The 144,179-nt window shown below is 32.7% G+C and overlaps 1 protein-coding gene across 1 annotated transcript; it reads right to left on the bottom strand.

Moving 5' to 3' along the window:
* Positions 1-40,202: 40,202 nt before the first annotated feature.
* On the bottom strand, positions 40,203-131,337 carry LOC145256428 (importin-4-like). The gene is made up of 29 exons (XM_080115360.1): positions 131,093-131,337; positions 118,274-118,360; positions 117,099-117,184; positions 115,952-115,993; positions 114,374-114,506; positions 110,335-110,471; positions 100,057-100,099; positions 99,125-99,190; positions 90,276-90,377; positions 89,805-89,888; positions 87,696-87,833; positions 83,596-83,649; positions 82,527-82,636; positions 77,366-77,474; positions 74,783-74,921; positions 74,199-74,312; positions 71,665-71,778; positions 70,500-70,623; positions 63,607-63,718; positions 60,593-60,723; positions 57,869-57,946; positions 56,983-57,146; positions 55,163-55,356; positions 53,686-53,859; positions 46,718-46,926; positions 45,633-45,765; positions 44,552-44,656; positions 41,619-41,688; positions 40,203-40,734 (listed from the first exon to the last, which is right to left on the bottom strand). Exons 1-29 carry the CDS (start codon positions 131,156-131,158, stop codon positions 40,604-40,606), a joined length of 3,249 nt encoding a protein of 1,082 aa, XP_079971486.1. The 5' UTR covers positions 131,159-131,337; the 3' UTR covers positions 40,203-40,603.
* Between the last annotated feature and the right edge of the window lie 12,842 nt (positions 131,338-144,179).

The raw sequence follows: 144,179 nt of genomic DNA, 5'->3' as shown, positions 1-144,179 counted from the left end.
TTTCCATGAAAATAACGATACATCAGAGACAAACTCGCAACATCTCTTCTGTGGGATAGAGGTTGCAAGGAAGAGAAAAGGACATCTCCTACGAGGCTACGAAGTCTATTTTGAACTCTATCAAGGCAGGCCAAGTCCTTTCTAGCAGCTCCTGCCCAGATGTGGCAGCAGTATTCCATCCTTGGACGTACCTGGCTCTTATATAGATAGAGAATAGCATCAGCAGTGAGATATCTACTGGATCGATAGAAAGATCCCACCATTTTTCCAGCGGCCTTGGCAATAGATTTGATGTACGTGTTCCATTTAAGATCAGGAGTAATGGTCAAGCCAAGAAGCTTGTCAAAACTTGAGACCTCCTGAAGACGAGAGCAATTCATTTCAATTGATGCCAGATGTGGATCAGAATGTTCCTGATTTTATTTTTTGATACTAGAGAACCTCTGTGTCTGCCCATCCCCTTTGTGCCACATCCTTGTTTTTTCAACATCCCCGGTCACTCCCCTACTCAGAGGTCACCTTCCAACCCCCCTCCACCCATTGCTTTGTTTTCTCCCACTTCCATTAAGGTATTTTCCCCAATCCTCATTATGGATCGCCCTGCTTGTTTTCAGTTCCCCGGAAAACAGTGGGGGGTCTAGTCACCTAGATTAGTACAGGGGGCCTCACTTACAACCCAGTAGGATTTATTTTTTGTTTTTGATATGAACACTTTTGATTAGTTTTCCCCACTCCACGAACAATCTTTCTCTTAATTCAAAAACTTTTTATTTTCTAATGAAATTGAATTTTATTTTTTCACACATGCACACACACACATACACACAAAATTTAAAAAAAAAAAGAAAAAGAAAAATGCATACACAAACACACAGACAACTGTTTATAAATCGTAAATATGTTTTTGATTCTTAAACGCTAGGGATTTATTAGTTAGATTAAGATCCATAGAGTGAATGAGGTATTTTGGTAAATGTTGCGAATCAAGAGTAAGACTCCAAAGTCTACATTTATTATTTTTAATCACTTTAGTCACAAAGACCCTGAACTCTTCCCCTCCCCAATTTCTTGTAGGGCCTTGTGCCTAATTTTGTTGTTTAAAAATGTTTTGTTTTTTACTTAATTGTATTTTCAAAATTTTTAAAAGCAATAAAATATATAAACAAGATCAAAGTGTAGTATCTGTTCTCTCAGCTACGAAACTTGATCCACCACCGGGCTCTCAGGCTAGGTTAAGGTGTTTTTTCATACTAACTTTTGCTAGCAAGGACCGACCCCCTTCTCTGGGAAGTCAGGACCTAAAGGACCGACTACACATTTGTGGGAGCTTGGACCCGAAAACCGATCCCCTTTTTTGGGAGACTGGAATCTCGGGACCAACACCACTAGCTGGTAGTTGAGTCCTTCCTTTTGTTTTTTTCTGTTTTGCATGTTTTTTCTTCGTTCCGGTCTCTTCCCTCTAGAGACAGGGGATGGTCTACTTTCTCACCACTTAAATGCCTGAGCAGCACTCTGACCTACCAGGCCAAAACTTTGTCTATTTTCGCTACTCTCCCATTGGATCGAGCAGACAGGGTTTTCTTTCTTGCTTCTGTTGGGTAGTTAGTGGGTAGGGTGACGTGGGATAGGGCGGGTGCTTCGTTTCTGCTCCCCTCTGTGGGCAGAGATGTCTATCCCCTCTCTCTCTTAATCGCGACGCGGCACGCTGACCCGTTAGCACCCACTGCGTCTTTCTTCTCTGCTCTCCCCACTCGCGGGGGGATTCGAGCTGCTAACCCGACATCCCCGTGAAGGGAGGTCAAAAACACTAATCTCTTCTGAGCCCGCTCCTCCCCCTCCACCCCCTCCATTCCCCTTGGTTTTTCTTTTCTCCTCGCTACACTTTGGTCCATGTCAGTGGCCAATAGTTCCACCACCACGATGCCAGGCAGGCGGACCATACCGGTCCAAATGCGGAACATCGCACCCCTCGAGGACTACCCCACGAAGGGAGGTAGGCTTTCTTCCCAGAAGATGAAGGCAGAAGGCAAGGTAGAGCCGCAGCCTGCGGCGACCTTGTATGAGAGCGACGGGGTAGGGCCGCAGCCCGCAGCGACCCCAGGATACGCTACAGAAGCAATGGCTCCCCACGAGGACGACATCTCTGGAAAAGGCGCAACTCGGACACCAGAAGGAGGAAAGTCAATGGATTCTGGGCCAGTGACACCCAAGGCTCAGAGCCCATCAAAGGAATGCCGGGGCAAGTCTCTCCCGCTCCCCTAAAGGGCGACTCCCCTTCAGTGGAAAAGGAAGCCGAGAGCGGCAAATCCAAAGATCTGTTCCTCGACACAATCACCTCCATTCAGTCACTCTTCAAGGATGGAGCGAAAGATTTGGCCTCCAACACTCCCCAAGAGGGCAATGACCAGAAGGTAGTGGAAGAAGGGAGCACCAACGCACCTGCCTGCACCGACCTAACCAAACGGGCAGGAACTACACCACCCCCAGCCGCCACACTTCTATATCATCTGCCAGAGGCGCATCCCCAGGAGGGGAATCATCACCAAGCCCCAAGGAAAAAGGTGCTCAGCAGCCTCCCAAGAGGAGGAAAGGAGCAACCCAGAGGGACGGCCACAGCCAGGATGCTAACATATCGGTAGACTGGCCAGCGCTGTCCCCCAACATTGAGACGAGCCAAGTGGACCCCAAACCCGGCCAATACAACAGTAAAGGAGCAGTGCCAGCAACCCCGTGCACGGAGCCAGCTAAAACCAAGCACAGCGAGAACACGGCATGGGGTTCTCAATCCCAAGAAGAGCAGCTGACATCCGAGGGCTACAGAGAACTGTTTTCCTCGACTTATAAGGAGTATACAAAAGGAAACATCATCCCTCCCCTACCCCGGACAAGTCGAGGAATTGGAAAAGCGGGTTATCTCCCTGGTCACTTCAGACCTCAGAACCAGGAGCCTCACGGGAGTCAGCAAGGAGACAATGATTGAACTCCTTCTCGACCAAAACATTCCGGCAAAATACGTCTGCAGAAGGAGTTATGCGATGTGGGACGTGCTGCTCCCTAGTCAAGAAGAAGCAGCAAGAGTGTCCAGGACGGACCGGAACTGGAAAAACATCTGCATCCAGCCGGAATATCTGAACAAATGTAGAACCAATGTCACCGTACTGAATGTTACATGTCACTTAGAGGCCAAACAACTGGGTGCCTACTCAGCCAGTACGGTGACGTGGAGGCTGTAACCCCGGTCAAGGGCCAACGCAATGTGTTGACCGGGGACTACAAAATACGGATGGTCTTGAGCAGAGCAGAATTTGACAAAATTCCGACGATGCTCAAGTTCGACAAGTGGACAAGGTCAGTGATTGTGGAGGGAAAGCCACAGTGCTGGCATTGTCAGAAACAAGGCCACATGGCCAAGGACTGCCCAAAAAGAGCCCCGGTCAAAGCCCCGGAAAAAACATCAGACAAGGCAACGACTGAGGCAGTCCCAACCAGAGCGCCGTCAACGGTTCAGACTCCCCCAGCAGCAGAGGCTGGATGGTCGAAGGTCACCAGGAAGGCTAAACCCTCCAAAAACTTACCCAAGCAAGTGGTGATCAAAGACCATCCCGAAAAAGCCACTAGTGTTTCGGCCATGGAAGTGGAGGCACCCTCTTCCTCTGGCAAGAGGAAGCTACAAGAGTCCGAGGAGGAGGAGGGGGCATCCGAAGAAGAGGCCGGCCAACCCGAAACGACCAGCAACAATGTCACAGGGACCACAAAGGAGGAGAGAAAGACGAGGAGGAAGAAAACCAAAGCTACTTCCCCGGACATTACCACCAGTGAAACCCCCTTACCCCCAACCCCCATTCAGCCAGAACCAAAAGCCCCCTCCCCTCCAAAATCCCCCAAGAAGTCATCCCGGCACCCCTCTGGAGACACTGTTAAAAGGACTGAAAATCCCCCAAACCCCCCTACTCAGGACACTCCTCCAAGTCCGGTCACTACTCCCACCCCTTTTCTTCCCCCTCATCCCCCTTCTCCCACCAAAGAAGACCAGGTCACTGCGACGAAAGTCCGTACAGAACGGACTAAGAAGTTTCCCTTCCTGCCAGGAGACAGGATATGCGAAACAGGCTCTCTGCTACAAATTCCGGAGTTGAAAGGGAGGCAGAAAGCACAATACGAGAAGCTTCGGAACTTTGTGTTCATTGGGGTGGAAAACATTACCAACCCCAGTAACTTTAAAGACGCGCCAATGCTGACAACCTTTGTTCGGGAGAACAAAGACTCCAAAACTCAAGCCCTCTGGAATATGCTAGAGGCAGCGAGGGATGCCATAAAAGGCCAGCAGCTGGTGGACATGGAGCACCCCTCACTCAGAAAAATAAACTTTTAGTGTGAAGGCAGAATCCCCATCTACTGTCATCCTTCCTTCTACAGGGCGTTAAAATTAACCTTTCCCCTTGGATGTGGGAGGCGTGGCTAAGGATGGACAGCCTTCTACGGATTTACTTACCGGCAGCCTTGGCCAGGCTTTCTACGTCCTCACAGCCGAGGATTTCAGACCCGTCTGTGACACTGCTTAAGGTAAGTGAACATGTCTTTGAACTTGGACACTTTTAATGTGAGGGGCATCAGGTGTCGAAGCAAGGCCTCGCGCATTGTGAGAGACTTGGTGTCCCTTAAGGTAGATATTGCCACTATCCAAGAGACCCACTTTATTTGTGACAAGGATTGTCAGTTGCTGGTGAACGACTACGATGTTTACTCAGCATATGGCAATACTTATAGTCGTGGAATCTCCTTGCTAGTGAGTCGCACCCTGTCAGCGTCGATGAATGTTGTTCACGCAGGCGAAGATGAGCGGATAGTTGTTGTTGATGTTGCCGTTAATAGTAGTGTTTTTCGGATTGTCACTGTTTATGCTCCCAATTCTGCTGTAGAAAGGGTATCCTTTTTTCGACGGTTGGAGGGCTTCTTAGTGGATCCGGAATGGTTAGTTTTAATGGGTGATTGGAAGGCAATCCTTGATCCCAATATAAATAAGGTCGGGGGGGGGGCTAATGGATCCGTACGGTGTGACAGCAGTCTGTTTGACCTGATGGCCTCATGAGATCTCGTCAACAGATTCCGTCTGGATCATCCGGGGCGGGAGATGTGGACGTGGCATCCTGTAGTGCCTTCCCATCTGAGTACTTGGATCGGATGCTAGTTAGAAGAGGCGACGTAGACTTTCTATCGTGCCCCACGTTCCACTTGTTAGGACACTCGGACCATAAACTCATTATGGCCCGTTTGAACTTAAGTGCTAGGCCTAAACTAGCCGATACTGGAAGTTCAACAGCACATTGTTGGAGTTGGAGGACTACCGGTTGAAGGTTACCGAATTAATTCAGCGGGCTTTAGTGGGGGCGGTTACAGGGAGTAAGTGGTGGGTTAGTCTTAAGACCAAAATTAGGCGCTTCTCAGTCCAATACAGCCTACGCCTCGCGTTAGATAAGGCTAAGGCAAAGAAGCGCTTAGAGGATAAGCTGACCCGGGCGGTGGAGGGGGGGACCCCCTAGAGGTAGCACTAGCTAAAGAAGACCTCAGCCGCTTGGCTAGCGAGCGGTATGAAGGTCAAGTAGTTAGGGCTAGATTAATGAAAGTTTCCAATGAGGCTGTGAATGTTAATGCTGTTGAGCGTAAGGCTGCTTTAAGGTGCAGTTCGGACGGGTACATTCATAAAGTACATAACCTGGAAGGACACGCCCTAGTTTCGACTCGGGAGATCTGCGAGGGGTTTTGGGAACATCTATCGGAGCGCTTCACCCAACTACCCGGACTCAGGGTCGAGGAGTTTGGCAGCTCACGGCGGCTCGGGCGGCTAGCTGTGATGGTCTTGCGTTGAAGCAGGTCGGCTACAACAAATCCCTGGGGCTTGATGGTTCACCCTACAAGTTCTACTTGAGGCTGTCGCCCATGTTGGTCCCTATTCTGAAGGATATATTCAACCATTGGTTTGCTCAGGGTTCCATCCCTGGACAGGTGACCAAGGGAGTGATCACATTGCTGAGGAAAAGTCAACGGCATGGTGGGGTGGAAAATTTTGACGATTTTAGGCCCTTGACTCTGCTAAACACAGAGTTAAAAATTTTGGCAAAGATTCTTGCGAATCGTTTGCAGGTTGTCATCACTGACTTGATCGAACCGGACCAGACTTATGCTGTGAAGGGAAGATCGATTCAAGACAATTTGCATTTGATACGCTTGATCATAGAGGGGACAGAAGACGACGCTGAAGCCGCGCTGATCAGTTTAGATCAGTCCAAGGCATTCGATAGGGTCGACCATCGGTTTCCGGGAGCTGTGCTAGACGCCGCCGGATTTAATCCGGACTTCCACAAGTGGATCTTTGTCCTGTATGATAGGCCGACGGTAGCGGTGCAGATCAATGATAAGCTGTCGGAGTCATTCGCTGTCTCTCGGTCGGTGCGTCAGGGTTGTCCGTTGTTGCCTCTGTTGTACATCCTGGCATTGGAACCCCTCCTTCACAAGTTAAGGGACGAGGTGGCTACACCAGTCCTGCGCGGAATAGCTCTCCTTGGAGGCACATGGGCCAGGGTTTCCGCGTTCGCTGATGACGTCACCGTGTTCGTGTCTTGCCACACGGACGTTCAAGCGGTGGTCGAGGCGCTCGCTCGATACGAAGAAGTCACAGGGGCCATCTTCAACCGCAGCAAGTCTGTCGGCCTGCGGTTGGGGGCCTGGACCAGGGTAAACTTGCTTCCAGGTATTTTCAGCGTGACCGATGGACCAGTCCGTATTCTCAGTGTCTGGTTTGGACCGGGACTTCAGCTGGAAAAGCATTGGTCGGAAGTATATGGCAAGGTCAAATCGTCGGTGAAGACTTGGATTGGAAGGAAATTGTCCTTGAAGGGTCGGGCGGAGGCGTGTGCTACATACATCTTTCCGCTCATCCTTTACCGATTGTCTGTACTTCCTCTCCCTGCAGAACGACTAACCCGCTTGCAAGGGTGCCTCGATTCACTATTGTGGAACGATGGTAAGCATTATGTCTGCAGAGAGGTCTGTGTCCAGAGTCCAAGTGAGGGAGGCCTGGGTCAGCCCAGTCTCTTGTGTCATAGAAATGCCGAGAGATTGGCTTTCCTCGGTCGTTCACTTGAAGAAGACGCTCCTTGGGTCCCTGTGGTTGAGAACTCGTTTCCCAATCTCAAACCCAATCCCTCGGTAGAAGGTCGTCGTAGACCAAGGGGGGAGTCTAAGTTCTTCTCCGAATGCCGGACCGCTCTAAGAGCTTTGCCGGGGACCAGTGTCCTCGATCAGCCAAGAAAGAAACTTTATCGGGAGCTAGTGGAGGGGACCGCGAAGGATCCATTTGTAGGCGGATGGGATGGTCGATGGAGGTTGTCCGTTCTCAGTGGAGTTGGGCGCCGGGACGGGAGATTCTGAACAACTCGGAATTTTCCCTCACCTGGCGACTGATCTGAAACGCGCTGCCCCTTCTTGACGAACTCTGCCGGTATAAAGAACATACGTGGGGCTTCTGTCCGCGCTGTGACGAACGCGAGCCCGAAACAATCGGGCACGCGTTTAGTTGCAGCCAGATCCAGCCCTTATTGGAGTACGTCGGAGAGGTAATGGCTCGCATCGATGCCAAATGTCCGCTTGATCTCGACGAAGGTTATTTTGTGTACAACATGGAGTCGCCGTTCCCCAGGGAGGAAAGAATGGTTTTCCTGGCGATCCTGGCAGTAGCGCGCATGGTGATTTGGATCACGTGCCTCAAGTTGGTCCGGAATCTGATCGTTTGCTTTAAACATTTGCTTAAAGTAAAGATCAGATGCGATTGGAGGAGGTTGCCTAGAGTGGAATTTGACAAGAGGTGGGTGCACAGCACTAGTCTGTGCATCCGTCGAGGAGCCAAGTTTCAATACGTGTTCCCTCCTTAAGCATGGCATGGGCTGTGCTGGGTCCTTCAGAACCCATCCCGCTTAGGTTCTAGCTAAGTCATTTTAAGAAGACTCTTGACTGGTGATACAAATGAGATCCTGTTCCTAATTTTATTTTTTGGTACTAGAGAACCTCTGAGTTTGCCCATCCCCTTTGTGCCACATCCTTGTTTTTTCAACATCCCCGGTCACTCCCCTACTCAGAGGTCACCTTCCAACCCCCCTCCACCCATTGCTTTGTTTTCTCCCACTTCCATTAAGGTATTTTCCCAATCCCCATTAGGGAACGCCCTGCTTGTTTTCAGTTCCCCGGAAAACAGTGGGGGGTCTAGTCACCTAGATTAGTACAGGGGGGTCTCACTAACAACCCAGTAGGATTTATTTTTTGTTTTTGATATGAACACTTTTGATTAGTTTTCCCCACTCCACGAGCAATCTTTCTCTTAATTCAAAAATTTTTTATTTTCTAATGAAATCAAATTTTATTTTTTCAAACATGCACACACACACACACACAAAATTTTTAAAAAATTGCATACACAAACACACAGACAACTGTTTATAAATTGTAAATATGTTTTTGACTCTTAAATGCTGGGGATTTATTAGTTAGATTAAGATCCATAGAGTGAATGAGGTATTTTGGTAAATGTTGCGAATCAAGAGTAAGACTCCAAAGTCTACATTTATTACTTTTAATCACTTTAGTCACAAAGACCCTGAACTCTTCCCCTCCCCAATTTCTTGTAGGGCCTTGTGCCTAATTTTGTTGTTTAAAAATGTTTTGTTTTTTACTTAATTGTATTTTCAAAATTTTTGAAAGCAATAAAATATATAAACAAGATCAAGGTGTAGTATCTGCTCTTTAGATGCTGCACTTCAATTTCTTGTTCTCTGTCAGTGGAGGAGAAATCCTTCACGACTGAGACAATTTTTATTTTTGTTCCTTTTCTCCACATTAAAAGACGACCCCGGTGTCTAACTCTGTCCCATGGGGAGGCATTGTAAGTAGGAACTATTACGTGTAATTATATTGATGCAGATATTCTGTATGATTTATCATTGCGTAATATTTGCGCAAAAAGGTAAACACAAACCTCTCTTTCTATATATATTTATGTATGCGTATATATATTTCTTTAAAAATATTTGACTACCAAACTCCTCTGCCAGTTTTTGTTTGCAGACATAAAACTTAATGTATAGGGTATTCGAACCCATACGAAACTTATATTTGGATTTTAGCCGGGGAAAATCAGTGCAAAAGTATGAAAATTAAAAAAATGGAATTTGCTAGGTGGAGGACGAGCGACGGCATTACGAATATGCATGCGTAACGTAATAGCCATTGGTTCATGTTTTCATTTTTTTAGCTTTGCAGCAAACATGGCTTCATAGCTCAGGCATTAACGTCAAAGGAAAAATAAATCAAGCTACACGTTTTGGTTTCGATTCTCGGTGGTGGCGCACTAGTCATATTTTTTTTTTCTTTAAACTTTTTTAATCATTACTATATATTAAGTCCAATATAATATAATAATAAATACGAAATCTGCATTAATCAAAATATATTTAAGCGTATTTTACGACCGGGCAATGCAGGTGGTCTGCTATATATATATATATATATTGCAATCATGACAGGAAGACCCGTTTTGTTGTTCATAATTAAAAGTGGGAAATGGAAAAAAATTAATGGGGGAAGCCAGCTGACCGGTTTCGCCCTAACTTTTGGTAAGCTGAATCTAAGGATTTTCTTTTCTATTAATAAACTCGAGGAAAATGGGAGATGATACGTTTAAAATAAAATGGGAAACGATACGTTAAAAAAAAAAAGATGGCGATATAGTGTATTAGAAAAGAAAATTTTTAAAAAGTGTAGGAGACTAAAAATTAGAGGACACCGGGGAGGAGTAATCTGCCCCTTCTCTAAGGCTGGTTGGTTTTTCCCTTTGGTCACGGGCAGACGTGTTGCCTTTTCCCTCTCAAGAAGAGGAGAACCTTCGTTCCACCACGAGGTGAGCTCTGAGAACTTTTTCTACCAGTCGGTGAGTCTTATCGAACTGTCGCTATTGTATTGTGTTTATTGTTCTTTAAATGTTTGTCAATGTGTAATAAATGTGTAAACGTAATTGGGCAATTGTGTTTATTCATATATTTTTTGTTTAGTTAAAACTAACAAAAGAAAAGAAAGACCGGGATACACTATATGCCTAAAATAACGATACGTATGATATCTCCTAGTGACCGATCACGTTCTAACCTAAGAGACATTCCCTCTGCTTGCAGAGAGAAGGCTTCTTCAAGCGAATGTGAATAGTCTCCAAGATCTTCAGGTGATAGGTCGATTGAGCATGACTCAGAATAGTGAATGAGTCAGTGCTAAATGCGTGGCACATGCCGGGTTTTTAAGCAATTGTTCAGTTAAAGAAGACCCGGATGTGTTAATAAGCACATGACACAGACAGACAGGAAGTAGATAAGGGAGACGCTGCTGTTGAACACTATATGACTAAGCTTACTGTGTATGTCTACTAATTTGACATAAGGTATATTTCAAATACTTTTTTTTTTGTCATGTTAATTTATGATGGTCTTGGAGTTGAATACAAGACTGCAGAGTTAAAGATTATTTTGTAACTGAGTTCAAGTCGTGCACTGAAGATTGTCTAGGCGTGAATCACTAATATCTGTAGGTAAAAATAATTAACATTTAAAATGTGGCACTATTTGTTTAGGTGCCACTCTCAGCGTAGTAATATAGACTTATAGACTGCTGAGTGATGAGGCCTGTTGCGTAAGGGTTAGGTAATAGATTTCCCATAATCCTATTCTTATAACTCTCTCTCTCTCTGTCTTTCTCTCTCTCTCTCTCTCTCTCTCTCTCTCTCTCTCTCTCTCTCTCTCTTTCTCGTCTGACTAGCATGCAATGAACACGCATATTTTGGTGTCTCTGTGGGAGACGAAGGGGGCTACTCAAAAAGGGTGTAAGACCAAGGAGGGAAAATACTATACAGACCTCCACTGGATGAGTGTGCAGTGTTGGAACCTTGGGAAGCTTATTGCCATCAAATTCCAGTTAAGATCAAGGCATTGCCAGCATGAAATCAATAGTGAGTAGTGGTGGCGATAACGCAAAGTTATTTGCAATGGTTATCGAAAGAAGTGGAGAGTACTAGAAATCTGAGTAGATTTGTTTTCACCTAGATTTCTGGGAACACCATCAGTTGTTGTCAGTGAGTTTTCTCTGATGAGTGTCTGTGAGAATTTCTAGGGAGTACAAAAAAAAATAATAAATAAATAAAAATATTATAATAATAATAATAATAATAATAATAATAATCTATATATTAATACGATAGCGTGTGTGTTATTTTCTGTATCACGCTTACATCCGGGTTGTTTAATTGTTATATACTTCCATTTCTTGTAATAAATAATTTTACCAAGAATTCTTCATAAGTTTTGGTTTCGGTTTTGCACTGTTAGATGTTAGTGACTTCGATAAAAAAGAAGGGGTATAATTTCAAGATCATGAAGACAACTATTTGGTTCTCTGTAATAACTTGTTTATTCTCGTATACTGGGACAAAAATAATTATTATAAATGTTAGTAACTGAGGTTAAATATATGGGTATTAAAGATTCAAGATTGTTAAAAGTTTGTCATCTCGCTTTCTTTAGGTGGATCAATTAAGACAGCACACAGTAAACTTTGACAAGCGACAATTAAACTTGTCCGGTGTCAAGGATTCTCATCAACACCTTCTCTCGGCTTTTCATCTAATTGCTTGGTGTTTTTTATTAAGATACAATCCTAGTGAAATGGGATGGGAGAGAAGTAAAGTGTAGCATTCCGTTAATCTTTACTTTCAAATTAGTCTAAAACCATTTATTTAAAAAAAAATACATATACAACATATAAATGAATATTTGAAGATTTTAAAAACTTGAAACATTTATCAAAATGACTGAACACACTAAGCCAACTTGTAGGACTCGTTAGTCAAGTGTTCTTCAATTCACTGTTCAGGGCTAGGTGTTGTATAGCGGGAGTACATGACAGGGACGTGACGACATATAACGGAGTACACATTTATAATAGTAGGTTGTTATGTGAAGAGATGTGTAATGAATAATCTTTGTAACACGGAGGGGAGATTCATTATCGACGAGGGGAATACAGTCAACACTTTGGAAAGGGTTTCATATAAAGTTCATTATACAAGGTGAAGACAAAACACATTACGTTGCGGTTGGTGACAAACAAAGTCAAAGGTTTACATAACAATACAAAGACATTTATTCCAGCTGGTGATGAGAATCTTATGCCATGTTACATTTCTACATTTTGTCCTCTCCTCCTCGCTTCGCTTCCTGAAGGAGCTCAAGCCAACTCTCTCTCCAACTCAACTCTGACTATTTCCGAACCCTAACTTAACTGTATATATTGAATCTATATTTCTTTGTGACGTCAGAACGTGGCCAACATGTGCATGGGATGCACATGTACATGCATATGGTTCCAACACATGTCCCGGCAACACAAAGGACTTTACTTGCTTGTTAATTGTTCGTCTGACGTAATTTTGTTTTTATAATTATTTCTAACTACAATGGATAATTCCACTGCATTCCTGGAATCGTATCTAAATAATATGTATTCATTTTAACTTTTGGTACTGAGTTCGATTTCAGCATCCTCCTTTAATAATAATTATCTTCAAACCTAACTACTTTGTTTCTAACTAAAAACCGGGAGCTATCCTCTTCAATATACAACACCAGGTAACTTGTTATAATAGATCTTCTTCTGGTAGCTTCTTTCTGAGAACTGCTGATTTGTGAAACTCCCTTTCTAATGACAGTTTTCTTCCTACCTTAGCCTTTTTAATCATCTTTTGTTCATTTTATCTCCTTACATCAAGTGGCTTCATGCCTTGTCTTGAATGACCGATTATAAAAAAAAAAGAAAGAAAACTTAAAAGGTTACCTACTTTGGTATATTTTTTTCTCCTCTAGTTGTTTTATTTTGACGTTTATAATCGTAGCTTATGGTATTTTCCTTAAAACAACCATAAAAAACATTGATAAAACATGCTTCAATAAATCAATATCATTGTTAATGCCACGACTGTAAAGTCATAGAGTGCAAAATTTTTGTAGATATATTGGCCTCTTTGTTTAGCTAGAGGAAGCCTTGCCAGGCATAATAATGTTTTCATTGGTTGAGTAACACAACGGAACCATAATAATTGACTTGTACCTTAAAACTTGAATTCAAACCAAAAATTATTTTCTAATCTCATTTAAACTGCATTTCAAATAATAAAATCAGACGATAGTAAACACATTTTTAATCAATATTTATAATAGAAATAGCTTTGTAATGTTATGTTATTGATTTGTAATGAAAAAAAAAAGTTACTCTAAAAAACAAATAAATTGATTTTTTTTTTGTAGGTTTAACGTTTGAGGGTTGCCATATAAGATGTGCTAAACATGTCCCTTTTAGCTGCCCAGATATAGCTATATTTTATAGTTTACTCATTAAAATATGTTGCCGATTATTTACATGAGAATTTAACAAAACTAAATAATCTTACGAAATAATGCTTTCACATATATGACCAACTTTCTTCTATTCAAAACTCACGCCAACTACACCAACACTTTACAACAACCGGCAATAACAGCAAACCAATACTTTTCTCTCCCAACGAAAGATCGACCGCTCAATGTTAATAGCACCAACAAAATATATATATATATATAAGTTTGACTCACTGGTAACCTACATTTATTATTTCAAGTGTTTAGATCCAAAATTGGCGGAGGAGTTTGGTAGAGTCTACAAAGGTCAACTCTTTCAATTTGACCGATTGGCAGCAAAATTTTCGCCCCAAAACTGATTAAAATGCTTGCAGCATGTCTGAATACCTGTTATGTATAAATATCAAAAGTTTAGACCCAAAATTGGCTGAGTAGTTTGTTAGACACCGCAAAGATCAAATCTTTTGAACTTTGACCCCTTGGCAGCTCAAATTTTCGACCCAAACCAATTAAAAAGCTTGCCCTATCTCTGAATACCCTTTATGTAAGATTTCAAATGTTTAGACCAGAAATTGGCTAAGTAATTTGGTAGAGACCGCAGAGGTCAAATTTTTTAAAACTTTGAACCCAAATTTTGACCCCTTAACATTTATTGTTTTAGGCTCAAATCAAATTATAAAGTTTGATCCATGTCCAAGAAACCTACATTTAAAATTTCAAGTGTTTAGACCCAAAATTGGCGGAGGAGTTTGGTGGAGTTTTCAAAGGTTAAATCATTGAACTTTGACCCCTTGACAGCCAAATTTCTAGCCAAAAATCAATTAAAAAGATTTTCCCAAATCTCAATATCCCTTATGTCAAATCTCGAGTCTCTAGACCGAAAATTGACAGAGCTATTTGGTAGGGAAATGTACACACACGCACACACACACACACACACACACACACACACACACACACACACACACATTTTCACTTTTATAGATAAATTAGCATGAGTGCTCGGCGTTGCCCGGGTGTTTGGAGGTGTATGCTGAGCAAAGAAAAAAAAACGGTCATTATAAAGTTAGATCCATGTCCAACAAACCTACATTAAAAATTTCAAGTGTTTAGATCAAAAATTGTCGGAGGAGTTTGGTAGAGTTCTCAAAGGTCAAATCGTTGAACTTTGACCCCTTAACAGCAAAATTTCTGGCTGAAACCCGATCACATCGATTTTCCCAAATCTCAGTACCCTGTATATCAAATTTCGAGTCTGTAGACTAAAAATTGACAGAGTTATTGCGTAGGAAAATGTACACAGACACACAGACACACACACGTTCACTTTTATAGATATATAGATTCATGAATTGGTGCATGTGCTGCTGTTGTATTTCATTTCGTTGTAAAAATCAATTTTTTTTTCTACATTTGTAAGAAAACCAGTGTCTGGGGGTAAATAAAAATTTTCTAAGAATCCATATAAATAAAAAAGTAGGTGTGTGTATGTGTTATAATATCTAATTGGTAAACTCTTAAACTACTGGTCACATAACAACTGAAATTAACAGGAAATATTAATCATACGCCAAGGATGGTTTAAAATGAGTAAAATCTTGGGATGGATGAATAACACATAGAAAAATGTCGACAAATTGAAATGCAAAAAATGCCCATTTCAACTTGCCAACTATTTTTATTAGTTTTACACATGTGCAAATTCATTCATAGCTTGAATTGGTTTCATTTTAAATCTTTGTCTGTCAGGTTAGCTCAAACGGTAAGGAACACGACTAAAGTGCTAAGTGTTTTGGTTTCAATTTTAGCTGATGGCACCCAAGTCTTTTTTTTTAATTTTGAAGTCAGTACTTATATATATATATATACACACACTAGTAGAGGATGGGCCGGCTTTGCCTCGGGTGTAAAATATGCTTAAATATATTTTAATTTGTCCAGATTTTGTGTGTGTGTGTAATATATATATATATATATATATATATATATATATATATATATATATATATATTTATTTATTTATTTATTTAATCACAATTTCACTCAAAACAAGGCACAGTGCCACTTTGATGTAGGGGGTTACTATTATTATATAGTCGTGATTTCAAAAGTAAGAAGAAAGAAAAGAAAAAAAGAAAGTATTTGAGTGCTGTTAGCTAGAATCGAAACCGAAACTCTAGCATTCAAAGCTGGTTACATCATCACTGTACCAACACGACATCCATATAAACTGATTAAAAATAAACTAAGATGAATGTACAGAACGATTTTTTTTTTTAATTTTGACCTCCTTAAAAACCATTTTTACCCAGCTAAAGACCCAGAAAAGAACGGTCTGTAAAAAATCCAATCATTTGAGGTGCTTAGCGCTATTCTGCGACTTTTAGTTTCAGAGGAGAGGTTGCAAATATGGAGACAGACATATGGCTGTTTATATATTCCATAAACATAATATTCAATAGAGAATTGGCTCTGTAGTAATAAATACAAAATCTGCACAAATTAAAATGTAAGCATATTTTACGACCGGCAATATCGGGCATCCCCCTGCTGTTGCATACTGGGTGTTCATAATAGGGGGATGAATATTATATAGTGTATTTGAGGGTTTGTAATAGAGAGAGAGAGACGGGAACATGTAATACACAATGAGAGGGGTATAGATAGATACTAAGATAGATAGATATACAGTTTACAGTCTGTGAATTTTCTTTAAAATATTTTCTTAACGCATATGTTAGAGATGAAGATTATCAGTTCTTTTATCATAAAGAAGGAACATGCATTACTTATGATAGCTGAGGGAGACACATTCTTAAGAAAATAGAGACACATTACTTAGGTGGGTTTATACACAAAGTTCTTATAAATGATTCACAATACCTTTGTTTGTAGAATGACACAACACAAGACAGCAGTTACAAAATGATGACGTCTTATTTCTTGACTAGTCAATGATTTCACATCAAGGAATTCAAAGTCCTACATAATTTCAACTTCTAGCCTTTCGCCTCCAAAGGTGGGTTCCTTCTCCCCAATGTCAGCTCTGTCTGACCCTCCTGCCGACTCTGCTTGGTACTATCTGTTTGTCTCACTAAAACTCCAACTATATTGAGAACTCATCTCTTAGCCATGACGTCATTGCATGACCAAACACGTGCATCTCGATCCCATGGCCTAGACATGCTTCACATGTTCGTTCTTTCCATGTCCGAGCATGTGCCCAACTCACGTGTCCTGAATTCACGGGCATTGTTCACAGATGCTTGCAAACAAGAATTCTCTAACCTAATTTTAGTCTAACCTATTTCTCAATATGTTAACATTTTCTACTGTTCGTTTTTAAATTCATAAACAGAATTGAATCATCAAATTCCTTTTTCAATAACATTTCTAAACAACGAATTCCTTTTCAACAAACATATCTGCTATTTATTTTAAACTCCTGATCTTAATTCCAAACCTAGCTTCCCAGGTTCGAATTCTCGGACTATCCTATCTCATTTTCATTTACTTACAAGAACAGGAGACCTGTTCTCACAACATCCCTTTCGTCCTTATTTTAAAAAAAAAAAAATGTATGCATTTTTAAACTTAACATTTTTCTCTATATCTACACAACCACTCGGCTTAAAAATCAGGCTAAAAAAAAAAAGAAAGAAAGAAAAGAAAAGAAACTCCTTTAGTCAGCCCCCCCCCTTTTTTTTTTTTTAGATCAGACCCTCTCTGATCTTCTTGGCATATACTTTTGGGGTGTAGGGTATTCCTCCCCTGATCCACGTCAGCTGCTTTATCCAGCCACCCTTATGCCGTAAACTAGAGGTCTCACTTTACCTCTTTCGAAATTGACGACTTCTTTCATCCAAAAGTGCCTTGATCGTATCCTTTGCCCGGTTGTTCTATTAAGTCTGGCTTTGTTTTCATTTTGTAACTATCTTATCTTTTCCGGGACATACTCAAAGTTGATAATTAATCTTCGTGGTTGGCTTCCAATTATTAAGATGTCTTTTCCTTACACCGATTCACTTGCTTGGACTCTTGGAATTTGATGAATAATTAGAAAATATCACCCTTAACTAATTAACCCCCAAACCTTGCGCCACGATTCCTATTTGCACACTACATTCTAGCTATGGTATGGACAGATTTATGTGATTTTTTTTTTCTCGTCAGAGCTTCCAAGATCCAGCAGAGATATTCCGCATTCATGCATCTCTTAAAAAAATAAAAATAAATAAATAAATACAAAAAGCAAATGTTAAAGAAAATCTATCTTTTGGCTTATCACATCTGTAAAAACTTCTCGAAAATACCAGTTTACGTAATTGCTATTTTGTCCCATTCTAAAATTCTAACTTATTTTTAGGCTAACCATCTGTCAGCATCATTATTTTTCCTAAATATTTCCATTTTAATGTATATACCTAAGTAGAACTGAATTCCTGTCGCAAAAATACAATAACATTTACATACATTTAAGACATTTTACAATATTATAAAACAAAAATTCATTACATTACATTTAACTATGATTTACACAACACTGCCAGTCTATATTTCTATAAAAGCGAGAATGTGTGCACATGTGTTAGGACACTTCTCAACCTATATACTTAAATTTTTCATCTACAAACTTGAAATTTGGTATATAATGTATTCAACCATGTGAAAAACTAATCGGTTTGCATCCAGAAAAAAGGGCTGCAATTAAAAAAAATTGCTACGTGGGGGGTTGTCAGATTTGTATCTGTTTGCTTCATTAGTCTGATGTATGTTCTTGCAGATGGAATCGACAATTCAGTTCATATCCTGTCATCTATTGTATTCAACTAAAAAAAATTTTATTTACTAGCAGGCTACCTGATCATAAAATATGCATAAATATATTGTTTGGGATCAAAGTTTCCAAAAAAATTTTACCTCTGCAGTCTAACTTTTCTCTATAGTAGGTAAGCAAGTCTCTTATATAGAAGGGCATTACCACATATGCTCACTTTAATATATACATATGCACAGTATCTAGGGCCTGAGCAAAGTCAGGCTGAACTGCTAGTATATCTATAAAAGTGAAATTGTATGTGTGTCACGAATGCACATGCGTGAATCATTCTCGTGACAGATTCCTTATGTTAATAAGTAGGTTTGAAAAGTTCTTTTAAAGATCGTGTCAAGTTGGCCTAAAGGTTATCGTACTTGACTCACTGTGTTTAGGTTTTCATCTCAGCTAGAGATTTGTTTTTTCATACTTACAAGTGAACTGTTTAGAAAAAAAAAAAAAAAAAAAAAAAAAAAAAAAAAAAAAAAAAAACACCATAATACTCACATGCACATGTTATCAATTTCTCTACAAATTAAAATATAATACTCATGCATATTTTATGACCGGGTAACCTGCTAGTAAATAAATAAAATTTTCTTAGTTGAATACAACAGATGACAGGATATGAACTGAATTGTCAATTCCATCTGCAAGAACATCAGACCAATGAAGCTGCCCGTTTTTAGTGAAAGAAAAGGTAGTAAAGAAAAAGAAACCAAAATGTAGACAATACATTTTATTTTGAGCAAAATATACATCCAAATACTTTAAGAATGAGAAAGAAAGTCTGACAAGGTAGATGAACATCTCAGAATGACAATCTCAGCAGATGTGAAATGGATAGTCAGAAAATTTCAGATTGAAGACTCAGTGTGTGCATAAAATATTTCTTTCCATTGTCTATCTCCAGTAATAAAGTGGATCGAGTCACTCGTGTAGCCATTTTTATCTTGCTCAGAGAAGGAGTGAGGGAAGAAAATTTGTCCTGAGTGAGAGAATAGAAATCATAAACCACCTATTTTTTTAAATAGAGGGGGGGGGTAAAAAAGAAAAAAAAAAAAGTACAGTAGAAAGACAACCATCAAAACAAACAAAAAAAAATTTCTTTCAGAGAATTTAAAAATAATCACAAAACAATACATCAGCAACAGAAAATCCTACATAAATCTTTTAAACTCAAGTTTGGCTATCGCTCAAATTTTTTTTTATTGGATAAAAAAAAAAAAATAAAATAAAAATAATAGTTTTCCATTAAATAAAAAAAAATAAAATAAAAAAAGTTGTGCTATAGACATTTTTCTTTGTTCCATTTTTACAACATACACAATTATTATTGTATGAAGACATGTATTCTTTAATTTAGAATCCATATTTTTGTCGGTTACATTAGTTTACATAAATATTGATGAATTTTCGTGTTGTCATTAATTAATATCTTTTATGCCCAGTCAACGTCATTAATATAATGCCAACATAAAACATTTGTTTTTTTGTTTGTTTTTTTTTTTTTACATCTTATTTGTCCGATTAGATGTGATGCATTTCTTTGATACAATAAAACCACACAGACCATGTGTAGAGGAGAAAATAATATTAACCATGTGTGATGTAATAATTAGAGCTAGGACAACAGCATATTCTTTTCATTGTTTTGACTCGAGTGTGTATCCGATTATATTTTATGTTTTTATATAGAGTGATGTATGTGGTTCTCGGTTGATTAACTATGCTGGAGTCAAAACAATGAAAAGAATATTCTGTTGTCACAGCTCTAATAATAATTTATGAATCCTTTTATCAGATATTTAGATTTATAAGAAGCTTGAAAGATTCGAATTCAATTTTTTTTTTTTTTTTTTTTTTCAACTCAAACATCGTTGTCCATCAGAATCCATTAAAAACAATGGCTAGCACAGTGGAAAATGTGTAAGTGATTTTTAAGCCCTTAAAGTGTACATTCGAAAATGTATTGAATTAAAGTTTACATGCAAAATTTTCCTTCCTAAACCATCAGAAAAGCCTGAACTTTTACATATGCTCCTGTCAATTCAAAGTAACTCGCTTTTCCAGAAAAATCGATATTTTAAATAGCAATATCAAATAAGAGAAGAAAGAAAACAAACAATTGTTGAAGCTTAAAAGAAAGGGAGACAATCCTACAGTTCATTCAATATTTACATAAATTTAATATTGCAGATATTTCAGGGAAATAAGTTAAAAGTAGCAACCCTGGAAGTTAAAACATAAAATTAAAAGAAAACTAGAACTTAACTAAAACCGAGAAAGAAACAATTGTTTTCTATTGTAAAATCTACCATATTGATAACATTTTAATCCTTTTCTGATTTTTTTTTTTTTTTTTGTAATGATAATAAACTAAGTTCAAAAAACTAATTTTTAATTTTAATAAAATCCTAATTGAGAAAATTCAAAGATTTTATTTTTTAAGTGGCAAAAGGTTAAACAGTTTAACATGTTTGGTTTTAGTCCAAAGCTTATGAAATCACAAATCTGGGTAAAATATGGCATGAAATATTAAAATTAAAAAAGTAAAAAATTTAAACTCGATGAAACAGATTTAAAAAAAATAAATAAATAACATCTGTATCAATTTCTATGTTTAATATATAAAAAACATCTTTTTGTGGGTTAATATCAAAACAAAATTTCACAAAGATTCTTTAAAAAAATTAAAATAAAATAAAAAAAAAAGATTTTTTTTAATTAAAAAAAAAAAAAAAAAAACTTTTTCTTTCCACAAAGCTAAAATTGAAGAATGGAAGGAAAAGGGGAGGTAAACCAATCCCAACAGTAAAGCAACCGCAAAATTAAATTGAACAAATCTAAAGGGATTTTAATTCAGTTTACTCATTTCATAGTCTGCATTGGTAAGGATTATGTCAGTCATCAACATCAGTTAAAGGGAGGAACATGAAAATATAACTGATGGGTCACTCACAAATTTATTACTCGAAAATAATCTCATGTATAGTTTATGGAGAGAAGAAAGAGTGGCAAGAAATCACCCATTTAAGTGTTTTAAACATGAAGAATCTGAATTTGGATCTTACAAAGACTTTTGTTGGTTTACTTTGCAATGATTTAAAACTTAAACATAAGCAATCATTCAAAGAATGAAAAAAGTGTTGTTTTTTTTATCACAACCAATGACCATAATTATATCTGTATAAAACTTGAAAGATATTTTTATTATTATTATCTATGGAATGAAAGGGGGGGGATGAAACTGTCTTTTTATACTTTTTCATTACTGTAATAAAATATTTTTACTAAACACACACCATACCATCATGTGACAACATTTGTGTCAATGGCCAACTTTCAAGCATAGCAAGAATGATCTCAAACTAAAGCCATTAGCTGAGGTTAAATTGTCCATTAAAAAAAAAAAAAAAAAAAAATAGTAATAAATATTAAAAGTTGGTAAAAAAAAAAAAAAAAAAATTATTTCTTAAAGAGGAATTTAATAAATTGTGCTTTAAATAAATTCAAATAAACTTTGCTGCGTCTGTCATAAAGAATGGTATTTTTTAACCCATTAGTGACCAAATTAAATGAAACTTTTAGATGTAAATGTACATTATTTTGAGCATTCCATTAATGGGAATGCTGGCAGATAATGGATTTTCTAAAGAAAAAAAAAATACAGCATCTTGAATGATTTTTGTTTCCATTTTTCAATGAATATTACATGTTGCAGACATCATGTTACAGTGCTCGGTAAAATGAACAACTCAAGCTTTGAAAGTTGTATCAAGTTTTAGTTCACAATATAAAGTGGATTATGTTCAAAATTGCAAAAAGTATTAAAAACATTCAGTAATTTTTTATGGTTGTTTGCCGATAAGTACAAAATATTCAAAGTTTCATATGTGGAGTTGAAAAAAATGAGTTAATTCTTTCTGGATTTTCTGTTGTTCCAACGGTCTCTACCCTGTTTAGGTTGAACTGGATTCTTTCCTAGCTTGCACTGTATTCTGAATCACAGCAGTCCTGAGCTAAGCAATTGCAATTCCAGTCAAAGAACGACTTCCTGCAGACCTAAGGCCAAAGAAAAAGTTTGATCAATTTTTTTTTTTTTTAAATTATTATTCAATTATTCTTATGTATTTCTATTTAGTAATTTCATATTTTTCTCTTCTTGGTTGCTACGATCAATTTTTCACCGATTGTACATGATGACTACAACAGCTGAAATGTTGGAAACATCATTAAGATGAGATCAGATCAAAGCATAAAAAAAAAAAGAGAAAAAAAATTTTTTTTGCCAAATTGGTGGTTGACTATAGTTAAATTTGTGCTCATTTTTGTATTGAATACTAATCACCATTAATTCCTAACTGTGCATCAGATACTAAAACACTTAGTTTTCTGCACTTTATAACAAAGCTTCATATAAAAATTTCAGCCAGATCATTCCCGTAGTTTACAAGAAAAAGTGGAACAGACAGACTAAGAGAAATATAATATAAAAATCCGATAAATTATTGTTTAACCAATCACTCTTTATTAACTATTCTTTTAGAAATAACATTAGAAAGAATTCTTATTGGAAGGATTCCTGATAAAAAGTTGTTTTCTTTTAAAAAGGTTGTTTTGGGTTTAATTCTAACCTTGGCTAATTTGTTTCCACATTGCTTTTGAGGAAGATTAAGTAGTCCTTTCATAAAAATTCATATCCAAGATATGTCGGTGCAAAATTTAGCCTATACATCTGTTCATGTCATAAGTTTATCTGGTATTAGGACGGAGTGCTTAGAAGTAATTGCATATCTTTCTGAAGAATCTCCAGAAATGTATAATCATCCATAATTTACAAATCTTCAACAGTTTCACATTACATTTAAATGAAACTATTTTGGTTGAAACATGTTTGATAAAATTAAATCAGAAAAATTTGAGCTTTATTCACCGATTTAAAAAAAAAAAAAAAAAAAAAAAAAAAAAATTTTTTTTTTCTTTATACTTGTATATCAAGTTAATTTTGAAGAGATAAGACAAAATTATACAAGTCATTCATTTAGGTTCAGCCACGTTGGTCAGTTGTAAATGCTGAAATAAAGCATTCATAGATAATTTTATATATATTACACACACAAATTACCTTCTTACATACAAGACATAAAATAATCTCCCCATCCAATATGTAACATCAATTACAATTCATCAATATGTAACATCAATTACAATTCATCATATCCTGAAGATATGAATAAAAGCAAACCAGAAAGACAGATTTGAACTGAATTCGCGATATATTTTCAATCTCACTTATGTTTTTCCTCTACTTGGGCAAGCTTGTTTGCAATATATATATGCATGTGTGTGATATGAACACTTGCTTTCTGTACTCACTCCATGCTAAGAGGAAAAACAAATTAAATCCTGCCATAGTTTAAAATCTCAGCCTTGAAATCAACAAGCAATATACCTACTTTATGTAACCATTCTATAGCTTAAATGGCACCATAAAACATGAAGTTAGGTAGATTTTTACAGATACTACACTAGTTCAAGGTAAAAGTGCAAATCCATGCATTAAAAACCCTGCCTTTTCTTTAAATTGTAGAAATGTATACAAAATGTTGGGTGAATTGTCATTCTGAATAAAGTTGGACAGAGTTCTGAAGGAAAAAAAAAAAAAAAAAAAGTCAATAGACCCCAAAGAATCTTTTTCATTGCGGATCTGTGATGCCTTTTGTATGACACACCAATAAATATGTTGCAAGATATTACTGGAGTGTCCTCAATGGACATGATCCTTTAGCTCTAAAGCCATATCAGACCAATCTCAAAATTATTTTTTTATTAAAATACGTACAAGCACAAGCAGACTGGAGCACAATATCAGTTTTGAAGAAGGAAATGTTATCACAGATCACAGAAAGAAAAGGTATTACAAAAATTAAATTTACAAGTCAGTTTACTTAGCATGTGGACAAAACAGGCTTTAGAGTAAATAAAATTTGTTGCCTGGTAAAGATTAAAGTTGAACTATTTAGGAAGTTTATTTCAGGAGAATAAACGATTTGGCTTTTATGTGTGTGTGTGTGTGTGTGTGTGTGTGTGTGTGTGTGTGTGTGTGTGTGTTATATATATAAGTGAAGTGTTCATATGTAAAAACTAGATCACAAATGTGTTCAAATTTGAACACAAACGATAAGGAGCAAAGAAGAATAGGAAAAAAAGTAAATAAAAATACTGTAAGTAATGATATTTAAAATTCCAACAATAAAATAAAATGCCAGTCATATGATGCAGGAATGAAACACTTTGGAACAAAATTAGTTCAAGATAAGAGTTCTAAAGTATACACTAGGTTTTATTTTTTGTGCTTGTGAGTATTTTAAATTGGTTAGAATTAGAACTATACATTCATAGAAGGAAGGAGTTAATTTTGTGCCAATCTTAAACATAACTAGAAAACAAAAGAAATTAACAATCATGTTCATTAACAAAAATCAAGAAAAAAAAAAAAGCATTTAGAAAACATTGGAGGAGAATGTGACAAAGTAATACATTTAAAGAATCATAAAACAATTACAATTAATTATTAATAATTAACAGAATTAGAAACTTAAATTTCCAAAAAGGAAAAAGTTTGATCAAGTTTTTTAAAAAAGATTTTATTTAATTATTCTAATGTATTGCTATTTAGTAGTTTCATGGTTGCTATGATCAATTTTTCAGCAATTGCCCATGGTGACTACAACAGCTGAAATGTTGGAAACATCAAGTGGAGATCAAATCAAAGCATTTAACAAAAAATTTTCATTAAAAAAATCAACTTACTATAATCAGAGGAATAACTAAAAATATAGTTAGTAAATCTAAAGCTAGTATTGTGAAAAATAATTTTTATAGAATTTGACTTCAATATTAAAGTTTCAGCTCAAATTAATATAAGGAACAGCGTCAATCCCCATATTATAGGAGTACTAAAGGACAGAATCTTGTTTTATAAATATCTGTCCTGGCAATCAAATTTTGCATCCTTCCCCATTAAACTTGACCAAGCCAAGTAAAACCTATTCTCATTTATCCACTTATTTTATATATGACAGTAAACCCTTGAATATTTGGGTTGACAAAGTTCTGTATAGTTCAAAAAAGCAGATTTGTAGGATGTCATTTTAGAAAATTGAAAGTAATTTCTTCTGCGGAGGAAGCCTTAGAAAGGAATAAACAATCTGATACAGAATTTCTAAAAATAAGAATCCACAGTAAATTTTACATAAGTTGGGAAACCACATTCATATGAACCCTAGGAAATACGATCTGCACTGACTAAATATCCTGAGAGCCAACATGACACTATTCACAAGAACTTTTGTCAGAAACATCACTCATGAAATGTGAGGACAAAAGGACAAAATAGCAAGCAGCCTCATAACTTTTTGTTCTCAAACTCCATAATTGTAAACAGGTGTCGGGCTGCATGTTTTTTTTTTGTCTTTTTTTTTTGTTTTGTTTTTTGGTACATACAAATGGCAGATGTCACAGGCGAAAGATGCCTAGACAAAGAAAGAGGAGGGAACAGAGAATTGATAAATATCAATGACTGGAAACAGATCATCCAAGAGGCACATTTTTAATATTTCTTCTTTTTTTTTTTTTAATAAATAAAAAAAGTACTTCATTAAACAGGGAATCCTGCTAAAATCAACCTATTTGAAAAAAATAATGTTCAAGATTATCTGTATATAAGACCTTTAAATGGACAGTCTAGCCATTATCTCCAGTGGACATCTTGAGTAGTAAGTTTTTGGGTTGTGAAATGGTGAACACTGACAAAAAAGTCAGAATCTTTCAGGGTTGAAAGGACTCCAAGAGATGAGGAGGGGAAATGACTCAAGAAGCTGGTGACAAATGCTGACATCCATATTAAATTCCAACTTAAATTGCTTTCGTATTATATCTTGTAAGAATTATATATCAGTAATAAATTAGGAATATTTAAGAGTTCATTTCCAATTACTTAGTATTTCAAAAATTAATATTTAAACTTGCATTAAAACTTATGGCATAATTATGTAGCAGCTTCAACGTTTTCACAGATCAAAATGCTGCACAAAACTTTTCCATTCAAGCTGAATCAATTTGCAAAATAAGCAACTTTGATATTGTTTCCAACCAAACAAAAAAAAAACACACACACACAAAGAAAAATTTTCAGTTCTAATATCATTAATCTCGCTCGGTACCAAATTTCTGACCATTTCGGTTAGATCAATCCAACACAAAGAACTAAGAAAATAAATGTAACCATTTCAGTGTATTTTAATTTTTTTTTTTTTTCTTAAAACAGGTTTATGTTTAAAAAGAAATTTTCAAATCAGTCCTTCAGTTTGTATGTGAGACTTAATTTTCTTTTTTAAGTTGGTGTATAATAAATTGTATCTGTGCGAGTAACATTAAACATCTAGAAATATGCAAGTATAGAATTTCAGATATACTGAATTTGTAGTTTGCTTTGAGAAAAAATAAGTTCTTTATAAAAATGTTGTCTTAATTTCAAAGCAACAGCACCAACATTGAAGTTTAATGAAGAAACAAAACATTTAAATTTAAGGTAAAAAAAACAAAAAAGAAATACCCTTGTACCTACCTTAATCATACTATTTTAAAATGCAACTAATAAATGCAACCTTGTTGTCACTTATCAAGATTTGAACCCACAACTTAAACCTAAGTGGAAGCCAATACAATTATCTTTGTCAAATCTTAAAAAGCAAACAGATAAAAATTCAAGTTGTTCGAGTTAAGAAAAAAAATAAATAAATATAAACTCATCCACTATTGTATTGCTTCTTTGTAAATAGTTCATATTTTCTTTAAATTAATATAGAAAGTTTTGGAACTGGTTAATTTGATAGTTCATCAATATTATATACAACTAGCAGGACCCATTAATCAGTGTTAAACGGTCGAAGCATGACAGACCCAGAACAGAATCCTCCCTCTTTAAAAGCAAATTAAACTATGGTTGTTGTTGGTGGCCACTGCCATCCTTGGAAAATAGCAGACATTGACAACCATTGCCCAAATGAAGCAATCTGGCTTCCATTGTCAGACATTATTTTCCAATGGTAGCTAGTGAAAGCCACTGTCTGCAATTGTCAGCACTGATGGTTACTGGCTGGTTTGTGTCGATAACCTGCAGATACTGGCAAATTCTAAAAAAAGCATTTAAGGGGAAAAAAATCATACCTAAATCAGTATAATTTAAAGAAAAATGGTCTATTAGAAAAATAATAAGTAAAAACAGAAGTTTTTGAAGTAAGGGATTCTCACTATATCAACTCTTTAGAGTGATCAAAATCAGTGGTAGATATCTGCCTTCTACCAATGACAGTATCTTTCAAGTCGGCCACCATTTTTCTTTGCGGTATACTGCACGCATTTTTTTTCTAAAAGTAGCTCTAACACATCTACGGGTTAATTTTTAAAGCATTCACCATCAACATTAAGAGCAAGAAGGAAAAAGTAGTTCTGGCTGTTCCAGTTTGTTGTTCAAATCTCCCTCTTTTTGGGAGTGGGAGGGGGTCAGATCATCCATAAATAGTCACTTTTACATCTATCATCTTTTTTTAAAAAAACTTGTTAGGTGAAAGTACAGAATAATTACAAAAAAAAAAAAAAAAAAAAAAAAAAAACACCCTCCCTTCTGCATGTGAAGAATGGGTTTTCTAAATACCGTAATAATTTCAGCATGGTAATATACATATATAAGAAAAATAACCAAAAAAAAAAAAAACAAAGATAACATCACAGAAAGTAAAAGTGGTGAAGAAATAACATTACAGAAAGTAGTGGCATGTCAGTATTTTGTGCATATTTACATTCCCAAGCCAATGCTGTGTTCACATATATTTACATTCCCAAGCCAATGCTGTGTTCACATATATTTACATTCCCAAGCCAATGCTGTGTTCACATTTTGAGAGTGTTCTGTCCGTGCAAGAAAAGAGCAATATGTGTTCGTTTACATTTTATGATAGTTCCGTCTACGCAAGGAAAGAGTTAGCAATGCCTGTAAAAATGCCAATAATTCTCAAACCTTTTGTTGAAGCTCATCATAGTAAAATGTTAAGGGTTCCAGTATTTAATTTTTCTAGTTTTGAGTGATTATCAAGACTTCAAAGATGCTATTATAGGTTTTTAGCAAAATTGCAGCATGTTTAAAAGTCAATTTAATTTTATGTTTGTGCGATTATCGAGTGTTAAAAGATGTTTTGTATTTTTTTTTTCTTTTTACTTATGCATGTATATTAACATGCTAAATTGCTAAAAATAAGTTGCCAGCATTTATGAAACATTATGATAATTTTAAGGTTACCAGTATTTAATTTTCTGTTTTAGAGCAAGTACTATGTTTGTATTTGTTTTTAGTACTATTGCCTCCTGTGAAGAAGTGTTTTTTTTTTGTTTTTTTTTAAATATTAGAAAGTATTCTCAGAATCCGCCTTGCCATTATTTTACTGCAGTAATCTTTAAAAAAGTATATTCCAGTTAAATTTAAGCTTTACAGCATTTGTTATTAATTTTTCACGTAAAAGTACACAATAGTTGTTAAACACTATCCCCTTCTCACATTTGTTCCTAGTGACGTCATATTGTAACGTTCTGAAGTGTTCGTTTAGAATGATCTAATTCCAGAATAAGAGAACTAGCGGGCAACTAATCAGAGGCATTGGATTTTCTATTTCTTTTTTTTATTTTACTACAAGAAAGATAGTTACGGACGGTGTAAGCATAGAATCTGTGGAATGTGTAGAGTTCCACCCAGTGTCAACTGTCTGCGGTGATAGGTATAAATATTTGAAGGGAAAAATAGGTACCCCTTTTTCTAACAATGTTGCAATTATGATTGTGTTGCTCCTAGGACATAATGTAGTATTTTATTATCATGACTGAATATACCTGCAAAAGTGTTTGAAAGTGACATAAGATAGTGGCTATTAGCCTACCTGTATTTAATTTGTATGTAGCATCTGTTGTTGCAAACCTACCATACTTTTTTCCAGAGGAGAATTCTTGTGGCTACTTTATTAATATAGAGATTAGAATTATTGGATTCCATAATATTTTCCTGGCGAAAATTCATATTTTTAGTGAATACTAAACTGTGTGCTTATTTCTTCCATTTTTTTTTATAATTACATTATAGTGAAAGTTGATCATTATAATTTGTCAGATCATAACTTTTTGATAATAAATAGCTGATAACTTGACAGTTTTCATTTTTTTTTTTTTTTTTTATATATTCTTTTATTAAAATAATTTTGTTTAAATACATATCTAATGTGGTCTTTACAGATCAGTTTCTAAATATATTACTCAAAGAGTACTTTGAACAAAATTTTCATACTTACAATTGATACCAACGTTCCTGGTGGCGATTTATTTAAACAATCATAAGAGTATTCTCGATTCTATTATATCCGAAATGACAATAGTCATTTATGATAAGTTTTGGAATCTATGAGGGTTTACAATAATCAGTAAACCATATCAATATATTAATAGTCACTGAACACCCTCCCCCCAGGCTCTTTATGCTACATTTAATGCAATTCTGGCTAATACATTTAAAAACTTATTAGAATTATAGGTTCTTATCCAAAATTAAACCGAATTTAAAAAATTAAATGAATAATTTTTTTTTTTAAATGCAGAAAAAAATCTTTGATATATGTAGCCATTATGGAACAAAACGTCATATTCCAAAAGTCATACTAAATTGATTAAATAGTTATTTTGTTTTTAACTATGAAAATTAAATTTTATGATTTTTAGTGATCAATAATATTTCAGTTATTACAAAGCTGATTAAAAAAAAAAAAATTACTCGTTTCCATTGTTTTCCAAAGCATAAAATTTTATTTTAGTTAAAAACTACTTGATAATTATTTTTTTGGAATATGACATTTTTGTTGAGATATGTACATTAAAGATTTTCCTGTATTTTTTTTTATTAGGTTGAATTCTGAACACGTACCAGTACAGATAGTAGTATCCACATCCAACATGTCAAGTGTGTTCCATTCAAAATGGATTTGGAGCCTATAAGCGAGCCTTTAATTTACTAAATTGAAATAGATTATAATTACCAGATTTTACTATATATATATATATATATATATATATTAGGTTGGTGCCAAAATAATGTTTTTATATACATAGTTGAACGTCAAAAACATTTTTTTGTACCAACATATATATATATATATATATATATATATATATATGTATATATACACAGTAAACCCCAGGATACATTTTTTTTTCAGGTTATGATTTGGAATACAATGTTTTTCCAGTTCCTGGTTACAGTATTTGCTCCACCTTATGGTGTTATTTATGTTATTTGATTATATGCTGTACTGTATTTTGTTACTAATTTTTAATGCCATATCCCAGGGTTCTACTGTATGTGTATGTGTGTGTGTGTGTGTGTATATATTATACTCATCCACATACTGTTTCACTCTATCACAACCTTTCAGTGAGGCTACACTAGCAATAACCTCAAACTAGGATTAAAACTCAACCGCCTAGACGATAGTCAGCACTTCTAATCATTATGTTATTTGGCTGCTACTAAACTGGGCATGTGAAATTACAATGTTTAAACATTGTCTAAGCTATATTTGCTTACATGAATAGCATTGCTTTATTTGGTAGCAGCAGTTTATTTCACTTTCCAGTATGCTCAACCCAAGATAGGGAACATAGAAAATTTAATTTGCTTTTTGTTTACATAGCATATTGAATTTTTTTTTTTTTAGCTAAATTCAAGTCTTTCTCCAATTTAATTCTTTGTTAGAAAAAATAAAATAAATAGAATAAAAAATTAAAAATCGGATATGATACAACTACTTAACATTTATAAATGCAAGTTCAGAAAAATTGAAAAGTTGCTACTGTTTGAATATTATGTTCTAAACATTGATAGTTATTTTCCCTTATAATGAATTAAGATGTAAAAAAAGATTAAGCAATACCTAACAAAAGGCACGTAATTTCTTAAATTCAAATATTTTGAAACTTGTAAAATTCACTATTTTTACATATGCAAATTCTTGTTTATAGTATTGATATGCTTAGGCATTAATTAGACATTTAAAAAATAAGTTATTTTTTTTTTATTACCAAAATGACCTTAAAAAAATAATTAAAAAATAATATTACCTTCTACCCTGCCTCTTTAGATAAGGAAATGGGACAGTTTTTGTTGTGTGTGTGTTTTTTTGGGGGGAGGGGGATAAAAAAATCCTGGTCAAGAAATAATTGTACGTATTTAAATAAGTCATTTTTATATAATTCTTATTCATAAAGTATTACTGTTTAGGTAGGAAGGACGGACAGACAGAATAATTCATCAATTGAGATTAAGTAAACATTTTGTAAAAGACGAAAATGGCACATAAAGGAGAGGAAGTAAGAAAAGAAACAGAAGTTTGACTAGAATAGGTAAATTAACCCATTGCTTATGAAGGAAGACATTTAACTACAATAACTAAAAACGTCTATAGCTGTTATAAATGAAAAAAAGTTATAGAGACAAATATCAAGGAGAATCTAATTACAGAAAATCATCGCTGAATTCAAAGTATGTGAAAATAAGTGTTTGAATATCTGATATATGTGGATACTTAAGACCATAGATTTTCTGCCAATCAAAATTATAAAGACTCTGAAGATGACATTTTAGACTAAGTAACATAAGTACCATAAATACATTAAATATTATCACAAATATTTTTGTATATTTATGTAATTTAATTTACCATATATATCTCAATATAAAATGTTTTTATGTTCTATATTATTCACTGCACTAACCTCTATGGTTTATAATTATATCTGTATTTTATGTTAGAATGATATTGTAAGGTATTTAAATAGTTAATAAATTACTTCCATTACACGATTATTAAACCCTATTTAAAGGCTCAAAGTACCATTATGCTCAAAACATTTACCCTTTTGTTGTGAAAAGCATCAAGAGGTGCTTACGTCATTCTTCCAAACACATGTATATATATATATATACTTAAAAAATAAATTTTGAATTAAAAAAAAAAAAAAAGCATGGCTTCCAGGAGAAACAGATTTCAGAACAGATATTTATTTTTCTAGTCAAACATTCATTGTTATAAGTGAACTTCTAAAACACGGTTAATGGAAAAAAAAAAAAAAAAAAAAAAATTTTTTCAAGTTTTCTTCCTTTGAAGATTGTAACGCTGGGTATGGGGAGCCACACCAGCTGCCAACATTGCCCTGCATTTTATTGAAACCAACCGAGAGCTCCAGTATTGAAAGTGTGCGTGTGGAAGGAGATGAATGCAAGTTAGAAACGATATTTTAATAAAAAAATAAGTGGTGCTTGTGTATTGGTGATCTTTTAAACCAGCGCGTTTGAAATGAAAACATTAAGTACTTGCAAGTCATGTAAGTATGAATTCTAAAAGATTAAAATGATCAGGTAGAAAAATTACAAATAAAAATAGAATTTATCATCTTTAATCACATTTTAATGTGGAAGAGTTTCAGTATGAAAAATAGGGGAGATAACCCTTGAATTAAATTAAGAGTCGGCCACTTTTAAAAAGAACGTAATTGTGGATGACATTTTTGGTAACACATCTACTGGATCATTTGTAGTTTTGGAATTTATACTACTTTCGACATGAAATGCAAGTGTAATGTTTTCACCTAAAATGTGTTGGAAAAAAAAAAAATCTATGCAAACACCAAATAAATTTATATTCATAGTTTTGTTTTTCAAATTTACATTGCAATAACATATTTTCAGGATTTCAATTGGGTTCTAATCCCAACATAGTAAATTAACACTAAAATTCATCAGAAGAAACGAGAAAAGACTTTTTGCAGCATATTTCTTACTCTGAATACAGACATGCTTTACAAGGATTATTTTCTTAAACCTCCTGCTAGTATCAATAGAATGAAAGGAATGAAAGTGTCTCTTTATAATTTGGATGATATATAAAATGGTATTGTCCAATTATTTCTTTCAACATTAATATAAAAAAGGCCAAAAAACAAGTAAACATTTAATTCCATTATAAATCAAGCAAGTTGGAAACCCATGTACATAAGCATAAAATGTTTCTTGAAAATTAATACATTTGAGTAACAATTCTATTGATACTCAAGAGACAGTAACAAGCTTTAAAAAAAAAAAAAAAAAAAAAAAAAAATGGCCACCTGCAATAAAAAAAAGGTACAATTCTGATTTTAGTGAAAAAGAAAAAAAAAATCCAATACTAATCTAATTTCATTCTTTAAAATGTAGATATATAATAATGAAAAAATATTGAATTTCAAGCAAAACAAAAATGGTACCTACATAATTATCATATTGCAAACAGTAATATATCCAAACATTACATGAAACAATAAGATAAAAAATAATTATTCATGGAAAACAGTTATAAGAGTAAAAACAGTTCCAATAAGGTTACATGCTGGGTCGGACATATTAGGTCACCTGACGCAAACAAAAGGGGAAATAACTAAGTTGAAAGCAGATAGAATTTAATCAGAAAACAAAAACAAACGTAACATATACATACTTTATGATTTTTTTAAAAAATAACTTAACTGTTTAAATTCAAATTTTATTTTTATAAAAAAACTGATTCCAAGTGAAAAATTCAAAATTTTACCTCCCCTGTTAACTCTATAATTCAAATTGGTAGATTTTGAAACCAAATCACTAGATTTTACAAATGTCTAGTCATAAAAATTTTTTTATCTTTCATTTTCTGTAATTTTTGGATATGTTAGTATTTGTGACATGATAATTATATAGGTACCCATTTGTTTTATTTGAAATTGCAATATTTTCGCATTATAATATTATATAGAAGCACCTGTAGATATAAAAGGTTATGAAAAAAAAAAAAAAAACTAACAATGAATGTAATATTAGTATTATCAGCTCCATTTTTTTTAATTAGCTAGAATTACTAAAAAAATAAAGATTTGATTTGTACATGAATGATCACTTTAACATGGTCATTTTATTTAAGAAACATTTGACTTATAACTTATTTTGAAGGTTATTTTGATAAAATTTAGATGGATACAAGTTGAATCTTTTCTCTTTATAAATGTATGATTTCTCTTGTCAATTATTTTCTAAAAGGTTACTTCAAGTTAGATTACTATTTTCAGTGACAGGCTTTTTCATGTTGAGGTGTTTTAACTTCATACACAATATTGTGTCTATGTATATAAAAACAGTCCAATCACCACTCATCTTTATGGTCATCTGATTACAAGGTTTTAAGTTGTCTTTTCCCAAGAAAAAAAAAAAATTCAAGTTGAAAACGTTAGTGAATAAAAAATTTAATCTTACATGGTCCAAATCAAAGTTTGTTTTATTTATTATTTTTTTTTTATTATTATTAACAGTAAAATCTACTTGACTGTACTATGAATCCTATTACAAAGATTCGGTGTGTTAGCTGTTGAAATAAACCTTACATAAACAGGGAGTTGTACTTTCATTTCATTTTTGCAATGTTTTTTTTTTTGTTTTTTTTTTTTGTTTTTTTTTTTTTTGATGTAATAAGATTTTGCCAGACATTTAAATTCATTTCATCAAAAAATTATTGCAATTAATTATAATTAATTTTCATTTCCAGATGACATAACATTTGTAAGGATTTTCCACTTGATCAAGTCTGCATTTTTAGTTAAAACTTACATTTGGCTTCAAGATGCAAATTTTCTAATCTCCAACAAACTTCAGGTCATAATTCAGTGGCTAACTGAGCTACCAAAATAAGTTTGATATCATTGTTTTTCAAAGATCTGTGTGTCCATATTAAAAATTTGGGGGAGACCCAATTTGGATGGTGAATCATATCTAAACTCAAAAAATATCTATCAAAATAACTATTTTAACTCAATCTTTTCTCTTTAAATTTACAGATAAATAAAATCAAACATTGCTTGAGAAAATACAAATGGAATTTGTCAAGATTTTGATGAATAATACAAAAATCAAGTTTAATTATGAAATTGTTTTGTCTTATTTGTTTTACCTTGCTAAAGTTATTTTCTTAATGATGTCTCATTCAGGTTTGCTCAAAGTTCACCAGGCCCATTGATAATATGCTGTACTTGTATATGGTTCCTGACGTAAAAAGGAGCTTCTAAAATTGTTAACTAAGCATTAAATCATTAAAATAATGAATAAACAATCTATTGACAAGATTTTCTAAATGTCAATCACATTAAATAATAGCTAAGATAAACTACAAAGAAAAATATTTAGGCAATTTTATTATTGAAATTTTAAGATTCTATTATTTTATCAGCCACCAGTAGTTTTTTGCATAAGTATTTTGATTAGCATTTTAATGCAAATGCGATCTATTGAAATTCTTTTGTTCAGTAACTAATTAATAATCAATAATAGTAAGAATATGAATTATTTTGTTAGTGATACTTCAGAGGCACGTTATATAATGGATTATCAAGTTTATTATAAAGAAAATGTATGGTAAAAATTTAAATGTTTCTCTATATAAAGAAAAGGTTATATATAGTCGGCTAACGTACCTCCTAATTTCCAGCATAGCACAACCAGAAGCTGTGACAAGGCAAATCAGTTCCTCTGCTTTTTTTTTTGTTTTTTTATTTATTTTTCTTACACGCCTATATCTTCTGTGCATGCACTTTTTTTTTTACGCTTTTCCAATCTTTGTGCATTTAATAATCATTGTAAAGTTTTTCTAGTCTTATTTTAAGAATTATTGTAATTAAAAAAAAAAAAAAAAAAGTTTTGATTTTACAAACATATTTCTTGTAAAATTACAAATAAAATAAAAACTTATTTTTAATTTTGTTATTAAAAGTGCAAATATAGACCAATTGTTTTTTATCTGTATAATTTTGTTAATTTTTATTGCATACTTTTCAATAATGCCCTTTTCTTCTATTTTATTTCAATAAATCACTTCACAATAGAAATTCTAAAACAATAAAACTGAAGGAACTGATTTGCCTCGTCATCGCTTCCAGTAGCGCTATGCCGAAAATTAGAATGTACGTTAACTATAACCAAAGAAAATAATTCAATTTTTTAAATTGAACATGTTTATACTTTATAAGTAAAAAAAAAAATGCCATGTCTTCAACAAGTTATAGTTCTCTAAAATTTATCCAATCTGTTGAAAACACAAGTAGGTCCTTGTTTACAGTGATGATCTTTTAAACCAACGCATTTCAAGTGAAAGCATTACATATTTAAGCATCATATCAAAATTAGTATATTCCAAAAATTACAAAAATTGATCCAGTAGAAAAATAATTACAAGTAAAAATAAAATTTATTGAATTATCGAGTTTTATCGTATGTTTTAATGTAGAAGAGTTGTATAATCAATTCAGTATAAAAAACTGATTCATCTCCCTTGATTTGGATTAAATTAAGGGCCTGCCATTTTTAAAGGATTTTTTTTGCTTTTTGTGAAATTACATGTAAAGTGTATATTTTTGTTGTCTTAGCTATAAAGAAATATCCAGATCATTTTTCATAATATTTTTGAATGTATACGAATTTCGTCATGACATGCAAGTATATAATAATGTTTTCACCTGAAATGTGTTAGTGTTAAAAAAAAAAAAATAAATAATGTAAACAAGCATCTATAAGTATTATGTGCATTAAAAAGTGATACGAGTAATTTGTTTTTATATCTGTATATACAATGTAAAAAAATCTAGTGAAGAAGACCACAGGTAGAGTATTATACAGGTTTTTCGTGGAGTGTCAAATCTTAAAAAAAAAAAATAAATAAATAAATAAAAAACATCCTAATAAAATACATAACAGAGGTTTGGCTTCTGAAGTTTACAGTTTTATTAAAAACAGGGATACCAGGCATCACATGAGTGGGAGGGGGTGGGTCATAATTTCTGCTGATTACAGAAAATAAAATAATTTGTTTAATAATATAATTTGAAATGTTTAAGTCTAAAAGTTCTTATGCCTCAGGTGAGTTTCAAACTCACAATCTCTAAATATTACATGCTAACTGATAGAGCCACTGAGGTAATTAGGAAATGGCAACTATGTAAACCAGAATGTATTTTAGGCTGTATATAACAATGGCCTGTTATTTCTTTGTTTCTCCAGAAATTGGTTTGATATATTTTGTTTTTGACTAGAATCATTTTTTTGTTTAAGCTATAAGTGTTTCTTTAAGGAAATCACTTTAAATTAGCCAATAAAAACATTCAAAATATTTACAACAGGTAAATAGTAAAAAAAAGTCTTCCATTATAAAATCCATTTCCAGCTTTATAGGTGGAAGTAGGAGGACTTAAGTATGAAAGTAATTTGCTCCTCCTCCTTCCTCTAAGATTAATCAAAACTAATTCAGTATTAAATATTCAAACTATAGACTATACAATGTTATTTTTAAAAGAGTTCAATGTTTTCCTTATATGACTGACAAAACAGATTTTAATTATGCACCTTGTATTTAAAAAAGGTTTTAAATCAGAAACGAGAGGAAAAAACTGGTCTTATTTTATATACACGATAAATAACCTCAGCACATTCTATTGAAAATTCATAAAATTGTGTTAGGTTATTGGTGGAATTCATTCTATATTGGCCTGTCTCACAAAGGATGAAATTATGACTAGATTTCTTAATTATATTATTTTACTAATAAAGCGAAGGGAGTATTGATACTTATCTTTCCAAAGATCCAATAGGACAATTCTGGCTTGATATTGTTACAACTCATGGTACATACTAACAAGAGGGGGAAAGTGCTTATTTTTATTTAGACTCAATTGAAATATGGCAGTTCCAAAATAAAATTAAACTTCTGAATAAACTTATCAGTGAAAAAATAGTGTACACTAAAAATTATGAAAAATTATCAAGTAGAATCTTAATAAAAAATAAAAATTTACTATTCAGAGTTCACAAACTCTGAATAATAAGCCAGCATATGTTCTTTATATTAAATAAGAGAGGTAGTCTCCTATGACAAGCTTTGCTTGATGTGAATATTTTTCGGAATTTGTGGACTCCAAATAGTAAATTAAAAATTCTACTCAATTTTTCATAATTTTTAGTGTACTCTTATGTTTTTCACTGATAAGTATATTCAGAAGTTTTTCTGTTATGTACAATTTCCATATTTAACTGGAGTCTCCAAAATAAGAGGGAAAGGGGGATATTCATATTTAAAAAAAAAAAAAAAAAAAAAAAAAAAAAAAAAACGATGAACTTGGGAGAAGCAAACCAAAAAATTTGAGAGGGGACGGAGAATCAGATATTTATTAATAAAACTAGAAATCTAATCTAAAAATTATAAAGTAATTTTTTCAATTTTTTTTAAAATTAGAATTATAAATTTTACATAAAATTAATTTATAATTCTAAAAAAAAACTTGAGATTTGTTAATCTTTTTTTATAAATTAGAAAAACATCTTTAGTAACTTAAAATAGTAAATCTAACAGTACCTTTTTAAAAGGTAGATGTTTTCTGAACGTGTCATATTCAATCATAGCAATATGGGTTTATTAAAGAGAGGAAATGAACAAAAACAAATTTGCAATTGCGAACAGAAGTAAACTTTTAACAGCAGAAAAAAAATGCTCAATGAATTACAAACAAAATATTAAAACTAACATTTAACAGAAAATAAAAATGAACATCAACGTGAAACAGAGTTTGAAGCAATATTTTTTGCTGAAATAATTAAGACACAACCAATCAAACCATTTACTTAAAGAAAAAAAATCTTAATCTTTGCTTCTGTAAATGATGTTGATGCATTTTGTAAACTCCCTTGTATGTTTTATTTATCCTCCACCAAATTAAAATAGAAAAAAAATCCGGTTCTCATCCAAATTTCCCCTCTATATTAAAAAAAATTTTTTTTTTAAATAAAAAACTGAATGATACATGTATCTTTGACAAAACGAAAATACCATATTTTAAAAATCAAGTAGTTCTCTTTTTATAAAGAAAATCATTTTTAAACAATTAATGGGAATTCATATGCAAAATAATTAACAAATTTTTAATTATTGTAGAGTTATCTCCCTGTCTAGTTTTTTTTTTTAATTTCTTTTTCAAAATGGTGGTTAAGACAATTACTTTTCTGATACTCATAAAATTTGATTTTCTTATTTAAAAAGAAAACTAGTTGATCAATTTGTAATTTTTGGAAGCTGATATTTTTTTTTGTCATGGGTATGTACATCATACATATTTTTATTTTTTAATATAAGGGAAATTCTGGACAGGAACCAAAAATCCTTTTTAGAGACAATTACCAATGTATATTATTTAACAAACTGATAACCATTTTATTTGACTACATTAAAAAAAAATAATTTTATTAAATTGTATTCTAAATTTACAAAGAACTAGAGTGAAAAAATAAACCTGTTAAACTAAAAAAAAAAAAAAAAAAATCTGATTTTAAATGATAAATACAACTATAGTTTTCTGGTTTTAATTACTGAATTGTTTTGGGTTTCAGAAATATAATTTAGTTTGAAAAGAAAAAAAAAATCTTAAAATATTTGTCTAAAGTTAGGTAAGTTACATATTACTTTTGAATTACAAAGAAAACCAAATAAATTATTTCATGGTAAATAGATAAAATACAATATTATAAATAAAAAAAAATAAAATAAAAAAATAACTTTCACAAATTTAGCAAAAAGCAATATGGGGAGAGTAATATTGAAGTGCATAATATATGCATTTCTATAGATATGCACTTTTGGTTTTTTTACACACATAACTTCATGCCAATAAATTATATACGCAGCATTGTAAAGTAAAAAAAAATATATATCTTTGTTGTGCCAGAGTATATTCCTTGGTGATATGAAGTTATTTCAAGAGAGAAGTTGATGATAATGACAACAGTAGTAGTAGCAGCAGCACCATCATTATGATTATTATGGATTTTGGTAAACACCAACCATACGTCGATTGTCCCTCAGAACAGGAATTAAGGGTTGTGCTCGATTTTGATAAGCACTACTTATCTCAAATTCTGTAAATGGTCTTTCATGGTGAATGCAAACAGGTAGGAACCAACTACAGATAAGAGGCCAAAGGGGGTGGTGGGGGTGTCAGCAGCATTAAAGTCCAAATTACAAGAAGTGGAGTGGGAGGGGTTGGGTGATACTTGCCATCTGGCAGACAAGTAGAAGAGAACACTAGAAGGAAGCGGACAGGGAGAATGACCTAATCAGGATATCATGGTACATGCATCTAGTTTCATGCTCAGGTCAGGTGGTATCACAGATTTAACTTTCTCCAAGGCATTTGGGTAGGTACTGTGCACAGTCTGCACAAACTGGACCAACAGGTTTTCCGTATCTAATGAAAAAAAAAAAAAAAAAAAAGGTTTATAGATTTTAAAATGACATTAAACACAAATATTTTATAAAGTTCTGAGAAATCTCTTCCATGGACCCCATTCAGAGAATAGATCAACATTTTAAAAAGTGTAGTATCTGTTCTGATAATGTATTACATCTTTCTATCATTGGTAAGCAAAGAAAAAACTTCTAAATTGAAGCAATATTCATTTTTTTATCCTAATTTCCATGCTTTTATCACAATTTTTTTTAACTTGACCTAGAGTCTAATTTTGCTCTGATGGGGGGGAGAGATGCAAGTAGGGACACATTATTTCAAAGCTGATATAATTAACATTTGTTAATCTTAAGGGTTTTTTTTTTTATTTTAACCACAAAATACTCTTTAATAGGCTAGTTATGTTTGAGAGAAAAAAAAAAAAAAAAAAAAAAAAGAAAGAAAAAGGTTTTTATATATATATATATATATATATATATATATATATATATATACACACACACACAGAGAGGGTGTCCCAATAAAATTTATACACTCTTTAAACAACCATAAAATCAACATTTACTAGGAGAAAGAAAAGTTCCATACATCAAAATACTGTGAACAAATGTAGAAACCAGTTAATTATCGAAAGTGTTCAAATTATTGGCCATTGTGGTCCATTAACAGCTGACAATGCTCACTTATTGAATTGAAAACGTTCCTAATCAGTTCAATTGGTATGTTGACATCTTTCAATGGTTGTTTTCAGCTCATTCATTATAGATGGTTTTGTGGTGTAAACCATGTGTTTAACATGTCCCTACCCACCCACCCCAAAGAGAGTTTCAAGATGAGAATAGTAATCCAAATAATATAAATAAAAAAGGCCCTGATAATTTTACCTTTAATAATTTGTGATGTTCCCAAAACTCCAGCTACAACTTTCAATAAGTCTGGTAAAAGGAGAATTACCTGTAAGAGGGAAAGAAATTACAGATAGAAAACATGTTTGAACTTTATAAAAATTTTTTTTAAATATATCTGTACAACTTCATTTATTTAAGAGAATTTTAAGTATTTACACAAGTTCTTTATTTGTAAAGAATTTTTCTTAAAACATCATTTCTTTGAAATTGTTAATTCAACATAGATTGTTATTTATATGTGCACAGGCATGCAGATACACACTGGCAAGATCACACAGTATCATCTAAGCAACAGGATTTCTTAACTAGTTCAAGTTTAATAGACCAAAATATTACAGATAAAATACAGGGTGAAACGATAAAAGTGTAGCCCTCAAGAAAACAACACTACAGCTTTATTTTAAAACTTATTGAAAAAACTAAATAAATTCAGGTAACTTGATTATGTAGTAGAGCTGATATCTATTCGATGTAGCCACCTTCAGCCTCAATATTGGTCCAAAAACTGGGAGCATGCCTTCTCCACAAGCGCAACTGGTGGTGATCAGGCTGGCTTTGGTGTTGTGGGAGGTGATGTTCTTGATGTATGACCAAACGAAGTAGCCCAGCGAATTCAGGTCGGGAGGGAGGAGGAGGAGGGCCAGTGAGGGAAGAGTACAAAGTCGTAGCACTCCTTCTGAAGCCAAGTCTCTTTGGATTTGTGAGCCGGTGCCAGATCCACTTGATTGCACCAGGAGATCACCATACTCTTCAGCACATCCAGGTACACTTTAGTGTTTCAAGCCGACTTCAAAGATGTAAGGTGGCATGATGTGGCCTTCACTTGAAACCACACCAAAAACCATAAAACTGAAAACTTCATCACCCTGAGCACGTCCCTGTTATTCGTGGCGATCCAGCGATGCATTTTGAGGGTGCTGGCAATAGTCCTGTTGTCATAACTTGAATCGGTACAGAGCAGGAGTTGTGCAGTGGCACATCTCTGATCTTGCTCAAACATTGTGTCACTTCCAGACATGATAAAAGGCTCCTATCGCTCTTGTGATTTGTACACAACTGGCCAACTTGTAGATGGTCTGTAACAAAAAGAATACCAGTTTTCATCAAATAGAAATGGAATCATGTAGTTTTTTCTAGGGTGACAATTTTATTGTTCCACCCTGTAGATCCGCAAGTTTGTTTTTTTTTTTTTTTAGCAACTTTTGATTTATTCCCAGCAAAGCACATCGCCACCTAAGAGGTAAGAAACTACTGATAATTAGGGACTAGACTTATGGGAGCACCCTAATTCAAGAATTGTGTAACAAGATCTTTGTTCACATTATATTTAAATTTCTGCATGTTAGCACAGTTAAGGATAGGAAGATCAGGAAGAGAATTCCAAATGCTAGCAGTGGGAGGAAAGCTACGAGAATAGAAGCTCTATAGCATTTTGGAATCTCCGCAATGAAGGAATAAGATTTACCAGATTGTTAGGTTGGTTTGGAGTATTTATGTTGAGGGAGCATCAAAGCAAGTTTGTCAGAGCATATTCCAATGTAGTACTTGTAAAACAAGCACAGGGAAGCTACATTGTGGCGATGGGATAGGGGCTGTAGTTTGGTTGACAACAGGACCTATTAGACTTTATCGATCCATGTCTAAGAGGGAAAGGCTAGTGCTTGATATTACTAGCCCAGATGCAACAACACTACTCCATGCATGGGCAGATAGTGTCTTTGTAGAGATATAGGATACTGACAGGTTTGACAAGTTTTCTAGCACTGCAGAAGGAGTCTACTTTTCTTGGCAGCAGCCTTGGCAATGTCTTCTATGCATCTGTTCCAATTTATGTTACTTGTGAAGGTGGGGTTAAGGAGTTTGAATGTCACAGGTAGAGTGCTATTTGCCATGGCAACTGTTGGTTAAAAAATCATAATTGTTAAAGACAATATTTATAAACTGTAGGCATATATTCCCTAAGTAAAAGATCCTGAAATGATAGAAACTATTCAATCCATAGATGGAAGCTTAATGGTACTACCACTCAAATTTCTACAAGGGTATAGGACTAATGGAAACAAACTATCTCAAATTGGAGATCTCACCATCAGATATTCATTGTCATATCCAGGATGAGACAGTTTGAATAGTTCATAGGGATTGGAAAGCATGGTAGGCTGAAAGGGGGAGGAGAGGTAGAAAGGATTGATTTGCGATAGAGAGTGAAACACCATACTCATGCTTAAAGCAGTCTGCTTCAGTTGCTTAGAGACTCTTGACTGTTAAATATCAGTTGAGGAATTTTTCTCAACAATTAATCCAACATTAACTGGGCTATTTCGGTCGAGTCGTGATATTGGTCCTGGGTAGTCCTAAAAAGTTCAACTTCCCAGGCCTTGGGAAAGCAAGGCCTGGGAAATTGGACCTGTTTTTCTGTTTGAAAAAAAAAAAAAAAAAAAAAAAAAAATTAGGATGGTGGGATGGAAAATTATGAATATATAATGGAGAAGTGCAGACATTTTTTTCTAGTTCGAGTCTTAAAAGTTTCCTATTAACTTGACCCCATGTTATAATCAAAAGTAGATTTTGTATTTACTTTCAGCATCCACATAACTCACTTCCCTTACTTTGTCCTTTAGTCCTCACATTCCAGGAGCAATGTTTCTGACAAAGGTGGAAAGAATTGCTGCTTTCTGGGTCAGAATATATTCGATCATCTAAGACTTGTTGGCAAATTTTTGACCTTGAAGTACTAATTTTTTTTTTTTTTTAAACTCCTTAAATCAAGTGGCTTCACACCTCGTCTGGAGCGATTTCCATTAAATAAAAAAATAAAAAAAATTTAAATAAAATAAATTTTTTTAAATTCACGGACATATGCTTTCTTGGGAATTTGATCAAATTTTATAGAACTAAAGTCAACTTACTTCAGGCTTACTTCTTGAAAACAAATTCATCAAACATTGGAACACGGTGGCATTTTCATCAAAGTCTTCTTTCAACGGCAAACACTGCATGATGACAGGCAAAATCTATAAAAAATGCAAAATCCTAAAACGTTAAAGTACTCGCAGTTTCCACATAGTTTCTCGTAGGTGCTCAGATGATGAAGGGAATAATCGAAAACAGACGATCAGAAAACGTTAAATCACTGCAAGAATATTATGATAAACAGGAAAAACAGAAATACAAACAAAAGTATGAACATGTATCTAACCCAACTCTAACCTGTGCGATTCAAAAGAATTTTTTTTTTTCAATTTATAAAAAAATAGAATCTTCAAAGATTTGTATTAGCTAAAAGCAGGCAGCACGTTAGTTAACAATTGAGGGACACTCAGCCGACCTTTTCCGGTTATTTCCGTCAGCAGAGCCAACTTTGTGGAAATCATGGGTCGGTAAATGCAGACACACCAACATTAATAATCCATATTATACAGTGACTGAACACTAACACAGATTCATAGTAGTAGTACAATGTCATTGATGAATTATCAAGAGCTAGTTCTACATAACACAAGATTACACTACTTGCATGTCAAGGATTGTTTAACTTAACAACCCTCTTCTCTTCTCATAAAGATATGTCTATCATGTCTTGCCAATCCGTTTTAGCTTAAGTATTTCAACATTTGATTTATAGGCATAAAAAAAAAAAAAACACTTTCAACTGATATAAGTGTTTGTTTTTTTTAAAACAATGTTTGCTTTCTTCAGAAAATTCATTAGGCAATTCTTGTTAAGCAATTTAGTCCTTAATTTATATCCACTAACATGCATTTCTGTTTTTGAAAAAAACGTCAGCCATTTTATTAAAATGGCTTAGTGAAGTTGTATTTTTCTGGCTTTACATGTGCTATTCCTCGTGTAATATTTTAATATTAAATTTAACTCCAAGACTACAATTTATACAAGCGAGTACACATTATATGGAGTAGGGGGGGGGTCTCTCGACCATATCAGATTCCTTTCATGGAAGTCAGGGAGAAACAGTTTTTTTTATCTTACCTGTTCCAATGGAAGTTCATCGGGCTTTTGTTGAATAATACGACAAGCAGTTGCACAAATATTATCTTTGACAGACTCTGTTTTCTCTATCTGAAGTAAGGCGAACAGTTGTGACAAAATATCAAGAAGTTTACTGAAAGATTTGTTAAGGAACACAAAATATTGGTTGAAATCAGGAAATGTTTCACAATTTGAGATGCAGACAAAATTGATAAATTTGTGTTGTTGAAATGGAAAAATTTAGGGGACAGGGAGGTCAGAGAGCGACACCGGGACAGAAGTCATGCAAATCATGTGACTTCTGATGGAGTCTTTTTTTTTTTTTTTTTTTTTTTTTTTTAGATAGAAAGACTTGAACAAGGAAGGAAGTGTTTTTGTGTGATGCCCCCATATCTCAAATGCATGTGGAGTTTCTGTTCTTTGCAATAAATTTTTTCATGAACTAACAGGTGTCTGCATGGTTTTATCAGCAGACAAAAAGGCAACTTAAATTCCCAACAATTATGGCAGCGACGGTGAGAAGACCGTCATCAGCTCACTTGCATTAAGGACTTTATACACTCATCCATATACATATGACAACCTAAATGCGAATAGGAAAGTTTATTGAAATAGACGTTTCTTATAGTAATAGCTTGTGCTTCTTTGTTTTAAGTCATGCTATTAGTATTAAACTAAGCTATAAATAGTATTAAACTAAGCTATAACAGCTGCAACTTGTCTAAATCTGTGTTAATTTATATTTTAGATGATTTTATTTTAAAATTTTTCATTCAGTTTGTTCATTTCACATGTTTTGTTTTGGACAGCTTTTAGAAATTGATTTCTGTATTAACCTATCTCTAGCCAGGTTTTTATTTATCCTTTCTCTCAAATCCATCTTTATTACTGCCTGACATACTTCTGAGCATTGTCAAGTAGCTACAGCTAGCAATAAACAAATTTTTTTTTTTTTAAAGTTTTAACAAATGATCTATTTTACAAGTTTGGTTAACACGGTAATAAAATGCATACACTTCCCAACCATCTGTGTCTTCGTATACATTGACTTCTAAACAAATTCGGCCACAAGACAAAAAGGATACGCATGTAGTAATACTTCTCCGTTCGTGATGATGATTCCAAGGCCAAAAACTGCATTATTTCGGACTTCACTATCTGTATCAGAGATTCCTTTCATGAAAATAGGGAAAATATCTTCCGTTAAAGGAGCGGATGCTTTCCCACAGGCTTCCAGAGTTTCTGCCAGCGTGCCAAATGCAAAGGAACGATCTGCAGGAGTTTGAGTACTCTTCTGAAATGAGCGTAGAGAAAGAGATTTCATATAATAGTAAATATTATAAACTTACTAAAAATATATATATATATATAAAAATATAAGAAAAAATATTTTAAAAAAAATATTTAAAAAAAATATTTAAAAAAAATATTAAAAAAAAAAAATATTAAAAAAAAAAAATATTAAAAAAAAAAAAATATTAAAAAAAAAAAAATATTAAAAAAAAAAAATATTAAAAAAAAAAAATATTAAAAAAAAAAAATATTAAAAAAAAAAAATATTAAAAAAAAAAAATATTAAAAAAAAAAAATATTAAAAAAAAAAAATATTAAAAAAAAAAAATATTAAAAAAAAAAAATATTAAAAAAAAAAATATTAAAAAAAAAAATATTAAAAAAAAAAAATATTAAAAAAAAAATAAAAAAAAAAAATAAAAAAAAAAAATAAAAAAAAAAAATATTAAAAAAAAAAATATTAAAAAAAAAAAATATTAAAAAAAAAAAATATTAAAAAAAAAAAATATTAAAAAAAAAAAATATTAAAAAAAAAAAATATTAAAAAAAAAAAATATTAAAAAAAAAAAATATTAAAAAAAAAAAATATTAAAAAAAAAAAATATTAAAAAAAAAAAATATTAAAAAAAAAAAATATTAAAAAAAAAAATATTAAAAAAAAAAATATTAAAAAAAAAAAATATTAAAAAAAAAAAATATTAAAAAAAAAAAATATTAAAAAAAAAAAATATTAAAAAAAAAAAATATTAAAAAAAAAAAATATTAAAAAAAAAAAATATTAAAAAAAAAAAATATTAAAAAAAAAAAATATTAAAAAAAAAAAAATATTAAAAAAAAAAAATATTAAAAAAAAAAAATATTAAAAAAAAAAAATATTAAAAAAAAAAAATATTAAAAAAAAAAAATATTAAAAAAAAAAAATATTAAAAAAAAAAAATATTAAAAAAAAATATTAAAAAAAAAAAATATTAAAAAAAAATATTAAAAAAAAATATTAAAAAAAAATATAAATTTTGAAAAAAAGCTTTATCCAATCAACTTTAAACACTGGATTCATGTGAAGGAAGTTTTTTTGTACTGAAGATCATTTTGATATACTTGCAGGTCACAAAAAGAGTTACAGGTTCTTTTCATTAGTGACTATGACAATAGCATATTCTTTTCATTGCTTCGATTTTCGAGTGTATCTGTTGATATCTAATATGCTTTTATATAGCATGATGTGGTTCTCGGTTGATTAACTGTGTCGAATATATACTCGATCGTCAAAACAGTGATAAGAATATGCTGTTGTCATAGCCCTAGTGATTACAAACATTTTATCAATAATCTTTATTATACTAACCATGAAAAACTGCTGGACTCAGCAACTCAACTGATTGTTACCAATATGTTTGTGTGCTATATTTTGGTCAATCATAAGATTGACCAAAATATAGCACACAAACATATTTCATGTACATTTTAAAAGGGGATATTTTATGTATCGATTTTCAGTATTTACTTCAATATTGCTCAATACGCGAGTAGAACTAGGTAATAAGTTATGAAAAATATATTTATGACCACAAATATTTTCATAACTTACTGTGCATATATATCTAAACTAAATTTTTCTACTGTAATGTCTTTGTGGGGGTCAATCTTAAAAAAGTCGGGTAGATAATTCTCATTAACATGACTATTTTTAAACCTACTGTTAACAAAAAACTGTATTACTATTTTAATCACCAAATTGCACAAATTACATCAGAAATGTAGTTATCTTTAATTTAAAAAACCTTCCTAGTTTCTCTAATCAAGAAATCGCCTGCAGATTGAAATGTGACGAGAAAACAGTACGAAAGACTGTGCAAAAGCACCAAAACACAGGCAGTGTTCATGATGCCCCTAAAGTTACTTCTAACAGGGAAGACAATAGCATAAGAAACAGATTTGAAACGACTCCAAATCCAACAACAGTGCAATCGTGTTAAAAAGTGCCCTCTTTCTACTGTCAAGAACAGATTAAAGGAATTTAATTTGCGAGAATATGTTACAAGACGCAAGCCAATGATTTCTGTAAAGAACAGAAAACGCCGTCTAGACTTTGTCAGATGCAATGAACATCATGACTCTTCATATTGATCAAAAGTGCTTTTTAGCGACGAAAGCAAGTTTAATAGGCTAGGCAGTGATGGTAGGCCGTACGTCGACCGGAGGAAAGACAAAGAATGCTCAGTTTCAACGCTGCAAGGTGGTGGACGTTCAGTTTTTGTGTGGGGCATTATTAGTACCAATGGTCCAGGGCCTCTAGTCTGCTTGCAAGGTCAAATTAAGTCGATCAAGTACATTAATATATTGACTGAACATTATCTACCCTACTTTAGTCGGAATTTGGATGATAATCCCATCTTCATGCAGAATAATGCTCCCATTCACATAGCTGGCAATGTCAAGAGGTTCCTGGAAGAGCATGATATTCCGTGTTTTGATTGGCCTGCACAATCTCCAGACCTCAATCCTCTCGAAAACGTATGGCATTACATCAAGCAACTGCTACGCAATGATAAAATTTCAAATTTGGAAGAACTTTGGACAAAAATTTAAAAAAGTGGGATGCCCTTTTCCCAGAGTATTGCTGAAGTCTAATTCAATGAATTCCAAAAAGATTGCAGGCTGTCAAATTGCAGAAGGGCTATGGGGAAACAACAGACGGGGAAATAAAAAAAGAAAAAAAAACAGACGGGAAACAACAGACGGGAAACAAAAGACGGGAAACAAAAGACGGGAAACAACAGACGGGAAACAAAAGACGGGAAACAAAAGACGGGAAACAAAAGACGGGAAACAAAAGACGGGAAACAAAAGACGGGAAACAAAAGACGGGAAACAAAAGACGGGAAACAACAGACGGGAAACAACAGACGAGAAACAAAAGACGAGAAACAAAAGACGAGAAACAAAAGACGAGAAACAAAAGACGAGAAACAAAAGACGAGAAACAAAAGACGAGAAACAAAAGACGAGAAACAAAAGACGAGAAACAAAAGACGAGAAACAAAAGACGAGAAACAAAAGACGAGAAACAAAAGACGAGAAACAAAAGACGAGAAACAAAAGACGAGAAACAAAAGACGAGAAACAAAAGACGAGAAACAAAAGACAAGAAACAAAAGACAAGAAACAAAAGACAAGAAACAAAAGACAAGAAACAAAAATACAAAAAAAAAAGAAAGAGACAGGAAATGAAACAGACGGAAAACAACTGGCGGGAAACAAAAAAAGAAAAAACAAAGAGCGGAATGGAAACAAAAAAAAACGGGAAACAAAAGACGCGAAACAAAAAAAGAAAAAAAAACAAAGAGACAGGAAAGGAAACAACAGACGGGAAACAAAAATACAAAAAAAAACAAAGACAGGAAAGGAAACAGACAGGAAGCAAAAGAAAACAGACAGAAAAAAGGAAAAAAGAAAACAGAAAAAAAGGAAAGGAAAAAGTTTAATTTTTTTTATAAAGTAAGGAAAAAAATGTATAAAACTTTGGCACCTGTAATGAATGGATAGGTAGAGGATTTCAGTATTTTGATAAAGAATCTATAAGTCCCAGAAATGACCAAAGCAGTTTATTCTTAAAAAAAAATGTAAAAAGAGCAGACTACACTATGCATGCAAATGATGGAATTTTAGTTAAAAAAAATATAAATAAATAAAAATAAAAAAATATTTTATATTTTTTAAATTAAAGTTTTCAAATAGTAAACTGCTTCAGTCATTTCTGGGACTGAACCATGATCCTCTGTTAAAGTACTGAAATCCGCCGGATACTCATTTCTTACAAGTAAGAAAATGAATAAAAATATTTTTTACTACATTTTTATCTTTTTTTAACTAGCCAATAAATTTATAAAATATATTAAAAACAAAACAAAGAATGCAAAGTGGCCATAAATCAATTAATGCGAACCTCTTTATTTTGTAACTGAGGAAACTTTGAAGTAGCAGCTACGAAAAGACTATAAAGAGGTCAGTCAGTGCACCACTCATTTCATGCTGATAATTAATCCAGGTTTAAAAGGTCATAACATTTAAGAAATATTCTAGTTGTTTCTGGCACTTTTATTACAAAGAGTTTCCGATTTATTTAAAGTAACCAAGAAACTTGGGACATGAAACATGAGAATCAAATTGTTGCAGTAATGAGAAATTAAAAAATATAATAAACAAATAAAAAGGTCTGCAATACTCAAAATTAATAGTTACATATATTTTTTTTAGACTAAAATCCTATTAAAATAAAATCCAGGATAGATGAGACACAAGAATCAAATTATTGCAGTAATAAGAAATTTAAAAAAAAAAAAAATCTGCAAGTCTCAGAATTACATTCTTCTTAGACCAAAATCCTATTAAAATCCATAAAAAAAATTTTATAAATTAAATTTTGCTATTTTATAAATCATTTTACTTTTGAAAATATTCTCTCTCCTCTTATTAAAACTTAACATTATTTAGCCTCATTTTATTACAATTAAACTCGTATGCAAGAGTTCAAGGCTGGGGAAAAAAAAAAAAAAAAAAAATCAGGTATATTCCTACTTCCATAAAAAAAATTATATATTAAAAATTTATGTATTAACATGTTTATCCAAACATTGATCAAAATTTAATACGCCATGTTTCCACTAAATTTTGTGTATGGACTTAACCTCTGCTTTGCTGCAGCTGAAGAAAATATAAATTTGTCAAGAGTGTTGCAATACATTTGATTATTTTCACTCTTAACACGTTATGCGACTCACTATCAACTCGTAATGAATTTCTTGGCTCTTAATCTTTCAACCTAGAAATTTTATCCCATATAATTTATAAATTGATTAGAACCCTAATAGATTACCTCAAATACTATTTTTTAGAACTGGTCTGTCTGTTCAGTTTTCAAATCATAACAATCTTACTTTAGTATCAATTATTTTTTCTTGCATTATCATCTTTTTCAAACATCACTGGACAACGAATATTTCTGAAACAGCCAGAATAATTGTAATAAAGTAATGTTTGTAAAAGTGTTTCTGATTAAAAATTGATTTTTTTTTGTAAGTGATATTATAGCCTTTTTTCCTCAGGGAATATAGAGTTGGTTACAGAAAAAGATAGATTGTAAAATTTCTTAGACTATTCAGTATTATGGAATAACTATTAAAACAACCTCAACAGAAATTTTACACATACATATATATACTAGCAGGGAGATCTAATGCTGCCGGGATTGAATGAGGATACCCCATTGTGTCACTTTCAGACATGATAGAAGGCTCTTATCATTCTCGAATTTTGTACACAACTGGCAACAAAAAAAGAAAACCGGTTTTCATCAAATGGAAATGGAATCATGTGTTTTCTTTGGCAACAATTTTATCGTTCCACCCTGTATATAACTTTAGCAAGGTCAAAGTCCTTTATTCTATAATAAAGAGCAATTTAAAATTATAAAGTAAAAAAAAAAAATAAATAAATAAAACACTCTCAGACTAATCTATTTCAAGTATTTAGGGGAAATTGAGAAAGCAAATAGCAAGTCAGCAGCTTTCCCTTCAATTTGTTCTTACAAGGAGGCTTTTTCTCTATATGAATTTTTAAGTTTTTCTTTTTTTAAACTTCCAATTTGAAACTTTCTAAACTTCACTACTTCAGACATCTTTTCTATGTGTATGATATTAGTGCAAAGTTTTTTGTTTTTTTTTTTCCTATCATTTTTGATGGAAGGTGTACACTCATTAATAAATCATGTAGTGTATTGTTGTGTAGATAGCAAACATACATCTAATAAAACAAAAAAATTATTTCACAGCCTAATAATTAGAGTACTCAGATGATCACTCGAGTTTGAGAATAAAAATGACAACATTGAACACCTAAAACATTAGCTTGTATATTAATATGCTTTACAATTAAACAATTTATTATATATATATATATATATATATATATATATATATATAAGTAAATTCTTGGTACAGCAAAATGGAAGGAGAAATTTCAGAGGAAACATAATTTAATTTCAATACCAAAGAAACAAAAAAAACGGGCAGGTGGAATTATTAAACTGACCCTCTAAGAGGAAACGTCAGAATGATAAATTAAAAACTAAGAATTGAATGAGGAAAGAGGGAAATTGGTTTCAGTTGGAAGACCAGTGAGAAAAAAAAAAAAAATATATATATATATATATATATATATATATATATATATAATCTCACTGTTCAGGTGGTTTTAAATCGGTAAATATTTCCAACTGATGTTTCAAAATCTTTTGTCTACACAGGCTAGGTCGAGAGTTATTAATGACTAACGCCTCAATGATATTGAGATGATAGTTCGACCTAGCACTGTATAAAACAGAAAATTGAGAATTGAGGCGTTAGTCATTAATAACTCTCGACCTAGCCTGTATAGACAAAAGATTTTGAAACATCAGTTGGAAATATTTACTGATTTAAAACCACCTGAACAGTGAGATTATATATTTTTTTTTTCTCACTGGTCTTCCAACTGAAACCAATTTCCCTCTTTCCTCATTCGATTCTTAGTTTTTAATTTATCATTCTGACGTTTCCTCTTAGAGGGTCAGACGATAAGGCCTTAAGGAAATTTTAATAATTCCACCTGCCCGTTTTTTTGTTTCTTTGGTATTTAAATTAAATTATGTTTCCTCTGAAATATATATATATATATATATATATATATATATATATATATATATATAAAAAGGATGACTTACAGCTCTTTTGATGAGATCAGGCACAAAAAGCTTGAAGTAAGGCATAAATGCTTCCCCACCAACCATTTTGGCAACAGAAGGCAAAATTTCACCAGCAGATTCTACTAAGAAAGCATCATATTCTGCTTCTTGGTCATCATCATCATCATCTTCATCTGGATCTTGACAAGCTGTCTGAAAATATCAGAAAACCAATAATAATTTCCTAGAATTTTGAAAATAGTCTTATATAATATACACTTTGAAGCAACATTATCAAGAATACTTGTTGGGTATCATTTGGTCAAAGGAGGGACAATGATATTGTAAGGTCTGTATATTCGTCAAACATCCATAAAAAGAAACCACTTAATTTGGGAATCTTTGGGGAACGATAATTAATAACTTAGATTAGTCAGACTAGTATTTTCATTTTTGTTATTTCACAACATTTTGGCTGATGAACCCATGGCACAACAGAATGGCAAAGGGTTCCTTAATGAGTCTTCTGGCAGTGTAAAACTCCATCCTCAATACAAACTGTTAGATGGAACTTTCTAGAAAATAATAATCAAAAATTTCATATTAAAAAAATTGTCATGAAGTTGTCATGAAGTTATCTCTCTTGATCAAGACAGCATTTTATTATCTGCCCATCGGCCAGTTGATAATAAAAATACTCAGTTCATTGGATAAATATCAGGATTTTGTGTATAACCTAAAAAAGAAACTAGAATCTTAGGAAGATCTCCATCATTCCTGTATTTATAGGAGTAGTCGTTTCATTATTAAAAAAGAAAAAATACAACCTGGCAAATATACTTTGCGAACCAAGTACAAGTGAGATTCATACACTTGCACTTAAAGGGATAATTAGAATCTTAAAACAATGTCTTGGTTGAAATGTATGAGATAGTGGATGAATTTCTAGCATTCGATAGAATGCTCTATCCTCAGCTAAAACAAATTAAGAAAATGAAATGTTCTCTTTTGTATTTGTAAAAAAATTAATGTTGATCTATACAGAATCATTTTCATCAATTTATTTCTTCATATTTGCGTCTCACAATTCGCAAAAGATTATTTCAGTAATGAAGAAAAAAAAAATTGGGGTGTACAATATTTTCTGTCGTGGATATGTACTACTTCATTTTTTTTTTTTTTTTTTTTTTTTTTTTTTTTTTTCTCATACGAAAATTTTTTCAGTGCTGCTTTCCACAAACTGCATTCATCATATTCAATTTAACATCTATTTTATACATGTTGTATCTAACCATTAAAAATAATACGTAATGGTGGTTTCCATATGTCAATTGAGAGATGCGGGCATCCTCTAACGACATGTTTGAAAGTTAGGCTACAGTGTTATGCTCAATTACCAAACAATACCCTTACAAACCACATGTGATATGCTTGACCAATCATAATTTTGTATTTTTCCCCCCTTTCATTACTTAAAAAAAAAAAAAAAAAAAAAAGTCATGTAATCAAAACTAACCTTGTGTGCAAAAATATCTCTGGTTCTGGCTAAAATAGCATCCAGCATACCATCCTCACACATAAATGGCTGTCCTATTTTGTCTAAAAGTTCCACAAGAGATTCTACAGCAGCAATTACGGTGGCTCGGTTATTATCCTCTTTAATACGGTCAGTCAACATAGGCACAACAGTCTTTATCATATTGACTAATACTAGAATATGAAAAAGAAAAAAGTTTTAGTGATGACAAAATTATATATAGCATTTAGTCAAAGTAATAAAGAAAAATTTAAGACAAAAACAATTACACAAATTATATATATATATATATATATATATATATATATATATGAGAAAGATAGAGAGAGAGGAACAAAAGCATATAATATTTAAACTTTTTGGTTATTTAGAATTGAAAAAAAAAATATATATATATATATATATATATATATATAGAGATAGACAAATCTGATGTAAGTACCTGTCACAGAATGAAGATGTCATACTAAAAAAAAAAAAAAAAAAACATGTAAATTGATCAAAGTTTTTTTATTTAGCTAATAAAATCAAATTTCATTACCAAGTGCGACACTATTTTTTGAGTCACCATATTTTATAAATAAGGAAACAATACAATTCAAACTTTAGGGATCAAAATCAACCTTGTAATGGATATAATTTACTCTTGAAAGATTTTTTTCAACTTACATGATTTTTGGAATATGATACCTTTGTTCCATAAGAGTACGTACAAAGATTTATCCGTATTTTTTTATTTTCTTTAAGTCAAATTCTAAATAAGAACTTTTAATATAAAGAAAAATAAAAACATTTTTGGAAATCAATTCAGTTTTTTTAAATTAGGAAAAATGCATAAAGTTTTAAATACAATGAAAATATACATAGAAAAAAAACATAAGTGTTAAAACTAAAGTTATGATTTTTAGAGAGTAGACTATAAAAAGAGAAAGTTTATTAGATATGAATAGCCAATGGAAAAAAAAAACAGATCCAAGATGAATTTCCTAATTTACCCCTCCAGCCAGATTCAACTAAGTCAAAATTAAGAAAAAGCGGGTATGTGTGTGGGAATCATTCTTTGAAACAAAAGTTATCAAACACCTCTTCACTATTCATGAATTGTTTAATGTCTTAGTCTTCCCAGCAAAATTGATATTTTCAGAGTTAGAAAATAGAAAAATAAGGTAACGGTTGATAAAGAAAGAAAAATAGACGCTTGAGTAGATTAGAGATTTTTTAAATCAATGCATTTCAGGTGAAAACATTATGTACTTGTGTGCCATGTTGAAATTAGTATAAATTCCAAAAAATGTGCTAGAATGTATTCTTAAGAAATTATATACAATTATGTTCTTAAAAAAATTTTTAAAAATTATGATCTGCTATTTTTAAGTTAAGTCTATGGGGATAAGCCAGTTTGTCATACCAAATTAAAACATGATAAAACTATAAATTCTATTTTTACTAGTAATTATTTTTTGACTGCATCATTTTTCATAATTTTTAGAATTTATACAAATTTATACAGGACACCAATCACCAAACTATATAAAAGGAAAGAAATAATATCCAGCTAAATAGCAAATAAAAAATAAGGCAGGAAGACTAGTAATTTGGAAGAAATAAGCTTCCTATTGGGGCAAAAAAATAGAACTCGCATCCTTGAGGCTTTAAACAATTTTAAGCATGAATTTTCTAAAAATTTTAATAAGAAAAATCCTACTAAAAAGCAGAGATTTCATATCTCTGGATTATAAAAAATTTCTAGACATTTACAAAATAATTTGATCCAAGAACAAAAGTTGATGCAAGCTCACCTGCATGGGACTCAAGATCATTGGTTTCCTGAGCAACTTTATAAACACTAAGACAGAACTGAGCAAGAGTAGTTACAGCAGCTTTACGAACTGGAGCAAGAGGATAAGTAAGCACTTCCAAAACCAGTTCATAACTGTTCTTAAGATATGGCATAAATACAGTGCTGAAATAAATTTAAAAAAATTTAACAATTTGAATATAAAAAGAATTCAAATACTTTAATTGAACCATCAAAAATAAAAATTGGGGGGGGAGGGTGCTTATTCAAAAAAAACTTATGTACCTATGTGTCAAGGAATGAAGAAGGTATATTCCAAAAGTCATAAAAATTGATCAAGTAGCTTTTTTTTTTCTTTTTTTTTTCAAAAAACAACTTTGCTCTGATAAGTGAAGTCAAATTTTGTTTTTAACATAAAATGACTTCTAAAAAAAAAATTTTTAAATTAAAATAAAATTTATTTGAAAATTTTATTTTCATAAAAATAAATAAAAAAATACCATGTTATGTTAATTTTTTTTAATTTAACTCTTGTGTTTCGGTTGTTTTCCCTTGATTTTATTATCACTTACCACCACCACCCCCTTATAGACAGGGAGTAAAATTTGATTTCTTGAATTGAAAAAAGAAAATAAAACTATCAAATTATGTGACTTGAAATATTGCATCTTTGTTCCAGGACTATTACATACATTATACAAACATTTGTTTTTTTTTTTTTTTGTTGTTGTTTTACTTTTAATTGCTGCCCTAAGTGTCAATTTAAAAGCACCATTTAAAAAAAATAAAATATTTAAATTTTTAAATTTTATTAAGAGCAAAAAAAAAAATATCACATTTTGCATTACAAAATAATTATCAATCTGGGTTTTCTTGATTAAACTTACCCAATATTTGTAGCAAGTTCCCCTAAAGCACTGCAAGCATCTGCTTTTTCATCAATAAAAGAATTTTCAACTTGAATCCTAGAAAATAAAAATATATTTAAAAAAAGAATTAAAAGTTCTACCATCTAATTTTGTATAGACTAATAAAATGATAGGAAAGGCTATTTTGAACTTTTTGAAATCTCTGCTTTTTAGTAGGATTTTTCTTATTAAAATTTTTAGAAAATGCATATTTTAAAACATTATTTTACTTTGCTCATTGCATATCTGTATTACACAGATTAGAACGATAAATTTGTCGATTATGTAGTAGAGCTGACATCTATCCAATGTAATCGCCTTCAACCTCAATCAATGCCTCAATACAGGTCCGAAACCAAGAGCATACCTTTTCCATAAGTGCTGGTGGGAGCTTGGCGAATACTCAGTGGATGGTGGCAATCAGGCTGGCTTTAGTGTCGTGGGAGGTCATGTTGCTGATGTTCTCAATGTATGACCAACCAAGGTAGTCTAGCGGGATTAAGGAAGGAGACGGGCAGTGAGAGAAAGGTACAAAGTCTTAGCACTCCTTCTGAAGCTAAGCCTTGGTCTCTTTGGACTTGTGGGCCAGCACAGAGTCCTGTTGCCACACCCAGGGTCTACCAGTGATCACCCGATTGCACCAGGGGATCACACTTCAGCACATCCAGGTACACTTTGGTGTTGACTTTCAAGCTGACTTTGAAGATGTGAGGTAGCATGATGTGTCCCTTACTTGAAACCATACCAAAGACCATACCAAAGACCATAACTGTAGGTCGTCCAATGCATTGAGCTATGCCCTCAAATATTGACCAATCCAGATTTGCATTTTGAGAGTGCTGGCAATGGTCTTGTTGTCATAATTTGGATTGGTAGAGAGCACGAGTTGTACAGCGGCATCTTTCCGTTCTTGCTTGTTGAACATTGTGTCACTTTTAGACATGATATAGAAGGCTCCTATTGCTATTAGGATGTGTACACAACTGGCCAACTAGTAGATAGTCTACAACAAAAAAAAGAATGAGTTTTCATCAAATGAAAATTGAATCATGTCTTTTCTAGGGCAACAATTTTATGTTCCACCATGTACATCCAACACTATGAGTAATTTCTGCTGAGAGGTTTCACACGTCAAAAGAACATTTGTTGTGATGTCACAGTTCTATGACAAATATACAAGACTAAAATCATGAAATCTGTTGAGGTCACAGAATAACGTCTGAAGACATGGCCAGAAGTTCTTCCCTTGTATCGAACTGCGGAAGGAAATTACGAAAATTGTCCAAAAATGACAATTTTCTTTTCCTAAAGACAAGCAATTATTTTCCATTTGAATACATGCAATTAAAACAGGAAATACAGTAAAGAGAAATTTATTTTTAAGTTTATTTTGTTAAAATTAGAAATTTAACAAAGCTAAAATGATACGTGCATTTTTTTTTATTTAAAGCAATATTTATTTACCTTTAAAGACAAATACTTATTTTTCAAATAAATCTTTAAAGTAGTTATTTTTATTATTATGGTGAATTTGTTTTAACTGTATTAATTTTGAACACCTCAGGGCAATATATCTTGTTTGATATGAGCAAAAAAAAAAAAAAAAAAAAAAAAAAAGGTTTAATTCAAAACTACAGTTTTCTCATGTGGCCATGGTGTATCAGAACATTTTTATTTATTTGTTTATAATGTATGCTTATTAACAACCGTCTTCTACACAAACCATAGGATGTTTTGTTACTATTCTGTACTTTCATCTAACAATTTAAAAAGATACCATAAAAGTAATTTAACTTAAAAATACTATAAAAAAAATTTTTTAAAAATAGCACAGTACTTTGTATAAGCACCATTTAAAACGTGGTTTGAGTAAATAAAAAAAAAATTTAAGAGCAATGTCAAAAGTCATTTCACTAAATGATTTACATAAATGAAATAGGAATTTTATTTATTTGCTGTATATAAGCTTTATTGAAAAAAAAAAATAAAAATTAAAAACAAATTTTTTTTAAATAAAGCTGAGCTTATTATCTGTTTTGCTTGAAATGTCATTCCATTTAAACCACTTTATGTATGTAAATGGTTTGTTTTTAAAATGAACATTGTATTTTTGTGTGAATTAGATTACCATAAATGTAATCATGTTAGTAGTAGCTAAAAATCTGTAAAAATTTTGTAAAAAATCTTTCAACGACAGATCTTGCTTGCAAGGATTTCAGACATGTAATGTTTTTAGTATAAGGGCCTGAATATATTTATATAAGTTATGGTATAATTCCCCTATACATATTGCAGCTGATACTCCTTTCTAGTCTCATTAATTTAGCTTCCTTTCAATGGAGATTTTATTAGCTTTAGAATAGAATAACAAATTACAGAAATAAGCGATATACATATACTTTAAAGGTGGGATTTTGTTAGAGAGAAAAGAGAAAAAGAAAGAAAGGATGTGATATATATATAGCTCCCATTTTATGTCCGCCCTATCCCTCATGATCCATTCGTGGGTCCATGTAGAAGATGAGAAAACAATTTTCTGGAAACTGTGTGCTATTATTAACTTTCGTTTACTTGCTGAGGCTATCTCTTGAACCAGCAATCATTCTCTCCACCTAAGGTTTTTGTTATCCAACACATTCTTATCCCCACATATGCCCAGTGACATAGTATTAAACGTCCAAAAGAAGAGCAACAAGTACTTACACACACAACTTGTCATCCTCATCATCTTCCTCATCTTCGGGATCTGTATCTTCACTTCCAATATCTTCTTCCTCTGCGATGTCTATGAAATCAGCATTTGGTGCATCTTCAACATCCTCTTTATATTGCAACTGGAAAGACATTTTGCATGTATGAAAAGGCCATCCAATTATATAAAGGGCAGTTGTCCACGTTTGTATGTTCAGGTAAAAGTTCGTAACTACTAAACAAATGCCCATAAAGTATCGTCCTGATTAGCGTTATTCTGAATGAATAATATTCAAAATTTAGAAAAAATTATTCAGTCTCTAAAGGTCAACTAGGCCGGGTTTCATCAGGGGGTACTGGGTGAGGATAGTGGGTGGGGGCAGTTTTTTGGAAATAAAATGCTGACTTATTCCATGAGTAAAGTATTATATAAAGGAGAATTGTCTTTTTGTATGCATGTCTACTTAGAGAGGAATGGGATGAGTGGAGAAGAAAAAGAAGGAGAAAGAGAGAAAAGAGAGAGAGAGGTGCTCCAGCAGTAACCTTGCTAGTTCAATCAGAAAATATTAAATAGAATTTCGGATGTTTATGATTTACAAGAAACCAAAGAAATGGGATAATTTTATAAAATCGATCTTTATCATTTTAATTATCAATGCATGTATAAAACGTTATGCATTTTCAGGAACCCATGTTCTTACCTTTCTACAAACTCAGAGATTTATACAAAGGTCTATTAAAAAAGAAAGTCACCGAGCGACATCTTTCCTTTTTCAAATCTTGCCAGCCAAGAGACAAAATCTTTGAGTCACCTTCAAATTTTTCCATTCAAACATGGCTCTCATTATGGAATCCTACAATTAACTGCAGGTCCAGGTGATTTGCAATGGATTCAAATAATAGTTCTTCTACAAAATTTGAACCAAGTTAGACCGACTTAAATGTGATTTGCATACACAGGCAAATAAAGCTATATAAACGTTTGTCAAGCAGTTAAATATAAATGAGGATTAACGAATGTTCCATATCTGAAATTGCACATTTTTTTCAATCAAATTTATTGATTGCTTGCCTGCTCTAGTTGGGGACACACTGTGGTGCACCAGGAGGAAATTTCACATGCCTCCCCAGTGATTTAGTCCATGTTGCACTGTAAAGAACCTACTGTTGATCTTATATAATTATTTTTATACAGTTTAAAGTTTAAAATTTAAAAGTCAAGCATCATGGCTCAATTGTGCCCTAAACAGAAACATTCAATTCAAACAAGCCTTTGTCTTATTGAAGAACATACTGTTGATTTTATATGCCAGGCCCTTCTGATTATGCGGTGATAAAACTTCTCAAATACACTTGTGATGTTAGGCTTTATTAGAAACTTAAAACTTACTTTAAGTTTTTAAAATCTTTTGAAGTAGCATTTTTCTTTTCAGTTATATTTGCCTTCATAGTTTCAATATTAATTAGAAAGTAGTTCCTCCAGATTGTCGAAATGAAAAAAAAATGTGTAATATACTAGGCTTTTTAGCCTGTTAGAACCAGTACTTTATACAAAACTTCTAGAGTAAATGTGGTATTATGGTGCCTAATCTATTTCATTACTATGCATGAAATGGATACCACAATACTTAGTTTGCTGCATCATAAAGGTCCACACCAAATTTAATCCAGGTCAGTTTAGTTTCTAAGTGAAACAGATAGACAGAAATATAATATAGATATGATACTATCATCAATTTCGATGTACGAGGCCCACCACAACAAAGTTGTTTGGAAATCCACACAGATTGTTTTTAATGATGAATGGTTTGTGCAGAACCAACAACTTTTTAGTACAACTGCTAATCTCAGTGTGCAAGGGCTGTCACAGGACAGAGCAGACCTGTTTTTTTGGGGTTTTTTTTTTATAGTTTCCTTCTCCTAGATATGTCTTAACAACTGAGGGGGCATCTACCTCACACATTGGATTAAATGAGCCCTCAGATATAAACCCAGGAATTTTTAGGTCCCGGCGCAGTACATACAGTACCCTAGCATTCGCAAATGGTCACCCATCTGATACTTATCAGACTCCTTGTAGCTTAAGTTTGATGACCTGGCGAGAATCAATGTATCAACATGATTATGCCAAATATGTGTGTGTGTGTATATATATATATATAAATTTAAAGGGGATTAGAACAACAGTCTAAAGAGCAGAGTGTATTTTAATGTAATAGTAAAATCACTAATGTAATTAAAATACAAGAAAAACAGTGCTTGTTGTAATGCAGATAAGCTCAATAGACATATATCCTAGAGCTATTTTAATATTTAGTATGATTGATAATTTATAATTAAAATTAAAAATCGGTTTCATAAGGAGGAACACAAAGTCAATAAATTATACGATCATTTCGGAAACCATGTTTTTATTGTGATAGACATTAAGTCTTGGACAATAATTTTAACAGTTTTTTTAAACAAAGTCTCCTCATCAGCAAAAATATGGGTTTTTTTTTTTTTAAAGACCAAAAATAAACCTAGCATTTTTAAGTAAGGCAGATGTATCTTATGGTTCGCCTTTTAAAATTCATAAGCATCATCGTCAAAGCATTCATTTGGGTGGTAAATGTAGCTAATGTAATAAGACGATGATGCTTACGAATTTTAAAAGGTGAAACATAAGATACATCCACCTTAAAAAATGCTAGGTTTATTTTTGGTGTCTAAAAAAAAAAAAAAAAAAAAAAAAAACACCCAATATTTTTGCTGATGAGGAGACTGTTTCAAAGAAAATGTTAAAATTACTGTCCATGACTTAATGTCTATCTCAATAAAAACATGGTTTCTGAAATGATCGTACAATTTATTGACTTTGTTGTGTTCCTCCTTATGAAACCGATTTTTAATTTTAATTATCAATCATATTACTATATATATATATATATATATATACACACATACACACACAATAAGTAATAAAAATGCATTTAAAACAAAGTTATCAAAAAAAAAAAAAAAAGGAAAATAAAAAAGGACTTTACCTGGACACCTTCTGACGATTTGATAGAATCTAGAATAACTGGTACAATTGTAGATAGGTACTTTGACATCTCTCCTTTTAATAGAACAGACATAGAGGCAAACAAACCGTAGCTGAAAATTAGAAAATAGCAAAACATTTTTTTTTTGAAAGAAAACCAGTCATTTCATTTGTATTTTGTTAGTTAAGATCAACACAATTAAAAATAATATAAAGTCATTTGTCATTTTAAGATATCAAGAGTTTAACGGATTTTTTTTTGTCATCAAGCAAAATTTTAAATGGTTTCCAAACTAAAATGACATGCAAAAAAAAATTTTTATTGAATTTATGGCATGAAAAGTTATTAAAATCCAACTATTATCCCTTTGTAGATATTTATACCTCGTTTCGTTCAGCTTAAGGTATATTGTTCTTTTAGTAAGATTAAATATGTATATATATTATGTATATTTAGGCAGAATTTTTTCTCTAATGCAAGTTTCATTGAAGAGCAGGGATAATTCCTTTTTGTTTCTCTTGTAATCTGCTTTTTTCTTTTTGGCAGGCTAATGAAACTGTTATCTTCAAACAATGCTCACCTGAAAGCATAGAGATTCAATGCTTCTATCCACTGCACCACGAGCCCTGAAAGGCGATCATTGGATTTTTTGGTCTTATAAATTCAACTTTTTCGTTCTTATCTGGTCTTCCATTGTCATGTCCATACCGAATGGTATTATATATATATCTATAAAAGTGAACCTGTTTGTGTGTCTGCATACATTTCCCTACGCAATAACTCAATTTTTAGTCTACAGACTTGAAATTTAATATACAGGGTACGGAGATTTGGGAAAATGGATGTGATCAGTTTTCGTCCAGAAATTTCACTGTTAAGGGGTCAAAATTCAACGATTTGATCTTTGAGAACTCTACCAAACTCCGACAATTTTGGGTCTAAACACTTGAAATTTTAGATATAGGTTCCTTGGATATGGATCTAACTTAACTTGATTTGAGCCCAAAACAATAAATGTTAAGGGGTTATAATAGGGGTCAAATTTTTTAAAAAATTGACCTTTTTTTGCTCAGCATACACCTCCAAACACCCAGGCAAAGTATGGAGAGTCTGGTTTCTGTTGGTTTAAAATGGATAGACCCAGCCCAACAGAGCGATCATCTTCAAGTCGGTTGGAAAGGACTCCTGGTCAGATTGAAAAATTGTCATTTGTCAAGAAAGCAAATATTTTAACTTCACAAAATATTGTTATTCATTTTAAAACTCAGGGTCATAATTTTATTTAGAAGACTGTTAGCATTGACCAAAATCATGATTCATGTTACCGTCAGTATAAAAATCAAGCACAAAATTTGAATAGAGACAAGGAGTAGACAATCACGATCTGTACAATAAACAAACAATTCACATGCTAGGTTAGTTAAACAAAATATATATATCAACCTACCATATAAACAAATTCAAAACATAGATTACTATTAGCAAAAGATCAAAATTTAAAAAATAATAAAGAGTATATTTAAATGTGTAAAATAACCAATGCACAGTAAAATTTCAACTGTTTAAAACCAGATACAAACTCTTATTCAGAAAACGCAAAAAAAAAAAAAAATGCTCAACTAATTAGAGCCTAAATATGTCTCATGAACTTTAAGACAAATTGTGAATCTAAGTAGATATCAGTCAAAATTATTTCTGAGCAATTGATCAACAAATCTTTTTCCTTTATATATTTCAACCTTTGTAATTACCTTTTAACCCGGACTAATGACACCTACAAAATTCTGAGCATACACCTTTGTCCTTTTACAAATAATTACTTGACAAGCAAGGCATCATGGTAAATGTGAATATCTATTATCACAAAATCTAAATGCAACAGTTTTAAAAGAATGATAATGTCATACTTAAAGTGATGGTTAATATTAAGCTATGCAAACTAACAGGGGTCAGCTGATCTTGCCAGGTCGTAAAATATGCTTAAATATTTTTAATTCATGCAGATTCTCTATTATTACGGAGCCAATTGTCTATTAAATATTATACTGTACTTAATATATAGTAGAGATTTCAAAAGTTAAAAAAAAAAAAAAAAAAAAAAAAAAAAAAAAATACATAAATAAAAATCTTTTTAAAAATGACTTGGGTGATATCAGCTAGAATCGAATTCAAAATATTTAGCGCTCCGGACACGTTACCTACCGATGCAGCTATTGAGAACTGGCGGAGAAAGATTTAATATTAAACAATTTGAAATGAATTGAATTTAGGCATGTGCAGAAATAAAATAGAAATATGTTGGCAAGTTGAAATAAATATTTTGCATTTCGACATTTCTGTATGGGTTATTCAACCAAAGATTTTAGAAATCATATTTGGTGTATGATTACTACTTCCTGTTAATTTCAGTCTTACATGACCAGTAGTTTTTAAGTAGATTCGTTAAACTTACACATTTTATTGATGTAGATTTTATAAGGACAGCCAATATCAGATAATCAAATATGTAAAAAAGAAATTTTTTTTAAAATATTTATACTCAAAGTCACCATAAATTAAAAAAACTACTTCAGAATAATGCTTAATGAGATGGAATAGATTGTCAGTTAAATGATGAAGGATATTATGAAAGGATTAAGAACAAATGGAATGAACAAAATTTGATTACTTATGGGGACAATTTGTGACAAGTTTTCAGTTGATTGATTGATTGTTCGGTTTATTGGCCTATCAACAGCTGCATGATCATTTAAAACCAAAGTGGTATTTGGGGGGGGGGGGTTCTAAAGGATTGGGGGTTGAAAAAAAAAAAAAAAAAAAAAAAAAAAAAAAACTTTCTTTTGAAAAGTAGATTTTGGAGAAAAGATTTACTTCTTTCAAGTAATTTAGAATTTTCTTTTCATTTATATTTTCGAAGAGATCTTTAATATTGTTACTGCTGTAATGTTTTTGGCGTAAGGGGGCTAAGTCTGTGCAGTTTATTAGGAAATGTTTGACAGTAAGCATTCGGGTGGGTTTTCTTCTTTCAATAAGAAAGGATGAGTGGTATTTGTGTGCCCTGTTCTTGTAATGATCACCTCTTTCCGATTTAGTTTAGATTTGGGACTCCATTTTCCAAGTGTGGGTTTGATTTCTTGTAGCTTGTTTTTTGTATAAGTGTTACATTGTTGTTGCCATTTGTTTTGATGCATAGATTTATGGTAAGTCAATATAGGGGATTTTTATCTTGGAAATTTCCAGGTTTAGTGATTCTTTAGCTACTATGTCAGCTTTTGTGTTCCCTAGGATGCCAATATAGCTTGGGATCCAGCATAGAATAATTTGTTTTTGGATTTTAAGGTAATCAAGTCTGTTTAATAGGTTTTTTGTTAGCGGATTGCAAGTGTTCTTTTCTTTTAATGAAATTAGAACTGATAAAGAGTCCAGAAAATGTTATGATTGTTTGCTTATAATATTTAGAGCCAAGTGTAGTGTTGAGGCTTCAGCGCTAAAAATGGAAAATTTGTCAGGTAGGCATGTCATGTAATTTTTTCATAAAGACGAGTTTTTATTATGTTTGCTTTCAGGTGTTTGGAGAGGTTTAATAATATAAGAGTAGGTTTTGTTTGCTCAGGTGGGTCTACGGAGGTGTTGGATAGTCAGGATGGATATTTGAGTCTAAAAGACTAATGGATTTGGGAGATGTTCATTTTGGCTTCGTCTTATTTCTTTCATGCGAAGACCGTAAGACTTGATTGCTTTTTTTTTTTTAAATAGAGTTTGGTGTCTGGGGTGAAACATTCTGGTATATAGGGTTTGAGGTGTAAGATGCGAGTTTTGTGTAGTATTGTAGGGCTAATTTTGTCCACCTCATTCCTAGTACAAGTTCATTTGTTTCTGCATAGAGACTCTCGACTGGTGTGGTGGAAAAGCTCCTAGTGCTAGTCAGAGTCCTTGGTGGTGAGTTGTGTTGTGCTCTCTGATGTAGGATTTTCTTGCTGCATTGTAGATAAAGCAGCCATAGTCAAACAGATCTTATCAGCGTTTGGTAGAGTTTTAGAATTGTTTTACTATCAACTTCCCAATTTGTATGAGCTATAGTTCTCTCAAGTTTGCATCCTTCAGTTGAATTTTTTTCTTAAGTCTTTTATGTGGGGAATGAAGCGGAGTTTTTTGTTGAAGATGATTCCAAAATATTTGTATTGATCTTGAACTGTTAGTTTGTTAATTTTTAGTTCAGGGTCAGGATGCATTTTTCTATGTAAGAAGAAGTTGATACATTTGGTTTTAGTTTGAGAAAAATTGAAGCCGTTTTTTGTGGCCCAGCTGCTTATTTTGTTTATGCATAGTTGTAGGTGTCGTTCAATCGTGTTCATGTGTTTGGCCTTAAAACTTATGAGGTCGTCAACATAGATGGCATAGTTTGTTCCAGTGTTTATGTTATTAGCTATATTGTTTATTTTTACATTGAAAAGTGTGACTGAAAGAATACCACCTTGGGGGACTCCCATTTCCTATTTTGGGGGCTTTGATAGGACATTTCCTAGTCTTACTTGGAAGGTTCTGTCACTCAGGTAATTTTTTGATAAATGTTGGCATTCTGTCCTTTAAACCTAGTTCATTCAGGTCTTGCCATGATTGTTTAGCTTGTTTAATACTTCAACAAGCTTTGGCTCTATTTTGTTTTGTAAATTTCTAAATTTTCTGTAGTTGGTTGGCTATTGAATTTTCTGAGTACTGTTCATCTGGCTTTGATTGCTCCTTTGTATTTTTTATTATATCAAGGCTTCTTGTATATTGGTGATGGGAGCTTTTAGGAATAGTTTTTTCGGCTATGATATTTAGAGTGTTGGTGAAGTGGATGATGGCTTTTGTATTGGCTTCTTGCAATAGGTTTGTTTTACAGAAGTTGTCAAAAACTATCAGAGTCTGCAGAATAGCAATCTTATGGTAATATTTTCCACAGAGGAAACCTTAGGAAATAAGTTCTGATCATAGAAATTCTACTAAATTCTAGGCACATAGAAAAAGGAAAGTAGAAAGACAAGTTGGGGGGCAAAAAAAAAAAAAAAAAAAAAAAAAAAAAAAAAAATCAGCAGCATAAATAAGCAATGCACCCAAAGAAGGCAAGTGGGCACAAAAAATATGAATCTAAACGTATATGAAGATAATAATCCAACTAAAAACAATATTCAACAAGTTTCAAAAAATTCAACTTTCAATATAAGCAGTTATTTGCCTAATTAAATCAATTGTAATCAAGAATTCTTTACAAGATACTGAGATTAACAAGCATTTTAACTTGATAATACAAAGAATATATAAAACTATGGTGCTTATTGGAGATATATTCTAAAACTAGCAGGGAAAAAGCATAGTATCTGTTCTGATGCTACATTTAGTCTATTCTGTCTTTGGTCAGTGAAGGAGAAGTCCTTCAAGACTGAGGTATTTTATTTTTATTCCAATCCAGAGTGCCCCTTTTTAGGGAGCTGGGTTTTCATCACATTAAAAACCAACCGGGTGTCAAACTTTGCCCTCATAGGGAGGCAAGTAAAAAGAAACAAGAAAAACTTGCTAATATACTTTCATGAAAAATAAGCATGTATAATTCTAATACAAAAATTTTTTTTATTATCTGTAGTCTATAAACTTATAGGATATTCGGTGCTTGTACAGTTTACTCAAGACATTCAAAAATGAAAATATCGAAAAAGGTTATATTGTATGTATCTGTTTTGGACTGAAGATCTCAAAAAAAAAAAAAAAAAAAAAAAAAAAAAAAAATTCATTTAATTTGATCGAGTAGGTTTTTTTTTTTTTTTTTTTTTTTTTACAGCGGAAACACATTCTTATGAGAGCGTGTTGAAGTCAGCAATTATGGAATTTGCTAAACACGCCACGGGGAGATAACTCAATGTAAAGTGCCAACACTCCCTCCATATCTTTAATACTAGCTTTTCTTCCTAAAAATTGAGCCTATTGCTCGGTATCATAACAAATTGTTTTTTCGTTGTTAAAAAAAAAATAAATAAATAAATAAAAAAAAAATAAATACTTGATGAAATTAAGTGAAATTTTTTGTCCCGGAGAACTTCATTCCATAACGGATACGTGCAATATAACCTTTTTTCTTATCGATATTTTCATTTTTTAATGTCTTGATTAAACTGTACAAGTACCGGACATTCACATCAAGTCATAGATTATCTCCCTTCTAATATAATGACACCATGCAGTTTTGTTGCTTGCTGATCTTGAATAAATTAATTTTATTTTTTAATAAAATCCTACTCCTTCATTTTCTGATGTACACTAATATTTTTTTTTCACTGGCGAGTAAGTATATCCATAAGATTTCCTGTTATTTTTAACTCCCATATTTCACATGTAGATATTTACTTGCTGCTCACCTCAGCAAGATGTGACACAAGGTCAAAAGTGGATGTCTAGCCAACGCCTCAACAGGAGAGGCATTCCAGCCAAGCAAAAATTGCCTGGACATCCCATCTGTATTCCTCGAGTAACAAGCGATAAACTTACCCCACCCAAAAGCCAAATGGCAAGGCTTGGGAGGGTGGACCTCCTAGCTAATACTCCTGCAGCGTACTTCAGTAAAACAGGTAGTTGACCATGTATATGACCCATCACCTGTTGAGCTAATTATTAAAAATGGATTCTTGGCTGGTACTTTCTAGCCTAGTCTCCAAGCAACTGACGCAACAAAGAGATTCATCCTCCTGCATATATATATATCGTGTATTTCAATAAAAATAAAACCTAAAACTACAAACAAAAAGAAAAAAAAAAAAAAAAATTACTAGCATTTATACAAACCTAAATAAATGACTTTTGCTAAAATTATATTTTTTTTTTAAATATGTTAAAAATTATTTGGACGTAAAACTACTTACACGCATCGCCTTAAGTCTGGATCATCTTTCTGTTCAATTAGATGAATACCCATTTGCATGACATTGTCAGAGATCGGTAAAAATTCTGAGCTATCAATATTTCTAGCCAACACTGCCAGAGTGTCTGTTAAAAGAAAAATAAAACATTTAGTCAAATTACGAAGTAGGTTTCTTTTTCTTGGTGTTATTTCAATATTTTCTAATACAAGTTGGTTGGGTTTATTATTGCAATAAGTTCTTTGGAAACAGAAGTCTGAAATGGGGTTACATATGAAATTTAACAATACATCAGTACTTATTAATTATGAAATGGTCATTTTTATTCTATTAATCATGTTCATCCCAAACAAGGCACTTAGACGGAAGGTGCTATTATTTGAGACCATATTTAGGAGAGATAAACAAGATGCTGGTTTACATTACATTTAAACTTCTGCATGTCAGAGTCAGAGAAGCAGGTAACAGGAAGGGGATTCCAAAGTCTAGCTGTCCAAGGAAAGAAACTATTAGAGTAGAAGACTTTCTGGCATTTTAGGGACTACAGTGAAAGAGTGTGATTTTGTTGTTAAGCGGGTTTGTCACGGGTATGCACATCAAAGAGGAACACGTGCAAGGAGTTCATAGTATCATGCCATAAAAATACTTGGAAAATAGGCACAAGGATGCAACATTATGACGATGGGACAGGGGTTGGAGCTTAGTTGACAGTGTGGAACCAGTTATGTTGGAAACTCCTATTTGGACCCTATCTAAGAGAGAAAGACTAGGTGTAGATGCACCAGCCCAGATGTGGTGACAATACTCCATGCATGGATAAATGGTGGCTTTGTAGAGATACAGGATACTCTCAGGTGCGAATAATCTTCTAGAGGGAATCCATCTTTAAATCTCTGCAATGTCCTCAATGTACTTGCTCTAGCTCATATTGCCAGTGAATGTTAAGCCGAGAAGTTTCAAGGAAAAGCTCTCAGGTAGGGTATTATTTGTCATGGTTATCAGTGGTTATAAAGGTTTCCTGTAATTGTTACATATTTAAAAGTATGTGCAGTATATAAAAGTATATGCACAGAAGGTGTTCAAAGTGATTGCAAAGAAATTTTTTTTAATTTGAATTTAAAAATACATCTTTATAATCAAATAAAATTGAAAGAAAAAAATAACCTACCAATTGCCTGAACATGAACAGTAAGGAAATCTTCATCGTCCACTTTTAAAATCTCGTTCAAATCATTGATAATTGTCTGGAAATAGGGTTGCATCCCTTGGCCAGCAGCACTAGCTGGAATAAAATAAAATACATCACAAGACACTTAAAACTAATTTTGCAAAAAAAAAAAAAAAAAAAAAAAAAAGCTGCCGCAAGAACCTCTTTTTTCCTAGCTCCTGTGAAGAGAGTACAAGTTTTATATAAGCATAATGATTAGTATTAATTGCATTAGCTCAGACATTCCAAAAGCTTTTTCATGCTAAATTTGGTGAAATTCTAAGTAATAGTTAGGGAGTATATAAGCTTAGTCTATTATTAGTAGTATATTAATTTAAGATCCTTATAATGAAACCCTCCCTCCTAGAGATACAACTGGTATCTTAAAGATGCTTCATGCCGACTTGAAAAAAAAATGTGAGGTATGTGTATATGTTTATATGTATAAGAATCACTCCTAAACGAAATTATGAATTTGGAATATACCTGTTAAGGCATAAAGATGGGTAATGAGGGCTATATTTAGTTTTTCTTTCATGTAAAAAAGGTTAAGGACTTTTGTGAGAATTCAGATCTGATTTTTGTGAAATTTTACAAGAATTAATAAGTGTCAGTTTCTTTGGAATATTTTAATTTTTGTTTATAACCCCTTATTTCAAATATTTCAGATTTGCAATATATTTGCTTAAGTCACTAGACAAATTAAGATTCCTTAAATTTGTTTTGAGGACCCCTTAAGCTTTAAGCCTTAAAATTTAGACATTTTCTAGAATCAAAAAACTTTTTTTTTTATCAAAATTGGAATAAAGATTCTAGACATAAGGTTTAGTATCATCATCTAGATTTTTGTAAAAGACATTACATATCTACTTAAAATTTTATTTTTTCAAAATTTTCTTTTCAATTATTGAATTTAATATCAAAGAGTATAGATTTAAAAAAAATGAATTTTAATTTGTTTATTGAAGAAAAAAAAAAATTATACCAGTTAAAACAGACTTTTAGCTCTATGCTATGTATGCAACTAAAGTTGCTGACTTTTGCATCTATTAAGTTTGAACTTAAGGTACTGAACTAAAAAGAAACGAGTTGACAAAGTTTAGGTAAATTATGAAAAGAATTTTCTGTTTATATTATTTCTTTAATTTTTATATTAATAAATTTCCATCGATTTTTGCCAAAATTTGAATATTTGTTTAAAAAAAAAAAAAATAAATAAATAAATTTAAAAAAAAAAAAAAAATGTTATTAGTGATGACAAGATTTCAATATTTTCCCCAATCAGATTTTTAAATATTTTGTTACAGTTATAAAGTAAATTTAGAGATTCATTGAAAATGATTGTCAAACAATGAATTAGATTTGCGAGAAATTAAATTGTATTGAGACTTATAATATATTTTGTTGTTTTTTTTATACAAGGAATTAACTCTTACAGAAACAGGAATTAAAAAGATAATTAAATTATCACAGTAACAGTTATCACCCACAATTGGAGAGATAAAGACAAAGTTGCATCTGGCATCAATTAAGTTCTAGATAACCCCCTCAAGAAGAAATATCTAACATTTTCTAGTGTTGGGATGATTAATCAGGAGGAAATAAATGATAATCTGAACTTTGAGTTATCAGAAAAATTTTAGCAAACTTTCCAATTCCAAAATTATTAAAAAAAAATTTTTTTTTGTTTATTATCCATTACAAGTATTTATGATAAATATTTATTGATTGCAAACAGTAAACTAAAAATCCATAATGAATTATGGTAAAAATGGCACCAGAAGAAATGTCAATGTAAAAAATAAGTAAAAATGGCACAAGTGGATAAGTCGGAAAAAAAACGTTTCACCTTTGTATCAATTACAAGGAAAAGATTATAGAAAGAGTGCAACATACCCCCCACACTCCCCAAATGTACTTATATTTTTGCAAAACTATATGAACACATTACAGTGATTCTTGCAGTAATCTGAAAATAAATTTAATTTAGGAATAAGAAAAAATATTAGAATGGTTTCATCACTAATATTTTCCAAACAAATGTCTTCATGCATTTCATCAATTACAATCAAGTAGATATGGCTAGATATACAGGCAACTGGGAACCGCCTGTGAATTTAAAATTCCCTTGACACTTCCTGCTTTGGAGGAAGCTGGTTCAACCCACTTAGGGTGAATGCCATACAAACAAACAATATGGCTAAATGAATACTTTCAGAATGTTGTCCATTAAGATTGATCCACACAAGTCCCAACAAGCAGAAGAGAAGTCCTTCCCTACAGAAAGATCATCATGGTACAACTGAAGAATTTTAAATGCAATGCATGTGATGTTGTATCAAATATATTTTGCTTTTGTTTTCTTTAAACATAATTACATATTCCAATTCCTTTTAAAATCTGTACGGTAATCGCCTCCAACTTTACTGGTCTTTTGAATGAAAAAAAAAAAAAAAAAATCCTCAACAAGTTGCAGATTATCACTCAGAACTTACCAGCAGCTCCAATGACACTAATAGCAATTTCTTTGTTTTTGAGATTGTTGCTAGTTTTCAGGATAGTCAGTAAATGTTCCATGACCTTTGGTAGGAAAGGAAGAATCTCTTCACCTTAAATTATAAAGAATAAATTGTTAGTACATATTTATAAGAAGCATGGATTGGGGGGGGGGTCCTTTTAGAGTTTTGCATAGCAACAATCAGTATAATTTCTGAAGCAATAAAAATGCACAAACATGCTCAATTAGAAAGAAAAGTCTTTGAGAACACAATCTACAAATTTTTACAAATGAATTTTAAAGATTCTTAGGATACTTGATAACAATAAAATTAACCGAACATACAGTTTGCCTTTGTTTGAATAATTTTCTCAAACATGATTATGGATGTTCATTTATTCTTGCACAGATCTAGATAAACTTTTAGGTTCCCAAAGACTATAAAAAAAATTATCAAAAGACTAGCAAAGAACATATACAAATGTTTAAAGAAAAAAAAAAAAAAAAAAAAATCAGGTGACACATTATTTGTTAAAAAATAAAGAAATCTAATGAAAAACAATATACATTTTGATGACTCACCAAGATTCTCACAAATTCTATCAAGAGCAAAATAGGTTTTAGAAACTCCATTTACATTGTCCGGATTGTTTTGTAAAGACTTCATCAAATTGTTGAACAACAGAGGAAGAATGTTGGGGGCCATTTTACTTATTTCAGGCTAAAAGAGAATATTAAAAAAAAAATTTTAAATAAAAAGAATAGTTTTACACGCAATAATCTATTACAGAATTAAGCTAAAGTATGTTTGTCCTATACACTGTATTCATGTTGACACATCGATTTCCATTTGATCACTGCAACGTTAAACTTGATGGGTGACCATTTGGAAATAGTTAGGGATATGCTTAGTGTAGTGACTATGGCATAACACCTGAATGACAGACACCAATAAGGTGGAAAGAAACCAAGAAGGGGTTCTTTCTCCTGGAGTGATCGAAAACGCTGATGAAATTTGTCACCCCATGCAAAACGTGTCCAGATTTGAACTAAAATTATGGATTCAAATGTTTTTAACTTTTTATGCCATAGGAATATCAATTGAAATAGTTTTTAAAATGTAACAAGGTTGAGGTTACTTTTTCTTTTAAAGATTTTTTTATGAGTACATAATTTTTTTTAAAACATTTAAATAAAACTGAACATAGTGGCATTATTAATTGTTGAGGATTTAGGTTTTTTTTTTTTTTTCTAGTTTAAACAAACCATTAAAGTAAATATCAAAAAGAAAACCAAAATACACTTAAGCTCTAATTGTATATTTAACAAATTAGAGAAAAGGGGTAAGTTAATCTTGAAAAGGGTTGGCTGAAAGACGTCTTGATCGGATTTTTTTTTTTTCCCTGACCCACCCCTTATTTACTCCTTTTATCTAATGTATGTTTGTTAAAGATACAATTAGGGCTTAGGAGAAGTGTATTTTGGTTTTCTTTTTGAAATTTTCTTCTGTAATGATTTATGTTTAAACTATAGAAAAAAAAAAAACTAAACCCACAACAATTAATAATGGCACTACGTTCGGTGTTATTCAAATGTTTTTTTTTTTTTTTAGAACATTTTTGAAATAAAATTTATGCATTTTTATTTATTTTATTTTTAACTACAATATTTTTGACTTTCATAAATAAATTTTATAATAGAAACACAAGTGAATGGATTGTCATCTCTTAATTTATTACTCCTCCTACGTCGATTGATTTAGTCATGCTGCTTTACAGTATATTAACAATTTTTAGATTAATTCATGAGGAATCCAGTAATTTTGGAAAAAGGTTTTATGCTTCAAGTTGCTTGAAGCATATTCAGATATTTATTCATGGTGTACAGTTTGGTTATTTTGTAAAGAAAAATTGTTTTCGCTTTTTGGCTTTACAGAATGCGATTGAGTTTTGAAAAGAGAAAGGGGAGGGGGGAATAACATCAATCTTCAATACATTTGAGTTATGAAGCAGAGATTTTCAGACAATCTGACTTTGTAGCACCAGAAGCAAATGTTGAAATGTACTTTAATTTACTATAAAATCAAATAAAAAATTTCATAGTCTTTAATCAATTTATTTAAATTAATATCTTAAGTTAAATGAGAAAAAAAAAAGATAACTAGATATCAGTTATCAGTTGGAAAAATATGTATTTAAAAAGTACTTTTAATTCAACAATTTTATTGGTTCTTTATTTTTAAGATATCCTGCTTGAATAATAACCCTCCTAAAAAGTAAGTTTTACCAGTTTAATTGCTGTAGAGAGATTTAATCCACCATCCCACGCAACATCTTACATTGCGTGTACAATATGGCACAATCATGTTGACACATTGGTTCTTGTTGTCAGATCACCAAAGTTAAGCAACGCTTAGCCGGGCCAGCATGTAATGGGTGATCATTTGGAACTACCAAGTCACTATGTAGATGGAAGGGCAAGTCAGTCCTCCTGCTTTCCAATGTATGCAGTGGTGGTGGTGTGCACACATTAATAGCCATATGAAAAGATTATGTAGTTTACAGAAATTCACTATTTTGACTGCAATCACAAAATGACGTATTTTCACTGAAATCTAGAGCTCAATAGTAATTCAACTCCAAATACTCTGCACATCACATGACCCAGTTATCATCTCTTACAGAGACTGTCATCATACCTATTAATCCATTGTACCAATTTTAAGCATACTTTTACAAATCAAATACTTTAAAATGTATATTTAATAAAATTTGGAGAAATCTAAAACTCACATTTGTCATTTTTATAATCTATTACACAATTTGTAATGTTTTGGAATTTTTACGATAATATTTTGAATTATACTCTCAATTGTTATTTTTACATCTCAGCCGACATAACCTTCTACAGGTGCATCTTTTCAAACTTGGAATCTACATTGAACTCAAGAATTTATATGCAATTGCAAACTGAACATAATTCCATTGGAGTAGATTGTTCTTGTTCAATCAACCATGCATAGGTAAAAGTGTTGATTATTTTTATTCTTAGTTAATATCACCCGTAGTGAGGATTGAACCATCAACCTCCAGAACATAGTCATGTCTTAACTAATGTTTTTAATCTTTGCACCATGGCAAGAAAAAAAATTTTTTTTAATTTTACCTGGAGAAATTCAGCAAACCTGCCCAGAGCAAAGAAGGCTGAATTTTTCACACAAACCTCTTCATCGTCCATTCCTTGGCATACACATGTAACTAATGGGTTAAGATGGCTGAAAAAATAATATAGAACAGTCTTACCAAATGCACTGAAACAAATAAATGTATTTTAATAATGCAATACAAAAGTGTTGAAATAAAATGTATTTGCTTAAAATTTGTCTTATTTTTTTTTGTTTGTTTATTTAAATGCTACATAAGAAAAAAAAAAATCTATATATTACAATAAACAAAAAATATTCTTTGAGGAGAGGAATAGGTACAGGAGCTGAAAAAAATGGGGGAGTGTGAGATGTACACGAGAGAGAAATAGGCACAGAGGATGCAACTCCAGCGAGAAATAGGCGCAGAAATACCTGGATTAGGACCAAAGCCCGAAGCAAACCCTCTCAGGGCTGATGGACCCAGTAGATCATCCGTCTAGAAGGAAAACTCTGAAACCTAAGGGGAGGGAGGCCTCTCCAGTCTTGGATGATAACCTTCCTAGAGCTGGTGACCCAAACAAATTACCGGTCTGCAAGCCTAAACTGCTTAAGGATTAGGTAGGCTCTGTCTATCGCCCGGCTTCCATACTCCTTTGCCTATTAGTCAGGTGTAGAGACGATATCACAGTGATTCGACAAAACACTCAGTGGTAGATCTTGTTTCTGGTCTAGAGCAATGAACGCCGTTTTCCCCACTCCCGACACATCCCACCCCTCAAAACTGGGCACTTGAGTACCACATATGCCTGTGCTATTAGATTGGGTTGACCTTCTGATGGGTTGAGGGTACCGGATTGACAGTTCCTGGCTGCTGTTTCCGACTGGTAGTACAGTAGCCCCAACTCTTTGGTAGCGCTTATAGCGGCTGCTCCATCAAGTTGCATAATATCAGGATGTTTGTAGGGCCATGTCGCGCATGGAAAGGGACCCTGCACTCATCCCCGATGGGCTTTCCTGAGGCCACAGTCCTAATTGAAGAAAGGTCAGCTGATGGTCTACTTGTGTTACAAGTCTGATACCCTGCATAACCTCTTGTTCAGCACCCCCTTACCTAACTGAAACTCTTTAAAAACATGATGACAGTACAATCAAAAAATAAGCTTAAACCAGGCTTAGGGACAAACAAATCCAACTTGTCTCTTCCCTTGAGGCTTGCATTGACAAACATCCATGGGCTTAGAACTAATTTAGCATTTCTCCTAACAAATACCCCGGATATCTTAGCACTAAGTGAGACTAACCTACATTCTTCCATCCCCTCTAACTACTTTAACATGTGTGGCTATATCCCACTCTGCCATGAGGACTGACAGACATATGCATGGGCTTGGTGTCTATATTCGAAACACCCTTCCCTCGACTAGAGAAACAAACCTAGAATCGTACGATCAAGCTTTTAGGTGCTTTAGACTAAACATACAACATAATATTAGCTCCTTTTATTTTCTCTACCACTCTCCCTCGACTGCACCATAATAAACAAAGTCTCTGACAGCATAGACACAGCACTCTCCCTCGACACTAGTGCACAAGTACATGTATTTGGTGACTTTAATGGCCATCACAAAATCTGGCTTGGAGATGCAGTGGGCAGCACAACACATAGCTTCGCTATAACTCACTCCCTATCACAAATGGTTACATTTCCAACCCGTTTCCCTGACCAGCAAGAACAACACGCATCACTTTTAGATCTGTTTCTGACCACAGTTCCCGATGATTGTATAACAAATGCTGACAGCCCACTCGGGAACGCTGATCATGCAGTGATAATGGTAGAAATCACCCTAAACTCTAGACCCAAAACTGAAGAGCCAGTGCTCAAAACAACGAGATATTATAAAAAGGCTGACTGGGAAGCCATCAGAGATCTTATCAGAGACGCTCCATGGGGAAATATTTTTTCTCTTCCTGCTGAACAGTGCGCAAATGAGACCACTGAATGGTTCAAAACGGCAACTGAAGCACATTTTCCCATGCGGAAATTTTACAGCAAGCCCCCCCCCCACTCTTCCCAATGGTTTACTTCTCCTTGCGCAACTGCCATTGCTTAAAGGCAGCATGCATACCACAGATTTAACAGACATAAGTCGGTTCAAACAGACATAAGTATATAGAAGCTAGAAGTAATGTTAAGAAAGAAATAGCGACAGCTAACAGAGAATTTACTGAAACCTATAAAAAACACATTGAAGCACAAAGATTAGGAACTCGTGACTTCTGGAAAAATCTACAACAGTGTAGTAAATAATGGGCAATCAACAATTCCCCCACTAATCAACAATCACAAGGTTGTTTGCTCAGCAACCAACATATGTTTGCCAGTCGGTTTGCCTCAAACTCCAAACTGGACCCTTCCAATCACTACTGCCTGACTTTCCTTTACGGACAGACGCCACGCTAGACGATCTGAAAATCACCCCTACTCAGGTGCATGCTATCATAAAAAACCTTGACACTTCAAAAGCATGTGGACCCGATCTCATCCCAGCTGTGCTATTAAAAAAGTGCTCAGCCGAAGTAGCTCCAGTTCTCTCCAAACTCTACAACAAATGCCTAAATGAATCTTGCTTTCCGGGCTGTTGGAAAACTGCTTCTGTGGTACCAGTATTCAAGAAATCTGGCGAAAGAACTGACCAATCAAATTATTGCCCCATTAGCCTCCTCCCACTTTTTGCCAAAATATTTGAGACCATAATTAACCATGCTCTAGTCCATCACCTTACAGATGCTAAACTTCTGGTTTCCTTCAATAATTACAAGAAACCTTCTCTTCCACCAATAGCAATGGCCAGTGACTCTTTATCTTAAAGTACATCTTTCAAACTGCTTGGCCTAACATTCACAGGAAACACGAGTTGGAACAATTACATTGAAAGCATTGCCAGGGCCACTGCGAAGAAGGTAGGCTCTCTCTACCGTGCTAGAAAACTACTAACACCAGAAAGTATTCTGTACCTCTATAAGGCCACTATTCGCCCATGTATGGAGTATTGCTGTCACATTTGGGCTGGTGCATCTGCTACTAGTCTCTCGCTCCTAGACGAGGTTCAAAAGAGTCGCCAATCTGATAAGTCCTGAACTGGCATCTAAGCTTCAGCCTTTGTCCCATCGACAGAATGTTGCGTCCCTCTATCTGTTCTACAAGTATTTTAATGGTGAATGCTCTGGCAAACTGCAGACACTTGTGCCCCCACGACATAGACACCCTCAACAAACCCGACAGGCAGCTAAATCCCACCCCCACACAGAGATCCCTAGATGTAAAAGATCTTTCTACTCCAGTAGTTTCTTCCCCAGAACCGCTAGACTCTGGAATTCCATTGCTTCCCCAACTGTACTGACATGCAGAAGTTCAAGTGTAACGTGACCCGACATCTTGCTGCCCAAATCCCAGCATAGTACCCCAGTAGTTGTTGCCCCTGATAGTAGCCCCCTACACCAAAGTGGCAATGTGCTTTGTTTGGGGTGAAAATGTAATAAAAAAAAATATAAATAAATAAATAAAATAATAAAAATAATAAAAAATTATATCATCCCTATTTAAGTTAAACCATACTTATCAAAATATTATGTATATTTATATCAAAAACACTTGTAAACGTTTTTGTTATGTTTTTTTATTTTTAAATTTTTTTTTATTTCCATACTTTGTGGAGAATGCGTGTATGCAGACCCCACAATTTTAATGAATCATCATTATGCCAGATCAAACATACCCATTCCTGTGTCTCGATACATCGATACATCTATCATTATAGGTGATCAGTTTTCTATAATAGTCAACCATATAGGAGCCTATTCGTGACCAGACAGACACAGACGTTCAGCTTATATATATATATATATATATATATATATTACACACACACACACAAAGTTATGAACAGTACATAGGGTCCGAGCAAAGCTAGTCTGAACTGCTAGTAAATAAAATTATTTGGTTGAAAGGGTGGAAAACGACTAAGTATTTACTATTAAGATATTCAGTTCCGCAAAAGCAGTTTGAACAATTAACCATTTGATGAGTTTACTTAATCTGTATACAAATTACTAGCTGGGAACTGTGTTGTCCACTTATAAAATATGCTTGAATATGATATTTTAATTTATACAGATTTCGTATTCATTTTAGTCAATTCTTTATTGATCATTATATATTACTAGCAGTTCACGAGCAATGTCTGCAACCGACAATGTAGATCGAAGATGGACTTATTCAGCAACAGAAGACTGTTCAACCCTATAATCTTCTAGATTGACAGATGTCAACAATGTATGTATATATGTGTACATACATAAATGTGGGTAGGTTTATCCATTAAAGACATTGAGTGAAATTTGAAAATCAAATAAGAGACGTGTTACATTTAAAACTTTAAAGCCAAATAACGCAATTTTTTTTTTAACCTTTGTAAAATAAATGAATGTTTATTTTTAAAGAGAGAGATATTTCGGAGATATAATTCTTCCATTTAACATCATGACGAAGAATAAGAGGATATATATATATATATATACATACACACACAGATTGAAAAGGGAGTGTATATCTCCGAAATATATCTCTCTCTCTTTAAAAATAAACATTTTATAAAGGTTAGAAAAAAAAAAAAATATTTGCGTTATTTGGCTTTAAAGTGTTAAATGTAACACGTCATATATATATATATCTGTCAATAAATGTATATATGTGTATATCTATATGTGTATGTATATCTATCAACTGACAATATAGATCGAAGAAAGGCTTATTCAGCCACAGAAGACTGTGTTCAACCATATATACAGGCACAACCACAGTCTTCTAGTAGCGATTTCAAAAACAAAGACTTGTGTGCCAACAACAAAAATCAAAACAGCACTTCAAGCTTAGTAATTATCATTTGAGCTAGTGTCACGTGGATAAGAAAGTTAAAAATCAACTTACTATAACGTATAAATGTGTACTTGAGCATTAAATCGATTTAGGCTTATTAAGTTCTTTTTTCTTTTTCTTGACCCCTTAGCACTATGCCACTCTAATGTTAGAGAAAATGCAGTTTGATTTAAAAAAAAAAAAAAAAAAAAAAAAAATGGAGACACATATAGCAAATTTTATCCCAATTAGATTACACTTACTTATTAACAATGTAGTCACTGCATCCTTCGGTTACCATAGCCAACCCAATGTAAGCAGCCCTTCTGCGGAATTTATCAGGACTTTTCAATGAAATTTCAACTAAAGAGAGCTGAAATTTAAAAATTTTGTATTACAATTTTGTCACAAACAATGGACTTTTGTTTTGTTTTTTTTGCAACTATCATCTAACAGAAATGATGATACCTCAAAATGTACAGCATATTTTCTAAAAATTCTTGGTTGTTGAGATTTGGAAAAAAAAAAAAAAAAAAAAAAAAAAAAAAAAAACACTACTTATTAATGTATGATTTTTGTTTTCATAATGGATTGGTTAATTTAATCAGAAAGAAAAAAGAGTAATACAACTTTCTATAATATGTTTCTTTAGAGAAAAATTAGAGTTATCCCAGAAAATCCATTCTGGCAAAAATTTACTTTCACCATGACTAATGTTTATGCAAAATTCCAAAAAATGGTTGAGAAAAGTGCAAACAAATGAACAGACAAACGAGAGTGAATTACTAGGTCCAATCCCTCCTTTATCAGGGGACCAATAAATAAATACTTGATCAATTTACATAATTTTTGGAATATGATATCTTCATTCTGTAATTATAAAGATGTTCAAATTTTTTTCTTTACTTTTAATTGCCGCCATAAGTGCCAATTTGAATAAGCACCAAAAATTATTTCCAGATTTTGCAATTGTAAAAAGTTTAAGTTAAAATTACGTTCTAAAAGTGACAAAATTTTCTTGGAAAATTATATAGCATATTAAAAAATTATTTCATCTGAAAAACTTGAACTTATAAAATGTTAAAGGCCAGACGTTTGATACAAGTAAATAAATGTTACCTCTGCATAAGGAAAACACAGGTAGCATGACTAACATTAGATACAGTAATGTACTAGAACTTATAAATCATAGATGTTACTTAAAATGTATATAAACTATACCCTCTATTATAAAATGCAAATGAATATTGTGTTTAGTCTTAGGTGCCTAAAATGAAAAACTGCAGTTACAAATATTTATAAGTGTGTGTGCGTGGGGGTGGGGGGACTTACCAATTTTGGAATGACTTTATCCGGAGGTAAATGCATGGCTAAAGTATCAATAACCTAAAAAAGATAAATTAATACAAATTATTAACATTAAAAACAACCTGAAATAGGATCACTCATTCACCCAGATCATAAAAAGCTTAAATATTTAAATTCATGCCTATTTCATATTCATTATTAGAGCCAATTCTCTACTGAATACTAGCCTGGCTGCCCAATGTTGCCCGGTTGTTTGAAGGTGTGTGTTGAGGAAAAAAAAAAAAAAGGAGTAGGCAGGCAGGCTCAAACCTATACCATAAAGGAGGAAAATAATGTGTGTGTGTGTGTGGGGGGGGGGAATAAATAATATGACGTCTTTGCCATTGCGTACATTGCCAAACCGGAATTGGCGAAAGTTTAAATTAAGACTAGTCAATCCAAAAGAGGGGAGGACTTTCAAAACTATTGCCAAAAAAAAAAAAAAAAAAAAAAAAAAAAGCGACCCCTCCTTGTTCCCAGTTGAGAGTGAAGTAATTAATGTTTTTAGCCAATTTTTCAATATTTTTCGTCCAAAGGGTCGCGCATCAAAACGATACCGATCTCGTGAAAATCCGTCGCCTCTGTCAAAAGTTTTAGGCAGATATACATACATACATACATTTAAAAAGACAGGTGAGATTTATATTATAGATTATATCGTACCTAATATATAGTACGGATTCCAAAACAAAAAAAAATATATGACTTTCATACCATCAGCTAGAATTGAAACTACAATATTTAACTCTCCAAATGTGTTCTCTACCATTGGAGCTATCAACAGGTAGATAAGAAAGATTTAATATTAAACCGCTTCAAACTATGAATGAATTTGCACATGCGCAAAAGTAATAGAAATATGTCAGCAATTAGAAATGAAAATTTTTCATTTCAACTTGCCAACAATTCTGTACATGTTATTCATCCATCCAAACAAAAATTTTGCTCCTTATAAACCGTCTTTGGTGTATGATTACTATTTCCTGCAAATTTCAGTGTTGTATGACCAGTAGCTGAAGAGTTTATCAACTAAATATTTTCAGACACACACACCTGCTTTATTTATATAGATTAATGAAAAGAATTGTTTTTTTTTTTTGTTTTGATTAAGAAAATATTTTTAAAATTAAGTGTATTTTAGCTAGCGAATAGAAGGAATTAATAACATCTTGTTCGACAAATGATTTACAGTTAGTGTTATATCATACTAATTGCTTAGTCAAAGCTTCAGAATCCATCCTACTATTGTTAAAGTCAATGATTGACCAATCAAATCGTGCAATAGTTTAGGAGAAAAGGAATTTTGAAACAGCAAGTCAGCAGTAGGTGAGGCAAAAATAAAGCTTATAGGTGGCCATGAAGGTAAAAATCCCTCTGAATATATGTAGCAGCTAACTGGAGTTGTGAAATTAATATGGTTGTTTAAAATAAAAATTAAAAGTTTTTTAATAATAAAAAAAAAAATTAAAAGAAAAAATAAATAATTCATCTTAACAAATTCCAGCCACTAAGGTACAAGATCAAAAATACAACAGGATATTATTATAGCTCCAAGAAAAATAAGTTCACACACCTTATATATATATATATATATATATATATATATATATATATATTTGGGCAATCGGGTTTTGATCCTGGCTTGAGGTAGATGCTTGCCTAGCCACACTGATGAGCTGTGAAATACCAGAACAGTACTGTACGTGGAGGACATCATATATATATATATATATATTACATACATATACAAAATACTAGCATTTCAACCCGGCATTGCCCAGGTCTTTGAAGGTGTATGCTGAGAAAACAAAAAAGTCAATTTTTTAAAATTTGACCCCTATTATGACCTCTTAACATTTGTTTTGGGCTCAAATCAAGTTAGATCCATGTCCAAGAAACCTATATCTAAAATTTCAAGTGTTTAGACCCAAAATTATCGGAGGTGTTTGGTAGAGTTCTCAAGGGGTCAAAGTTCAACAATTTGAACCTTAACAGCTAAATTTCTGGGCAAAAACCGATCACATATTTTCCCAAATCTCAGTACCCTGTATATCAAATTTAGAGTCTGTAGACTAAAAATTGACAGAGTTATTGCGTAGGGAAATGTACACAGACACGTTCACTTATATACTAGCATGGGTGCCCGGCTTGCACGGGTGTTTTGAGGTGTATGCTGAGCAAAAAAAAAAAGTCAATTTTTTTTTTAACTTTGACCCCTATTATGACCTCTTAACATTTATTATTTAGGGCTTAAATAAAGTTATTAAGTTAGATCCATGTCCAAGGAATCTATATCTAAAATTTCATGTGTTTAGACTCAAAATTGTAAGAGGAGTTTGATAGAGTTCTTAAAGGTCAAATCGTTGAAATTTGACCCCCTAATCGCCAAATTTCTGTCCGAAAACCAATCACATCGATTTTCCCAAATCTCAGTACCCTGTATATCAAATTTCGAGTCTGCTGGCTTAAAATTGACAAAGTTATTGCGTAGGGAAATGTACACAGACACTTTCACACACACACACACATATGTATAAAAATCATGAAAGGAAGATGAAAATTCATGATTAGAACGTTAAAATAAAGTCAATGTTTAAAATAAAGTTAACGGGGTGAAGGAGAAATACGTTATATTGCTTTCCCTAATCCCCCCCCCATACATAACGTAACGTTATTTTTATTTGTACATAATTTCGATTCCCATTCGTGTCTTTATCACTCAAATCCCTCAATACAGCTTTGGTAAAGTGAGGGCAAAACCGGTCAGCTGACTCCATTTCCTTTTTCCCCCTTTTCTTCTCTTCACCCTGTTAACTTTATTTTAAACGTTGAATTTATTTTAAACATTCTAATCATGAATTTTCATCTTCCTTTCATGATTGCATTATATAGATTTTGTACCTCCTCAAAGAATCATGAAATATATTGGCCCTCACGAAAAATAGCAGGACAGAAAATGTTTTAAATAATAAAGACTTTCGCTGGCAAGGACCATAACCAGCTATACAGTCCTTTTGAAATTTTCATCTCTATTTTTCTCGTTATGTACTGAATATTTGTTAATGAAACCTTTATGAAATATGTTCCTTATTACATTTGTAAGATTTTCTATTCTGAAAGAAGTTTTAAAAAAATTTTATCTAAAAAGTTATTTTAAAGTTTTTGTTAAAAAAAAAAAAAAAAAAATTTAGATTTTCTCATTATTCAGACCTGTATTATAAAGAGAGAGTTGCAACAAATAAGTTGTGGTGTGAGGAGAAATACGAACTGAAACAGAGAATATTCAGACCTTTAATAATATAAAGAGGGGTTGCAAAAAATGAATTGTGGTGTGAGGAGAAATACAAACTGAAATAGAGAGAAGGAGAGTTTTAAAATATAATCTTAAAAAGATACGATACAAGTTAGAAAAGTATTTCATCCAAGACATGAAAATTGTTAAACAAAATGTTTTTACTATAGGCTTTAAAAATAAAGGTACAAGATTCAATTTGAAATTTATCTTTAAGGTGCACTTTCATAAATTTTACAAAGGTAATTTTTTTGATTCAACTTAAATTACATTTTTAAATGTAATTTAAATTTAATCAAAAAATTACCTAGGATTTATTTTATGTAATGTACATTTTGTTGCAATTTAAAAACATTATCTTTCATCTAGCAATTAATGATATAGATATAAAATTTTCTATGACTTTAAAAAAGTGCAACAGAATGTACATTACAGAAAATAATCCAAGGTAATTTTTTGATTCAATTTAAATTAAATTTTTATACCTTACTTTGTAAAATTTATAAAAGTGAACTTTGAAGATAAATAAATTTCAAATTGAATCTTGGACCTTTATTTTTAAAGTCTATAGTAAAAACATTTTGTTTAACAATTTTCATGGCTTGGATGAAATGCTTTTCTAACATATATATATTCCAAATGCATTTAACATATGTTAACAGAACCATAACTCAACTTGCAAAGCTGGCATACATCACCAATAATCGTTTGTAGTAATTAAATAAGATAAAAGCTTTGATGCTGTTAAAGAGATGAGAAAAAGGAAAACAATGCAATCAAATATAGTCCCAACCTGAGCAGCATATCTGGCAGGAGTATCAGTTTCTTCATCATTCTCTTCAGTAATATCAAATTCATCATCAGTCTCTGCACACATTTCTTCAAATATCACATCCATAATTACAGATTGAGTGTTATTCTTCAGAATGGCCTAGTTGTAGATAGGAAAAAAAAAAAAAAAGAGAGAAACAAATACATAAAAATGGCGATTACCATTTATAAGTGTGCACAAATAGAGTTCATCTACAGATTTGGAATATGAATTTTTTTGTAAAATAAGATTTTAATTTCTTAAACAAAGGGTATTCATTTCAATAAAAGTATTTCATGCTTGCTTAGATCGCCTATCTTTTACCTAACGGTTTAGAATATTCCAATATTGAATAAGGATGGATTAAAAAGAAATCCTTAGTGTTTAAATAGATTGAACACATACACAATTGCACTTAATTTTTTTTTTTAATTTTTAATAAAAAAAAAAAAAAAAAAAAAAAAAAAAAAAAAAAAAAAAATTATATATATATATATATATATATATATATAGACAAATCTTTGAGGTCATGGACTGAAGAGGTCATATTCCAAAAATCATAGAATTAGGTTGTGTATAAAAACTAAGTTTTTTTTAGACAACCTGGGTGTTTTAAGTTCGAATCATTTTGGTACTTGTACAGTTTAATCAAGACATCAAAAAAAGTTATATTGTATGTATCTGTTATGGAATGAAGTTCTGAAAAAAAAAAAAAAAAAAAAAAAAAAAATTTAAAAAGAAAAAAAAATTCACTTAATTTGATTAAGTATTTTTTTTCTTTTACAGCAAAAAAAATTTTTGATACCGATCAAAAGGTAGCCATGTTTCGATTTTTAAGAAGCTATTATTTAAGAGATGGGGAGGGGTGGGGTGTTGTCGCTTTAGACGGAGTGAACTTTGACGCATGTTCTAAAATAAAAAAAAAAAATTTAAAAAAAACTACTCGATCAAATTAAGTGAAATTTTTTTTTTTCAGAGAACTTCAGTCCAAAACGGATACATACGATATAACTTCCCTCCCCCTCTGATACATTCATTTTTTTAATGCCTTGATTAAACTGTACAAGTACCATCACTTTCACTTAGGATGTTGGCAACCTTCAACACAATGCCTCATGCAAGTACCCAATGTCTAGAAAGAATTTTGGCCAGAAAAATTCTGAGGAAATCAATGCCAAAAATAGAATCTTCCGATTCATACAATATAAGGATTTAGAATTTAGCATGATATAATGTTAAATCCTCATCATAAACATTTTATTTCCCCAAGTCAAAGATCTAAACTTTTCTGGCAGTCTGCAAACCCAGTCACCAAGCTTGGCTGTCTTGGAATTACTTTCATTCAAATTCTATTGTCAAAATTTCTTGCTGATATTTTGCATCCAAATTTTTGAGTCATCGCACTTCCTTCCTGTCCTCTACCTTGATCCTCTCAACATGACCAAACCAACATCAAGCTTTGATATATTCAGCATCTCTAAAAGGGAATATCAGAGCTGATATGACGATCTGACCAGACATTACATATCCATCAAATTATTATTCTATCATTTCATTAAAGACTGACCAGTGAGGACTGGTTGGGGCCCAGCACTCACTTCCATACAGCACCATGCTTCTAACACAGTGGTTATATACCCCCTTCCAAGTAGTAAAGGAGGATAGTTTACGATGTCATCCCATACCTGATAATTTTGTGATGCATTATTTACTATGTAAATTGGATTAAGATTAAAACAGAATCTTGGATTTTCATATCAGACCCAACAAGTATTTAAACAGACAAATTAAACTTTGCTTCTGGCTAACCAATTTTCATCTAATAATGTATATACCTACAATTTATTTTTATAGATTACTTGGTCCAACCCACACAAATGCTAATATGAAACATTTTTTGATAATCACCTAAAATCAGAACAAGGGGGATAACTCACATTTTATATTGAAGAATATAATAGTTGTCTACTTTAAGTTAAAATGTGCAGCAAATTTTTTAAAAAATTAAAAACTAAAATGACTTCAGTACATCCCAGGCAACATTGGGTATGTACAGCTAAGTTAAAAAAAAAAAAATCATAAAAAGAATACCTTTTTCTTTAATGTTATCAGGATCTTAATGGTGCTCATTGCTTTAATCCGAACCATATTCTGCAGGTCTTTTCTGGGCATGATCTAAAAATAAAAAAAAATTAAAATAACTAAATAAAGGACTATGATTATAAATAAACAAAGAATTGTGATAATATTGAAATCTCCCCCACCAAGTGTTAGGAAGTGGAGAAGAAAGAAAAAGCATGACAAAATGAGAAATGGGTTTATCGGCAGAACAAAAGATAAAGTTGTTCATAAATAGACACAAAAGGAAGCTGATATGGAATTGTTGGAAAGGAAACAAAGATTGGTTATATATTTTTACAGGCAATTTTAAGCGTAGTAGTGGGTTTTGTGAAAGTTTTCAACAGTTAGAGACTGTCTTGGGTTTGTGCCGGCTGTCAAGCAGAGTAATGAGTACTATTACAGAAATGATTTTCAGGCACCAAATAATTATAACAAACTTACTTCCAGACAAAGTTGAATCAAGTTTTTCAAATAAGGAACAACAATGGCCACTTCAAATTCAAGTAAGCTGTCAAATAATTCCATGCATTCGCAGGCCCACTCCTGAAGTTGAAACATTGAAAAATAAATAAATAAAATGACAAACTTGTAGGAAAAAAGTCAAACAATTATATAATGATATTAATTCAGCTTTCAAGATAAATACTAAATTGATAGAAACAGTTTTAATTGCTAAAATTTTACAAATATGAAAAATAAATATATGGGTATCAACTTTTCAAACTACATTCCCTCTTGTATTATTCAAAGTACTATTCTCACAACATTTCAGTTGATATAACCTCCAACAGGTGCATCTTGTTAAATTCATTTGGCAACTATCGGTTATTTTAAGTTCAGCTTAATTCGGCAATTCATCATGAAGAATGACAATAGAAGCAGCATTTGCAAATTATGCAAATTTTGAAAATCATTTAATCAACAAATAATTTCACAAAATGAATCTGTCAACTGACCACCTTATTCGTGCAATTCAACTGCATTCGATTATTTTCTTTGGGAATATGTAAAGTCCTATGTTTATGCTGACAAACCTGACACAATAGACCACTTTAAAGGCATTCAACACGTTATTACTGAAATAAGCATAATTTAATGTATACAGTTCGTGAAAATTGAACCTCTAGATTGCACAATATACATACGAGCTGCAGAGGCCATATGTCCTAAATTATATTTAAATTACAGATGCCAAAAATTAATCTGCATTAATTTGCCAAGTTTGATATGCAGGTGTCATTAGCTTAATACTGGTAAAGCGTTAAATGTTTTGGTTTTGATTCTAGCTGATGGCACAAATCAACTTGGGAAATAACTGCTATATATTGAGTACAATAATTAATGAAGAATTTTCAGTATTCATCAAAAATAGAAGAACGTTTGGCCGACCTTTGCCAATTGTGCAACGTTGCAGGAACAAACAAGGGAAAGAAATAAAAATTCAACGGCATTATTTTAAGTGCATTTATTCGTGGTTTATCTAAAATTACGCATTTCATTATATTTCTAAAGTCTTTCAGCAAACAGATGCACTTTTTTAAAGTCTCTGTTGCTGCCACTAGCCAGCGTTTTCTCGCCCTTCACTTACATGTCCATCTTCCTCAGTGTGCACTTTGCTTCTCTCCTTCCTTGACCACATGGCATATTTCTTTCCTTTTCTTGTGACACTAGCTAATTTGCATACATGCTTAACCATTTGCTGGTGCTAATATCTTCACAAGCTAGCTACCCTACAGTTGCCGCTGATTTTCTCACATGACCATACGTCATGCTCTGCTACAGTTGTTAGCTTAAGTTGCCAAGCAAGCCCAAAATAACTTTGTGGAAACTGCCAGGTGGGGTTGGTAAATGTAGAAGTACAAGATCTTGATTGTAATGTGAGAGACTGGTATCTGGTAGGATGTCGCCTCCCCAGCTAGACCAAAATAAGAAAATGGGGGGTAGGGGGGGAACACAACTTAATTTGAACTAAATAAAGAAAAGCCATCAAAATCTTACTGCCATGCTCAACTTCTTACCTATATGAACGGAGATTTCTTACCTAAACATTAGAAATTATTAAAAAAGGTGAAAGACTTAAAAATTATTGAAGAGTTAAGCGTGTGCATGTTTTGCATTCACCCACATATTGAAGCAACAGTTAAGTAACAGACAACTGTCACCGACATTGACCATTATTATTCTATACCAAATATTGGAATACAGGATATGTTTATCTATGCAAATAAAAATTCTTATACTTGTTTTTATTTTATTGCAAATTTATGAGTGGATTTTAAAAAAAAATTTTTTTTTAACGATCGGCATACTACAAAAATTTAAGAAACTCAGTGTACTGCCATGTAAAAAAGGTTGTGAACCACTGGTTTAGGGAGAGGTGTGTGGAAGGGATGACAATGTTGAAAGAAACAATGAGAGTTCTTAAGTCAGTAGATGCAAAACAGTTGGGGTAGCAGGTTCCGTTAAGACGGAGGAAAACATGGGAGGAAGTGACAAAACTGGATACAAGAAGGAAAAAAAGAAAAAGAAATCCCTAACCAGAAATAGGTTACTTTGGAACTTATTTTCTTAAAGCCGTTTAATGCAAACGTTAACCCAAATATGATATTGGATGAACTCTGTTCAATTGTAGTCGATTCAACATGGCTGCTTCTGTTTCAAACAAACACGATGATAGTGATATTAAATTCTGAGTAGATCACATTGATTCAAAACGATCACATAATCTTTAAAAATTTTCAGATATGAACAGAAATAGAAAACAATTAGATTAGATTGATTAAATGTTTTTTTGTTTTTTTTTACCAACATATCAACAGTAAAAAAGGAAATAAATAATAGGACCACCAGTAGAACTGAACAAGAGTTCAGTAGAGAATCATTAAAATGAACCTATGCCAAATAGATAGTGTTTGCCTGTTATGATGCTGAAACCATGAAAATACCATCAGTGATAAAAAATCTTTGTTTTTATATATACATTTCCTCAAAACCTCTGGCCTTGATGGAGGGGAAACTAAACTTATGGTTTAAATGATTTGAAATAACAGCAAGGCGAGATTTGATTCCAAATATTTCTCAGGTTATATCTCCTCTCTTTGGGAAATAGGATACGATTATGAATATCTCCAGTATCAAATAATCCTTATACTGTGAAATTTATTTTATGTATGAAAACTAAGAGATATAACATGAGAAATATTTGGAATCTCGTGTCCCCTTAGTGCTGTTTTAGATCATTTGCCTCTCCATCAAGGTCAGAGGTTTTGAGGTTAGGTTGGCTTTTTTTTTTATTTTTTTATTTTTTTTATTTAATGCCGAGGTCTGTCATTTTTTCTTTGTTAGATATTTTAACTTATTCAGTCAGCCTTTTTGGTGGGTTTTTTTTTTGGTGGGTGTGAAGTTGGATTGTGTAAAATTATATTCTTTGGTATAAATTGCCTTTTTTTAGGAATGTTAGTATTTTGTTAGGATTGACTTTTTTAAATAGTTCTTTCAAATTGTTAACGTTGTAATAGTTCTGCCGGATATGCTCAAGGTCGCCACAATCCAAAAGAAAGTGTTTTACAGTAAAGGGTTCTTGGCATGCCACACATTCTGGAGGGTCTTCGTTTTTAGCAGAAAGGAGTGGGTTATGTGTGCATGTCCTAGGCGAATGCGGGACAAAACTACTTCCTTTCTACACGATTTTCTGAAATTTGGTAAACATTTCTCTATTGTGGGTTTGATTTTGAAAAGTTTGTTGTTTTGACAATTATTCCATTTTTCGTGCCATTTCTTCATAATGAATTTATGTATTAGTTGTTTGTAGTCTGAGTGTGGAATTTTTAAATCACTTACATCAAGATTTAGTGCATTTTTTGCAGCTCTGTTGGCTTTTTCATTGCCTTGAATTCCAAAATGACTGGGTATCCAGCAGAATTTGATATTTTTATTTTGTGAAAGAGTATGTATTTTTTGTAATAGCTTGAGGAGTAGCAGGTTATTTAAATTTTGGTTCTTTAGAGATTCGAGTACTGACAGGGAGTCTGAAAAAATTATAAATTTGCTGTAGGTGAAATCAATAATGAGGTCTAGTGCCAGATCTATAGCTGTGGCTTCAGCACTAAAAATTGAAGCATAGTCTGGTAGTCGCTTCTGCAAGGTAGTGCTATTGGATATTATTCCGCATCCAGTTCTGTTGCCGTCCTTAGAACCATCTGTATAGATATGCTGATGATTTGGGTATTTTTCCTGAATGTTAAATAGTTTTTCTTGATAGTTCAGTAGATGAGTTTGATTTTTTGGGAGCTTGTTTAGTTCAAAGATAATTTCAGGTTGTTTTAGTAGCCAGGGTGGGAGGTTTAGTTGGTTGACATCATGGATGTTCCTGATTGTGATACCTGCATCTTCCACTAATGGTTTCATACGAAGACCAAAAGGTTTTATAGCTTTTACCTTTTGGTCAAATAGGTTTTGGTAGTTGGGATTGAAGGCTGGATTCTTTGAGATCTTTCATGATACCATACCACCATGTGGTATCGTAAGCTTTTTCCAGATCAAAGAATATAGCAGTCATATGCTTTTTTTGTATAAATGCATTTCTGATAAAGGTTTCCAGTCGTATTTTCTGTAGTGCTCCGTTGTTTTCGGAAACCACATTGAAGGTTGGTTAATATTTTATTTGTTTCAAGAAACCACATTTGTCTGGTGTTTATCATTCTCTCCATCGTCTTGCACACACACAGCTTGTTAGAGCTATGGGGCGATAATTAGAGGGGGTCAGATGCATCCTTCCCTGGTTTTGGTATGGGAAGGACTGTGGCTTGTTTCCATATAGCTGGAAAGTTGCCATTGGTCCAGATGTCATTAAGAATGAAAAGTAAGTACTTTAATGGTTGATTTGTAATTGTTCCAGGAAGTCATATGTTATCTCATCTGGTCCTTCAGTCGTGTTATTGATTTTTTTTAATGGATCCTTTAGTTTTTGAATGGTAAAAAGTTTATTATAAACTTCTTCATTATTACTTTTAAAGTGTAGGTTGTTTTTTTCTGATTCATGTTTAATAGTCTGGAATTTTTTATTGTAATTTTTGGATGATGAATTATTTGCAATAGTGTCTGCAAGCATGTTGGCTATGTCCTTTTTTTCGGTTATTTTTTTATTGTATATACAGAGGTGGTTGAGAGGGGAACTGGTGTTTTTTCCTAATATTTTCTGTATCATTTTCCATATGGTTTTTGTCTTTGGTGTTATTGTTGATTTTGGACACAAAATTTTTCCATGATTCACATTTGGCTTTTATTGTTCACCGTGCTTTAACTCTGCATATTTTGAAGTTGTTTAAATTCTGATTAGTTGGTCGGTTGTTGAATTTTCTTAATGCAGCATGTCGTAGCCTGATAGCCTTTTTGCAATCATCATTAAACCAGGGCCGATTATACTTAGTTGATACCTTTGTTTTCGGTATGCATTCCTCAGCTATTGAGATGATGGTATCTGTAAAGTGAGTGATTGGGTCTTTCACATGTTTTCCAGGTAAGAGTTTGTGTTCGCATAATGATTTGAATTTATTCCAGTTACCTTTTTTAAGGTTCCAACGAGTATTTTTGAGTTTGTTTCAGGACAAAAGTGTTCTTTTTTTATTGGGAAGTGGTCGCTCCCACAAGTGTCCTCGTGCACCGTCCAGTTGTAATCCATAAAGATACTAGGATCACTTATAAAGAGGTCAATTGCTGAGTATGAGTTTGTAGCAGAGTGAATAAAGGTTGTTTTTTTTTTGTTATTATATATGTATAGGTTGTTGTTGATAATATCTTCTTTAAGGATTCCTTTTCTGTCTGTGCCCCCAACTAACATTATGACTTAAAGTCACCTAATAATATGAAGGGTCAAGGAAGTTGGTTAATAAGGTTTTCTATCTCCGTTTCATTTATAGGGTCATTTGGGGGTAGATAGATGGAGCAGATTTTGACTGCTCTATGTAGGGTGGTTGTGGTGGCAATTGCCTGTAAATTAGTTTGTAGATTTATTTGGCTTTGTGCTGTGTTTTTGTTGATGAGAATGGATGTTCCTTTAGAAGCTCTATTTTGACGGCAGTTGCTGTAAGGTGGCCCTCAATGCCTCAACTAGTTCTTGAAGTGATTTTATGAGGGTAGAGATTTCCTTTAGTTCAATGTTTTCTATTGTTTTTCATTGATTTTTGGTTGCACCTGCATATGATCTAGCTGGTTCTGTTCTGGTGGCTGTTTCAATAATTTTTCTAGCTTCGGTAAAACTTATATTTTTGGTATATTTTAGTTTGTTTATTTTTTTTTTTCTTTGATCCAGTTTTGGCAGAGCGATGAGTATCCTGGATGGTTCTCACCACAGTTTGGGCATTTTATATTTCCTTGGCATTCTGTTTCCTGGTGTTCAATACTGCTACATTTTGGGCATACTATTTTCCTGGTGCAGTAGTCTTTGAAGTGGCTGAATTTTTTGCAGCAAAGTGGTCTGGGGATATATGTTTCTACTTTAATGTTAATATATCCAATCTTGAGTTCAGTTGGTGGGGTGGGAGTATTGAAAGTTAATATGTATGTGTTGGTGTTTATTGTTTGTTCATTTCTTTTTATTGTAATTCTTTTAGTATATATAACTTTGTTTTATTAGGTTTGTTTTTATTTCTTCTAGAGAGCAGGTGTTTAATTCTGGACATCTGATGACTCCCTTTGAGGTGTTGAGGGTTTTGTGAGGGTAGGCTTTGATGTTTATATCATGGAACTTTGTCCATGTTAAAATTTCTTCGGCACTAATTTTAGTAGATACTTGTATGAGTAAAGTTCCATTTAATTTGTTTTGTGTTCAGATTTTTGATAATTTTTTCCATTATGAATGGGGACATTTTAGTTATTTGTGTGTCATCTTGCAATTCAAGATTATATACTTTCTGGATGGGGTCTTTTAATTTTTTTTTGAAAGCCATAGAATATTTTTTTTTTTTTTTTTTTCATCATCCTTGCTCCACACCCTCCCCGGAGCCCTAAATTGGGAGATGGTTGGGGGGGAAACCCATTCGCCCAAGCATCTCAGGGATACAATGATATACTCAAACAGTGAGTATAGCTGCTTATGACGAATTTTTCATTTCCTTGGACCCAGCAAGGTATAGAAAGGGTTAGTTGTCAATAGCATCAGTTTTCACCATCTGATTGGCCCTTGTCATCGCCTTCTAATGATAGTATATGTGTGCGTGTTTTTTTTTTTTATAAGTGTAACGTGTTTTTTTTTGTTTTTTTTTTTGTTTTTTTTTTTGTTTTTTCTTCCTTTGAAGATTGTAATGCTGAGTATGGGGCAGCCAAACCAGCTGCCAACATTGCCCCGCTTTTTTATTGAAACTCACCGATAGCTCTTTTTAGTATCCTCGCTGTTCCCTTAAGTGCAATTGTCTGAATCTCTTTTGCACTTGGTTCTCCAGGAATATTAGTTAGGTAGGACTTCAGGTTTTTCTTCATAAGTCCTGTGGCACCTATGATAACTGGTATGATTAGGGACTGTCATGACTAGCCAGTTGATCGGGTTGAGCCTGCCCGACCATCTAGCCGAAGTAAGGGCCAAAGTGGAGCGTTGTTAACTCACGGCCACATGGTTCTGAGGTCATGAGGTGCTCAGCCACCAGGATCTCTTTCTAAGGCATTACGGGTCGCCACCTACGGCCAACCGGTGGCCCCATTGAGGACTTTTACTCTCTGCAAGGGGGCAGTCGGGGTGTTCTGATACTCCACCGACAGGGTCTGGGAGTGAGGGGGGGGGGAATAAAAAGGGGAGGGAGAGAGAGGGGCTGTTTTTATTTTTGGTTTTGCAGAAGAAAATTAAGTTTTACAAAAAAGATCAGAAAACAAAAAACATCAATGTAGGTGCATTTCGTCTCAGGAGGCCAAAGGATAGCCTGATCTGGTAGCACCAGAGATGTTTTGAGGAAATATCAGATATTTTGTAATTCATATGCAAAACCAAGAAAACAAATGACTATGATTGAAACATTTTATGGCTGTAAAAACATGCCAAAAACAGGCTCTGGATGATCCCCTTAGTGTATGACCTTCAGGACAAATGTCACATAGCTCACTACACAATTCAATGCCAACAAGCCTTCACTTGTTAAATTCTGATCAATAATCGCTGAGATTTGGAACTTATAAAATTGCGAAATAAGATGGTATGTATACACACACACAATCATTTTTTGGCATCATCAAAATAAAATTTTTCCAATTCTAATACAAATTCGGATATGCAAAAAAATTTGGATTTTTACAATTCACAATTAATCATCCGAACACACACACACATATATACTAGCAGTTCAGCCCGGCTTTGATGGGCCCTATGTACTGTTCATAACTTTATATGCACACACACACAGACACACACACACATTAAAAGTCTGACTCGTATTCAGGTAACCATCTAAAATTTCAAGTTTTTAGACCCAAAATTGGCAGAGGAGTTTGATAGCGTCTGCAAAGGTCAACTCTTTCAACTTTGACTTCTTGGCAGCCAAGTTTTCGCCCAAAAACTGATTAAAAAGCTTGCTGCATGTCTTAATAACCTTTATGTAAAATTTCAAATGTTTAGACCCAAAAGTTTGCTAGAGATTGCAAAGGTCAAATCTTTTGAACTGACCCCTTGGCAGCCAAATTTTCAGCCAAAAACTGATTAAAAAGCCTGCCCTATATCCGAATACACTTTATGTAAAATTTCAAATGTTAAGACTAAAAGTTGGCTGAGTAATTTGATAGAGACCGCATAGGTCAAGTTTTGTTTTAATTTTGACCCCTTAACATTTATTTTTGATAAGTTTGATCCATGCCCAAGTAAAATTTCAAGTGTTTAGACTCAAAATGAGCGGAGGAGTTTGGTAGGGTTTTCAAGGGTCAAATCGTTGAACTTTGACAACCAAATTTCAGGCCAAAAACCGATTAAAAAGATTTTTCCAAATCTCGATACCCCTTATGTCAAATCTTGAGTCTGTAGCCTGAAAATTGACAGTTTGTTAGGAAGATGCACACACGCACACTTTTATAGATAAGTAGTAAGTTATAAAAATAACTATGGCAATTAAGCTAGACAAAATTTTCAGAGTTTCATCCTGTCAGGTTATATAAATTACAAGTATAATTTTAGGTGATATAAAGTGTTTTAAAATAGTGCCAAGCGGGATTTTTTTTTTTTTTTTTTTTTTTTTTTTTTTTTTAGGATTTCCCTAAAGTAAGAGTAGATTTTAATATTTTACTATTTACATAGGAAAAAAGTATACAATACATACCTGATTATGGGTAAGCATCTTGTTGACAACATCAATAACAGGAGGAATCAGTTTTTGGACTTGTTTCTAAAATAAAAATTTTAATTTTATATAGATTAAATAGACGTTATATATAAACAGAAAATAGTCTAGATTTTTTTAAATGTGCTTTAAGCTTTTAGAAACGATGTTACAAGTTTAAATAAAAATCAATTAAAAAAAAATATAGGGAAACTTTATTCTTAATCTTACTATAATCCAACAAAACAAGTCAAATTGGATCCCTTGATTTTAGCATGAATTTATGAGGCAATGAGTATTAAAAACTAAATAAGCAAGATTTTTTGCAGGAAAATTCAAAATGGATAAAAATTATAAAAATTTATAAGATCTATAATTCCCTATATTCATTTTTCCCCCCTCAAAGTTAGGATTAATAGTTATTTACAAAGGTTGAGACGTGCCAAGCAAAAACTGGCTTGCCTGTTAGAACTGAAAATGCTTTACACTTTATTTTTTTTTTTTTTTAATTTACAAATATCTAAAATTACATATATCAAGTCCTCTCCACCTCTGCATTTAAAATTTAAGGTTTATATTTGTTTATATAAATAATGAACATGTGACCCTAAGAAAAGGGATTTTTTTTTCTCCTATTTCCTCAAATGGGAGGAGCAGGGGCTTTCAAATAGAAATCTTTAAAATTTCTAAATATTCACTCGTTTTTTGATAAAAATAAACCATATAAAAACAAATTTTACTTGTGCATTAATTTAAATTAAGACAATTATTAATACAAATTAACTTTTTACACCCAAAGAAAATGGAAGTTAATTTAAGCCAAAGTATTTTGACAAACTTTTACCAAATTTGGCAGGCTGTTGGCTTGTCAATACCAAACATTGACAAAAAAGGTAGGAAGTACAAGGCGTTAATCTTTTAATAAAACTTACCATTTCATCATCACCAGTTATGATGACCAGCTCAGACAATGTTCTGAATATAAAAATAAAGAAAATTGCTAAGTCTTGAGAATAAAATCTTTATCAATACAACATAATAGTGGAACTCATTCTCAAATAGTTTTTTGTGGGATTACACTTACAAAAAAAAAAAAAAAAAAAAAAAAAAAAACTTTATATCGTTGACCCTGCTTCAAGTGGGCTCCCTCTACCACGCAAGAAAAGTATTCATACCAGACAGCATCTTATATCTTTATAGAGCCACAATTTGCCCATACATGGAGTATTGTTGCCACATTTGGGCTGGATTATCTGTCACTACTCTTTCACTTTTCAAAAAGATTCTCAAATCTAATAAATCCCATGTTATTGACATAGCTCAAGCCTCCGTCCAATCGCCGCAATGTCACATCCTTGTGCTTGTTTTGCAAGTACTTTAATGGAATGTGCTCTGATGAACTCACAACACTTGTGCCTCCTTGACGTATATTCTCAGTTAACCTGACAAGCAGCAAAGCCCACCCCTACACCGTTTAGTTCCCGACATGCTGGAAAGCCTTTATCCGATTGCTGGATTTTGGAATTCACTCCATTTTCTGCTTCCCAGACTGTACCATAAATGCAGAAGTTTAAATGTAATGTAAACAAATACCTTGCTGCTCAACTCCCCATATTCCCTGCTAGACATAATTCCAAGCGGCAATATGCTTTGTTTTGGGGGGGGGGGGTAAAAAAAATAAAAAAATAAAAATAATATCAGAGTCGTACACAGGGCAATATATTTATTTTACCACCACAACAGAATATTGCAACAAGGGTCGGAAACAGATTGAAGAGCCAGTGTGCTAGAGCAAGAGCACTTTGAGCGGCAAAAAAGGAAGAAAAAAAAAAATGCCTGGATAGTCATGTCAGCATTCCTCATTCTAATTTCTTTTAACCTTTCAAAGTATATCTTCAATGCTGCAGAACTTTTAAGGCAAGAATTATAGATCTTTATAATTTCAATTTCACAAATGAACATTCTCCAAGTTGGATTTATGGATAACACTATCAGATCTATGTTTACTATCCCAACTGTTTGGATTTGTTAGTTTTATTTTTCATCTCCATACGTGGATTGGACATCCTTTTTGATTGATATTGTTCTATATTATCTTTAATAACATATCTCCCATACTCTGAAGTTTTCAAACTATGTGTTAACCAACAAAATTACAGCTAGTCTATATACATGGTATTTTGTTAACTATTTTCCTCCGAGAATAAGAGCCATTCTTGAAAACTCCATAGAATAAGGAAAAATCTTTTAATCTGCGTCCCCTTGTTTCCGATAAAATGTTGTAAATTTTAATTTGCATCTTATAAGATCCAGAGAAACCTCAGATAATAGCATAGTAAATTTCTTCAATAATATATTGCTTCTAAATAAAGAAGTAAAATACAAGATTATTATGTGAACTGTAAAAGTAGTTTTAATTATTTACCAACCACTATCATTGAACTTATAATACATCAAAAAGATCCCAAAAAGTACCCTTAACTAAGAGTTTTGCACCTGAATTAACGGAAAACATTTCACTTATCACGGTAAATCAAAAAAGTGTATGCTAAATGTGTGGGTGTGTATATATATATATATACACACACACAACATTTAGCATACACTTTAAAAAAAATTTTTGAGAAGGTAATCCCTATATTTACCGTGATAAGTATATACACACACACACACACACACACGGCGGCATGGATGTTTTCAGAACACTCCTTGTCTATTCAAATGTTTGAAAAGTTTCCTTCCTGAGCTTCGCAGACGAGGAATCAATAGGGCATCAATGTGGTTCCAACAAGATGGCGCCACTGCTCATACAGCGAGAGCATCCATGACTTGTTTGAGCTGCATTCCCTAATCATGTCATTTCACGCTTTGGCGATCTTCCATGGCTTCCATGCTCACCTGATCTTTCCATGTGTGATTTTTATCTATGGGGATTTTTGAAATCACATGTTTATGCTGGGAAACTTCACACACTTGGAGAATTGAAGACTGCAATCCGTGAAAATATCAAAAAATAGGTGAAGAAACTTTAGTGAAAGTGAAGGCTAACTTTTGAGCTTGTGAAAACGGCCATCACTTGTTAAACATAATTTTTCGCTTCTAAATATTCCATAAGGGCATAGTTTAGTAAGTGTTTTTATATACATAAAATTTTTGTTTAAATATTCGCAGTTTTGTTTTCCTTAAAAACATCCATTTCCCATGACTCACCACATATGGCTCATTCCATGTCAAATTGACAAATTTTGGGGGGGCACAAACCATGTCCAACAAGGATTTCTATTTTTTTTTTTTTTTCAAATTTGCTACACTTATAGATCTCCATGAAAGGAATTGAATGCCACTTGTTAAACATCTCAAGATCAAAAGGTTCTCAAGATGTGACCTTGACCTTTTACAAAAAGGTCAATTTTTATGAAGAAGTGACCAACTTTTATAAGACGATATCTGTTTATGGGCCTACAAAGTTCATTCATATATCATTTTAAAGTACTTGGATAGATCTATAATTTTATCTGGGAATTTTTTTTTTTCAAGGTCAAATTAAAAAGTTGACCTTGACCTTAACTTTTAACCTGAATTATCTCAAAAACTGTTCTTTCAAAATTTTTTTTTAATTTTGACAGAGGATTTGTCTATCTTATGATAGTATATATTCCAAATTTCATGATGTGCCTTTCACTAGAACTATCATTACAAGCGTTTTAAAGAAGTGGGCAAATTCAAAATGGCGCAACGTAGTACCTGCGACTTCATATAAAATATTTTGATATTTCCCAATATGGTCAAGTTTGATATCTTTGCAAAGCTATTTTGATGCTGATTAATATTTACATAAAGACCATGGTCAAAAAGTTAAAATAAAATTTGTTGATGAAACTGAATTTTCTTCATTTGTTTTATTTTTTGTTTTTTTTAATGCAACACAGATTTTATGGAAAATAATGATAATTAGTGTTGAGGCAGTTAATCAGAATCTAGAACATCTAGAACTTTTTAAGGTATCGGAATCAGAAAATTGTGTGACAAACCAATGAAAAGTAGTATTTCAAACTTATGTGACGAAACGATTCCCAAAAGATGTTAAACATTTCTTTTGCTTGTATTAGAAGATAATATGTAGAACATTTTTAAGCTACTAGTAAAAATAAAAGCTAAAAACATATGATGTGGATTTATTTTAGCTGTGTGGAAAAACCCATAAAACATGACCTTTTTCCTGCCCAGTCCCTTCAGCATTAACAAATCTGACAAGAAAGTGCTAAAAGATATTAAAATACTTTGGTTTTTCAGTAAGTGAAACTTATCGCATATGTCACATCTTAATTTTTGAAGTCATTGTCCCTTTACTCGAGATTACTGCCTGCTATAAAACTAAGTTCTCAATATATGTAGTAGAGGGATTGGTGAAGATAAAAAGCAATAAAAACTTATAAAAAAAATATTGAAATCCTTTTGCCAGTTGAGTTCGACTTGGAACAGATAAGACAAGAAAATTCATGCTACAAGATTGACATTTTGCCAGTCACTAGGTTCTATTTTCATTAATTTTATGTAAAATTTTAGATATTTTTATTAAAATGGTGAACCTGTAGGAGCGTCATTCCTACTAAAAATATGTTTCTGTTCAGTTTCTTGCTATTTTTCAGTGGATTATTATTGAATGGACACTTATATGCAAGATTAAAGAAAAACAATTAAAGGTTAATATTTCGACATTTGTAAGGGCTGCTCACTTTTTAGTTACAACGTTATAGTAAATCGATACTCTATTTTGTAAACACAGAAATTAATTTGTATCTTTTGCCTATTTTTTGTACTTATGTATTTTAGGTACTGTGCTGAAATAACATTATTTCGACAGCCATTCTTAACATGGAGAGGGGAGGGTGTTTTGTAGGGAACTCCAAACGTTTGTGAAGAAATTTGTACATAATCCCCTGACGCCAGACTTGTGTTTACTTCACGAAATATGGAACGGCAAAAGCGACTTAATGCTTTTTTTAAAAATCTTTTTTTATCTTCTTCGAATGCAACTAATAAATAATCTTTGTTATAATTTTGTTATGTTTTAAGTTTTACACATTTTAATGATTAGTAATATAATAAACATTTATATATTAATTATAAAATACGGTTTTACTAAATATTTACGATTATTCCTTTGGTTAATTATGGGTTTCCATACTTCATTTGGTAAAAAGGGACAAACTAGAAACCGTAGTAATCTTTGAAATAGTTTATTTACGCACAATAATATTTTTCAATCGTCTTTAATCTGGCGATGAAATAGATGGCAAGAGTTGTGTTTATATTATAACTTAATATTAAAATAAAATTGAAACAGTTTTTTTTTTTTTAATCTATGTTGTAACGGAACATTTTGAAATGATGGAATTTTAATCTTTTAAAAATTAATTAACATTTAGGAAGTTTTTTTTCTTTGCAATCCAACAGGAGAAAAAAAAACGTTATTAAAAAAAAAAAAAAAAAAAAAAAAAAAAGATATAATATTAAATTTATATTAATTTTTTAATTCTAAATTCAAGGTAAGATTTTGTCCAATTTGTGCATTTAAAATGTAAAAAAAATAAATATTTTGTATTCATTGGAACTCTTCTTTCATAATAAATAGTAATTTTGATCGATTTAAATATATTTTGTTAAAAATTTGAAAAAAAATATAGAGGTGGGGGACACGCACCAAAAAATATTTCTCATGTTTTACAGAAATTTCATTGTATATATAATTTCATTCTAAAATGGATAAGTATCGAAAACTTCAGGAAAATCTGACCATTAGTTGATTTTTGCTAGATTTATTAAACACGGGTGAGTTTCACATTCAGCATGCTTACTACATGGGAACGTTATTTTAAAGCGTTATTTATGTAAAAACATGAATTTTCGTCTCGCATTTTTATTTAAAAAAAAAAAAAAAAAAAAAAAAAAAAAAAGGGGGGGAAAATATTACTTGTTTATTATGTCTTTTTATTTTTCTTTTAAATGGTACAAAAGTTATATTCATAATATTAACTTATAATAAAATTACATCGTGTTACATACAGGGGGTTAATTCTGTGGCAAACTTTGGAGGTTCCTAGGGTTTTGTAACTATTCTGTGCTTCCACCTAAGAATTTAATATAAAAAGATATTATGAAACTTGAATTTAACCTAAAATAAACTATTGAAAAATAGCATGTTACCAAAAATAGATAAGCACTTTTTCTATTTTGTAAATTTGGAAGTAGGGTTTTTTTTTTTCGTGTGTGCTGAAAACATATCACATTTAAATTTCAGTAAATAAGTAGTTTACCGGATATTAGATAATGTAAGTCTTTGTTATAAGTGATGGTCATTGTTGTATGTGCAAGCACACATTTTTGCCAGCAATATTTTCAAATTAAGAATGAAGGTCCGAGGATCAACCCCTGATGTACACCTGCATTTATATCATATGGTTTAGATGTACAACCATCAACGACAATCTGGGTTCCTCTCTTATTTAAGAAGGATTTGAATATTTTAAGTATTCATCCAGTGACCTGATTTTCCTTAGAAGATCATGCCATATGCTATCAAAATCCTTAGATATATCTAGGGCTACCGCCCTACCCTACCCTGCCATATCCAGTGTATGGCTCAAAGATTACAGTTAGGATATCAGCTATAGACTGGGCTTGTCTAAATCCATATTGTTGGTTGGTCAGAAGTTTAGCATCTGTCAGGTGGTGGACTAGAGCTTAGTTGATTATGGACTCAAATATTTTGGGGAAAAGAGGGAGCTAGTAGGGCAATAATTTAATGGGTCAGTTCTCTTGGCAGTCAGGAAAGGAAGATTCTTTGTTGTAAAGTTTAGAGAGGACTGTAGCAAACTAAGCAGAGCATTGTTTTAATAGCACAGCCTGGATGAGATTGGGTTCACATGCTTTTGAGGTGTAGGTTTTTGATGATTAAAAATTACATTTTTTGTGATCTTTTTTCACTTGCAAATAGTGTTGGGACGATTCCTAATTTTTATACGATTCCGATTCCAGGAAAATATTGATTAACGATTCCGATACCAAGTACGATTCCGATTCCTAGGGAATTATTGTTTTGAAATATACCAGGTAGTTTTATACTTATGGTCGGTAGTTCCGAAATATGTTCCCTAACTTTGGAAGAGATATTTTATGTCTACACTGTCGTGTTTTGGTTTAAATAAAATTATTATATAATAAACTAAACGGAAAAATTAGCAAAATTTATTTTAGAGAAAATTTATTTTACTTAATTGGAATACAGAAAAAAAACAAAGAAAATAGAATTTATCCTTCAGAGCAAAAACAAATAAAATAGAATTTATATAACAGAACAAAAACAAGAAAATTAGAGAATAAATACACACGATTCATTATTTTGGTCCTCATAATTAACAGATTTAATGAATTAAATAAAAAAAATATAGCGGAAGAGAAAGAAAATATATACTAATTAAATATAAAGATAAATATTTAATCTAATAATTTATAAATGAACGTGCGTAATGAAAAAAAAACAATATACCACGTGACATGGCGCCGTAGATACAAAATAACCTTTCCAAAGTTAACGACCATATATGAGAAATACCATTAATCGAAAGTTTTTGTGTTTTATACCAAAAGGTAGGTATAGTGAAAAGTTACAATTAAAGGAATTTTAAAAACGATTTTTTGTTTGGCTATTGATAGTTGTATTTGTGACGGCAGTTCTTCAGACCTCCATAATTCACAAGGAGTAGTTAACACCTATTATTTTTTCTTACTTTTTCATTGCTTTTACACGTTGTTTCTAACGTGAAGAATAAGTTTAGCCAAACTAATTTTGAAATAGGGTATATCAAAGGAACACATAAAAATGATACCGCTAGAAAAAACAAATGAAATACTAGATAAAATTGAGCAAAAATAATTACCAAAATTACAGAAAAAGATTTAAAATGGTGAAGTTTGTTGAGTGAAATGAATTATTGAAAGAAAATTGAACTAATAGAAATGTTAAATAAAAAAAGGTCACATTTCAATATTTTTTTAATTAAATTCTCAGGGTTGTCGAAATTAAAAATTAAGTGATTTTTTTTTTATTAGACTTCTTTCGAAGCTTGTTACCTTGAAAAATACATTTAAAACCCTGTTTTTTTTTTTTAAATAAATTGAAAAATAAACACAATTAAAAAAATTTAATTGATAATTGAAACTTTAAAAACATATTAAACATTGAAAAATTACTTCTCACAAATTAACGTCCAATAAAGTAGATCCAGTCTTCATACAGGAATTCGGTTATAATAAATATATCTTTCCCAAACTTAAAAATTAAATCTTTTTTTTTTTTTTTTCTTGGAGAGAGAGAGTGCTTTAAAATCGCCGGGGAATGCCGCCTAAAATTTTAAAGAAGTAAATTTTAGGAGTTTAGTGCCTTTCAAAGACGGTTATCATAATTTATTATCATTTAATTTCCTCCCCCCCCCCACCTTTCCACGTGGTTCAGTAGTTAACCAGTGCTCCTGTTGCTGTCTGCCGAAAATCAATCCGTGGCTGGTGTCGAAAGTTTTTGTGAAACATACAAACACACATTTTTGCTTTTATATATATATATATATATACTAGCGGGGGGTACCCGGCGATGCCCGGGTGTCTTGAGGTAAATCAAAAGAGTGGGGGGGGGGGTTTAAATAATAATAAAAAAATGTTTTGGTAGGTGAGTATGAGAATCGAACCCGTACCCTTGAGTTGGAAATTAATGTGTGAAAAAAAAAAAAAAAGTGCGATGATACCATTGGGCCACCGCGACATACACCGTAAACGTGTTTGAATTTATTTATCTAACTATAAAAACAGGCGTGCGTAATAAAAGTTAACTTTGCTGCTTCCATTTGACCTAATTAAGAAGGTCAAATAGAAGTCAAGCAACGTCAGCGTCTGAGTTTGTTTATCGAAATTTGACTGTCTGATATACAAGATTGATCAAAGCTGATTGCTTCTGGACGTTTTTCACGGCGCAATGCTGCGAACACGTCTGTTTGAGTTTAGTTTCACTTTATTTATTAAGCCCAATCAACACGCGAGAAGCCAAAATAGCAATAATTTTGTAAAAATCGACGTAAATAAATCTATACGCTATACGGTTTCCTAATTCCTAGATATTATTATATAGGATCTATATACACAGTTGTAGGCAATAGTAACGACCCCGGGAGCGTGTGCGAGAAAAGCCTTTTGAAGACGTACACAAAATGGTCACACACATTTTGCCTTTTATATATATAGATATAGATAATCCTTTTTCAAGTGTTCTGTCTAAATGGATTCAGCCAGTAAGAATAGTCTTGAAAAGGATGCTGCAACCCCTTTAAAATTCATAAGAAATACAAAAAAGGTTTAAGGAAAATATCACAAGAATATGCTGATAATAATAGACTGTTTAAATTGAAAGTGACATTTTTACAACCAAATGGATCCTCTCCATCTTTCTATTATCCATCACATCCTAATATATATATTTTGAAATATTCTTAGCTCAGTTGATCCAATAACTGAAACAGGAATATCTTATAAACTTTCAAAAAATGAGATGAAAAATGCATCATATATTTTAGAAAGAAAGATTATGAAAGAAAAATCTAAATAAATACTTTAATATTCATTATAAAAATGTTTCAGTAAAACAGATTTTTCATTTTGAAATGTATCCTAATGAACACGTTGATTTGTGTATATAGTGTATACTCCTAAAAATGTCAAAGAAACTGTTTACCATCGCCATCAAATGTTTATTCTTTTGATACCTAATTAAATCTCAACGCACTTTTTAGAAATTTTTATTACATCACTTTCCGTATCAAAACGTGTTGTATAAGTATGAAAGTCATAAAACAGTTTGCCTTCACAACCAGAATTTGCATAAAATTCAACATGTCAAGAATTTTTTAAGAACATGCATTTTAAAAAATTTTCATTGACAAAAATTAACAATAAACAGAAATTGCCTTTTAGTAGATCTAGAATATTAATCAAGAAAGATTTGTTCACTATTGAGATCACATGTTTTATCGCATAATTTAATAAACCCTAAACACCTTTCAAATTTTTTTTTATCATATATCACTTTTTCCATAACAAAATCTGTGGTGCATTATAAAAAAAAAAAAAAAAAAAAAGTGCTTTTGCACTTTTTGAACCACGCTATTTTTCAAATTGTATTTTCAGCTTAATTTAAAGTTTTTGTTTTTTTTATTATTAAATTAAGTGAAAGTACACATTAGTTGAAAACGCACTCCTCTCCACATGTTAAGAATGGCTTCCGAAATAACGTTATTTCAGCATGGTCAAAACGTGCACAAGTACCAAACTTTTTTTTTTTACTTTTTGACCATGGTCTTTATGTAAATATTAATCAGCATCAAAATGGTTTTACAAAGGTATCAAACTTGACCATATTGGGAAATATCAAAATGTTTTATATGAAGGTGCAGGTACTACGTTCCGCCATTTTGAATTTGCCCATTTCTTTAAAACGCTTGTAACGATAGTTCTAGTGAAAGGCACATCATGAAATTTGGAATATATACTGTCATAAGATAAACAAATCTTCTGTCAAAATTTAAGAAATTGCAAAAGAACGGTTTCTGAGATAATTCAGGTTAAAAGTTATGGTCACGGTCAACTTTTTTAATTTGACCTTGGAAAAAAAAAAATTCCCAGATAAAATTATAGATCTATCCAAGTACTTTAAAATGATATATGAATGAACTTTGTAGGCCCATAAACAGATATCGTCTTATAAAGTTGGCCACTTCATAAAAATTGACCTTTTTGTAAAAGGTCAAGGTCATATCTTGAGAACCTTTTGATCTTGAGATGTTTAACAAGTGGCATTCAATTCTTTTCATGGAGATGTTTATACATCTCCATGAAAAGAATTGAATGCCACTTGTAGCAAATTTGAAAAAAAATCCTTTTCGGACATGGTTTTACCTCTGCCGATTTTGACATGGAATGAGCCATATATATATATATATATATATAATCTCTGAACTGTTACAAGCTTAGAATTATTATACTAAATTTACCATAATAAAAAAAAAAAAAAAAAAAAAAAAAAAAAAAAAGATAGTATTAGTAGTAATAAAGTCAGCATTATTTTTCTTTACAATTATTAAGGGATATAAAATAATAAAACTTACAGAATTGCATAATATGGCACCATTAGGGTCTCTTGTTCTGAAAGAGCCTCAGACAGAAGTTCTAACACAGAGAGAAGATGCGGCTTCAATTGTTCAGTTGCCATTGCAGCCACTTTATTCATCAAATATATGCCAACCTGTAAAAACCAACAACAAAAAATATTAATGAAACATTGAAATGAATAATTGTCTCTTTCCAACCGGTCAAAACTAAATTTAATCTCTGCTAACAAAGCAGGATTTTCAATACTGACTTTCCAAGACAAATATTTTATCCATTTGAAAGAATAATCTAAAGCAATATTGCTAATTTGATGTCATAATTATACAGTTTGAATTGAAATTATAACTAATTATATAATACTATTAACAGGAAGACCCGGCATTGGCAGAGATTGAATGAGCAACCTTATATTCTCTTGTTCATAACATTTCATTCTTATTTTTACATTTGTAAAAGCAACACAGTTGTGGTCTATTTTTTGTACTTGCATATAATCACCTACATAGTAATTTTGGTATGCTGTTCAATTGGATAAAACAGGGATATCTGAACTCATAGTAATACATAGATGATTGGAACACTACATGAGCAATCCTTCAGTCAGTTTCTGTCCAAGCATTCTTTTGTGCCTGATGAGAACAGTTCAAGTTCAGAGATGCCAATATCTAGCTCACCTCTCATCAACCATGATGAGAGGCTAAATTTAAGACCAAGACTTGATTCTATTCCTATAGTAATACATGCCAACTGAACCAAACAGTTTTATATTGTTGTGTTCCCGTACTGATGACACTTCAATAAAGTTAATATAAATTGTACGAGTTGCATGAGGGATCCGTTTAGTTTATACGTATATGAAATATCTTAGTGTTGTAGTTTCGTTGACGTATTGATAACCAGACAATTAGTACACCACGGACATGCATATTGGAAGCTCAAGTTTTGCTCATTTCTTTCCCCTAAAGCAGTTAGTCAAGATTTCATGATAAGCAGTGTTAATCCCAGACTATCATGACGAGGAGGGGCGGGAATAAACAAGACTAACTGAAATTAAACTATTATGCCTGCCGACCAAACAATTCACCTCACTCGTCTATATTCTTGTTTCGGTTAAATATTATTGTAGAGAAAACATTGTCATTTTCCTTCAAATTCTATTGATTCTTTTCTTATTTAAGTCAATAAATTGTAGAGATGTTTGCCTTTTTTTAACTGGAACCTGGTGACTTTTCTTCCCACATAAAACAAAGCTAGTCAGATGAATGCAGATGCAGCAATGCTACTATAAAGTCCAATTAGAAATGCTCTAAAAATTTAATATTCAAGGATGTATTCAGCATTGCCTGGGTTAGATACAATGACATTTATTGAAAGAATTTTAAGTACATTTAATTGTCTGCGTGCTCTTTCTCTCCAAGCCATGAACACCATATTTAAATTTAATAGATGTCAAGCATTAATGCAAACTCCCATAATAAAGTATACTTACTCAAGCAATATGGGTTTTAGAGTCACAGTCTCTTTAGTCTCAAGAAAATGGATATCTCCTATAAAAGGTGTCTGCTGGGAGGAGGGAACATGATAAAGGGTTGCACGATTTCAACTGTGCTCAATAAGGAAAAATCCAAGATGACAATATGAAACAATGCAGGAATAAGAGAAAGACTGGTGATATTTTGGAGTTTTCTTTCTCTTGAACTAGTTGAAGAACCAAGGCTCAAGCATCTACTTTATCCATAGTAGAAGAAAGCATACATGATTAATACCTATCTCCAAAAATATTACTGAAAATGACAGTGACTCAACAGAACTAAGCCAACATGGTGAGCCATAGTCTATGTTATTAACTTAGCGATTGGTTTAGGACTTTCAATCTAAAATTTGCATATATCCTGTCGGGGAAATTTGTAGTGATTGAAAATTACACCACAGAAATGCTTGCGTAAAGCCCAGGATAATAGAAAAACCAAAATGGCGACTCTTAGCTAGTTTTATGCTCAACATTATGCAAAAGTAACGTGAATTCTCACCATTTGTATGCAAATTAAATCATCCTGGGTGACACAAAATATTTGAAAAAGGCAAGCTATGCATAAATACTATGTTGAAGCCTGACAGATTATTTACTAGAGTCATCATGGAAAGCTAAAGGAGACACAAAGAAAACTACAGTTGTTCACTGTTAAAAAAATTCTACATATCCTAACACTCCAGAGATGTTATATCTTTGTTTGCATCTTAAATCAATTTTTCTAATAACTAATCAAGAAATAAAGTCTACACATAATTACTGATGCATTCTTTCAGCATTTCAGATGGAAGGCAACAGTGGTTAAGGACACAGATTGACAATTTGGGCATTTCAAGTTTGAATCCAGTTTGTTCTACAAACTCATTTTCACTTAGGATATTGGTAAGCTCCAATTCTATAAGTACCTAATGTCTGTCTAGAAAGAATTCTGATGAGAAAAACGTTGGGGAAAATCAATGCCAACAATATAATCTTTAGATTCATACGATGTGATGGTCAGCATTTCAGATTGAGACTTGAATGCTTATTAGACACTATCCTCGAATGTCTAAAGTTTCTCAGTACAGGACAACCTGGCATGGATACTTTTCCTTACAAGTAAACCCAGACTAAATATTAAAAATGACAGTATTCACAGCCTAAATAAGATCTACTTGGTAAAGTTCACCCAAACTTGCTTTTACAAGGAATGGTGCACCTTTTCTAAGTGATGCTATCTCAAAGTTGGATACTGCACCAGACTAGATGAATTCTTGTCCTCGAATCCAATAAGACCAAGAGACAAGAATAATTATCAAATAACAGGAATTTTATCATGATGTCCAATGAAGGTTATCCCATTGCACAACAAGGAAAAAAAAAAATAAAAATAAAAGAATACCACGATAAACAAATTTTTTTTTTCAATAAATGGAAAGGTAAATAGGGAAAGAAAGGTATAGTCAGTTTTATGTTCATCAATAACAGTGTCTGCCAAATTAGTCCCCCTGGCGGTTCTCAAAGAACTCCATTAACAATATTGTAAGGGATAGTAGGGCTAAGAACATAGGTGTAATCAGGGCTTACTGCGTGTCAAAGAACTTAAATAAAACACGTCAACACTATCTTTTTAAGAGTGATATGTAAATTACCTCCCTTATGCCATTAACTTCAATGTTCTTATTCGAGAACATTTCTCATTCAAGAACATTTCAATCCTTTTGGTTCTGTAATCCAAGAAAATAATCACAATCTGTTTTGTAATGCATTTCTATAGAAGATTTCTTGGTTCCTTTTGACTTGAATTCTAACGCCTTACTGGAGTTAGTATTCTTTTTTTTTTTTATAAGACTAATTAATTCTAGGCCTTCAAATAGTTCTTTCTTCCTCGGTGAAGAGATCATTGTAATTTCATTTACAACTCTGATTTTTTAAACAGTCTTTTCTGACTAATTCTGTATTGTCTTCCTTTACAAATCCCGATTGAAGAAAAAGAAATCCCACCCCCACACTGTAGAGATCCCTAGATGTAAAAGATCTTTTTACTCCAATAGTTTCTTCCCCAGAACCGCTAGACTCTGGAATTCCATTCCAGGTCCCTGCTTCCAACAGTACTGACGTGCAGAAGTTCAAGTGTAACATGAACCAACATCTTGCTGCCCAAATCCCTACATAGTACCCCAGTAGTTGTTGCCCCTGATAGTAGCCCCCTACACCAAAGTGGCAATTTGCCTTGTTTGGGGTGAAAATGTAATAAAAAAAAAAAATAAATAAATAATAATAAATAAATAAATATATAGATGGAATTAAGGTCCTGACAGGGTGAAGCCTAGTTATGGTCAAGTTTTACCATAAAAAAAAAGAAAAAAAAAAAAAAAAAAAAAAAAAGAAACTTTGGTACTCTTCCATATGTGATCTACCTATTAACCATAATGATGTAGATAGCAAACCGGATTAGAAACTAAACATCAAATTAATGCAAGCGCCAAAAATGTAAATTAAACAAATAGAAAATGCATATTTACTTCTCTATGGTGAGGGTCAGAACTCCGAGTATATTCCAGAATGAAGTTAAAGAGCTGTGGCCAATTTTCACTTGGCAATTCATGTTTCGCAACAGTTGCAATGATCTGGGCAATAGAATTTTGCACAGTTTTTCTGAAAAAAAAAAAAAAAATAAAAAATTAAAAATAAAAGTAACAAAAGAAATAAAAATTCAACTGCTCTTCTTGAATATTGTCAGTTTTATATGTATTAGACTGCCCAGAAAGCTATGAAATTTGTAAGCAACGCATGCAGTGTCAAATTGACTTTTTTCTTTTAATAGAATTTTGAAAGTTTGGGCACTGAATTACTAACTGAACCAAATTATAAAATTTGGTAATTCTGGGTGTTTGTATGGATTGATGATTTTTTATTTATTATCATTTCAGATTATATTAATTTGGACATGACATATTTTAAATTAAAATTTTTTTTTTCTTAAATGACCCAATAGAAAAATAATTACAAGTAAAAATAGAATTAATCAAATTATCAAGTTTTATTGTATATTTTAATGTGCAACAAATTCAGCATGACAATCTGACTTATCTCCCTTGAATGAAATCAAGTGTCCACCATTATTAAACAGAACATAATTGTGAATAATTTACTGAACCAATTTTTGGAATTTATACTAATTTGACATGACATGCAAGTACATAATGTTTTCACCTGAAATGCATTGGTTTAAAAAGATCAATCTCCACAAGTACCTAATCTTTTTATCTCCAGACAATTATTGGTTATAAATTAGCTTCCAAAACTTTCAATACATGAGGATTTGCTATGAATATTAAAACAAGAAATTCTAAATTTCAAAAGTTCAAAGCAATTCATTTTTTTCAACTAGCAAAAGATCATACCAGAAATGCATTCTGGTGGATTTATTTTTGTAACCAAATTATTGAGGGGAACATAACAGATTGCTTTAAATGTAGTTTTATTTTATGCTATTGTATTTTTGATGTCACTATATGGAGTATTATTGCTGCATCTGGTCTGATGCATCTACCACTAATCCCTCATTCTTACACAAAAGAATCTTAAATGTTATCGATCCCAGTCAACCAAACTTCAGCCTGTCCCATCATCGCATTGTTGCATTCTCATGCCGTTTTAAAAGTACTTTAATGGAATGTGCATTGATGAACTTCTAGCACTTGTGCCCCCACCACCTCGACGTACATACGCTCAACTAACCCAACAAGCAGCAAAATCCCACCTCTTCACTGTTGAGATCCCTAAGATGCCAGAAAGTCTTTCCACACTAGTAGTTTGATTTTGAAATTCCTTTTCTAACTGTACTAAACTTCAAAAGTTTAAATTTAATGTAAACAGACATCTTGCTACTCAACTATGTTAGGCATGTTTCCAAATAATAGCAATATACCTTGTTTGGGATGAAAATAGTTTTAACAAAAATAAAAAATTATAAATGTACATATCAAAATTATATTGATAACGCATATTTTCTACAATTCAGTAATGGTGTGAATGGCAGTTGGTTAAAAAAAAATAAATAAATAAATAAAAATAAATAAAAATAAAAAAATACTTACTCAGTTTCTTGGAGGAACAGCTGAATAATATTTTCCCTAATACTGGAATGAAAAGAAAAAATTTTTTTTTTCTTTAATACAAGTAAAAATAAGAACATTTAAAAAGGTATTGGTTTATCTGCTTTATTAACCCCTTTTTTGTTTACTTTAGTATTGAAACAAAGTCTATTGTAAACTATTCATGGCTATTTTACCAAGAGTTGTAGATTGTTCATATTTCTACTCCCCTCCCCAATGAAATTTGAACCATTTGCCAATTTCATATTCCATGCTGATATTCATTACAGTATGCAGCAATTCCTATTAAGGCCAACAGAAAAGCCAAAAATCTTAAAGTCCAAATAATTGGAATTTTATTTTTTCATCTTGTATTCCCATAGATGTCTATTTGAAACATTAAATTCTACACAAATCAAATCAAGGACAAATCTTTGGCTTTTTGCTAATAGAACCTACAAAAATGTCCATTTCCCATATTTTTTAGCTGTTCTTTCTACCTTAGGCCACCATCTATCGCCATATTCTATCTATCTTTATGTCCTTTTTAGCTCACATTCCTATCCAACTGCTTGTTTTCAATATATATCTATACTAGCAAATATATGTAATTGAAGTGAGCATACAATTGCTTATATCAATGAAAAACAATTTAAATGGATTCCAATAAAATTGGGCTTGCTTGAAAGTAATTAAAATTTTCTAATGATACCATGATCAGCTATTATGACTCCAAAATATTACAGTTTGAAGATATAAAATTTAAAAATTAAGATACATCGAAAAAAATAAGATCAATGCAACTTTGTGTCAACATTAACAGAAGACAAAAACTAAATTGCAATCTTAGATTTATTTTGCTTGTTTATTATTTTAGAATCATACAATGAAAGTTAAATATTAAATATTTTGTCAATTTTTTATGAATTAGTCTAATAAATAGATGAGCCATCATGAAAAGTGAGAAAATGTTTGTCCTGTAAAAAAAAAATTGTGTGGCAAAACCTCTAACAAGTTTTTTGTTTTTTTTTAATAAAAAAAAAAAAAAAAAAAAAAAAAAAAAAAAAATTAAATAATTTTCATGAATAAATTAGAAAAAATAATTCTAAATAAATTTATACAATGAGAAATTTCAATAAAATAAACATACTTTTTCCGTATAACTTCATTTAATACAAAATAGTGATGTTTTCTCTGGATTTTTTTCCGGAGAAGAACAGCAGCATATTGGCGAACCTTTGGAAAGAGAAAAAATAAATAAATAAATAAACTGTCATCATTTTAATATTCAATACATAACCTATATTTATAAAAGACAAATTGTATCTGCTTTTACCCATCCAATGAAGACTTAAAACACACCAATTACAAAATCACTTAAGCCTGAGAATTACTTGTTAAAACAGCAACAAAATATTGGAAATAACACTATTATAGGATTGGTCAATCAAAATTTAAACAGTAGATTTAGTTATAGCCAGCTAATGTACTTCCTAACTTCCTGCATGGCTGCTACCGGAAGCAGTGACAAATCAGTTCCTTCACTTTTATTGTTCTTCAGTATTTCTATTGTGAAGCAATTTATTGAAATCGCTATTGAATAATATAATAAAAATTAAAATTATACAGATAAAAAAATAAACACAAGTAGTCTTAATTTGCACTAAAAAAAAAAAAAAAAAAAATTTCAATGATTTTTAAAGAAAAGAATGATCGCAAAAACAAAAACAATAAATAAAAATACATGCACAGAGGAGGTATGAGCCTGAGATTTGTCTTGTTACTGCTTCCACTGGAAGTTAGGAAGTACATTAGCTGATTAAGAGTAAGGGAGATAATTCTCTAAAATTCTATACAAAATCTTACTTTACTTACGTTACAGAAACTGAACAAAGTCGAGCAAGTGTAATGTGTTTTGTAGTGCAATTAAATTAAAGTTTTTATTGGCTTTTTTTTTTTTTTTTTTTTTTTTTACTTCAACCAAAGCTTTACTGCTAATGTTATTCAGCTGGTTGTAAGTAATTTATTGTTTTTCTAATAAAACGTTTACAAATTTAGAAAAAACATTTTTTTAAAGTACTTTTTTTTTTTCAATTTTATGCAAAAACAGCTTCCCAATCAAGTTGATATACCAAGCTGAAGAGTCGAGAAACCTGGCATAAATATGTACTTTAAATTTCAAACACAAAATTAACATTGTTAAACAAATACACATATTTAGCAAATTATATTTGCAAATCCCTAAAATATTGTTGAGTATATAAATTACTAAATATAAGAAATCATAATATCACATTTTTATGGAAACACGTCTATTATACTAACCTCACTGCTCTTAGAAGTACCAAGGATTTGACAGAACAAGGGTACAATGTCATGGTTTTTGAAGAGCACCTTCATCTGTTCTGAAGCCTGGAAGAGAGATGAACAACAAATAAAAAATTTTTAATTAATTTGGTTTGTTTTCAAACATTTTGTTTATCAATAAATTTCATCAATATTTCAATGGCAAGATTACATTTACTCAGTATAAAGATTATCCTAAGGAATTCCAAAAGGCAAGCAGTACACGCAAGAGGTACAGTCATGTGGATCCTCCTGGATAAAACTATTCAACAATGCAGGATAGTGACTGAAGTTTGGCAGACAGTGCTGGACTTATTAAATTAAAACTCTTTTTTGTACCCTGTCCAAGACTGAGAGTTGGACCACTAACCCAAATGTGACAACACTGTGCATGGAAGAATGGTGGCTTTATAGAGATGTAGAAGGTCTGAGAATTTTTCTAGCAGATTATCCCAGCCTAAACTCTGCTTTTTCTTATATATTTATTCAAATTCATGTTATGAGCATCTGTCAGACAAGTGTTGTCAAGAATAGATCAAGAACTGAAACTTGCTGGTTTTCACCACCTGAGAGATGGATCAGGAAGGAGACGGTTTGTGAAAAATAAAAAAATGTGCACTCCAAAATCTACACATGTTGTTACAAGCTGAATCTGTGTAGCTCAAGAAACCAAGCAAGAAGCCGTGCAACTCTCATTTCTCTTGTGTTGTCCTTTAGTTCTCACATTCCATGAGCCATGCTTCTGACAAAGAGAGAAGAATTGCTGTTTTCTAGGTCAGAATCAATTCTATCTAATCATTGGCAAGTTTTTGACCTTGAAATATTTTTTTTTAGTGCAAGTGGCTTCATTCCTTGTCTAGAGCAATTTCTATAAAAATCTGTATGGAGGACATTTGATATCACTTCGATCTAAAGAGCGAGTCAGAGATGCAGTCACATAGGATACAAATCTGGATCGAAGGAGATGAAATATGGTATAATATTAATTACAAGCACACGTAGGCTTGATCTTCAGATTCTAAATCAAGTTCTTTTGTTAAGGGAAAGGCGTAACAGATATAGACTCCTAACAAATGCATATGCTTGTCAGTCTTTAGAGCATAATTGGAAGTATCCTGGAATATCAAAATGATTAGGTTGGTTGGTTGTTTTTGTTTTACAGCATATCAACCCTTTTCAGGTTATTTAATGCTGAATCCAGTTATTTTGAAGAAAATTTTTTTTAATAGAATATATTTGTTGTTTTCAAGTCAGTTTCTATTTAACCCATAGTTGGGACCCTAACAGGTACTACCACTCCGGGTCAGAGTGAACCTGGGAGCAATGGCAATTAAAGGGTGGCTTCACACTCCCCAAAGCCCGCAAACTGGGGCCTCACCACTGGATATAGTTTAAGGTCATATCCAGGACCAAAATGATTAGGAGATTGAGGAATTCAGCTTACTTTTGCTAAGTGCTAAGATAAGAGGAAGAATTTTACATCATTTGAGGTTAGTTCTAATTTCTTATATTTGTGAGCAAAAACCTTAAGAGAGGTGATTTGTTATTTTTACTCTTATTCTCATAGTCATTAACATTGTGGGTTGAACAAAGTGGATGTTTTTTGAATGTCAGAAAACAAGGTTCACACAAGTAGACTAGCTAAATCTTCATTGGGTTGTGACCCCAGAAAAACCCAGAGATAAGTGCAGACTCTCATTCATGCCAGACAATTGTCCAGATATACAATTATTGATAGGTAGCACTAAAAATGGTTGCTCCAAGAGTTAGGGCTTGTTTAACTGTCAAAAACAGCAGCCAGGCAGGCTCTTAAAATACCAGAACAAGAGCAGCTCAATGCAGTCCTGTGAAACTAAGTGACAAGCAAGTATCCCTAAATTGTCCAGATGAAGAAAAAGAGATGGTGAGGTGGTGTTCATTGTCCTAGTTAGGAAACTAGGCAAATCATTCGACAGTTCAAAAGTTTCTGTGATGGTATCTGTTCCTGGCTACTACATAAAGGAGTGCAAGCTGGATGATAGGCTCTACCTATCTACCCCTTAACTGTAGGTTTACAAAACTAAAATCTTTGCTCTAATGAGGTTGTTGGCAAAGACTAAGGACGCTTCCTGCCCACAGTGGTTCAGTGCTAAGGCACCAGGACACGGGTATTATCAGTTTCCATTCTCCTAGATGACCTAACAAGATTTATGGGTCAATCTCAGTAGGTGGAGTAACCACACACTTGTATATTATACTAGGTTTCTATGTGTCTCCATAAAAAAAATGTTAAGTATGTACCTGAAATAAGATTTGTCAATTTTTTTTTTTTTTATATGGAGATGTTTCCTCTCAGATAGATGTGTGTATATTTATAAGAATATTCCTCAATCTGTCTGGTAAAACATTCCATAATTCTGAAAAGAAAAAGATTTAGCTTACCTTGGAAATAAATGATTTTTTACAAGCATACTTTGCAATGACTTAACTAGAGTTTAAAACAGTATACAATGCAGGTCATGTGGTTCGTGGTACGGGAGGAATAAGAGTATGAGTCGATACTTCTGATTATTCTAAATGTTTTAGTTTCTCATAAAAAAAAAAAATCAAATAAAAAGGAAAAAAAAAAACATTTTATAAGTTTCAAAATTGCAACCAAAATTGGAATTACCAACCAAGACATTTGAGATATAAAAAAAAAAAAAAAAAAAAAAAAAAAAAAAATTTAATTTTAAATGTATATAGAAAATGTAGAATATCCAAAATTAAAATGTGACCAACTTTGCCCTATAAAAAAAAAAAAAAAAAAAAAAAAAAAAAAAAAAAAGAAAATTTCCTAGTGTACATGGTTGACAATTGTAGTAGATAGAGCGCAAGTGAAAATTCCTTTTGTTTCCTGTATGGAAAACTATTTTGAAAGAAAATTTGCAGGGGTATCTTTTGGAAATTTCGGAACCTTCTCTTGTCAAAATTGAGAATCTTTGTTAAAGTTCGAAAAGATGCGCTTGAAATGTGTCATATGTTACATTGTCTATAATTTTGTCAATATAACATCTAAGATGAGATTAGTAGTCTGAATATTGAAAATTATCCTTATCTGAAAAGTTCTGAAATATTTAAAAATTTATTTTCCAATCTTAATTATAAAAGTGTAAACCATCTAAGTGTCTTTGCTTGCTTGAATCTTGTATATAATAAAGCCATATTCCTGTCCGTTTGTTCACAATTTAATATCTACAAAAGGTACACCGTTTCACAAATTAATTTTCATACTGAAAACAGATTTATATACACTTATTCCAGCATGATCTCTCTATTTATATATACATACTACATATTCAAAAGAAATCTACACTCAAGGAATAGTCTCCTTTGCATATTACATTAAAGAAAATCTTTTAATAATTAGCTTGATGTTATTAATTATTTGTTGTAATAAAATCGTTTTAATTAGTCTATTTAGAAATATTATTTACAGTTGATTTAATTCATTTTTAATTTATTTTCAATTATTAATAGCTGACAAAAAGTTTTATTTAAAACCAGAAGTAAGCTAATTTAATGCTATGAGACATTTCCGTTTAAGCTATGAAAGTTACTTTGAGTTTGATTTTCATAGACCAAGATGGATGTGTTTTATGCTTCCCTAAATTAAATACATGGTTACTTTTCTTAACAAGTTATGATATTTGGTGTATCTTAAATAGTACATGACCAATTCCTCTGCCCAGCAATATGTTTGAATTGGGCAATGCCGGGTATATATAGCTAGTTAAAATATAAAAACATTAATTTTCTTCAAAATCCTATTGTTTTTAATTAAAGAATAGTATCATAAATATTGAGTGATTGCATGAAAGATATGCATTAGTTAATGCTAAGTATTTTCTATTTTTCTTTTTAAAGAAAAACAATATCATATTGAAACTTTGAACCGGTCATGGTAGATTGTGGCATCAATATGTAATCAGTACATAGTAAGCAGACTAACATCTGTCACAAAGGCCGGCAAACAATAATTTATTTTATTTTTGCAGTAAAATAAAATTATTTTGTTTGTAAAATTAAAATAGATTTGAAACCTAACAAACTGGGGGAATGTTAGATTACAAAATTACAAGTTATACAAAAAAAATTTTTTTCATATTTTTCAAAGGAAACCATTTTTTTTTTTTTTAAATTTTCGCCATGCCTTTTTATAATTAGATTTGAAATATTAATAAAGGGTAAGTGACAAGCATTATCATAAATGTAAATTTAACTTTTCGAAATTCTATCTGCTTTCTACACAACTTAGAGATTGTTTATCATTTATTTATTTATTGAAATAAAAAGTGTCAGTGTAAAAAAAAAAAAAAAAAAAAAAAAAAAAAAAAAAATTAGAAAAGGATTTGGAAGCATTTAAAATAGTCAAATAAAGTCATTTTAGGCTTTATAATTCACCAAATTCCTATATGCATTAAAAGATTGAAAGTTATTTATATTCAGTAATTTATACATGGGAGATTAAAACATTAATATAATTACTGTCTCAATTTTACGTAATTTTATCCTGAATATGATCAAAACTCACATGAAATATTCCAACTGTCAATATAGTACAATTGAACAGAAGCATTTATTTCCATCTCGTAGATAACCAGAAAATAAAAATTTCACTTAATTAGGTACTTATATAGAATTAAATCTATTACAGAAAAAATAATGTCATGAGACGTAGATGTCATAGTCCAAAAATCATAAATTGATCAAGTAGTTTTTTTTTTCAACTAAGAAAATCAAATTTTATTACAAAGCAAGATGTTTTGATCAGCCATGCTTAATAAAAAGGAGACAATTCAATTCTAATAGTCGAGATAAGCATTAGTCTTTTAATGGTTACAATTTCCTACCAAAATCGCTAAAAAAAAAAAAAAAAAAAAAAAAAAAAAAAAAAAAAAAACTTAATCTATGTGATTTTTGGAATGACATCGTTTCAGGTACGTATATCAAAGATTTTTTTGCAATTTATTTTTAAAATAGGTTTAATTCTAAATAAGTATCCTTAGTTAGAGTAACTAAAAAAACTTTAAAAATAGTTTATCGTTGAGTACTCCTGTCGGTAGCCATCGGTGTAACTTCTTTTTTTTTTTTTTTTTTTCTTGTCGAAAAATATATAGCGAAACTATTTAGCAACATTCTTGAGACGTCAAGGACTTCAATAATAAAAAATAATAATAATAATAATGTAAGAGGAAGCAGTCGCGGCTTTTCGCTTTTTATTTCTGCGGCGTATAAGAAAACAATACATAAGAAATGTAGAAAAATGATTAAATTCGTAATTCTGCTAAGGATTTTTTTTTTTTTTTTTAAATCACGTTTTTTATAAGGACATATTTCAGTTTTCATAGTAAAAGAAACCTCATACAACTATTGATTGCGAATGATAACTTAGTGAAGTTGTAAGTTTCAGCATCCTAAGTCGTTCTATACGATTAGATTTAATTTACAGTACAAGGAGTTTTAAAAAAATTTAAAAAAAAAAAAATTTAATTTTTCATAAAGGCGTATATTCATTTACTAGAGCGTGGCCTACGTAAATAAACTGTCCATTAAAATCGCGTAACCTGCTAACGTCGCATAAAGAACAGTGGTCACGGGGTTAATGTGAACGGATGGGGTCCCAAGATCGTTTGCTCTGTGTTTAGGGGAAAAGATGGTTATGTCATACTGCGGTGTCGAGGCAAAAAAAAAAAAAAAAAAAAAAAAATTAACCCTTTGAATGAAGTGTCGAGTTGTTAACTTAGAACACAAGAAAAAGAATTAAAGAAAAAGGCAGCTCAAAGAATTTTCGAGCATTTATTACTATAGACAGCATTAGAAATTTTTTGAAAAATTAAACAGTTCAAATAATTAGAAATTTTTTGAAAAATTAAACAGTTCAGATAATTAAAAAAAAAAAAAAAAAAAAAAAAAAAAAAAAAAAATGAAAAATTAAACAATTCCACAAGGTAAGTTACTTTTCATATAATTTTGAAAGGGTTAATTTTTTGCCTCGACACCCGTCAGAGTATGACGTAACCCACTTTTTCCCCGAACTCAGAACGAGGCTGGATCTTAGGACCCCATCCGTTCACATTAACAGGTCACGGTTAGGCGGTGGTTATTTTACTGAATTTTTAATTCTAAATAAACCAACAGGAAAGCTTAATATATTCACTGAAAAAAGATGTAGTCCAAAAATTATGGAAAATAAATCTTAATACAAAAATAAAAATTTACTATCCCGAATCAAGGAAATCCGAACAAGACCGCGTGGCGTTTCCATATTAGAAACGGAATAACAAATTACACAAATGTCGTTCAGAGTTTGAACTACGAATAGCAAGTGAATTTTATTTTCTTAAAAATTATACTCGATAATTTTTCATAATTTTGAACTGCCGGCTTTTCTGTAGAAGAGGTTTCCCCAGATTTTTACTTTCGTTTTTCTCGCTTCAATGCCCCTATTGTAGCAATGTAGCAACAGCACTGCCACTAAGCCGACATCAAGTGGACTTCTTTTTTTTTTTTTTTTTTTTTTTTTTTACAAAGGCATCACCACATTATCAAGGCCCAGAGGCCACTCAAGGATAAGGATTAAAGAGTGTACAGTAGAAATTGGTCAATATAGTAATCATTAGTAATGAAAATTTGGTAAATTTAATAACTTATATAGAACGGCTCATCAAGAACTTATTTACTTTAGACTTGAACACAACCATATTGTAGTCAGCCGGAAAGCAGGAAAACGGAAGACAATTCCACAGGCGTGCAGTTCTAAGAAAGAAGCTTTGTTCATGGAATCTACGTTTAGGTTTAGGCACAGATAAAGAGTGGGGGAAATTATTGATAGTGTTTACAGCTAGACGAGTGTTTCTTGTGAAAGTTTGGCGAGGGGGGACCATAGATTGAAGCTCAGTTGAACACTTTCCATGAAAATAACGATACATCAGAGACAAACTCGCAACATCTCTTCTGTGAGATAGAGGTTGCAAGGAGGAGAAAAGGACATCTCCTACGAGGCTACGAAGTCTATTTTGAACTCAAGGCAGGACAAGTCCTTTCTAGCAGCTCCTGCCCAGATGTGGCAACAGTATTCCATCCTTGGACGTACCTGGCTCTTATATAGATAGAGAATAGCATCAGCAGTGAGATATCTACTGGATCGATAGAAAGATCCCACCATTTTTCCAGCGGCCTTGGCAACAGATTTGATATACGTGTTCCATTTAAGATCAGGAGTAATGGTCAAGCCCAGAAGCTTGTCAAAACTTGAGGCCTCCTGAAGACGAGAGCCATTCATTTCAATTGATGACAAATGTGAATTAGAATGTTGATGATGTAAAGAGAGAAGCTTGGTTTTAGATGCATTAAAAGTAACCAGCCACTCCTTTCCCCATTGTACTACGTGCTCAAGATCAGAGGAGAGAGAATTGGAGAGAACTTGGTCGTTTACTGTCTTAGATGTGGTACCATAAATGGTAGTGTCGTCAGCATAAATGTCTACAAATGATGTAAGGATATGATTTGGAAGATCATTAATGTAGATCAGGAAAAGAGTTGGGCCCAGGATGGATCCCTGAGGGACACCGGCATTAATACTGTGAGCTTCTGATTTTTGCCCCTTTCTACCAAAACGGTCATTAAATTTTTTGATGGTTAACATATTTCAAACTGATAGAAATTGCACAATGAAAATAATTAAATTGAAACAAATTATTTCGAATTGTCATCTCCGTCGGCATTCCCCGGTAGAGGCGCCTCAGGCGATTAGCAATAAACTAATCCCTTCTCAAAGACAGAAGGCAAAGCCTGCTACGAGAATGGACCAGTCGTTTACTTGAGTAAAAAAAAAAAAAAAAATCCACTGATGTCTGTCCGCTGCTACGAATTCGGAATAGGGGCACATGAGCGAGAAAAGCGAAAGTAGAAACCAGAGCGACATCTACAGGAGTTTCTGAATTTATATATATATATAATATATATATATATATATATATATATATATATATATTAACCTAACGTAATTTTTAAAGCTACAAAATCGAATAATTACTTAAAATTATTATTTTGCAAAAAAAAAAAAAAAAAAAAAAAAAAAAACCTTTGGTACTCCTTGGGCGTGGAGTTCCATGGCGACTAGCATAAAAATTTAACGGGTAAATGTTTACTTTAACTACAACAGAACACCGACCAATAAAATTTGGATTTTTGAAGGTTATCGGGGTCGCTGACAACGAATCTGATATTCAACCCTGTCGCAAATTTACCGTTTGCATGGTATTAACCCCTGAACCCTCGCACTATTTTGTGCCAACTCACACCGCCAGCGTTTATGCTATTCTTACATGATGCGTTTGCGCATGTAAGCGCGTAGTAAGGTGACTTGTCACGTCGCGGAAGGATTTTTTAACAGACATTTTAAAATTTAAAATAAGAAAGTTTTCAAAAACAAAATGTGGTTCATTTTTCTGTGTTACGTAGTTTTTGATGCTTTTTTAATTGATCTAAAAAATTAAGTTTTCACGAGCGGTCTACAAAAGCATTTTTATTTTTCGTTTTTTTTTTTATAATTTTTTTTGGAGGGGGGAATTCAATTATAAAACGTGTACAACATTTAACAGGTGCTTCTGCAGTTTAATTTACCACTTTTCCGTAAGTAACGCGCCAACATACACCGAGCAATTTTTCAAACATTCTGTTTACATTGGTGGATAGGGCGGTGAGGGGAGGGGCAGGTGGTGTTGCGCGCATGCGCGCGCGACGCCACCCGTCCCTGCGAACGCATCATGTAAGAATAGCATAACGATAGCGGTGAGTTGGCACAAAATAGTGCGAGGGTTCAGGGGTTAATACCATGCAAACGGTAAATTTGCGACGGGTTGGAATATCAGATTCGTTGTCAGCGACCCCGAAAATCTAAACAACAAATTTTATTGGTCGGTGTTCTACTGTTCTGTTGTAGTTAAAGTAAACATTTACCCATTAAATTGTTCTGCTGGTCGCCATGGAACTCAACGCCCAATGAGTACCAAACTTTTTACATAACTTTCATTCATTTAGGACACTGAATATATTTATTTCTCTCCCCACAGTGATAAATGTGACACCAGGGTCGGAAAGTGGGATTGAAAAATCTTTGCAGGAGGATCCTGCAAAGATGACTGGTCATCTCCGTCGGCAATCCCCGGTAGAGGCGCCTCAGGTGATTAGCAATAAACTAATCCCTTCTCAAAGACAGAAGGCAAAGCCGGTGACTAGAATCGACCAGCCGTTACACACCACAATCAACAGGGAAATCACAAAAAAAAAAAAAAAAAAAAAAAAAAAAAAAAAAAAAAAAAAATTCGTCAGCGCCCGTCCCGTCCCGTCAAACTTAAAAATCGAATCGGAAACTCAAAATGAAACGAATTTAATTTTTATTATTACCAGAAGAGGATGCATTATTATCTGTTATTATTTTAGTAAGAATTAATTACTATTTCGTTATCTTTCTAAAATGTTTCGTCATCCTTACTAAAATAAATTGTTAATTCTTTTTTTTTTTTTCATGTATACCTGCTAATCATGTATACCTGCTAATTACGTTATTTTTTTTTTTTTATTCATGTGTACCTTACCTATTTTACCCAATTATCATTTTCATATAACTATTTCGTTAACAAGAATTTTCTGCTGCGTAATAAAAAATAAAGTTAGTTTTATTGTTTTCGAGTTTACGATTCGATTTTTAAGTTTGATGGGCGCGGATGATCTTTTAGCGGTGATTTGGCCAGGGTATTCCGACATCGATGTTTTACCATTACAAGAAGGGTTGAAAACTTGATTTTTGGAACCGAAGGAAGAAAATCCCCGACTGCGCTGAAAGCGTAGAACTTTTAACACCATGTTATGAATAAGGAAATAAATGCGTAAAAATATAATCCAAGAAAATGTATTAGATAAGGCAAAGATTTAAAATTAAGTTTTGTTTCTTGCGATATTGCAAAATATTTTTAGAATTTTAGATGAAAAAGAAATCGATACGAGAGTTCAAAATGTAATTCAATGCAAATGCGTTACGTTTGCAATAACCGGTATTATTGCAATGTTTTTACATCGACTTTCTATTGTAAAAATGAACATGATTCAGTGTACCGCGTTATTTAATTGAAATGAGTGAGGGTATGAATTTAGAAAAACTCGACCCCGGAAAACTCGTCCCCTTTTGCTAGGTAGGAAAACTGGTCCCTTATTGAATAAATATCGATTGAAAACACATTTTATGACCCTTCTTGAAGATATTGTCTTTAAAAGAGAATACACATCCGATAATATTTTTTTAAATATTTTTTGTTTATTACTCTTGTTTAAAAAAAATTAAATTAATTTTTTCTAAGTTTTCGTTTTCTACCTAGCTTTGAAAGTTTGTGATCTTTCAACTTATTTTAAAGAGTTTATTTAGTTTAAAAAAAAAAAAAAAAATTTAATAATGTCGAGTATTACTTATGAATAAAAAATGTCCGACATAAGAGGATCACGTTTTAGGAGGATAATTGCTTAAAAATAGAAAAATAAAAATATTAAGGTAAATATGACTGAGCCCCACTGGGGCTCGTTTATATCTACCTCAGCCCCAGCCCCACCTCCAAAAGAAAATAAATTTGTATATTTTTAGGTACATCCCATAATATTTTTTTAAATATTTTTAAATGTTTGTTGAAAAAATTAAATTGATGGGCTTGTATTACTGTACACAGATTCGAAAAAGTTGTCAAAAAACAAATATATAACAAATAAAGGTTATCAAAGGCAAGATAAGTTACTTTTCTACCTAACTGGGTATATTTTTCGTGTTTTTATTCAATGTAACATGTTTATTCAGCTCGAAAAGCATACAGTGTTACCGATGTATTGGAAAATTCAAAATGGCGGCCGACTCTCCCTTTAACACGGTAAGTTCGGGAAAATCTGTTATAAATAATAAACTAGACAAAATACTATGAAAAAAAAAAAAAAAAAACACCGAATATATGTCAAGTTATGTCACGGTAACATATTGAGCGAATTTCTAACAGTATTTTGTCTAGTTTATTATTTATTACACCTTTTTCCGAACTTACCGTGTTAAAGAGAAAGTCGGCCGCCATTTTTAATTTTCCAATATCGGTAAACACTGTATGCTTTTCGAGCTGAATAAACATGTTACATTGAATAAAAACACGAGAATCATATCCAGTTTGGTAGAAAAGTAATTTATCTTGCCTTTGATAACATTTATTTGTTATATATTTGTTTTTTGACAACTTTCGAATCTATGTGTACAGTAATACAAACCCACATTGGGGTGTTTCGCGATTATTTCTTTATAAGTTATTAAACCGACTTTTTTGTTTTCAAATTCGTTTAAAAGTCTGCCAATGGTTAGGTTACTGAATTAGATTTTTAAAACTTCAGAACTGAAATCAAACTTCGTTTAATCAAGAAATTGTAAGCTAACAATTAAATATTACTAAAACGAAAATCAAGTTAAGCCTATTAACAGAGATTTTTTTTTTTTCGTATCATTCTAGAAAAGAAATTGGTAAAACTATACAAACACCGTGACAGCGAATTAACCCTACCCCTAACCCTAACCCTAACGCTGTCACGGTGTTTGTATAATAATACCAAGAAATTAAGAGAAAATTATATTAAACAGAATAGTTTGTCAAAAAAGGGAATCTCTTGCAGCGATAATCTTTCACGTTATCAAAACGAATGGAAAGAAACCTTAAATGGCCACGTGGTTTTAAATAATGAAAAGTTAAGCTACATAAATAAAATTGTAGTTAAACGAATAAAATTAAGATGAAGACTTGAAAGAAACCTTTAGCCAAGCATTACAATAAATAAATATAGCTAAAATGCAATATAAATTTGAATAAAAGACAATAAGTCATTAGTTGAATGTGCAATTGTTTAACCTTCTCAAGTGTGCATTTTTTGTTTTCTTTTCCCCCCCCCCTTTCTTTCACAAGACTTAAAACATTTTTATAATCCAATTATTACACATTGTATTGTAAAACAAACCGGGGTTGCCCAAACCAGTAAAACCCTTATGTATATTCAGACTTTATAAAAAAATTTTTTTTTTTTAATTTTAAATTAAAAAAATACAAATAAATGTTACCAAAGGCAAGAGAAGTTATTCTACTTAACTAAATAAGAATTTGAAAGTGTGCGTATTTTAACACGTTTATTTACTCTGAAGCAAAAAAAAAAAAAAATGTGAAGTCTTAAGTTAGAATGAAAAAGTTGCAGTTTTGTTATAGCCATTTGGACCCTCAATAAGCACTCCAAAATCGCAATTTAAACAAAATTCTGCTAGACCATATCTTCGTACGATTGGTGATATTTATTGGATAGGTTTCGACTATATTTTTTTTTTTTAAGTATTGTAGTGATTCAATCAACAAACAATAATGTAATTACATTTAGTTAATAAAAATAGTAAAAGGCCCCACCTCCACCTCCCATGTTGTGTAATATTAGCAGAAATGCAACAAAGTCTGATTGGTACTTGTGCATTCATTTTACGCAAATTTAAATTAATTTCCTAAAAATGAATGAATTTGGGGATTTGTCAAGTGTTGGAAAGAGAAAGAGTTTGTTTGTTTGTTTTTTTTAATTAATAGCTAATAATTTACTTTAACAAATTTTTAACAGATTAAATTTTTTTTTATGAATTGAAGCACTTCAAAAAAAAAAAAAAAAAATGTGAAGCATTAGTGGCTACAATTTTTGTTGTTGTTTCATTCGTAATTTTAAAAGACCCACCTTCTTGATAACTTCATTGTCCGGCATCAAAAGCTGTTCGATAATGTTCTCTAATTCGGAGGTCATGGTGAGCGTAAATTGGAAATAATACTTTAAATATTTCTTTTTATACAGTCGTTGGCATAATAAACACGATCAATCATTAGATACCAAAAAAAAATAAAGATTTCTCTTTCCAGACCGCAATAACGATGCCTATGGTCTGATATATACACAAAATATGACGGGCAATTCAATTCTTAGTCTCTCCAAATTGAAGAGTTACATTAAATTTACAAGCAAAAACTGAAATAGGTTTTACCAGCTGGACCTATCATTCGATGTTGTCCGTTATTTATTTATTTATTTATTTATTTTACAAGATGGTCACCACTTATCAAGGCCCAGAAGCCACTCAGGGATAAGGGTTATTGTAAGTACAGTAGGTTAGTGTGGATATTTAAAGTGTCTACTTAAGGGGGCGGTTGATCAGGAATTTGTTTACGTTGGACTTGAAGTTGTAGTCAGGAGGGAAGCAGACAGACGGAACAGAGTTCCACAGGCGTGCAGTTCTAAGAAAGAAGCTTTGTTCATGGAATCTACGTTTGGATTTAGGCATAGATAAAGAGTGGGGAAAGTTTTTGACAGTGGATTCAGCTAGACGGGTGTTTTTTTGTAAAAGATTGGCGAGGGGCGATCAGAGATTGGAGTTCAAACGAGCACCTACCATGGAAATAACGATAAAACAAAGATAGGCTTGCAACGTCTGTTCTGTGGGAGAGAGGTTGCAGGGAAGAGAAAAGGGCATCCACCACGAAGTCTATTTTGTACTCTGTCAAGGCAGGATAGGCTGTTTTTAGCAGCTCCTGTCCAGATATGGCAGCAGTACTCCATCCTTGGACGTACTTGGCTTTTATATAGATAGAGAATTGCATCAGTAGTAAGATATCTTCTGGAGCGGTAGAGGGATCCCACCATCTTTCCAGCGACCTTGGCAACAGATTTGATGTACATGTTCCATTTCAGATCAGGAGTGAAGGTCAAGCCCAGAAGCTTGTCAAAACATGGGGCTTCTCCTAGACGAGAGCCATCCATTTCAATTGATGCCAGATGGGGATCAGAGCGTTGATGATGTAAAGATAGGAGTTGGGTTTTAGATGCATTAAAGGTAATCAGCCACGTCTTCCCCCCACTGAACCACTCGTTCGAGATCAGAGGAGAGAGAATCAGAGAGAGCTTTGTCATTTATAGCCTTTGATGTGTTACTGTAGATGGTCGTGTCATCAGCATAGATGTCAACGAATGATTTAAGTATGTGTCATTGATGTAGATCAGGAAGAGAGTTGGGCCCAGGATGGACCCTTGAGGGACTCCAGCATTAATACTGCAGGCTTCTGATTTTTGTCCATCAACCACTACTCTTATGAGCCTATCAGAGAGAAATGATTTAATGATCGAGAAAATATTTCCAGTTATACCGTAGCTGGAGATCTTGAGAAGTAGGCCTTTATGCCATACCTTGTCGAAGGCCTTTGATATGTCAAGAGCTATTGCCCTGGAAAGGAAGCCTTTGTCAAGAGATTCACTAATCCTATGAAATATAACCATTAGCACATCTGCGGTAGATCTTGCAGAACGGAAACCATATTGCGTGTCACTAAGAAGGTTGTTTCTGTTGAGATGGTTGACTATTTCTCTATTTAATATGGATTCCAGCAACTTACTTATGACACACAGGAACCTTATTGGTCTGTACTGAGAGGGAGATGACTGATCACCTGAGTTCTTAAATACAGTGTATACTGATAAGGTTTTCCAGGGTGTTGGAAAGCACTTCTCCTTAAGGCAACGTTTAAACAGTTTCGTAAGTATGGGAGCAAGTTCTGGTTGAAGCTTTTTTAACACTATAATTGGGATGCCGTCAGGGCCAGTAGATTTACTGGAATCAAGGTTCTTGATTAGCTTGGCGACCTCATGCACAGATATTTGTATGTTACCTAGTGTGTTCTGTGTTATAGGAGGAAATATGGGGAGTTGATGGCCTTCGTCGCATAGGGTAGAATTAGCTGCAAAGTTCTTGGCAAATAGTTTGGCCTTGTCTGAAGCTGAGGAGATGACCTCTGGTCCGTTGATAATGGTTGGGATAGAATGCACACTTCTGTTCAGGATACTATTTGTTATTTGCCAAAACTGGTGGGAACCAAGCCGCTGATCAGCTACTTTGGATTTAACAGACTGGGCATATAGCTCTCTTGCATTTTTTATTACTCTTTTACAGTGGTTGCTGGCATTCCTGAAAGCAGCTTTAGTCTCAGTGCATCTATTATGTTGGTAGCTATGGAAAAAGTGATTTCTGTGCGCGATGACAGCAGCACATTCTGAGGAGAACCATGGCTGGCTGGTAGGTTTTTCTTGGAATTTTTTAGATGGTATGAATCGGTCTATGCCTACAATTAACCATTCGGTCAGGTCTGATACTATAGAGGACACATCATTTTTAAACATGGAATGCAGAGCTAGATCAGATATAAATGTATGGAAGCTATCCCAGTCAGCCATGGAGTATCAGTATACAGTACGGTGGAGGGGTACGTCTGGGGACTTATTACATTTCATTTTTATCTTAACTGATATGATGGAGTGGTCGGAGGATCCTAGAGAAGAAAGAACGGAACATGAACATAGCTCAAGGAAAGTTGAGAGAAAAAGGTCTAGGAGGCTTGCAAATTGACCTGTAGTATCGGGCACACGGGTGGGCTCGCGAACAATCTGAGTGAGGTCATAAGCAATGGCAAAATCATGACAGAACCTCCCCTCATCTTCCGTCTTATTTGAGTGGGTCAGCCATTCCACATTATGGATATTGAAGTCACCACAGATGTGGATTTAAGCTGTGGGGTGTGCAGACAGGATGTGATCTATTTTCTCAGATATGCTCTTAAAGATAGTAACTCCGCTGTTGTGGGGCCGATAGAGGGCAAATATAAATGCAGTGGTGTAAGCAAGGGCAACCCGGAAGCACATATAGGGTAAATTAGGATCTTCTCTAGAGATATCCCTGCCACATGGGAAGCCATCTTTAATGTAAGCACATATTTCATGCCCATGGCGATATTGGGGGTCAGATTTAGATGTTAAGTTAGAGTATCCGTTAATTATGAACTCATCTAGGGAAGTGGTCGGCCCTATTCCAGTTTCGCATAGAAAGAATATGTCCGGTGTCGTCTCCTGTAATTGGGTTTCAACCTCTGGAAGGTTGGAACGTAGACCCCTGATGTTGGAGAAGGAGACATGGTAGTAGGGGTCTACATTGGAAGATGGGGTTCTAGATTTATTCGAGTTTTTTTTTTCTGGTAATGTTTCATGTTGAGGTTTTGGGATTTGTGGAACAGGTCGGCATACTTGGTTAGAGCAGTACAGAGAGGAAAAGTAAGAGAGAAAAAGACAGGAATTTTTTTTTTTTGTAGCACATGAAAAGGTAAAGCCGTAACAATTACCCACTAGTATGGCATCGAGAGGCCCCACTAGAGACTACTGCATGGTCCAGAGTCCATTCGCCAAACGGCAATACAGCAGTCCCAGTACTTTGTGCCTGCTGATAGGACAGCCTCCTTAGTGGTTAATCCAAGGTTCGTTCCCTGACTATCAGGCGGATAACGTCAGCCCAGACAAAATGTTTACCTCCAGCACCCTTACTAGTGACATGGCCACAAGGATAGACATACACAGAAAAATTTCCGACATCTCAGACTACTGTTTACAAAGTACTACGACCTTTAAAGCAGCTTTTTCTTCACCCTTTGTCAGAAAAATCACTCATTTGCATGAGGACTGAGGGACAAAAAAGGAGAAGCAAGAGTTACTGGAGCTGCCGATAACACATATTTATTTATGTTTGTTTTTTTTTACTATTTTTTTTAATAGCATTTGAAAAATTACATTATTATTATTTTAGATGGATACCCTGAGCTAAATCACCCTTGTCCTCTAAAAAAAAAAAAACCGAGATTCTACTTTTTTAGACGATTACATATGATCAACAAAAGTCTGAAACATTTGGCTGAAAAATAAAATAAAATAATAAAAAATTATTTCCCGGCCATTCTCAAACACACACAGTATAGCATTTTAGTGGAGTTGAGCAGATTTTTTTTTTTTTGGGGGGGGGGGGGTAAGAGAGAGAGTTTTGTGAGATTACCACCTTAAGGTTAATGGTAGGGCTGAAGGGAATTTTTAGGAGGGCATCTTGCCACTCTGATAGGGTTAGTAGTTGGGTTATTGGAGGGATTTGGTGAAGCTTGCCACTCAGAATTCGAGTTAGCAGTATGGGTGGGGCAGGGATTTTAGAGTACCACTTGGACTTAGGGTTGATCGTAGAGTTAAGGGGTGGGGTTCCCTTTAGGGAGGAGCCTTGACACTAGGATTTAAGGATTAGTGTTAGAGTAAAACAGGGTTTAAGGGATTTTGTTTTTGATAAAAAGTAAATTCTTTTTATTAACTTTTCAACATGAACCCAACTCTCTTCCTGATCTACATCAATGATCTCCCAAAGCACATACTTAAATCATTTGTTGACATCTATATCGATGACATGACCATCTATGGCAACACATCAAAGGTCATAAATGACAAAGTTCTCTCTGATTCTCTCTCCTCTGATCTTGAGTGCATGGTACAATGGGGGAAGTGGTGGTTGGTTACTTTTATGCATCTAAAACTAACCTTCTATATTTACATCAATGCTCTGATCCCCATCTGGCATCAACTGAAATGGATGGCTCTCGGCTTGGGGAGGCTCCATGTTTTGACAAGCTTCTGGGATTAACCTTTACTCCTGATCTGAAATGGAACACGTACATCAAATCTGTTGCCAAGGTCGCTGGAAAAATGGTGGGATCCTTCTATCGCTCCAGTAGATATCTTACTGCTGATGCAATTCTCTATCTATATAAAAGCCAAGTACGTCCAAGGATGGAGTACTGCTGCCATATCTGGGCAGGAGCTGCTAAAAACAGCTTATCCTGCCTTGACAGAGTACAAAATAGACTTTGTAGCCTAGTGGGAGCTGCACTTTTCTCTTCCCTGCAACCTCTCCCCCACAGAAGGGACGTCGCGAGCCTGTCGTTGTTTTATCGTTATTTCCATGGGAAGTGCTCTCTGGTCTCCCCCTCGCCAATCTTTCACGAAAAACACCCGTCACTGTCAGTAATTTTCCCCACTCTTTATCTGTGCCTAAATCAAAACATAGATTTCATGAACTGTTCCGTTTGCCTGTTTCCCACCTGACTACAATTTGGATGTCTTCAACATAAACAAGTTCCTGATAAACCGCCCCCTTAAGTAAGACATTTTATCAGATCTCCATTACTAACGTTTATTACGATATTGTCCCATTGATTACTGTACACGCAATAACTCTTATCCCTGAGTGGCCTCTGGGCCTTGATAAGTGGTGACTTTCATGTACAAAAAAAAAAAAAAAAAAAACACACGCACAGAGCAAAATAATGCACAGAATTTATATACCTTAAAAAAGTATAATTTGAGTTAACTGCCCTAAAATGCTATCAATTTCTCATTATGACCAGAAAATGGTGAATTTATAGATTAGAAGATGTGAGTCGGTGTTCACCGATTCATAATCGTGGTGTATCAATTTTTAAGACCGATGTTGCAGGTGCGTGAATCTCTAGAAGTCGAAAGTAGTAGCGTATTTCCGGGACCATTAAAGATAAATAATCTATGATTTTCAAAAGGCTTCCACCAAATCACATCCTCACACATATAAAATAAAAAAATGTGAATAATTTTGGAAAAACGACACTTGACAAAGAACTCAAGATCGCTGTATTGAAATGAAATAACAATCTTTATTTATGTGTTTAAGAAACATTAATTCAAATCGTTCCAGCATTAAGGGTTTTGCAACAAGTATTTAGTAGGCAGGTTTAGCTAAATGAGTGTCTCATGAAAAGGGCATTAAGTTTAAGATTACTGATTTTTATGAACAGAGAGACACACGTGGTTAGTTTTTTTAGGGGAGAAGAAAGTCATTAAACCATATAAGTAAGCTTATGCGTGTGTGTGTTCATCACATAAGAAAACAGTATTTAAAAATAGCATTGGTGAAAAGAAGAAATAATTCTCGTTTGCTGTGGTAATTTTCCATGATGAGAATTTAAGTTCATTTGCTTGGTGTGCAAATTCAAGACAGGGAATTTTAACGCTTTCCAAGGCGGAGTTACTTTAGCTCCAGTCTTGGAAGAAACAAGAGAACAAACTGGAATAATCTAAACTGAACTGATTTGATTTTCGTGGGTGAAACCTTATATATGGGTGTTCTGGAACATTCCAGTCTGTTTGTTGTATCACTGCTCGTAATTCCTTTATCACATGTGCAGCTGGGCAAATTACGATGTTCTAATTGATATCCCTGGGCATTGAAATGGTGATTGCTATGAAAACGTCTCTGTGGAAGATTCGTTCCAGCCATATGTAGCAGTCGCTACAAGACACTCCTCCTAGATGAAAAGTCAATCTAAACAGAAAGGAATAGAATTATTGCAGATACTTCACTAGGTGTACTTAGTAAAACGGAGTGGACGCTTTATGTGCCTGCCAGATCTGGTGAAAGTTACAGCACCAGGCAGCACTGTGTTGTTAGGCATAGCAGAAACAAATCTCCTGAGGTTTGCGTCTGTACCACTGTGGTATCACAGTCTGTGTCTCTGAAAAATGCTTTCTCTAGTTGATCAATGCTGATCGAGTTGTTTTTGCCATTCTTATCTATCACAAAATGTTTTGGATATCTTTTAAGAACCTTGTAAGGGCCAGAGTAGGGTAGCTGCAGTCATATGAGTACTCCGTCGTTTCTTACAAAAACCAAAAACATGTGTCTATGTGTGGATGTTTTGAGAAAGATGAATCGTATATTTTGGGGGTTTTGGTTCGACGTGTAATGGTCTCAACATGTATTTCTTCAAGCAAGACTATAGCTAGTCGGGTCTAGTGTGCTTCTAATGCCGATCAGCACAATCATTTGTCCTGGTAAGGTCAGTAGTGTTCCCTACACGATCTTGGCAGCTGTAAGTCCAATGTCCATTTTAATGGTAGATCTGATATCGGAATGTGCTTTTAAGGAAGCTTTCAGTTGGTGGTGGAAGCATCCAATCAAGCCGTTCGATGATTGGTGATAGTCATGGTTCGTATATGCTTGCATTCAAGTAAATGTGACAGTTCAACGAAAAGATAAGAATCAAACTATTTACATCTGTCACTGGTAATAATTTCTGGTACACCAAATCTTGCTATCCACTGAGAAATGAGCATTTTGGTGACAGTCTCGGCAGAGACGTCAGTGTTGGGTAAGACTTCAGACCATCTAGAGAATCTGTCAACGCAAGTGAGTAGATATGTAAAGTTCTTTGAGGGTGGTAATGGGCTCACTATGTCGATGTGAACATGTTTAAATCGAGCCTCAGGAATAGAGAGCTTCGCTAGGAGACTCTTAATATGTTGAGTGACTTTGGATTTCTGACATACAATTCCGTGACCAGTCACCTACATCCTTCTTAATAGCGGTCCATATGAAACGTGACGTAAGCAATTTCTGTGTTGCTCGGATGCCTGGAGGTGATAAATTGCATAACTTCAAAAAAAATGCTCTTCTGTGCTGGAGAGGTATGTATGGGCGTTCGTATCCAGTTGAAATGTCACACCAAATGAGATTGTTTGAGAAACTTGAGGGAACTTGTTGGAAGTTGAAAGTGGGAGATCGTTGTAAGTTGTTTAATTCTTTGTCATTTTCCTGATCCTTAGCGATCTGATGAAAATCCATATTGTAAACAGGCATAATAGCGTTAACGTACATACGCAATAGTGTGCCAAGCTTTGCTAACATTCTCTGTCTAATCTAAAGATTTTTTGCTGACCCTAGCCCTTGAGCAAAAATGAGACATTAAAAATCATATGCCAATAATTATGTTAGTCTAAAGTCATTACAGTGCTTGTTTATGACCAACACGAATGTTAAATCATCTTCACTGTCCCACATAGCCAAATTAAAACATATCCAATTTTTATGAAACAGTGATGTATTGAGATTGAAAAGTTCTGATAGTAACTTAACAGTTTCCGCAAACTCCAGATCTGTAGTGTTTTTAGGTAGAATGTAGTCTATAAACCTACTGTGTTCAGCAGTTTCTACCTTTCATAAAAGCAGGGAACATTTTTTTCACATCGGGCCAATATTCACAATCGATGTTGAAAAGGGCTCCACATCTCCTAAAGAATGTATCAAATGTTTGGTCTTGATCAGGAACGTAGGTAAACATCTCCATGGTATTTTATATAATGTTTTGCAAAAACGTTGTGTTACTGTCTATGTTTGATTTATTGGTTAAGCTTTTGGGAAATAATTTCTGATTTTTTTGTATTTTTTGTTGTTGATAAATTAATCTTTCTTCAGTTTTCTGTTGTTGTAGCATCTGTTGTTTTTGTAATTCATGTCTTTCTTCAACTTTATGCTGTTGAAACGTCTGTTGTTTTTGAAGTTCTTGTTGCTGTTGGAACATCGTTAGAATAATCTCTTTAAAATCGTCCATCTTATGTACTTTTTTTTGCCAAGAACGAAATTTACTTGAAAAAAAAGGTGTAATATTATTAACTACAGTTTACCACTTTAAGTTGAAATAGCTTACATTTTTTTCTGTCTAAGAGAAAAGAATATATTTAATCGGAGAAAAACGTGCTTACTGTTTATTTCTATTGTTTTAAATAGAAATATCTTCAAGTAAAATTTTGAGAACTTTCTTTTGATGTCTGACAAAATGATTTTTTCCTTTTTTTCTTAGCCATTAGTTAAAAGACATTTGTGACATTTTCGTAGTCCCAGTTAAAAAAGTATTTTGTTCATTGAGAATGTTACTCTGTTGTCCAATGTGAATCCTAGGGTTTTTGTTGCCACATTGAATCCTAGGGTTTTTCTTGAAGTCAAACCCAAGGCCAAATGACTTTAGTTGCATCCCAAGAGAAAAGTTTGGGGCTTGGTCTGAGCAACATGATTAGCTGTTGTAGTTATGTCCCCTGGCCAAAAAGAAGAAAGTAAACAGTAGGAAATTCCTTTTATAATCTCTTGCCCAGTGCTCAGCTCATCTGGAAGATGGCTTTTCTAGAACATTGGCCTATGCTTTAATATATATATATGTGTGTGTGTGTGTGTGTGTGTGTGTGTGTGTGTGTGTGTGTGTGTGTGTGTGTGTGTGTGTGTGTGTGTGTATATATATATATAAGAGCAAACACTTAATAAAACATGTTAAAAAACACTTTGAAAAAGAGTTAAAAACATATTTAATCTGAAAAGGAAACACTTGATATATATATATATATATATATATATATATATATATATATATATAGATAGATAGATAGATATATAGATATATATATATATATCGAGAGAGAGAGAGAGAGAGAGAGAGAGAGAGCTATTTTATTTCTTTTAAAGAATAATTAATCCACCTTGGAAAATTTCAAAAATGCAGATATTTTTCAATAATGAACTACATAGCAGCAGCAGGAACAACAGAAATTCAACATATATAATTAATTATTATTACACTGTAGGTATGACAAAGTTACCTCCATTTAAAGTTATCTCCTTTTAGGATTTAGAGCTGGTATCCCTTAGAAAAGGGGTCAAGTACCAAAGTCTCATAAGAACGTGTGACCTTGTTCGGGGTCTCAGCAGCAGCTTTTCCTTCCATTTTCCCTCTGTTTTTATTGGCTCTTTTTCAAGTGAAAACGACCTGTCAATTTATGGATCTATTCCTGCCAGGAAACCCAAATGGGTCGATCATGGATAAATATTTTATGTGTTTAACACAACTTCCTTGCTCGTGTTGCAATCATGTGCGTTCAACATGTCTTAATCGTTTGCTTGTTATTTTGTCATGCTGCCCTTTGTACCATTAGAAAATATGTCTGGAAGATTCTTTCATTTCCTAATCACATTTTACATATTTTGATAGAATGAGAAAATCAAACATTACCATTTTACAACACCATGAATAGCCAAGAAAAATAGTTCAGATGTAATAGCCTATTCTTTTGGATTTCCAGTTTGTGCTGCTTATTTGGATGAATAAATTAGACACGCTTAAGCAAACAAGAAAGTCATTCCTTATGTTATATTACAAAAATGAGTGTATGGAAGCAAGAAAGACAAATGAAGAAGTTTAGTTTAAACTTTTATTCAGTCAATAGGATTGTAACAGGTGTTGTTATTGTCAGGATGTGCCAGTGATATCAGAGGTGATGACGGGGACATTGATCAGCTGCTTGGAGTAAGGATAGCGATCGGTCGGCAGGCTCTTGGGAGTTGGTAGCAAACAAGGCATAGTCTGGACAGCTGCTGCAAGTGTCATCTGAGGTAAGGTCGACGACGGCTGGCTGCTACTGATGCTGTGGCTAGAGCTGCTGCTGATGCTATAGCTTGGGCTGCTGCTGGGATGGCAACTTCAACAGACAACCTCACTGCTCAGCGATCTAGCTTATTCTGCCTGGTTGTTGAAAACCAGCTATATTTATACTTCACCCGTAGATGTAGTTGAAGACATGATGGCTCTGGGCATTGATACATCATTTTCGTTTTAAAGTTGTGTTAGTTTTCACGTCTTAACATACAGCAGGAAGTCATCTGTTTGGAGGGTATGTTCACTTGTCCATATCAGATTTATGCTGATGAACTCGTGGATGTACTCGAGTAAGAATTATGTTCTCATAGTGTTCCATGGGTTACTTATTTGTGTTGAATGTATGTAGAAGAGGGTCGTTGGCTATGGTTTCATATTTCAAACTTGATTCTTTTTCCGTTGAATGATTACCTCTAGTGGTTTTCTTGCTGGTATGACTTGCGAATCATGCTGTTAATGTAGTCACAGAAAAAAATAGGCTTTGAAGCTCTCGTGTGCATTTAGTTTGTGTCCACAAACAGGGTTCGTCTCAGCACCACCATTGTTTTCACTATCACTGCTCCTGCTGATTTAATGTTTTGTTTATGTAAATCTGGAGGTATATGCGCTATAACATTAACATGGGAAAGAAGAGAGGCATTCACATTATCTGAAAGGAAGATAATCATTAATCAGAAGAAACCATATCTTGCTTGTCACTGTCATCCCATCTGCGGAACAGAAACAAGAAGTACAAAAAGGGCAGACAATCTTGACTATAACGGTTAAAGCATCAGACAATGTTTTTAATGTTTTGTTTTCAAAAGACACTTTGTTTTTCAATTTTATGTAATGTTTATATTGCATTTGCAGAAAATAGTTTATGTAAAAATAAGCTGTTTGAAACCAATGCTAAAAAGCTTTCATTCTAAATAACATAAATAATTTATGTGACTGAAATTAGATTTCACAAAAAATGTTTTTATTTTTTTTTATTTTATTCATTTTTTATTATATTTTCACCCCAAACAAGGCACAGTGCCACTTTAATGTAGAGGGCTACTATCATGGAAATAATTTGCAGGGATATTATATAGGGAGTTCAGCAACAAGATGCCTGTTTGCATTACACTTATTCAAATTACACTGCATGTCTGTACAGTTGGGGAAGCAGGAATCTGGAAGAGAATTCCAAAGTCTAGCAGTTCTGAGAAAGAAGCTATTAAAGTAGAAGGCTTTCTTACATCTAGAGATTTCTACTGTGTAGGGGTGGGATTTTGCTGCTTGTCGGGTTTGTCGGGGGGTATTTACATCAAGGGAGTACAAGGGTTTGTAGCTCATTGGAGCATTCACCATTAAAATACTTGTAGAACAGGCAGAGGGATGCAGCATTTCGTCGATGGGACAGAGGTTGAAGCTTAGATGACAGTTCAGGACCTATCAGGTTGGCAACTCTCTTTTGAACCCTGTCCAGGATTCAGAGACTAGGAGCAGATGCACCAGCCCAAATGTGACAACAGTACCCATACATGGGTGAATGGTGGCCTTGTAGCGATACAGGAGACTTTCAGGCATAAAGATGGTAGAGACAGCCCACCTTCTTTGCTCTCAATGTATTTGTTCCAACTCATGTTCCCTGTGAATATTAAGCTGAGGAGTTTGCGCAAAGTACTTACAGGTAATGTATCTTTAGCCATAGCTATTATTGGTTAAGAAGGTTATTTTCTAATTACATCAGCTAATTATTATTAAGATTAATAGCATTATTACTAATATTACTGTTACTATTGTTTATAACTTTTTATTGTGTTTGTCATTGATTGCATGTTATCCGTGCAACAATAACTAAGTTTAATGCTATTCTTATCAATGACTTTAGATAGCATTTTGTTTTTAGAGAAAGATTTATCAGTTTTCATAAAGAACATTTTCCCAGTTTGCACTTTTATCTTCCTGTTATAAGGTGGATTGAACCAGATTGTATTTTTTTTATTATTTATTTATTTTATTTTTGTTTTTTATTGATACTTTAAATAGAGGAGTCTGATGATGACGAATGTTGTGGTTGTTTACATTAGCAATAAAAGAGCTGTTGTCCTTAGTGAGCAAAGATTCAAAGTGAATTAGGGATAGAATACACCTGTTTATATGATATTCGATCAGCAGGTGTATTGATATTTGATTGGCTAAGACGTAGGATGGAATGTCTGATGTAAGACAGAAATAGGTCTATTGTTGCGGTATGCTTCAGGTCTGTTGAAGTAATTACTTCCAGATAATTTGTCATAGTATGTATGTGATACTCCTTAAGTTGGACTTATGGAAACAAAAGGAATTTATGTCTGCACTAAAGTATTCAAGTAGCATGTTTTTTTTTTCTTAAGTGGAACTTTTCAATGTAACTTGGATATTTCCGTTTTCTTTTTCAACTTTTTGATGCAATTATTTTAGCAAATTCTGAAGAATTTCTTTGAAAAGTTGTAAAGCAAAAATAGATATTCAAGAATATATGTTTGTTCTATGCACTAAAGCATGTGTACAAGTACCAGTGAGATATCTATTCTTGGAATAAAAATTAATGTAGTGTCTATTTAACAAGAGAACTTGTGATCATCTGTTTTCGGCAATTACTGTTACCAATCGACAAATAGAAAAAG

Source organism: Euprymna scolopes, chromosome 1, assembly GCF_053919585.1.
Source record: "Euprymna scolopes isolate OS-2025 chromosome 1, ASM5391958v1, whole genome shotgun sequence".
Lineage (NCBI taxonomy): Eukaryota > Metazoa > Mollusca > Cephalopoda > Sepiida > Sepiolidae > Euprymna > Euprymna scolopes.
The sequence above is the reverse complement of the archived record's forward strand: the minus strand, read 5'-3'. Positions and strand labels throughout refer to the sequence as shown.

Bases quoted from the DNA above. Each gene is read 5' to 3' on its own strand.
- LOC145256428 (XM_080115360.1), bottom strand. From the start codon at position 131,158: ATGACCTCCGAATTAGAGAACATTATCGAACAGCTTTTGATGCCGGAC. The intron at 53,860-55,162 runs GTTAGTTTTGAT...TGATATTTTCAG, and splicing joins GAGATATTTTTGCACACAAG to ACAGCTTGTCAAGATCCAGA. The intron at 45,766-46,717 runs GTATCCTTTTTG...CAAATCTTTCAG, and splicing joins GGAGAAGTATTACTACATGC to TAAACTTCTTGATATTTTGT.